Raw genomic sequence first — 144,179 nt, 5'->3', positions numbered from 1 at the left:
TTATTAAAGTATGAATTATTAAAGTGAATTATTAAAGTATGAATTATTAAAGTGAATTATTAAAGTATGAATTATTAAAGTGAATTATTAAAGTATGAATTATTAAAGTGAATTATTAAAGTATGAATTATTAAAGTGAATTATTAAAGTATAAATTATTAAAGTGAATTATTAAAGTGAATTATTAAAGTATGAATTATTAAAGTGAATTATTAAAGTATGAATTATTAATGTAAATTGTTAAAGTATTAATTATTAAAGTTCAAGTTAAGTAAAAGTAAAGTAAATGTAAAGTTAAAGTATAGTAAAAGTATAAAACTATGTACGTATAATACGCGTATAAATATATATAATATTAATTTAAATCGTTATATATATTTGATAAAATAAAATATAAATATCATTATTTTATCATACTAGTTAAGTAATGAGTGGTCAAAAAGAATAGATTTCTTAAATCACAATGGACCTCATAACATAGGCCCGTAATCATATCATAATGTATCTGCTAATTCAATCATTTGATATTATCTCTTAATTCTGTCAATAAATATATCGAAACAAATACGTTCATGTAAAGTATCATATATCTAATACTTTGTTAATATTTTCAGTTAATATTATATATTATATATACATATCTATATACACATAATTGTTCGTGAATCGTCGAACACGGTCAAAGGATAATTGATTACATGAATGTAGTTTCAAACTTTTTGAGATTCAACATTACAAATTCTGCTTATCGTGTCGGAAACATATAAAGGTTAAGTTTAAATTTGTTCAGAAATTTTCGGGTCGTCACATACCTAATAATAATGAAGAGTCAAATGTAAATTGGAATGATTCGTGGACTGATTCACAAGTTCCCGAAGAGGAACCGGAAGAAGAGTCGGAACCGGAAGAAGAATCGGAACCGGAAGAAGAATCGGAACCGGATGAAGAAATAGAACCGGTGGGGGAAATAATAAAACGGTTAAGTAAAAGAAAATCCTCAACCAACCGACCAAGGTTAATTATGGTCAATGGTGTTTCCGCCAAGGAAGAAAAATATTGGGAGGATTACCAAATCTCCGATGAATCGGATTCCGACGAGAATTCCGATGATGTTATAGAAATTACCCCAGCTGAATTTAAAAAGGCAAAAGAAAATAATAAGGGAAAGTTCATAAAAATAGAGAAATCTAATTCCAACCCCGATGAACTTTATATGTATCGTCAACCCCCGAAGTCCTTAAGTTGTAACAATGACCCGGGAACCTCTAAACCACCAGGTTTTTCTAAACCAATGTGGAAAACGACGGCTCGTATTAGGGGAACATCATATATCCCTAGAAACTTGGCAAAACGAACCAAAACCGAAGAAGAAGAAACAAGCGAGTCGGAATAAGATAGTTGTATTCGCGTGATGTAATATATGTAATATAGTGTGGTTATCATTTATGATATATGTAAAAATTGCTTGTATTAATAAGTATTTTTTTTATGAATCTAACTCTTGTCTATTTTACAGTATAAAAACACAAAATGGATAGACAACCCAATATTTTAAGAGACCTACCCGGAGACATGATTGATGAAATCTTGTCTAGAGTCGGTCAGCATTCTTCGGCACAACTATTTAAGGCGAGATCAGTTTGTAAGACATTCGAAGAACGTTCTAAGAATGCCTTGGTTTATAAAAGGCTTTCGTTCGAAAGATGGAGGATATCACATTGGGAAATCCATAAGTTACGATGTGTTTACTTTGACGCATATATTGCGGGGAACCCAAATGCTATTTTACGCAATGGGTTAAGAAATTATTTTAACTCAATATATCCGAATATTGGACTTCGTGATTTAGAAAAAGCGGCTAACATGCAACATAAAGAAGCATGTTATGCTTACGGATTAGTAATGTTCGCTTCTCACCAAAGTGAGAACAAGAACATCGGGCTACAACTATTAAACAAAACGTTCCCACAAGTGACGGAGTCGGTAATTGGGGTAAGAAATGAGGTTTTTAGATTGTTACGGGACTGTTGGACATTACGTAACCCTCGTCCCTTTGACGACGTTACAACACGATGTCTTATCAACGGCCATAACGGTTATGTTCCACAAGACCAAGGATGGGAAGTAATCCTAGTAAAACCAGAATGCATGAATTGTTTCTGGACGTATGAATTACGTGTCTTTATTGCCTTTGCTGAACGACTTGTGTACTAGCTAGAATTATCTTCACAACCATCTTGTATCAAATTTATTGTGTGCTATATTTCATGCTTTATGTAAAATAAGCGGTATTGTAAGTTTGTAAAATATTGTATAAAAGTTTGAACGCAAAATATTATTATAATCAGTTTTTCATATAGAATTGTAGTAGTTAAATTGTATATTAGCTACTAAGTATGAACTTAACGGGTAGGTACTACCCGAATTTAAACTTATAAAACACTAATATGAAGAAAAAGCTTTTATAAATGAGTTCATATTATGCTACGAAATACTATTAACTACTCTTAATATTTTGTATGATTAACTTGTTCCATTTGACTATTTTGAAGGAAATGGCACCGACTACTCGACACACCGTGAATATGAATGAAGAGTAATTCCGTACTTTTCTAGCTTCAAACATAGCCGCAGTACAGGCTGCGCTACATACCAACAATAACCTTGGATCTAGCAGTACAGGAAATCGTGTAGGATGCACCTACAAAGAATTCATTGCCTGCAAACCTTTAGAATTTGATGGAACCGAAGGACCGATCGGATTGAAACGGTGGACCGAGAAGGTCGAATCGGTGTTTGCCATAAGTAAGTGTACTGAAGAGGACAAAGTGAAGTACGCTACGCATACCTTCACATGTTCTGCGTTAACATGGTGGAATACCTGTCTAGAGCAAGTGGGACAAGACGATGCGTACGCACTACCGTAGTCAGCATTCAAGCATTTGATGAACGAGAAGTACCGTCCCAGAACCGAGGTCAATAAGCTCAAGACAAAACTTAGAGGGTTACGAACCCAAGGATTTGATATTACCACGTACGAAAGACGATTCACAGAATTATGCCTATTGTGTCCAGGAGCGTTCGAAGATGAGGAAGATAAGATCGACGCATTTATGAAAGGATTACCGGAAAGAATCCAAGAAGATATAAGTTCACACGAGCCCGCCTCCATACAACAGGCATGTAGAATGGCTCACAAACTAGTGAACCAGATTGAAGAAAGAATTAAAGAACAGACTGCTGAAGAGGCCAATGTGAAGCAAGTCAAAATAAAGTGGGAGGAAAACGGTGATAGGAATCACCAATACAACAACAACAGCAATTACAACAATAATCGCAACAATTATCCCAACAATCGCAACATCAATCGCAACTACAACAAACGGCCCAACAACAACAACAACAACAACAACAGCAACTACAACAATCATCCCAACAACAATAATAACCTCAACAACAACAACAATCAGAAGCAGCTATGCCAAAGGTGTGAAATGTATCACTCGGGATTCTGCACCAAATTTTGCAACAAGTGTAAAAGAAATGGTCATAGCGCGGCGAAGTGTGAGGTCTACGGACCAGGGGTTAATAGAACGAAAGGAACAAATGGTGTCAGAACGAGTAATGGCGGAGCAAGTAGTGTCGGAGCAAGTTATGCCAATGTAGTTTGTTATAAATGTGGAAAAGCGGGCCACATTATTAGAAATTGCCCAAACCAGGAGAACACGAATGGACAAGGCCGCGGAAGAGTTTTCAATATTAATGCGGCAGAGGCACAGGAAGACCCGGAGCTTGTTACGGGTACGTTTCTTATTGACAATAAATCTGCTTACGTTTTATTTGATTCGGGTGCGGATAGAAGCTATATGAGTAGAGATTTTTGTGCTAAATTAAGTTGTCCATTGACGCCTTTGGATAGTAAATTTTTACTCGAATTAGCAAATGGTAAATTAATTTCAGCAGATAATATATGTCGGAATCGAGAAATTAAACTGGTTAGCGAAACATTTAAGATTGATTTGATACCAGTAGAGTTAGGGAGTTTTGATATGATAATCGGTATGGACTGGTTGAAAGAAGTGAAAGCAGAGATCGTTTGTTACAAAAATGCAATTCGCATTATACGAGAAAAAGGAAAACCGTTAATGGTGTACGAAGAAAAGGGCAACACAAAGCTACATCTTATTAGTAATTTGAAGGCACAAAAACTAATAAGAAAAGGTTGCTATACTGTTCTAGCACACGTCGAGAAAGTACAAACTGAAGAAAAGAGCATCAATGATGTTCCCATTGCAAAAGAATTTCCCGATGTATTTCCGAAAGAATTACCGGGATTACCCCCACATCGATCCGTTGAATTTCAAATAGATCTTGTACCAGGAGCTGCACCAATAGCTCGTGCTCCTTACAGACTCGCACCCAGCGAGATGAAAGAACTGCAAAGCCAATTACAAGAACTTTTAGAGCGTGGTTTCATTCGACCAAGCACATCACCGTAGGGAGCTCCTGTCTTGTTTGTCAAGAAGAAAGATGGTACATTCAGGTTGTGTATCGACTACCGAGAGTTGAACAAACTTACCATCAAGAACCGCTACCCACTACCGAGAATCGACGACTTATTTGATCAACTACAAGGCTCGTCTGTTTATTCAAAGATTGACTTACGTTCCGGGTATCATCAAATGCGGGTGAAAGAAGATGATATTCCAAAGACTGCTTTCAGAACACGTTACAGTCATTACGAGTTTATGGTCATGCCGTTTGGTTTAACTAATGCACCAGCTGTGTTCATGGACCTTATGAACCGAGTGTGTGGACCATACCTTGACAAGTTTGTCATTGTTTTCATTGATGACATACTTATTTACTCAAAGAATGACCAAGAACACGGTGAACATTTGAGAAAGGTGTTAGAAGTATTGAGGAAGGAAGAATTGTACGCTAAGTTTTCAAAGTGTGCATTTTGGTTGGAAGAAGTTCAATTCCTCGGTCACATAGTGAACAAAGAAGGTATTAAGGTGGATCCGGCAAAGATAGAAACTGTTGAAAAGTGGGAAACCCCGAAAACTCCGAAACACATACGCCAGTTTTTAGGACTAGCTGGTTACTACAGAAGGTTCATCTAAGACTTTTCCAGTATAGCAAAACCCTTGACTGCAATAACGCATAAAGGGAAGAAATTTGAATGGAATGATGAACAAGAGAAAGCGTTTCAGTTATTAAAGAAAAAGCTAACTACGGCACCTATATTGTCATTTCCTGAAGGGAATGATGATTTTGTGATTTATTGTGACGCATCAAAGCAAGGTCTCGGTTGTGTATTAATGCAACGAACGAAGGTGATTGCTTATGCGTCTAGACAATTGAAGATTCACAAACAAAATTATACGATGCATGATTTGGAATTAGGAGCGGTTGTTTTTGCATTAAAGACTTGGAGGCACTACTTATATGGGGTCAAAAGTATTATATATACCGACCACAAAAGTCTTCAACACATATTTAATCAGAAACAACTGAATATGAGGCAGCGTAGGTGGATTGAATTATTGAATGATTACAACTTTGAGATTCGTTACCACCCGGGGAAGGTAAATGTGGTAGCCGATGCCTTGAGCAGGAAGGACAGAGAACCCATTCGAGTAAAATCTATGAATATAATGATTCATAATAACCTTACTACTCAAATAAAGGAGGCGCAACAAGGAGTTTTAAAAGAGGGAAATTTAAAGGATGAAATACCCAAAGGATCGGAGAAGCATCTTAATATTCGGGAAGACGGAACCCGGTATAGGGCTGAAAGGATTTGGGTACCAAAATTTGGAGATATGAGAGAAATGGTACTTAGAGAAGCTCATAAAACCAGATACTCAATACATCCTGGAACGGGGAAGATGTACAAGGATCTCAAGAAACATTTTTGGTGGCCGGGTATGAAAGCCGATGTTGCTAAATACGTAGGAGAATGTTTGACATGTTCTAAGGTCAAAGCTGAGCATCAGAAACCATCATGTCTACTTCAACAACCCGAAATCCCGAAATGGAAATGGGAAAACATTACCATGGATTTCATCACTAAATTGCCAAGGACTGCAAGTAGTTTTGATACTATTTGGGTAATAGTTGATCGTCTCACCAAATCAGCACCCTTCCTGCCAATAAGAGAAGATGACAAGATGGAGAAGTTAGCACGACTGTATTTGAAGGAAGTCGTCTCCAGACATGGAATACCAATCTCTATTATCTCTGATAGGGATGGCAGATTTATTTCAAGATTCTGGCAGACATTACAGCAAGCATTAGGAACTCGTCTAGACATGAGTACTACCTATCATCCACAAACTGATGGGCAGAGCGAAAGGACGATACAAACGCTTGAAGACATGCTACGAGCATGTGTTATTGATTTCGGAAACAGTTGGGATCGACATCTACCGTTAGCAGAATTTTCCTACAACAACAGCTACCATTCAAGCATTGAGATGGCGCCGTTTGAAGCACTTTATGGTAGAAAGTGCAGGTCTCCGATTTGTTGGAGTGAAGTGGGGGATAGACAGATTACGGGTCCGGAGATTATACAAGAAACTACCGAGAAGATCATCCAAATTCAACAACGGTTGAAAACCGCCCAAAGTCGACAAAAGAGCTACGCTGACATTAAAAGAAAAGATATAGAATTTTAAATTAGAGAGATGGTCATGCTTAAAGTTGCACCTTGGAAAGGCATTGTTCTATTTGGTAAACGAGGGAAATTAAATCCAAGGTTTATTGGACCATTCAAGATTATTGATCGTGTCAGACCAGTAGCTTACCGACTTGAGTTACCTCAGCAACTCACGGCTGTACATAACACTTTCCACGTCTCGAATTTGAAGAAATGTTTTGCTAAAGAAGATCTCACTATTCCGTTAGATGAAATCCAAATCAACGAAAAACTCCAATTCATCGAAGAACCCGTCGAAATAATGGATCGTGAGATTAAAAGACTTAAGCAAAACAAGATACCAATTGTTAAGGTTCGATGGAATGCTCGTAGAGGACCCGAGTTCACCTGGGAGTGTGAAGATCAGATGAAGAAGAAATGCCCGCATCTATTTCCAGAAGATTTGGCAACACCTTCAACAGCTTAAAATTTCGGGACGAAATTTATTTAACGGGTAGGTACTGTAGTGACCCAAACTTTTCCATGTTTATATATATTAATTAAGATTGATATTTACATGATTAAATGTTTCCAACATGTTAAGCAATCAAACTTGTTAAGACTTGATTAATTGAAATATGTTTCATATAGACAATTGACCACCCAAGTTGACCGGTGATTCACGAACGTTAAAACTTGTAAAAACTATATGATGACATATATATGGATATATATATATATATATAGTTAACATGATACTATGATAAGTAAACATATCATTAAGTATATTAACAATGAACTACATATGTAAAAACAAGACTACTAACTTAATGATTTTTAAACGAGACATATATGTAACGATTATCGTTGTAAAGACATTTAATGTATATATATCATATTAAGAGATATTCATACATGATAATATCATGATAATATAATAATTTAAAATCTCATTTGATATTATAAACATTGGGTTAACAACATTTAACAAGATCGTTAACCTAAAGGTTTCAAAACAACACTTACATGTAACGACTAACGATGACTTAACGACTCAGTTAAAATGTATATACATGTAGTGTTTTAATATGTATTTATAAACTTTTGAAAGACTTCAATACACTTATCAAAATGCTTCTACTTAACAAAAATGCTTACAATTACATCCTCGTTCAGTTTCATCAACAATTCTACTCGTATGCACCCGTATTCGTACTCGTACAATACATAGCTTTTAGATGTATGTACTATTGGTATATACACTCCAATGATAAGCTCTTAGCAGCCCATGTGAGTCACCTAACACATGTGGGAACCATCATTTGGCAACTAGCATGAAATATCTCATAAAATTACAAAAATATGAGTAAACATTCATGACTTATTTACATGAAAACAAAATTACATATCCTTTATATCTAATCCATACACCAATGACCAAAAACACCTACAAACACTTTCATTCTTCAATTATCTTCATCTAATTGATCTCTCTCAAGTTCTATCTTCAAGTTCTAAGTGTTCTTCATAAATTCTACAAGTTCTAGTTACATAAAATCAAGAATACTTTCAAGTTTGCTAGCTCACTTCCAATCTTGTAAGGTGATCATCCAACCTCAAGAAATCTTTGTTTCTTACAGTAGGTTATCATTCTAATACAATGTAATAATCATATTCAAACTTTGGTTCAATTTCTATAACTATAACAATCTTATTTCAAGTGATGATCTTACTTGAACTTGTTTTCGTGTCATGATTCTGCTTCAAGAACTTCGAGCCATCCAAGAATCCGTTGAAGCTAGATCCATTTTTCTATTTTCCAGTAGGTTTATCCAAGGAACTTAAGGTATTAATGATGTTCATAACATCATTCGATTCATACATATAAAGCTATCTTATTCGAAGGTTTAAACTTGTAATCACTAGAACATAGTTTAGTTAATTCTAAACTTGTTCGCAAATAAAAGTTAATCCTTCTAACTTGACTTTTAAAATCAACTAAACACATGTTCTATATCTATATGATATGCTAACTTAATGATTTAAAACCTGGAAACACGAAAAACACTGTAAAACCGAATTTACGCCGTCGTAGTAACACCGCGGGCTGTTTTGGGTTAGTTAATTAAAAACTATGATAAACTTTGATTTAAAAGTTTTTCTTCTGGGAAAATGATTTTTCTTATGAACATGAAACTATATCCAAAAATCATTGTTAAACTCAAAGTGTAAGTATGTTTTCTAAAATGGTCATGTAGACGTCGTTCTTTCGACTGAAATGACTACCTTTACAAAAACGACTTGTAACTTATTTTTCCGACTATAAACCTATACTTTTTTCTGTTTAGATTCATAAAATAGAGTTCAATATGAAACCATAGCAATTTTATTCACTCAAAACGGATTTAAAATGAAGAAGTTATGGGTAAAACAAGATTGGATAATTTTTCTCATTTTAGCTACGTGAAAATTGGTAACAAATCTATTCCAGCCATAACTTAATCAACTTGTATTGTATATTATGTAATCTTGAGATACCATAGACACGTATACAATGTTTCGACCTATCATGTCGACACATCTATATATATTTCGGAACAACCATAGACACTCTATATGTGAATGTTGGAGTTAGCTATACAGGGTTGAGGTTGATTCCTAAATATATATAGTTTGAGTTGTGATCAATACTGAGATACGTATACACTGGGTCGTGGATTGATTCAAGATAATATTTATCAATTTATTTCTGTACATCTAACTGTGGACAACTAGTTGTAGGTTACTAACGAGGACAGCTGACTTAATAAACTTAAAACATCAAAATATATTAAAAGTGATGTAAATATATTTTGAACATACTTTGATATATATGTATATATTGTTATAGGTTCGTGAATCAACCAGTGGCCAAGTCTTACTTCCCGACGAAGTAAAAATCTGTGAAAGTGAGTTATAGTCCCACTTTTAAAATCTAATATTTTTGGGATGAGAATACATGCAGGTTTTATAAATGATTTACAAAATAGACACAAGTACGTGAAACTACATTCTATGGTTGAATTATCGAAATCAAATATGCCCCTTTTTATTAAGTCTGGTAATCTAAGAATTAGGGAACAGACACCCTAATTGACGCGAATCCCAAAGATAGATCTATTGGGCCTAACAAACCCCATCCAAAGTACCGGATGCTTTAGTACTTCGAAATTTATATCATATCCGAAGGGTGTCCCGGAATGATGGGGATATTCTTATATATGCATCTTGTTAATGTCGGTTACTAGGTGTTCACCATATGAATGATTTTTATCTCTATGTATGGGATGTGTATTGAAATACGAAATCTTGTGGTCTATTATTATGATTTGATATATATAGGTTAAACCTATAACTCACCAACATTTTTGTTAACGTTTTAAGCATGTTTATTCTCAGGTGATTATTAAGAGCTTCCGTTGTCGCATACTTAAATAAGGACGAGATTTGGAGTCCATGCTTGTATGATATTGTGTAAAAACTGCATTCAAGAAACTTATTTTGTTGTAACATATTTGTATTGTAAACCATTATGTAATGGTCGTGTGTAAACAGGATATTTTAGATTATCATTATTTGATAATCTACGTAAAGCTTTTTAAACCTTTATTGATGAAATAAAGGTTATGGTTTGTTTTAAAATGAATGCAGTCTTTGAAAAACGTCTCATATAGAGGTCAAAACCTCGCAACGAAATCAATTAATATGGAACGTTTTTAATCAATAAAAACGGGACATTTCAAAGCTCCTCCTACATGTTATACTTGCGGAGAAAAGGGACACATTAGTCCAAATTGCCCTAAGAAGAAGGATAATCCCGTTCCTGGAACTAATACTACTGCTGCGAAGGGTCGTGCATTTGTTCTTACTGATGCGGAAGCTCGAGATGAGGATGAGGTCATCACGGGTACGTAACTTGTCAATAATTTTTATACCACTATTTTATTCGATACTGGTGCCAACAGAAGTTACGTGTCTAGTGAATTTTGTACCCTATTTACTGAAAAGCCTCAACCCTTAGAAACTAAACGATTAGTAGAAGTAGCCAATGGAAAAATCATGCAAGTCGATAAAATCTATAAAAACTGCAACCTAATCTTAGCCAATAAATAATTTAAGATAGAACTTTTGCCGGTCAAGTTCGGAAGTTTTGACGTCGTAGTTGGAATGGATTGGTTATGTCCATTACATGCTGCTATCATGTGTTACGATAAAACTGTTCATGTTCCGTTGGAAAATGGAGAGACTCTCATCATCCAAGGTGAAAAGAGTGGTTCCAATCTCAACATCATCTCCTGTATTAAAACCCGCAAATACCTTATGAAAGGTAATCCAGCTATTCAAGCCCACGTTAAGATGATTGAATCAAAAGAGAACAGTATTGAAGATGTACCAGTGGTTAAAGACTTTCCCGATGTATTTCCCGAAGATCTTCCTGGTCTTCCACCTCCTCGACAAGTTGAATTTCAAATTGATTTAACTCCCGGTGATGCACCTATTGCTAATGCTCCATATCGATTAGCAACCTCCGAGATGAAGGAATTATCTAACCAACTCCAAGAACTATTGGATAAAGGTTTCATTCGTCCAAGCTCGTCCCCATGGGGAGCTCCTATTCTATTTGTTAAGAAGAAAGATGGTACGTTAAGGATGTGCATTGATTATCGCGAACTTAAAAAGCTTACTATCAAGAACCATTATCCGTTGCCGCGTATTGATGATTTATTCGACCAACTCCAAGGGTCAAGCATCTATTCAAAGATTGATTTGAGGTCCGGTTATCACCAACTCCAAGTCAAGGAATCCGATATTCCTAAGACTGCTTTTCGCACTCGCTATGGACACTATGAGTTTTGTGTCATGCCTTTTGGTTTGACCAATGCTCCTGCCGTATTCATGGATCTTATGAACAGTGTTTGCAAACTTTATCTCAATAAATTCGTCATTGTTTTCATTGATGACATCTTGATCTACTCCAAGAGTGAGGAAGAACATGAGCAACATTTGCACATGATTCTTGAACTCTTACGAAAGGAACAACTTTATGCTAAAATTTCTAAGTGCGAGTTTTGACTCAAAACCGTACAATTCCTCGGACATGTTGTTGATAGTGGCGGCATACATGTCGATCCAGCTATGATTACTGCCATTCAGAACTGGGAGATACCAAAGACTGCGAAGCATATTCGTCAATTTTTGGGACTCGCTGGTTACTATCGAAGATTCATCAAAGATTTTTCTCTTCTTGCTAAACCTCTTACAAAGCTAACTCAAAAAGGGAAGAAGTTTGAGTGGTCCGAAGAACAGGAATCTGCTTTTAAGATTCTGAAGGAAAAATTGACCACGGCACCGATTCTATCTTTACCCGAAGGTACTGACGACTTTGTTGTTTACTGCGATGCCTCAAAGCAAGGCTTTGGTTGCGTTTTAATGCAACGAGAAAAGGTTATTACCTACGCATCTAGGAAGTTGAAGAAACATGAAGAGAACTATACCACACATGACCTTGAGTTAGGTGCCGTGGTATTTGCATTAAAGATATGGAGACATTATCTGTATGGTACCCATTTTACGGTGTACACTGACCATAAAAGTCTTCGACACATCTTTGATTAAAAATAGCTGAATATGAGGCAAAGCCGATGGCTCGAGACATTGAACGATTATCACTGTGAGCTGAAATATCATCCTGGCAAGGCGAATGTAGTTGCCGATGCCCTTAGTCGAAAAGACGATGTTAAACATGTTCATGCTCTAAACCTAAAGATCAAATCAAATCTTATCTTGCGAATCTGTGAAGCTCAATTGGAAGCTATTAAATCGACACTTATCAAAGGTGAAGGACCTATTGGTTTCGAGAACCAACTTCAAGTGAAAGCTAATGGTACACGGTACTTTGGCAATAGAATTTGGGTTCCTCGCTTCGGTAATCTCCGTGAACTAGTCTTGGATAAATCACATAAGACTAGGTATTCTATTCACCCGGTTCCAGTAAGATGTATCACGATGTGAAGGAATTCTACTGGTGGCCTAACATGAAAGCCGACATTGCTACTTATGTTAGCAAATGTCTCACTTGTTTGAAAGTGAAGGCCGAACATCAAAAGCCTTCTGGTCTGTTGACATAACCCGATATTTCGCAGTGGAAGTGAGAATGTATCGCTATGGACTTCGTTACTAAGTTACCTAAGACTTCAAATGGTAACGATACTATTTGGGTCATAGTTGATCGTCTTACTAAATCTGCACATTTCATACCGATGAAGGAAACCGACAAGATGGAGAAATTATCACAACTTTATATTAAAGAAATTGTCTCACGTCATGGTGTTCCTATCTCGATTATTTCTGATCGTGACAGTCGATTCATTTCTAGATTCTGGAAAACTTTACAATCTGCTCTTGGAACTCAACTCGACATGAGTACAGCCTATCATCCGCAAACTGATGGTCAAAGTGAACGAACTATCCAAACCATGGAAGATATGCTATGTGCTTGTGCAATCGATTTCGACAAAGGTTAGGATAGACACCTACCTTTGGTTGAATTTTCCTACAACAATAGTTATCACTCCAGTATTAAAGCTGCACCTTTTGAAGCTTTATATAGCCGGAAGTGTAGATCCCCTTTGTGTTGGGACAAACTCGAGGACAGACATTTAACGGGTCCTGAAATCATTCACGAAACTAACGAAAAGATCGTTCAGATCAAGCAACGATTAGAAACTGCCCGTAGCCGACAAAAGAGCTATGCTGACAAGAAACGAAAAGACATCGAATACCAAGTTGGAGATAAAGTCATGTTGAAAGTATCCCCTTGGAAAGGTGTTGTCCGCTTTGGTAAAAGAAGTAAACTCAGTCCACGATACGTTGGACCTTTCACAGTCACTCAAAGAGTGTGTCCCGTGGCATACCGATTAGAACTACCAACTGAACTTAGCTAAGTACATGATGTGTTTCATGTCTCAAATCTTAAACGCTGTCTTGCTGATGACACACTCGTTATTCCTTTGGATGATGTCCGCATTGATGAGCAAATGCACTTCGTTGAAGAACCTATAGAAATCATGGAAGGAGAGGTCAAACAAACGCGTAAAAGCAACATACCTATCATTAAAGTCCGTTGGAATTCGCGTAGAGGCCCCAAATATACCTGGGAACGCAAAGACCATATGAAACGGAAATATCCCCGTCTCTTCTCAACTGCTGATGCAAACAAGGAATCTACCTAAAAACTTCGGGACGAAGTTTTCAATAACGGGAAGGTACTATAACGACCCTCATTTTTCCATTCTATATTTCTCATTTTTCCATTCTATATTTTTCCATATTAAATGCCCAACAATATAATTAAACTTAATACTTAAACTTTAATCGATAATGATTAAGCGTTAAGAATTATAAAATATACTAATTAACTTTGTACATTAATTGACAAGTTAATAAAAATAATAAGTTAATTAACTTTTGTGAACAAATAAATAACTTTAAAACTTGTGTACTTAAAATATTTAAACTTAGATAATTAAGGAACCATTTAAGCTAAATTAAAGTGCAAGGTCTAAAGTGAAAAAGTTAAACCCGAGGGTAAAATTACCCTTCTACCCCTAAAATTTTCGGCCAAGACACCCCTTAATCACCTCCTCATTTGTTTAACTTGTTCCCTAAGTAATTCCTTATTAAACCCTAACTCTAGAATAATCATATCCTCCCTATAAATGGAGACCTAGGCTAACCCATTCTATGTACCAAATCACAATTACAACTCTCTCCCAAATCTCTCCCTCTCTCTCTCTTATTTTCGGCCCCAAAACCGAAAATACCACCACCCCCATCGAAAATCATCATCAATCTTCAAGGTGATCTTCAAGTGTTCTTCGCGTTCTTCGTGTTCTTCAAGTTTTTCAAGGCTTTGATCTTCAATCTTCATTGTGTTCATCTTTTCTTTGTTAGTCATCTTCGAATCTTCAAAGGTATAACATAAACCCTAATCTATTTACATAAACTTTGATCTTTAATTCATGTTATAAACTTGTTTAATCATAAACACATACATAAACACACCTAGATCTAAATATACATGAAAAAAAAGAATGTAATATATATGTATATGTATGTCGACCAAAAGAAAGAAAAAGGGAAAAGGAAAGTTTGATCTTTAAAACCTAGAAGATTAGATAAAGATTTGTTTGTGTTTAATTAAGGAAACAAAATAACTACATATATATACATATACATATCGACATATACATATATATACATGCAAAAAATATTATTTTTTTATATATACATACATATATACGAATTACATATACATATATATATATAAAACCCTAATTACTTAAACCCTAATTCATTAAACCTAACCCTAATTATTTAATACCACTTTAATTATTAAAACCCTAATTTACTAAACCCTAGGACATTAATTAAACCCTAGTCATCTATTACAAACCCTAATCATTAAAATACCACTTTAATTAACTAACCCTAATTAATGAAACCCTAATACTACTTATACTATTAATTAACAAGTATACACTATTACTATTACTAACACCTATAACCTACTACTTATATTATAACACATAAAAACATTTTGGGATATGTATTAGAGATGTATAGATCTTCGAACTTTCTTGACAAATGGTTTCTACGAAACTCTAGGCGGAAGGGTTTGGATTTTCTGATTTAAAGGATCCTATAGCTCAAGCCCCTAGACTTGAAATGGCCATTCGAAGGGAAAGGGGTTATTGGAAGCTTATCTAATACGGCAAGTATCCTAAAATGGAAAACACTCTTAAGGTAGAAACTTTCTAGTTATAGAAACTTACTAAAATAAGGAACCTACTAAAAGTGGAAACTTTCTAAAAATAGAAACTTACTAGTAAAGGAAACTTAGTAAAACGAACTATACTTAAAACACTATCATACCTAAACACTTACTTAAACTTGGGCAAAAACACTTACTACTCTTAAATGTCAATAGGTTGACTTTCTGTTCATTCCAACTTTCTATTCCGAGGAATAATCGTCATCTCTCTCTGCTTACTAAGGTGAATTCATAGCCCCACTTTACTTTGTGCACAACTTATTTACCTTATGGGGTGAGACACATGCTGCTTTTAATGTTTACAATTTAGACACAAGTACCAACTGCTAAACTATGCTATACCCGGATATGTCCGACTAAGTCCCTACAGTGATATTTTTAATTGCTCGTTGATTGCATGCTTAATTATTGGGGGTAGGCCTATCGGGAGTAACGTCCCCGATACATTTGACTAAGTCATTGTATTACTTAATAATGAAATTAAACCGACAAGTATAAACTACAACTTGTCTTTGGGGCAAACTTGAATGTTTAGTCTAAATATCATGCACTGGCATAACTTTTTGATCTACGAGATCAACTTTATAAACTAAATCTTGTGGTCTAAAACAACGGTCAAACTTATTTGTTAAACCTATGATTTTTCTCAACCTTTTTGGTTGACACTTTAGCATGTTTTGTCTCAGGTGCTGTTTGATTCAAGTTTTCTTTCTTACTGCTTATGTGATGCTACTTGGACATAGGATCAAGAGATATCGCATTATTTACTTTTGCATTTGAACATTTACATTATTGTTATTTCCGACATTGTAACGACATTTCATTTTCCGCTGCGTACTCTCAATAAAGTTTGATTTTATCATGTAGTATTGTTCTCGTATATTATAATATGTTGTTTAGTTTGATATTAAGTCACATTTCACCCAGGCCCTAACTGGGGGTGTGATAGAAGTGACTAGGACGTGCCATGTAATCAACTCCTCCTTCCCTTTTGATCGCAAAACAATTGATCTCTTTGAAATAACCCCAGCTTAAAATTTTACCCTTGGAATACTTCTTGGTTCTCTTTCCCCATTCGTAGAAACTAACAAACTTCGGCTCGAGTTCTGGCTTATTCAACTGATCATGGTTAACGTCGTTCTGTTTCCACCAACTCTGACGGATCTGGTCTTCTTCAACGTTTCTGTTAACTTTAACCCTATCACGTTTGAACCATTCATTAATATCAGTTCATGCCTCAGCTTTAGCTTGCTCGAGTCGGAGTTTCTTCTTCTTCAGCTCAATCTCTTTTCTTTCTTCCTCAACGAGCAGTTTCTCATGTCGGATTTTCTTGTTCTTTTTAATTAAAACATCCACTTCTTTCACTTGTTCTTTGTATACCTTTCTCGCCTATTCTAAATCATCTAACTTCTTTCTTTTCACTTCACTACTCAAATTGAAAAAGTCACTTAAGGTGTTGAGTGACGGATTTTAGTATGGCTCAAGCGAAGGTATATCAACCTCAACTTCTTCTTCTTCTTCTTCTTCTTCAGATTCTGTTACCAATTCGTCTTCGAATTCAAAAATCACATCCTCTTTTACACTATCCTTACCAACAGAATCTTCACTCTTCTCATCAGCAAACAAATTATCGAAATCACTCAAGTTGATATTTTGGATTGATTCGGGAGGGATACTGGAAAATGACTCTTCTTGTGGAGCCTGGTTCTCAGCTTCAACTGTCTATGCATCGTCTGTATCATTTTCACTATCGTATGCCAGAGCAGCAAGCTGTTCCACTGGAAAATCACTTGGTGGAACCTCCCCCTTTTCTGCATCATTAAAAACATTGGAATAATTCATATAATATTCAGCAGTAAAGATCTCACCATATTCATTAAAGCTTCGAATAGGTATCACTAACGGAATTTCAAAAGTGGGTCCTCCAGTTCCAGCATCTTCTTCATCATATTTCTCGTCATTACCACCCAAATCGGAGGAATATTCTTCTTCTCTCTCCTTAATCAACTTTGTTTTATCAGAGGTAAGTGATTCGATCTTATTGTTCAACTCCTTTAGCTTCTCCTTATTCTCACTCTTAAACGCCAACACCTTCTTCTTCAACTTCTCCGTTCTACCCTTCTGGTGGTCCAGTCAATTCGATAACCTCTTGTTTTCTTCTACCAACGACTCAATCTTAGCTTCACTAATCTTCTTCTCCTCAATGGCTTGATTCTCTAGATTGGTTATTTTCGTGATCAAAGATAACAGTAGATTTTGTTATGTCTTGAATTCAGCTGATGTGACCTGAGGTGCTGTGGTGGTAGGTCTCGGTGAGGTAACAGCTGCTCTTGCATCCTTCATGAAACTGGATGGTTATTTCTGAGCTTGTTGTTTTGAACCTCCCTATGATGATTTTAAGATGAATCAAAATGATGTTTTGTTCTTTTCTCCTTCTTCTTGGGCTGTTCTGAAGTCATCGCTTCCTTCCCTTTCCTCTTCCTCTTAATCAAACTCACATCTTCCTCTGTCGCTTCATCATCTCCTTCAATAACCTCATCATCAACATTACCTCCTCCTTGAACTTCACCAGTAGCTCTCTGATTATCACCCTCACCTTCCTCATTAGTAACTTCATAGTTAGAGTCTGAATCCTCATTCCTCCAAGCATTACCAGCTGCACATCGATAGTTTTCCTTGATCAGATGATAAATAAGCTTTCTCTTAAAGTCAGGTTTCAAACCCTCATTTCTTGTCTCCTAAATTCTTCGGAAAGTTATCGGATTCATTATCTTAAGGTGAATAATATCCTCTTCAAGCTTCGGTAGATCAGGTGCAGCATCATTAATAATCATTTGAAGAAAACGGGCATAAATGAGATATCTCTGAGTAGAACTGAAAAGATTCGCTTTGAAGTAATAGAAGACGAATCTCGAGAAATCATATGGAGCTTTTAGAACAAGTTCCACTAACATACTTTGCACTTTCTCGTTCAGCTTATCGAAACCAGCTTTATGTCCACTTAAACAATGCATAATCACTTGAGCAAGATATCGAAACTGTGGAGGCAGAAGCGTCTTCATCAGTTCAGATTTGCCAGCAATATAACCAGAATAAGCACATCTTTTAAAGCATCCGTGAATTCTCTCACGATCGATTATCATATAAGCACAGTTCTCATCATTAAAGCCCAAAATCCTCCTTATCACAGTCTTTGAGACGACAATCTCATGTCCTTGAACGGTACTGACTATCTTAGTCTCATCTTCCGATACATCAAGTATAGCATTTCTCCAGAATTCTCTCTGATTGTTGTAGTATGCCGTGCATGGAGTAGAAATAGCTGTATGTGTCCTTGAACACTAAAGGAAAGCTATAATCTCTGTAAAATGATCACCTCTCTCGAGAGTAGTATCATATAGAGCAACTTGATTGTTCAGATCACCCTTCTCTAGGATAATTTCTGGTTGAGCAGGTTGGTTAACAGGATTCACTTGAGGATTTACTTGTTGCTCCCCCTGTCCTTCTACGTTAACTACTGGAACATTGACTTGTTGTTCAGCCATTGATGATATCTTAACAAACTTAAATATCAACAGAAATGTTAGAGATACAAACCACATATCATAAAATATCAAAGCATTCGCATCAAAGTGTCATAAACTTGTTAACATGGTAAACCGTGCGAGTGATAATGTCAAACGTGCGGCTGAGTGATCAACCATGCGAGTGATATAGTCACTCGTGCCACTGTTGACACGTTTGAGTAGTAATATGGTTTCAGAAAAGGTACATGGTTGAGGTACAGTTTATAAGCGAGTGAGTCAACCGTATGATGACTCGTGCGGCTAATCACACGTGTCAGCTCTATTAAGCGAGTGAGCAACCAAATAAAATTTAACGAGTGAGCTCAAAGGTTCACATTATTGATCATCAACCGTGTACTGACTCGTGCGAGTCATGTCTCACGCGTGCGAGTTATGTCACTCGTGCATGTCTGATGAAACACATATTAAATGCACTTTTAAATCATCGAGATTACATATTTGATCACGTTAGGGGTCGATTTACATCACAACAGCAACATTAGGTTCCGATTAACACAAAACAATAACAGATATCAATCAAAACACACTTCAATTTCACAAAATTCAATTTAAAAACCCTTAGGGTTTTGATACATTAAAACAACAAATTAACCTATGAAAACTTGATGAAATCATACCTAGTTAGTGGCGCTGTGGTCGGATTAACAAGCTTAACGAACACTGCGGTGGAAAATTCGATTGGTGAAGGTTGAATTTTGAGAGAGAAAATGAAATAGGTGCACAAGTGTGAGCTCCTGTGCTCGTCACCCCCTATTTATACTCTCGTGATCAACCGTACGGTTGATCACACGGTTCACCATTCAACCGCTCGTCTCACAGTCACTCGTGCGTGTGACCCAAATGTCTTAGGAAAATTCTAGAACAGGGTCATCCGTATGGTTAACCTCACATGTGTGGTTACTCGTACAATTCACACATCAGCCGTGCGAGTGAGCCACTTAGGCAATTTCAAAAAATTCAAATTTTCACAAACTTAGGATTTTGCCTCGTTTGGCAATCTTAGAGCTAACTAGCACTATTAATTTGAGTCATAAATCACTAATCTATCAAGAAATGATCATTAACACTTAGGTTGATCAAAAATCCTAACCAGAACGAGGTTATTATTCTAAACATTCCGTTTCTCATGAGTAAGTCCTACAATGTAATGTCATCTTAAGTTCACTAACAACCTTAAATCATTAAAGTCCTTCAAACAATCACAAGCTCTACAAACTTCTATCTTATGGATTTGGTGGCCAACAATATCTTGATCTCGACAAGGTTCTTTCAGATGTCATTGTACATTTAGAGGATAATCAGAAAACAAAAGAACGAAAGAAATCTTTATAAATTTTCTGAGATATAATGTCATTCAAATAAAAATGTGCAACTAAAAGACATTCCCTATGAAGTGCAATAACATGCAAAATCGAAATCTTTTTGTTGTTTTACCGTTTTCAATGCAAACTATTTAATAAACAGATAAAAAATCACATAAATCCACATTCTTTTTGTGAGCAAAATGATTATCAATTAAAAAATGGATCAGAACTGACATATTGAATCAACTTATGTTGTTCATTCCTGATTATCCAGTCTATGTCTATTATCATGCAATTACTGATATCAATCCTCATTAAACATTAACATATTCATTCCGGACACTTCAACAATCATGTTGGCATTAATTACTTGAACACTATAATGCAGTGATTTTTAAGATCACGCTAAGTTCAGTAATCCTTAATTCTTTCATCACTTTTGATTGTGCATTTTTATTAGTTTGTCAATTCATTACGCGTAACTTTCCGTTATCTCTTTCCATGTACTTCATTTAAATTGAATAGGATGGTTCTCACGGCATTTTGACTAACCCAGTCAGCCTTTGGCTTCTACCAATGTGTTGAAAATCTTCAATCTAGTTGGAATGGCAGATCTTAGAGTATACTGGATTATGCGAATAGGTGCATTATTTATCGCGGGGATTGGTCTACAGTTAAAGCAGACTTGCCTGATGACCAGTTGTCACATGAAATAAATCTCAAGGCCCTTAACTTCTTTATGTTCAAGTTGACATGGAAAACGGAATCGAAAGATAAACTTTCATATATATATTATTTTAGAGTATATCTAGGTAAGTATCTTTCCAACTTACAGTCTTAATAGGCATAGCTCTATATTGCAGACGACAAGAATCTTGATAGTTTAGTGTGAATGTCGTGATTAAGCAATTCAAGCTACGCGGGGGCGTCACGCTAAGAATGATCTGAGTTCTTTATGATCACATCATGAATCAGCATTCTTCATACTTTAACGACTTTGCCATCTTGATATGCCAATTATTTTTGACTTTGATTTTCTTTTGATATTTCTTTTTCAGCATTTCACAGTCTTTTGATATATTGATTTTGAACGCCATCATGAATGAATTTTCCATTGTTATGCATTAACTCATGTTTCTTTGTTGTGTGCTCAGATCACTCGAAGGTGTTCTCCCTTAAATGCTTGAACGGTCCGCAATAAGGAATTATACTTTTCAACCTTAAGCGAGAAGGGACACTTACTTTCGACATAAACTAATTTTCTCTGATATTTTCGGGGTTTAGTTTCGATTATAAAGTCTTAGGCCTGTGACAACGTGGTATGCACCAGCCAAACAGATAATCCTCAACCTTAAAATCCACCCCCAACCTTTTCTAGTGATTATCAATTATGATAGGGGATACCCTCAACCGACTGTTGAGTTCCTCAACAATTATCATTAGATACAGTTCTGGAGAAAATTAGGTGACTACCTTCAAACGCTACAGATCGTTCTTGACTTCTGAATCTTAGATGATCGTTATTCTTATATATCAATTCTCAGTACAGTAATTTCTTCATCTCCAACATTTTAATCAAAACAAGCTCATTTTCAGAATTTTTCAACTTTTTAGGGTTTTCTGGTGAGGCATTTTATACTTTTTAGGTATTTTCTGTTGAAACATATACTCCCCCTAAAATACTAAAACATAAAATCTTTTTGTCTTTTAGAATTTTAACAAAAGAAACAGAAAATAACTACAGACTAGCATGCAAACATGAGATAAATCATGCAGAGAAATGCAGACAGGAAGCAAAAATATGCAATACAGATAATAAGAAACTAAAATCTATATGTCATGCATCCTACATGCAAAGTCTAAAAGTTTGATTAACCCTCACAAACAACATCCGAAATTACTTTGTCTCGATCTACAATGCCATTCATCTCTAAAAGTAGCAAGAACCTAGGTTTATCAAAAGCCTTAGTGAAAAGATCAGCCCTCTGGTCCTTAGTACCTATTTTCTTAACCTCAATTATCTTTTTCTTATGGCAATCCCTAAGAAAATGATATTTAACACCTATGTATTTAGTCTTAGAATGTTGCACAGGATTCTTAGTAATTGCAATAGCAGTAGTATTATTAATATAAAGAGGAGAGAAATAGATTCTTAGTTCGTAATCGCGAAGTTGTTGTTGGATCCAAACAACTTGCAAACATCAACTAGCAGCAGCGATATATTCAGCTTCACACGTGGAAAGCGCAACTGCAGTTTATTTCTTGCACTGCCAGGTCACTAGCCTTTCACCTAAAAATTGACATCCTCCTGATGTAGATTTGTTGTTGATTTTGCAACTTGCATAGTCTGAATCACTATATGCTACAAGATCAAACTTGTCTTCGTTCGAATACCAGATGCTAAGATTTGGAGAATGTAGCAGATAGCGAAGAATTCTTTTGGCAGCTGTAAGATAAGCTGTATTCGGATTAACTTAATAACGAGCACACAGACATGTTGCGAACATAATATTCGGCCTAGATGCAGTGAGAAACATGAGCGATCTGATGATTGCTCGATAGTATGTAGGATCAACAGGCTCCCCTTCACAGTCTAACAAAATACCATGATTCACAGCTAGCGGAGTTGACACAGGACGTTCTTGAGTCATACCGAAATGTTCGAGTATATCATTTACATACTTTGCTTGATGAAGAAAAATTCCATTATCAGTATGTTCGACTTGCAAACCAAGAAAGTAGTGTAAGAGACCCAATTTGCTCATTTCGAATTCATCCTTCATAACCTGCTCGAACTCATCGACGAGTTCCTGCTTAGTAGAACCAAAAATAATGTCGTCTACATATATCTGGACCAAAATAATATCATCATCTTTAACCTTCGTGAACAGAGTACAATCTACCATGCCCATTTGATACCCTTTTTCGATCAGATAACTTGACAAACGTCCATACCAAGCTCTTGGGGCTTGATGTAAACCATATAGGGCTCTTCGTAAACGGTAAACTTTGTCAGGATAAAGATGATCTTCAAAACCCGGTGGTTGATTGACATATACTCTTTCATTTAGCTTGCCATAAAGAAATGCACTCTTGACATCCATTTGAAACACTTTGAACTTCATAAATGAAGCAAAAGTCAAGAAAATGCGAATTGCTTCTAATCTGGCAACAGGAGCAAAAACTTCATCATAATCGAATTCAGGATCTTGCTGATAACCTTTAGCAACTAATCTTGCTTTGTTACAGATAACATTGCCATCTTCATCAAATTTGCACTTCCAAACCCATTTAAGATCAATTACTTTAGCACTATGCAGCTTAGTAACTAGCTTCCAAATATCTAAACAATGGAATTGCTGAATTTCTTCTTGCATAGCCATAACCCAATCAACATGTTTCAAGGCTTCCTTTGTTGTCTTTGGCTCTATTCTAGAAATATGACATGAGTACTCGTATTATGCAGCAGCAACTGTCATATGAGTATAAACTTGACCATCAAACTGAACATGACTTCTTCTTCTAACACATGCAGTTGGATCTCCAATAATAGTCTCTCTAGGATGAGCAACTGTAGTTCTACGAACTGGTTGTGCAGGAACATGTATCTAATGATGTAGATTCGTAGTATCACCAATATCTTCATGATTATCAGAACTCACACTTGAAATATCAGATCCACAGGTATCGTACACTGGATCAACATCTTGATCTGAATCTTGAAATGGTTCATTGACAGTGGGTAATGGAGTTGGAGTTGGTGTAGATGCAGATACTTCAAGGTTCATTTTGTAAATCAAACAGCATTTGTAACTCAACATCATTCCCCGTCTGATCTGGAGCAAGTTTGAATGAGTCAATCAGCTCATCATAGTTATAAATCCAAGGATGACTCTTAGAAGCACTCTTCGTATAATTCCTCTGGACATCAACTTCAGACCATTCTTCAACACATCTTGTCTCATTGTTGAAAACTCGCTTATTAGGAGAACTACACCTAAGAAATACTCCAGTAACCACTTTTGAATCAACTTACTTCCTTGTTTTCTTTTCAAGATGATATACGGTGCACCAAATGATTCTAGATGCTTCAAAGATGGTTTTCTCCCATGCAATAGCTCATAGCAAGTTTTACCCAGTCGTTTAACAGTCAGAACTCGATTCATAGTGTAACACGTGTTCGCAACAGCTTCACTCCAAAAATGAAAAGGTATCGATGAATCTGCTAGCATTGTTCTAGCTGTCTCTATCAATACCCTATTCTTTCTTTCAGTAAAACCATTCATCTTAGGAGCGTATGCAGAACTGAACTGCATATTGATACCCTTTTCAACACAGAAACCTGCAAGATACTGATTCTTGAATTCTGTACCAATGTCACAATGAATCTTGCTTACCTTTAAATTGAAACCTATCTCTAATCGATTGATTAGCACTTTCAAGTTCTCAAACGTATCGGACTTCTCTTTTAAAAACATTACCCAAGAAAATTTTGAATAATCATCAGTTACAACCAGACAATACTTACTTTCATCAATGCTTTCAAAATTAATTGGACTGAAAAGATCCATATGTAACAATTCAAGTGGAGCAGAGATTGGATTATACTTTAACAGCTTATGAGCTTTCTTGCTCTGCTTACCCTTCTTACACGGAACACATGTTCCTGAAATCTGAAAAGATCGAAGATCAACACCTTCTACAAGATTGTTGTGGACAAGGTGATTCATTTTTCGAAAAATTAAATGACCCATGCGTTTGTGCCAAGTAATAGAATCTTGTTCAGTCGCTTTAGAAACAAAAGCTTGATGATGTTCAGCAGTTGAAGTAGCAACATTCATATCTAGCATATATAAATTAGCTTGTCTAGGAACCTTCATCAAAATCATTTCATGAGGAATCACAAACTCTGGCTTCAAAATGTAGCCGAATTCGTCATCAAATGCTACCTTGAAAGATTTTTCACAGATTTGTAAAACCGACAACAAATTGTTTGCAAACTCTTGATAATAGTTCACTTTGTCGAAACTAACTTTTTCATTCTTCAATAAACCTTGAGCAGAAATGCGACCTCCTTTATCTCCAGTAAATGCTACATAACCTCCCTTAATTGGGTGTACATCCGAAAGAAGAGATAGTTGTCCAATCATATGTCTCGAAGCACTAGTATCCACTATTCAGGTGTTGTTTACAGGTACCCTGGTTCCCTGCACATCACATTAAGAAAATTAATTGATAATGGGAACCCACGCCCGAACGGCAGTAGGTTGTCCATTAACACCCATAGCTTGAACTTCCATCCATTTCCCATTTGAGTCCAGTGGAATCTCATCATTAGAAACTGTAAACTTAGACAGTTTAGAAGTAGCAGTATTGCTCTTCTGGTTTTTCACATTTTGCTCATTTTTTCAGAGCGATTCACTCGTGGTCTGGAACGAAAAAAATATTTTCGACGACTAGCTTTTTGCGAAGGCGATCGTGCCTTTGGTTCAAAAGCTCTACTATGATCACTTGATTTGGCAACTCTTGCCTCAGTATCCTGTTTAGGAACCTTAATCTTCACAGGAGAAATTGACCTATTGAAGTTCTTTCTCTTATACTCTCCATAGACAACGTTTGTCGTATGATTTTTAACACGAACTTCATCATTAACAAGTGAACCTGTTTTATGAGGATAAGATGATCTGCGATCATCATATGTGAGGTCAATCTTCTGTCTGGGTGATCGATATCTTCTAGGACAATTAGCAGCAATATCTCCAAAAATAGCACCATTAAAACATTGACGAAACTCCCAATGTCCTCTAAATTCATACAAGTTATTAGAGTTTGAAGATGACGAATCTTGTGTTCTTACAAACACATGAGAATCATTTGTTTTATTTCTTGGAACAGGCGTAGGTGTAACAGGAGGAACCAGTCTGTTAGCAAATCTAGGATTTCTTAAAATTTTAACAGGAACTTTCGGTGTTCTAACTCTACTTGTCTTAGAGTTATCTCCTAATCCAGTTTTCCTATCTTCCTCATGATCTAGAGCACCTTCAGCAGTATCATCAGAAGTTGTATTCTTAGTTGAACTACATTTTTTATTCTTTTCAACATAATCTTCATAACTAGGAGGGATACAATCTTTTGGTCGACCGTCAACTACGTTCGCATTAACAAATGTGTTCTGAAAAGGAGGAGATGCAGAACTATATCCAATACCCTTTCCCTTGGTGTCATTAAGTTCCACCATTAATGCATTCCATTGTGACGCACTTGCCCAACACTTCATTTTAATTGAAATTGCTTCTAAATCAGCTTTAACACATTCATTTTCTTTCTTTAGTTCATTAATTGTGTCAACACGTTTAATTAAAGCTTAATTTATGTCAAAGTTATAACATTTAAGATCGTGAAGTTGTTTTTTATAAACTTTGATTTCCTCTTTCAATTCATTTTCAACCTTAGTGGTCACATGGTCTGCGTGCCATTTTTATTTCATTTCCGCATATGCCTTTGTTAAATTATCTATTGTTATCTTAGATTCAGCGCATTTAACACATTCAATAACAGTAGATGGATTAGAAGATACCTGTTGAGCGTTATTTGATGAAGAAGTCTCAGCCATAAATGCAAAGTAATCTGTCTTCTTCCCATCGTCGAGCTCATCTTCTGATTATGACGAGTCTGTAAGGAACTCTGATGTGTCAGCATCTTTACCCAAATGAATCTGCTCAAGTCTGTCCCAAATATCTTTTGCTTTAGTTAACCCAAAAACCTTCTCAAGATCACTTTTTGATAAGCAACTCTTTAGTAATTCTACTGCTTGCTTGTTCAAAGCTTCAAAATCAGTTTGGTTAACTCCAGTAATATCAGTTTCATTTTCAACTTCTGAGTCTGACTTCTTGTCTGAATCATCAACTTCTGTACTTACACTCTCAAGATCTGAACCTTCACCCATAAGAACTAACATTTCCAGCTCTTCGGAAATTATTTTACCCCATTCGTCTAGTTCTTTATCAGCATCAACCAATGTTTCTTTACTATGATCAGCTTCTAGACTTTCTTCAAACACTGAGGTATCACCATATTTATCCTTCCAACTGTTGAAGTAGTAGTCCTCTGACGATGTTGGTGAAACACTTCCAGATTCAGGTGTACGAGGAACTGAATCACGTGCCTTCTTGAATTTTTGTTTAACCTGTTTCTGAATCTTCTCTTTCTGAATTGTTCGAGACAATCTTTCAACTCTCTCAGCACGAGCAATCAGCTTCTCAACTAAATTCTAATCAATAACACAATCTGCTTTCAGATTCAGTGATCTTTGCCATGTTAGCTTTAGGTTGTTGATCATCTACATTCAATTTAATAGACCAATCATCATCATCTCCATGAATGATAACCAAAGCTTTGTTCGGACTTTCAGCTGTTTCAACTTCATTTACTTTATCAGTAATGTAAATCTCACGCTTTGTAGTTTGACTCTGAGAACTGTAGTTCTGATTCTTGAACGGATTGTGATTACCCTGCTTCTTCTGTTTTGTGCACTGTCTTGAAAAATGACCTAATTCTCCACAGTTGTAACAAGTAATAGTATTCATATCAAAACCCAGTTTTGTATCTTTTGTCAGACTGATCGGTTTTCCAGTTTGCTCTTCGTAATCTCTTGCTCTTCTCACAAGATTTGCCATACCCCACATAATATCCATCTTTTCTGCTTCATCTCTATCTAGTTGATGATAATCTTCTGTTTTTAGATGAATGTTACCCACACGACCATCAAGATAACTATCATAAGAATTAACAAGGCTTGACAGGAAAGCTTTATTTTAACACCCTATTTTTTTTTTAAATCACAGCAAAAGACTTAATTTACATAAATACCCTTAGTTAATTACTCCATTACAAACCATCGGTGTTACATCAAACGACTAGTTACATATTTATAAAAGTTAAGACATCAGAGTTTGTCTTGTCAAACATATCTTCAAACAACCACTTCTATCCTGAAACCCGCTAACATCCAAAACCTGCAAGGGAGGAGGTGAGGGGGGTTATCACAAGGCTAAGTGAATGGAATCATCTAACAGATCTAGCATACAGTACCAACTTGTACAACTATAGCAGCTACAACAATCAATAACAGGCAACCGGCACCTAACAACTAATCATCTGGCAACTAACAACTAGCAACTATCAACTGGCAACTAGCATCTAGCAACTTGCAACTATGCTCCAACTAGAGGATCAGTGGCTTGTACGGGCACACGACCACTAGCTGATCAGTCTAGCATCTACCGAGAGTCTTTACTACTGAATCCCCAGTATAGTCATCCACACGCAGGTGATGCGTCGTTCAGCACTATACTCAACAAACAATAGCCAACTAGACCCAACCACAACTAGGTTGACCTCTCTGAGCTGGATCTAACAACTATAGGTTCCAACTGGCAACTATAACTTGTGCACACAATTGTTAAGCAACTACCACTAAACCGTTAAGCAACTGTCACTACGACTAGCATGGCAACTCTACAGTGATCATCATTACAACATATCTATTAAGCATAACAACTATAACAGTATAACATAGTAGCACAACTTGCTACTTTATACTACACCCGGAGATAATCCCACTCACCGATTACCAGCAACAGAAGGAACTCAGAATTCTAATCTTACTGAGCCTTCACTTCGTCTTTATCACCTGAGAATAGACATAACATGTAGTGACCCGAACTTTTCCATGTTTATATATATTAATTGAGATTCATATTTACATAACTAAATGTTTCCAACGTGTTAAGCAATCAAACTTGTTAAGACTTGATTAAATGAAATAAGTTTCATATAGACAATTGATCACCCATGTTGACCGGCGATTCACGAACTTTACAAAATTGTAAAAATTACATGTTGTGGTATATATATAGACATATATATATGGTTGACATAAGATTATGATGAGTAAGTATCACACTAAGTATATTAACAGTGTGTGATATACATAAGAAATGAGATTACTAAGTTAAGAAACTCGAAATGATATACATAACGATTATCGTTATGATAACGTCTACTAAATACATATGTATCATATTAAGATATTGATACACTATATTTAACATGATAAAATTATATTTAAATGTATCATTAAGTGTGTTAAAAATGAACTACATATGTAAAAACAAGACTACTAACCCAAGAATTACGAAACGAGACTTATATGTAACGATTATCGTTGTAACGATATTTTAATGTATATATCATATTAAGAGATATTCATACATCATAATATCATGATAATATAATAATTTAACATCTCATTTGATATAATAAACATTGGGTTAACAACATTAATTGAGATCGTTAACTTAAAGGTTTCAAAACAACACTTACATGTAACGACTAACGAAGACTTAACGACTCCATTAGAATGTATATACATGTTGTGTTTTGATATGTATTCTTAAACTTTTGAAAGACTTCAAGACACATATCAAAATACTTCTACTTAACAAAAATGTTTACAATTACATCCTCGTTCAGTTTCATCAACAATTCTACTTGTATGCACCCGTATTCGTACTCGTACAATACACATCTTTTAGATGTATGTACTATTGGTATATACACTCCAATGATCAGCTCTTAGCAGCCCATGTGATTCACCTAACACATGTGGGAACCATCATTTGGCAACTAGCATGAAATATCTCACAAAATTATAAAAGTATGAGTAATCATTCATGACTTATTTACATGAAAACAAAATTACACATCCTTTATATCTAATCCATATACCAACGACCAAAAACACATACAAACACTTTCATTCTTTAATTTTCTTCATCTAATTGATCTCTCTCAAGTTCCATCTTCAAGTTCTAAGTGTTCTTCATAAATTCCATAAGTATAGTTTCATAAAAATCAAGAATACTTCCAAGTTTGCAAGTGTACTTCCAAGCTTTCTAATGCATTCCAAGTAATCATCTAAGATCAAGGAACCTTTGTTATTTATAGTAGGTTATCTTTCTAATTCAAAGTAATATTCATATTCAAACTTTGATTCAATTTCTACAACTATAACAATCTTATTTGGAGTGAAAATCTTACTTGAACTGTTTTCGTGTCATGATTCTGCTTCAAGAACTTTCAAGCCATCCAAGGATCCTTTGAAGCTAGATCCATTTTTCTCATTTCCAGTGGTTTTATCCAGAAAACTTGAGGTAGTAATGATGTTCATAACATCATTCGATTCATACATATAAAGCTATCTTATTTGAAGGTTTAAACTTGTAATCACTAGAACATAGTTTAGTTAATTCTAAACTTGTTCGCAAACAAAAGTTAATCCTTCTAACTTGACTTTTAAAATCAACTAAATACATGTTCTATATCTATATGATATGCTAACTTAATGATTTAAAACCTGGAAACACGATGAACACCATAAAATCGGATATACGCCGTCGTAGTGAAACCGGGGGCTGTTTTGGTTTGGATAATTAAAAACTACGATAAACTTTGATTTAAAAGTTGTTCTTCTGGGAAAATGATTTTTCATATAAACATGAAACTATATCCAAAAAAATTGGTTAAACTCAAAGTGAAAGTAAGTTTTTCAAAATGTTCATCAAGATGTCGTTCTTTCGACGGAAATGACTACCTCTTTAGTAATTGACATGTAACTTAAATTTCCGTCTATAAACCTATACTTTTTATGTTTGGATTCTTAAATTAGAGTTCAATATGAAACCATAGCAATTTGATTCACTCAAAACGGATTTAAAATGAAGAAGTTATGGGTAAAACAAGATTGGATATTTTTGATCTTTTTAGCTACGGGAAATGTTTAACAAATCTATACAAATCATATCCTAGCTAACTTATATTGTATTATACATGTATTCTAATATATTATGTAATCTTGGGATACCATAGACACGTATGCAAATGTTTTGACATATCATATCGACCCATGTATATATATTATTTGGAACAACCATAGACACTCTATATGCAGTAATGTTGGAGTTAGCTATACAGGGTAGAGGTTGATTCCAAAAATATATATACTTTGAGTTGTGATCTAGCCTGAGACGTGTATACACTGGGTCGTGGATTGATTCAAGATAATATATATCGATTTACTTCTATACATCTAACTGTGGACAACTAGTTGTAGGTTATTAACGAGGACAGCTGACTTAATACACTCAAATCTTTAAAACATAATAAAAATGGTTGTAATTATATTTTGATCATACTTTGATATATAGTACATATTTTTATAGGTTCGTGAATCGATCCGTGGCCAAGTCTTATTTCCGAGAAAGGAAATATCTGTGAAAGTGAGTTATAGTCCCACTTTTAAAATCTAATATTTTTGGGATGAGAATACATGCAGGTTTTATAAATGATTTACAAAATAGACACAAGTACGTGAAACTACATTCTATGGTTGAATTATCGAAATCGAATATGCCCCTTTTTATTAAGTCTGGTAATCTAAGAATTAGGGAATAGACACCCTAATTGACGTGAATCCTAAAGATAGATCTATTAGGCCTAACAAACCCCATCCAAAGTACCAGATGCTTTAGTTCTTCGAAATTTATATCATATCCAAAGGGTGTCCCGGAATGATGGGGATATTCTTATATATGCATCTTGTTAATGTCGGTTACCAGGTGTTCACCATATGAATGATTTTTATCTCTATGTATGGGATGTGTATTGAAATATGAAATCTTGTGGTCTATTGTTACGATTTGATATATATAGGTTAAACCTATAACTTACCAACATTTTTGTTGACGTTTAAAGCATGTTTATTCTCAGGTGAATACTAAGAGCTTCCGCTGTTGCATACTAAAATAAGGACAAGATTTGGAGTCCATGTTTGTATGATATTGTGTAAAAACTGCATTCAAGAAACATATGTCGATGTAATATATTTCTGTTGTAAACCATTATGTAATGGTCGTGTGTAAACAGTATATTTTAGATTATCATTATTTGATAATCTACGTAATGTTTTTAAAACCTTTATTGATAAAATAAAGGTTATGTTTGTTTTAAAAATAAATGTAGTCTTTGAAAAACGTCTCATATAGAGGTCAAAACCTCGCAACGAAATCAATTAATATGGAACGTTTATAATCAATATGAACGGGACATTTCAGTTGGTATCCGAGCGTTGGTCTTAGAGAACCAGAAAATTTGCATTAGTATGTCTTATCGAGTTTGTTAGGATGCATTAGTGAGTCTGGACTTCGACCGTGTTTTTCTTTAAAAATGATTGCTTAACATTTTTGTTGGAAACTATATATTATTAACATGTAAATATTATGTGATATATTAATCTCTTAACATGTTTGATATTGTGTGATAGATGTCTACCTCTAGCTCAAATCCCATTGACTCACTTAATAATAACGAAGAGTCGAATATATATTGGCAAGATTCACAAGTTCCCGAAGAACCGGAAGAAGAGGAAACGGAACCGGAAGAAGATGAACCAGAAGAAGAGGAACCGGAAGAAGAAGAGGTTCCGGAGGGGGGAATAGTAGGAACCACAGAAAACCGGTCAAATAAAAGAAAATCCTCAACCAATGGACCAAAGTTAATAATGGTCAATGGTGTTTCCGCTAAGGAAGCAAAATATTGGGAAAATTACCAATTTTCCAATGAATCGGATCCTGATGAGGATTCCGATGATGTTATAGAAATCACCCCGGCCCAATTTAATGAGGCAAAAGAAAATAATAAGGGAAAAGGCATCAAAATAGAGAAATCTGATTCCGACCCCGATAAACTTTATATGTACCGTCAACACCCGTATTTTCAATATCGTGACAATAACCCGGGAACCTCTAAACCACCAGGTTTTTCTAAACCAATGTGGAAAACGACGATTCGTATTAGAGGAACATCATATATCCCTAGAAGATTAGGAAAAAGAACCAAGTCCGAAGAAGAAGAAACCAGTGATTCAGATTAGAGGGGTGTGAGCATGTTGTGTAATAAATGTATTGTAGTGTGCTTGTACTTTTATGTTCTATGTAAAAATTGCTTGTATTGTTTGTTATTACGAATCTAATCCTTGTCTATTTTATAGTATAAAAACAAAATGGACGTTAAGGGTAGACAACCGAATATTTTAGAAGACCTACCAGAGGATATGATTGAGGAAATCTTGTCTAGAGTCGGTCAGAATTCATCAGCATATTTAGTTATGGTGAAATTAACTTGTCAAACATTTAAAAAACTTTCCAGAAATGCCTTAGTTTATAAAAGGCTTTCCTTTGATAGGTGGGGTATATCACATTGGGGAGACTTTAAGTTACGCCGTGTTTTCTTTAAAGCGTTAAATGCGGGAAACCCAAATGCAATTTTACGCTACGGGTTAAGAACCTATTTTGACTCAACATATCCCAACATAGGATTTCGTGAATTAGAAAGAGCTTCTAACATGCAACATAAAGAAGCATGTTATGCTTACGGGTTAGTGATGTTCGCTTCTTACCAAAGTGAGAAAAAGAACATCAGATTGCAGGTTTTAAATAAAACTTTCCCACAAGTGACGGATTCAGTAGTTGGGGTGAGAAACAAGGTTTTTAGATTATTAAATGCTGTTGGACATTACGAAACCCTCATCCTTTTGACGACATTACAACAAGCTGCCTAGCCAATGGTCATAACGGTTATTTTCCACAAGATCAAGGATGGGAAGTCGTCTTAGTAAAACCAGAATGCATGACTTATTTCTGGACTTATGAATTACGTGTCTTTATTTCCTTTGCTGAACAACTTGCGTATTAACTAGATTTATCTTCAAAACTGTCATGTATCATAGTGTACTATATTTCATGTTATATGTAATATAGCGAAGTTATAAGTTTGAAGAATATTTGTATGTGATATATTATTATAATCAGTTTTTTATATGGAATTGTAGTAGTTGAATTGTATATTAGCTACTAAGTATGAACTTAACGGGTAGGTAGTACCCGGATTTAAAATTATAAAACGCTAATATGAAGAAAAAGCTTTTATAAATGAGTTCATATTATGCTACGAGATACTATTGACTACTCTTAATATTCTGTATGATTAAATAGTTTCATTTGACTATTTTGAAGGAAATGGCACCGACTACTCGACACACCTTGAATATGAGCGAAGAGGAATTTCGTGCCTTTCTTGCTTCAAACATAGCCGCAGTACAGGTAGTGCTACATACCAACAATAACTCTGAATCTAGCAATGCAGCTAACGGCGCAAGAAATCGTGTAGGATGCTCCTATAAAGAATTCACTGCCTACAAACCTTTGGAATTTGATGGAACCGAAGGACCAATTGGATTGAAACGGTGGACCGAGAAAGTCGAATCGGTGTTTGCCATAAGTAAGTGTACTGAAGGAGACAAAGTGAAGTACGCTACGCATACCTTCACAGGTATTGCGTTAACATGGTGGAATACCTATCTAGAGCAAGTGGGACAAGATGCTGCTTACGCGCTACCGTGGTCAGCATTCAAGCACTTGATGAACGAGAAGTACCGTCCCAGAACCGAGGTCAATAAGCTCAAGTCAGAACTTAGAGGGTTACGAACACAGGGATTCGATATTACTTCGTACGAAAGACGATTCACAGAATTGTGCCTATTGTGTTCGAGAGCGTTCGAAGATGAGGAAGAGAAGATCGACGCGTTTGTGAAAGGGTTACCGGAGAGAATCCAAGAAGATATAAGTTCACACGAGCCTGCCTCCATACAAAAGGCATGTAGAATGGCTCACAAACTAGTGAACCAGATTGAGGGAAGAATTAAAGAACAGGAGGCCGAAGAGGCTAACATGAAGCTAGTCAAAAGAAAGTGGGAGGAAAACGGTGATAAGAGTCACCAAAACAACAACAACTATTCCAACAATCGCAACATCAATCGCAACTACAACAAACGGCACAACAACAACAACAACAACAACAACAACAACAACAACTACAACTACAACAATCATCCTAACAAAAATAACAACCACAACAACAACAACAATCAGAAGCAGCTATGCCAAAGGTGTGAAAAGTATCACTCAGGGTTCTGCACCAAATTTTGCAACAAGTGTAAAAGAAATGGTCATAGCGCGGTGAAGTGTGAGGTCTACGGACCAGGGGTTAACAGAACGAAAGGAACAAATGGTGTCGGAACGAGTAATGGTGGAGCAAGTAGTGTCGGAGCAAGTTATGCCAATGTAGTTTGTTATAAATGTGGAAAACCGGGCTACATTATTAGAAATTGCCCGAACCAGGAGAACACGAATGGACAAGGCCGCGAAAGAGTTTTCAATATTAATGCGGCAGAGGCACAGGAAGACCCGGAGCTTGTTACGGGTACGTTTCTTATTGACAATAAATCTGCTTACGTTTTATTTGATTCATGTGTGGATAGAAGCTATATGAGTAGAGATTTTTGTGCTAAATTAAGTTGTCCATTGACGCCGTTGGATAGTAAATTTTTACTGGAATTAGCAAACGGTAAATTAATTTCAGCAGATTATGTATGTTGGAATCGAGAAATTAAACTGGGTAGCGAAATATTTAAGATTGATTTGATACCAGTAGAGTTAGGGAGTTTTCATGTAATAGTTGGCATGGACTGGCTGAAGGAGATGAAAGCAGAGATCGTATGTTACAAAAATGCAATTCGGATTATACGAGAAGAAGGAGAACCCTTAATGGTGTACAGGGAAAAGGGCAACACGAAGCTACATCATATTAGTAATTTGAAGGCACAAAAACTAATAAGAAAAGGTTGCTATGCTGTTCTAGCACACGTCGAGAAAGTACAAACTGAAGAAAAGAGCATCAATGATGTTACCGTCACAAAAGAATTTCCCGATGTATTTCCGAAAGAATTACCGGGACTACCTCCACATCGATCTGTTGAATTTCAAATAGATCTTGTACCAGGAGCTGCACCAATAGCTCGTGCTCCTTACAGACTCACACCCAGCGAGATGAAAGAACTGCAAAGCCAACTTCAAGAACAATTAGAACGTGGTTTCATTCGACCAAGCACATCACCATGGGGAGCTCCTATTTTGTTTGTCAAGAAGAAGGATGGTACATTTAGGTTGTGTATTGACTACAGAGAGTTGAATAAACTTACCATCAAAAACCGTTATCCACTGCCGAGAATTGACGACTTATTTGATCAACTACAAGGCTCGTCGGTTTATTCGAAAATCGATTTACGTTCTGGATATCATCAAATGCGAGTAAAGGAGGATGATATTCCAAAAACCGTTTTTAGGACGCGTTATGGTCATTACGAGTTTATGGTTATGCCTTTTGGATTGACTAACGCACCAACTGTGTTCATGGACCTTATGAACCGAGTGTGTGGGCCATATCTTGACAAGTTTGTCATTGTTTTCATCGATGACATACTTATTTACTCAAAGAATGATCAAGAGCACGAAGAACATTTGAGAAAAGTGCTAGAAGTATTGAGGAAAGAAAAACTGTACGCTAAGTTTTCAAAGTGTGCATTTTGGTTGGAAGAAGTTCAATTCCTCGGTCACATAGTGAACAAATAAGGTATCCAGGTGGACCCAGCAAAGATCAAAACCGTTGAAAAGTGGGAAACCCCAAAAACTCTGAAGCATATACGTCAATTTTTAGGATTGGCTGGTTACTACATAAGATTCATCCAAGATTTCTCCAAAATAGCAAAACCCTTGACTCCATTAACGCATAAAGGGAAGAAATTTGAATGGAAGGATGAACAAGAGAAGACGTTTCAGTTATTGAAGAAAAAGCTAACTACGGCACCTATATTGTCATTGCCTGAAGGGAATGATGATTTTGTGATTTATTGTGACGCATCAAAGCAAGGTCTCGGTTGTGTATTAATGAAACGAACGAAGGTGACTACTTATGCATCTAGACAATTGAAGATTCACGAGCAAAATTATACAACTCACGATTTGGAATTGGGTGCTGTTGTTTTTGCATTAAAGACTTGGAGGCATTATTTATATGGAGTCAAAAGTATTATATATACCGACCACAAAAGTCTCCAACATATATTTAATCAGAAGCAACTGAATATGAGACAACGCAGGTGAATTAAACTATTCAATGATTATGATTTTGAGATTCGATACCACCCGGGGAAGGCGAATGTGGTAGCCGACGCTTTGAGTAGAAAGGACAGAGAACCTATACGGGTAAAAGCTATGAATATAATTATTTGTACTAACCTTACTACTCAAATAAAGGAGGCGCAATAGGGGGTTGTAAAAGAAGGAAAGTTGAAGAATGAGATACCCAAAGGATCAGAGAAACATCTTAATATTCGGGAAGATGGAACCCGATATAGGCCTGATAGAATTTGGGTACCAAGGTTTGGAGATGTGAGAGAAATGGTACTTAAAGAAGCACATAAAACCAGATATTCAATACATCCCGGAGCGGGGAAGATGTATAAAGATCTCAAGAAACACTTTTGGTGGCCGGGTATGAAAGCCGATATTGCTAAATATGTAGGAGAATGTTTGACGTGTTCTAAGGTCAAAGCTGAACATCAGAAACCATCAGGTCTACTACAACAACCCGAAATCCCGGAATGGAAATGGGAAAACATTACCATGGATTTCATCACTAAATTGCCAAGGACTGCAAGTGGTTTTAACACTATTTGGGTAATAGTTGATCGTCTCACCAAATCAGCACACTTCCTGCCAATAAGATAAGATGACAAGATGGAGAAGTTAGCACGACTGTATTTGAAGGAAGTCGTCTCCAAACATGGAATACCAATCTCTATTATCTCTGATAGGGATGGCAGATTTATTTCAAGATTCTGACAGACATTACAGCAAGCATTAGGAACTTGTCTAGACATGAGTACTTCCTATCATCCACAAACTGATGGGTAGAGCGAAAGGACGATACAAACGCTTGAAGACATGCTACAAGCATGTGTTATTGATTTCGGAAATAGTTGGGATCGACACCTACCGTTAGCAGAATTTTCCTACAACAATAGTTATCATTCTAGTATTGAGATGGTGCCGTTTGAGGCACTTTATGGTAGAAAGTGCAGGTCTCCGATTTGTTGGAATGAAGTGGGGGATAGACAGATTACGGGTCCGGAGATAATACAAGAAACTACAGAGAAAATCATCTAAATTCAACAACGATTGAAAACCTCCCAGAGTCGACAAAAGAGCTACGCGGACAGTAAAAGAAAAGATATAGAGTTTGAAATTGGAGAAATGGTCATGCTTAAGGTTTCACCTTGGAAAGGCGTTGTTCGATTTGGTAAACGGGGGAAACTAAATCCAAGGTACATTGGACCATTCAAGATTATAGATCGTGTCGGACCAGTAGCTTACCAACTGGAGCTACCTCAACAACTCGCGGCTGTACATAACACTTTCCACATCTCGAATTTGAAGAAATGTTTTGCTAAAGAAGATCTCACTATTCTGTTGGACGAAATCTAAATCAATGAAAAACTTCAATTCATTGAAGAACCCGTCGAAATAGTGGATCGTGAGGTTAAGAGACTTAAGCAAAACAAGATACCGATTGTTAAGATTCAATGGAATGCTCGTAGAGGACCCGAGTTCACCTGGGAGCGTGGAGATCAGATGAAGAAGAAATACCCGCATCTATTTCCAAAAGATTCGTCAACACCTTCAACAGCTTAAAATTTTGGGACGAAATTTATTTAACGGGTAGGTACTGTAGTGACCCGAACTTTTCCATGTTTATATATATTAATTGAGATTAATATTTACATGACTAAATGTTTCTAACATGTTAAGCAATCAAACTTGTTAAGACTTGATTAAATGAAATAAGTTTCATATAGACAATTGATCACCCATGTTGACTGGCGATTCACGAACGTTACAAAATTGTAAAAACTACATGTTGTGGTATATATATAGACATATATATATGGTTGAAATAAGAATATTATGAGTAAGTATCGCACTAAGTATATTAACAATGTGTGATATACATAAGAAATGAGATTACTAAGTTAAGAAACTCGAAATGATAAATATAACGATTATCGTTATGATAACGTCTACTAAATACATATGTATCATATTAAGATATTGATACACTATATTTAATATTATAAAATGATATTTAAATATATCATTAAGTGTGTTAACAATGAACTACATATGTAAAAACAAGACTACTAACCCAAGAATTACGAAACGAGACTTATATGTAACGATTATCGTTGTAACGATATTTTAATGTATATATCATATTAAGAGATATTCATACATAATAATATCATGATAATATAATAATTTAACATCTCATTTGATATAATAAACATTGGGTTAACAACATTAATTGAGATCGTTAACTTAAAGGTTTCAAAACAACACTTACATGTAACGACTAACGAAGACTTAACGACTCCATTAGAATGTATATACATGTTGTGTTTTGATATGTATTCTTACACTTTTGAAAGACTTCAAGACACATATCAAAATACTTCTACTTAACAAAAATGCTTACAATTACATCCTCGTTCAGTTTCATCAACAATTCTACTTGTATGCACCCGTATTCATACTCGTACAATACACAGCTTTTAGATGTATGTACTATTGGTATATACACTTCAATGATTAGCTCTTAGCAGCCCATGTGAGTCACCTAACACATGTGGGAACCATCATTTGGCAACTAGCATGAAATATCTCACAAAATTACAAAAGTATGAGTAATCATTCATGACTTATTTACATGAAAACAAAATTACACATCCTTTATATCTAATCCATATACCAACGACCAAAAACAACTACAAACACTTTCATTCTTCAATTTTCTTCATCTAATTGATCTCTCTCAAGTTCCATCTTCAAGTTCTAAGTGTTCTTCATAAATTCCATAAGTATAGTTTCATAAAAATTAAGAATACTTCCAAGTTTGCAAGTCTACTTCCAAGCTTTCTAATCCAATCAATGTAATCATCTAAGATCAAGGAACCTTTGTTATTTACATTAGGTTATCTTTCTAATTCAAGGTAATATTCATATTCAAACTTTGATTCAATTTCTACAACTATAACAATCTTATTTCGATTGAAAATCTTACTTGAACTGTTTTCGTGTCATGATTCTGCTTCAAGAACTTTCAAGCCATCCAAGGATCCTTTGAAGCTAGATCCATTTTTGTCATTTCCACTGGTTTTATCCAGAAAACTTGAGGTAGTAATGATGTTCATAACATCATTCGATTCATACATATAAAGCTATCATATTCGAAGGTTTAAACTTGTAATCACTAGAACATAGTATAGTTAATTCTAAACTTGTTCGCAAACAAAAGTTAATCCTTCTAACTTGACTTTTAAAATCAACTAAACACATGTTCTATATCTATATGATATGCTAACTTAATGATTTAAAACCTGGAAACACGATGAACACCATAAAATCGGATATACGCCGTCGTAGTGAAACCGGGGGCTGTTTTGGTTTAGATAATTAAAAACTATGATAAACTTTGATTTAAAAGTTGTTCTTCTGGAAAAATGATTTTTCATATGAATATGAAACTATATCCAAAAATATTGGTTAAACTCAAAGTGAAAGTATGTTTTTCAAAATGGTCATCAAGATATCGTTCTTTCGACGGAAATGACTACCTCTTTAGTAATTGACATGTAACTTAAATTTCCGACTATAAACATATACTTTTTCTATTTGGATTCTTAAATTAGAGTTCAATATGAAACCATAGCAATTTTATTCACTCAAAACGGATTTAAAATGAAGAAGTTATGGGTAAAACAAGATTGGATATTTTTGATCTTTTTAGCTACGGGAAATGTTTAACAAATCTATACAAATCATATCCTAGCTAACTTATATTGTATTATACATGTATTCTAATATATTATGTAATCTTGGGATACCATAGACACGTATGCAAATGTTTTGACATATCATATCGATCCATGTATATATATTATTTGGAACAACCATAGACACTCTATATGGAGTAATGTTGGAGTTAGCTATACAGGGTTGAGGTTGATTCCAAAAATATATATACTTTAAGTTGTGATCTAGCCTGAGACGTGTATACACTGGGTCGTGGATTGATTTAAGATAATATATATCAATTTACTTCTGTACATCTAACTGTGGACAACTAGTTGTACGTTATTAACGAGGACAGCTGACTTAATACACTCAAATCTTTAAAACATAATAAAAATGGTTGTAATTATATTTTGATCATACTTTGATATATATGTACATATTTGTATAGGTTCGTGAATCGATCCGTGGCCAAGTCTTGTTTCCGAGGAAGGAAATATCTGTGAAAGTGAGTTATAGTCTCACTTTTAAAATCTAATATTTTGGGATGAGAATACATGCAGATTTTATAAATGATTTACAAAATAGACACAAGTACCTGAAACTACATTCTATGGTTGAATTATCGAAATCGAATATGCCCCTTTTTATTAAGTCTGGTAATCTAAGAATTAGGGAACAGACACCCTAATTGACGCGAATCCTAAAGATAGATCTATTGGGCCTAACAAACCCCATCCAAAGTACCGGATGCTTTAGTACTTCGAAATTTATATCATATCCGAAGGGTGTCCCGGAATGATGGGGATATTCTTATATATGCATCTTGTTAATGTCGGTTACCAGGTGTTCACCATATGAATGATTTTTATCTCTATGTATGGGATGTGTATTGAAATATGAAATCTTGTTGTCTATTGTTACGATTTGATATATATAGGTTATACCTATAACTCACCAACATTTTTGTTGACGTTTAAAACATGTTTATTCTCAGGTGAATACTAAGAGCTTTCGCTGTTGCATACTAAAATAAGGACAAGATTTGGAGTCCATGTTTGTATGATATTGTGCAAAAACTGCATTCAAGAAACATATGTCGATGTAATATATTTCTATTGTAAACCATTATGTAATGGTCGTGTGTAAACAGTATATTTTAGATTATCATTATTTGATAATCTACGTAATGTTTTTAAAACCTTTATTGATAAAATAAAGGTTATGGTTGTTTTAAAAATGAATGCAGTCTTTGAAAAACGTCTCATATAGAGGTTAAAACCTAGCAACGAAATCAATTAATATGGAACGTTTATAATCAATATGAATGGGACATTTCATAACATAGTCAGTAATCATGTCTTGATAACAACCCGACAAAAAAACAACAACACCAATACCAACACTTAATCAATCTGACCTGTCAACCGTACGAGTGACACTCATCCGCACGTCTGAGAAACCTCAACCGTGCGGTTGACACCTCAATCGTACGTTTGGTCCTTGGCCAAATCTATAATTACACAACAGTATATCCATACGGTTAACCACACGAGTGACATATGACTTGTACGAGTCACATCTCAACCGTAAAATCCAACTAGCAAATATAACGGTTGAAGTAACCACTCACTCGTGCGGTTCACCATGCGGTTGACCGCCTCAACCGTAAAATTGAAAGCTCACTCGTGTGAGTGAAGGCTCACTTGTGTGAGTGATAAGGAACATCAATAGAAACATGTAGAGATATTTTCCAACCTATATTCATTCATTCATAAGCCTATTTCAAGAATTCAACCCATAATAACAGATTAACGCATGCACACTAGACACACACGCTAATACCTCTTTTTCTGACCCAAATACATTTTGATATAGCTTCTAAAGAGCTTACCATTGGAAATTATTTTTCATTACAATTCCAACGATACTTGATTCATCAAAAACGGAGTTACGGTTTGAAAGTTATGACCAAAACTAGTTTCCACAAATCTGGCCATGTGCTCACACGTGTGACTGAGGTTCACTCGTACGAGTGAGTCCTCACACGTGTGTTTGACCCTCAAAAGTGTGGTCACTCGTACGAGTGACCTGTCAAAAGTGTGGGTGCTGATGAACACCTACAGCTCGCTATTTTCGCGTTTTTTGACCCCAAAACATGATTTTTGCTCAATCTGATCATGAAACCACTTCAAAAACATCATATAACAACTATAGAACATAGATCTAATAACAATTAACACTAACAGACACAATTCATCAAGATTCAAGCATCAAAACTCACCTTTGCTCAAGAACACAAAAACCCATTTAATCAAGAATTCAAGCAACAATTCAAGCAAGCTAACCTGAATTATTGATTACTAGGATGCAAGAATTTAATCTCTAAAGCTTATTGATTCAATTCCACACTTGAATTAGATTAGGGTTAGAGGTAGGAGATGAAGTTAGGTACGGTGTGTTTTTGAGAAATCTCTAGAGAGATGGAGAAAATGGCAGCACAATACACTTATTTGGGGTTAAAATCCCATACCCCATCACACCAGGGTATTTACCAGTTATCTGATAACTTTCGTACCTTGTTAGGCAGCCCTTACGGAGTCCAAATTAAATAAACGAACCTGTTTTGTGACCCTTGTCACAAACTGGTCTCAACTATTCAACAACATAATTATAAACACATAATTATTAAAACCACTATTTACGCCACACCCAAAGGTAGAATGGTCATTTCAACTAGGCCCAAAATGCGGGTGTTACAAATCTACACTCCTTAAAAGAGATTCCATCCTCGGAATCGGATCAACTATGGTCAACAAAATCCAAATTTGTTACTCAAACTGCCAAAACACACGGTTAACTTTATCGATCTTATCCCTGATACTGACATTATCCACCACAATTACATAGGGAAACGAGATTCTTAACGTCAATACACTTCCAATACAAAATATTTGTCACAATCTTCCTCGATCAACGTCCGTTAATCCACTTAAGCCCACAAATTACACGATCAAGTCAAATAATCAGAGTCAAATTCATATTTCTACGCCATTCTGTATCATAAATTTCAAGATCTGTCATCCAATTCAATTCTTTATACAGTCCACTTTTCACAATTTTCCCAAGCTTAGGCAATAGAATTAGTCATCATGCTAAAATCTATACCTATGTCCACGAAATTGTCTCTTAAGTCAACAGAACTTCACAGGTTATTTGTCTCATATCCAGTCACATCACAATCCAATATAGCACAGGCCACCTAATTTTCCTTCAGCTTCCCAGAAATTCCGTATGATTTATCATAATATACTTCTGTTGGCCGGACACAAGCATATTATCCTAAATCATACCTTCATTCTGAGTTGCTCGAAACGAAAAAATTCTACTTGTCTCATTCACTAACTTATGTCCAATCAATCTCCTCAATAAGCATTGGTAATTAATTTAACTACTTTATGACTAATCAATCACAACATCTGTCCAATCACAGTTACTTAAACCTTGTCTATCAATCACCCAAATATAATCTATCAACCAGATCATACATCCAACAAGCTTTGGAAATATATGGTCAATATAGTTCACTACCGTCATAACAATCATACTCATGCCACTATCCAACAACTTCCTGTCATCCAAAAGTCCACTATACAAACATATTCAATGCATCTCTTTCCAAGTCGCGATTCTCAATCTCAAAAATTCAACCTAAGGATCACCCTTTATCCCACATAACACACAAGGGTCGCAACCAAAACATAAGCAACATAATGCAACAAATAAATCTCGTACTACTATCAAGATCTACAAATCTGACACACACATATATATATATATATATATATATATACACACACAATCATATACAAATATATATAAATAAACAGTATGAGAAGTTTTAAACATACCTGTATTCACATCATATTCAACATCTGCATCTGCAACCATCTGATAAGCTCTTGCTGTTGCCGTAGGTGGATTCTTTCTTTTCTGCCCAACTGGAGAACCAGAAGATCCACCTACTGATCCCGACTGCGCTCCTAGCCCTGCCCCAGAACTTGATCCTCTTACATACGGACACTGAGCTGACCTATGCCCCACTTGATGACATTTCCAACATACATCCTCTTGGAAAGAACACATCCGAATCTCGTACCCCACAATACCACATCTCAAACATCTTTTGGTTAAATCTGAATAAGGACCACTATGAGATGATCTACAACTATAACACCAAGAATTCTGACTTGATGATGTCTCCCTCTATTCTGACCCACTTTTCTGTTTCAACTTAACAGACTTCTTTGACCTATAGTCCGAGTGACTCATCACCTGATCTTGTTGTGGTACCACATAACCTACCATTCTATTTCTTGCTGCTTTAACATCATCTTCTACCATCTTGGCCATAACAAACGCTTGCGATAGCGTCGTCGCCATCATAACCATTATTCTGTACTCTGGTAAAATTATATTAAAAAAATGTTGAATTCTGGACTGTTCGTCTGGAACCCGTTGTTGCACAAACCTTAATTTATCCATATACTGCTCAATCACCTCATCTATCGTCATCTGAGGTGTCATTTTCATTGCCAGAAATTTTGTCTATATTCGATTGAGATCATAGGACGAACAATAATGCTCACAAACTTTACTATAAAATTGTTTCCAAGTAATCATGCTCACTTGCTCTTTCGGTATTCTAGAAATAACCGTGTCCCACCAAACCATTGCCCTATTTTTCAGCATACGACTAGCATAAATAACCTGTAATTCCGTTTCACACTGACATGCCTCAAAAACCTTTTCTATTTCTCTTAACCAGTTAAGGGTTACTGTTGGGTTAGAACTTCCTGAGTACTCTGGTGGCTTACAATTCAGAAACTGTTTGAAGGTACATTTCTTCGGTTGTCGAAACATCGGCATCTGATAAGGACCCCACATCTGATTTAGGAAGTGTTAATTAAACTAAAGTGGCATCTGATACTGTTGAGGAAACTGATACTGAGGTGGTAACCATTGCTGTTGTTGGAAAGCACTTCCAGTTTGCTGATACATATTTGGCTGCACCGAATACCCACTAAACATCTGATTCGGTACACTACCACTTGGATTCACTATTACCTGACTTTGTTCTAATTCTCTTATTCGATCATTTGCTTCCTTTAACCGACTTTTCAAATCTAGAATTTGTTCCGGCAGATTATCGTCTGACACATACTCGTCTTCATCTGGGGCTCTGAATGTTCCGGGGGCTGACGGACCAATTGCGTTTCCTGAATTATCTGCCATATCTGCACTGCCACATTATCTCACACAAACGCTTAGTGGAAAACAGGTTAGTACCTATCAACTAATGCATGTAATCCCTACATTCACTTAACCCGTCCCCTCATACATGTTTGACACAACACAAGGTTTGGGAACATGACATTCAACACAATGTACATGCGGCCAAACCTATGCTCTAATACCAAGTTTTAACACCCTGATTTTTTTTTAAATCACAGCGGAAGACTTAATTTACATAAATACCCTTAGTTAATTACTCCATTATAAACCACCGGTGTTACATCAAACGACTAGTTACATATTTATAGAAGTTAAGACATCAGAGTTCGTCTTGTCAAACATATCTTCAAACAACCACTTCTATCCCGAAACCCGCTAACATCCAAAACATGCAAGGGAGGAGGTGAGGGGGGTTAGCACAAGGCTAAGTGAATGGAATCATCTTACAAATCTAGCATACAGTACCAACTTGTACAACTATAGCAGCTACAACAATCAATAACAGGCAACCGGCAACTAACAACTAATCATCTGGCAACTAACAACTAGCAACTATCAACTGATAACTGGCATCTAGCAACTAGCAACCATGCTCCAACTAGAGGATCGGAGGCTTGTACGGGCACACGACCACTAGCTGATCAGTCTAGCGTCTACCGATAGTCTTTACTACTGAATCCCCAGTGTAGTCATCCACACACAGGTGATGCGTCGTTTAGCACTATACTCAATAAACAGTAGCCAACTAGACCCAACCACAACTAGGTTGACCTCTCTGAGCTGAACCTAACAACTATACGTTCCAACTGGCAACTACAACTTGTACACACAACTGTTAAGCAACTACCACTAAACCGTTAAGCAACTGTCACTACGACTAGCATGGCAACTCTACAGTGATCATCATTACAACATATCTATTAAGCATAACAACTATAACAGTATAACATAGTAGCACAACTTGCTACTTTATACTACACCCGGAGATAATCCCACTCACTAATTACCGGCAACAGAAGGAACTCAGAATTCTAATCTTACTTAGCCTTCTCTTCGTCTTTATCACCTGAGAATAGACATAACATAGTCAGTAATCATGTCTTGATAACAACCCGACAATAAAATAACAACACCAATACCAACACTTAATCAATCTGACATGTCAACCGTACGAGTGACACTCATCCGCACGTCTGAGAAACCTCAACCTTGCGGTTGACACCTCACTCGTACGCTTGGTCCTTGGCCAAATCTCTAATTACACAACAGTATATCCATACGGTTAACCACACGAGTGACATATGACTCGTACGAGTCACATCTCAACTGTACGATCTAACTAGCAAATATAACAGTTCAAGTAACCACTCACTCGTGCGGTTCACAATGCGGTTGACCGCCTCAACTGTAATGACCCGGAATTTTCCGACCAAATTATACTTATGAGATTAATATTTACATAAATTAAACCATACCAACATGATAAGCAATCCAAATTGTTGAGACTTGTGTTTTTGAAAAGAGTTTTACACAACGTTTGACCGTCCAATATTTAACATGATCTAAGGATGGTTTAACATCTCATTGTGTACTAATGACAATGAGTTATAAGTATATTTTGAAATTACTAACTTAAGTTTTCAAAACGATAACTATACGTAACATTCTTTGATATATATACTTATAATCTATAATGCTTATACATGTATCGTATATATAATGTATTTAATCACTTTTTAAGGACATAAATACATAAAACAATATAAGTATATTCACAAAAGATAGCTATATTTGAATTCTCGTTCCGTTTCCTCAAGATTTCTATACGTATATCTAGGGTATATGTACCCGTATCATACCCAACTTCTATACGTATTTACTATTGGTATATACACATCAAATCAACATCCTAATCAACATTATTACTGCCCTAGATATGAGGTAACTATAATTTGTCAAGTAGTATGAATTATTAGTAAGAAAACAAAATTAGGAATCCTTTTCTTTCTTTATAAACTAAAAACGTTTTTATAAATGAACACCATTTCTTCACTCCATTTTCTCATACCTACACCCTCATTTCTCTCTTAAAATACTCCTAACTTCATACTTGATCATCTCCAAGCATTTTCCCCATCATTTAGCTTCAATTACAAGCCTTAAATACCATAATAAAACTCTTTCAAGAACACATCAAAATAACCACCCATTTGAAGAAGTTTACTTCCAACCTTTTGATCTAACTCCACCACTCTTTGATTCCAAAATTATTTCTTATCTTTTGCAGTAACTTTGTCCAAGTAACTTGAGGTAGTAACCTTGTTCATAATCTTATTCAATTCATATTCATATAGCTATCTTATTTTGTGGTATAAAATTTTAACAACAAGAACATAGTTTGAATGATTTCAACCTTGTTCGCAAACTAAATAGATCCTTCTAACTTGACTTTTAAAACACTTTAAGACCTGTAATATATCATAATGATATGCTAACCTAACAAGATATAACTTGGTTTTACAAAGAACATCTTAAAAACTGAATCCACGTCGTCGGAGTGCAACCGGGGGCTGTTTTGGGTTGGATAATTAAAAACCATCTTGAACTTTGAATTGGAAGTTCATGTTCTGGAAAAATGATATTTCTTATGAATATGTTAACACATAAAAATTTCATGGTTTAACTCAAAGTGTAAGTATTTTTAGAAAAATGATCATTAAATGTTGTTTTTATGATGGAAAATGATCACTTTCATAAGTTTCACCAAAGTTTGACCTATAACCTATGATTTCAAATACAAACTAAGGTATTTTCAGTTCATATTCTTAAAATTTGACTCGATCCAAGGAAGTGGCAAGTTGAACCAACAAAAACGGAGTTGTAATGAAGAAACTACGACTAAAACAAGATTGGGTATCCGAAGCTAGTTTAGCTACGAAAATATTTGGAGAAAAAGTAAATTAATCATATCTTTCCTAATTAATATGATGTTTTATATATAATTACTTATGATTTGATTTTATATACTTCAGGACCACCCGTAAACAACACGAGAAGATTAATCATAAGACCTCATGATTGTACGCAACACGTCATTTGACAACACCGTACTTTATGTACGCAACACGTCATTTGACAACATGGTACCATGGGTTGAGATTAATTCTGATCAATACGAATACGATGGGGTCTTTATTTATTTTATTTAAACAACTAATTGTGGACCACTAACATCGGACTGCTAACTACGGACTAAGAAAATATTAAAAGTATTAAAAGTATATATATATATATATGTAACGATTACTTAAAAAGAAAATATGTTGATATATTATATATATGGTTAGGTTCGTGATATCTATCGGAGACCAAGTCGAATTAAATACCTTCAAGGCAAAATGTGAGTTTCATTTTCTCCCTTTTATATATATTTTTGGGACTGAGAATACATGCGCTGTTTTTATAAATGTTTTACGAAATAGACACAAGTACTAAAATTAATTCTACGTGGGTTTAAACCATAAATATACCCTTAGCTTGGTAACATTAAACTACTTGTCTATGTACGGTAGGCGCGAATCCTAAAGATAGATCTATTGGGCCTGACAAACCCCATCCTGACTATGGGATGCTTTAGTACTTCGAGGTTATTTTAAACACACCTGATCTGGTGTACTTCAGAGGGTAAAACATGAACGTTAAGGCTTGTTACTGGGTGCCTACAACTTATAGAATACTTTTATACACTTGCGAGTGTACATATATTTATAAACGGAAATCTTGTGGTCTATTAATATATTGAAATGATTGTTATGATAAACCTATGAACTCACCAACCTTTTGGTTGACACTTTAAAGCATGTTTATTCTCAGGTATTAAAGAAATCTTTCACTGTGCATTAGCTCATTTTAAGGATATTACTTGGAGTCATTCATGGCATATTTTGAAAGACGTTGCATTCGAGTCATTGAGTTCATCAAGATTATTATTAAGCCAATTATAGTTGGATGTATTATGAAATGGTGTGCATGTCGTCAACTTTCGTTGTAAAGAAAGTTTGTCTTTTAAAAACGAATGCAATGTTTGTAAAATGTATCATATAGAGGTCAAATACCTCGCGATGTAATCAACTATTGTGAATCGTTTATAATGTATATGAACGGGTCCTTTCAGTTGGTATCAGAGCGGTGGTCGTAGCAAACTAGGTCTTGCATTAGTGTGTCTAACTAGTAGTTGTTAGGATGCATTAATGAGTCTGGACTTCAACCGTGTGTACATGTTAAAAGTTTTGCTTATCATTTCTAGTTGGAAATCATCTGCTTATCATCCTTAGGAAATTACCTGCTTATCATTCATAAGTCTAGACACGTTTTACTACATTTACTGCATTGATAGTGTATAGACAAATTCTTATCTTAGCATATCTGTTATTGCGAACTTTGATTGATATCTTTTCAAAGATTCTCCGTAATTTACGGGATTTTGGTACTATATATACATATGTAAATTATGTATTGAAGAGTACCAAATCTAACTCCTATAATCTATTCCATACCAAAAATTCATTTTTCCCATTATACAAGATCGATTCCGCATCTAGTTCGAATTCTTCAGATTCCGACAGTTATGCCGATATGGATTTCCATTCGAGCTCCGAAAGCAGCGTCACCGGAATGGATCAACCAATTTCCCATCATCTATTCTGGATGAATTGGGGATGGGTTCGTAATATACTAAATCACTGGAGACAAGAAGAAGGTGATCCATTCCATCCACCAAATTGCCCTCTTGGCGATGAACCTGAAGCACTTACCGGCGAACCTATTCGAAACACCATTTTGTCTCTCATTTCTAGAGTATCTCGTCACGATTATATACTATCCCATATTACAAATCTTGTTCATTCGCTCGCTCCAACCGCCAATCATCCCGGTGTACTAGCAGAAGTTAACGAACTTCGCGCTCGCGTGACGGCTTTGGAGAACATGGTGCGAAGGTTGCAAACACCAGCAGCAGCACCAGCAGCATAATCAGCACCACCATCAATAACATCAACAATACCATTATCACCACTAACAAACAACATCCGCATCACACGTCTCGACATCATAATCTGTCCCACAAACATCAACATCATACGCACCATAGATACCAAGGAGTACCAACAATAATGAACGATGAAGTATTGATCCATAACTTCATTGATATTCTGCGAAGAATATGTGGTTTCAAAAAGTTTTAGAGATTTCTTATTCTAGCTCAAACCGAAAACCAAATGAGATTAATATCATATTAACTCATTAAATTCATGATTTCATCTGAAGAAAATATATATGTATATATGTTTTCATAAAGATTGTAATTAAAAGTTCTTTTGTACAAAATATTAATGGTGAAATTTTTTTTTAACGGGTAGGTAATACCCGAGGAATAATTAGATTTCATCTTAATAAGTTACATTGTACATTCGTCGAAGCTGATTCAATAGTCATTTACTATCCTACTTACAACCACCGATATATGTATCCGTTCACCGCAGAATAACCATTTTCATTCAATTTCATATTTGGATTTTGACTTCCCAGAATCCAATAAGTGGCATATGAAGAAAACATATGATAAAATAAAATCTGTTAGAAACAAACAAATTAACTATGAAAAATTTTGTTAAGAATCCACGCTAACTGTTCCAGCTAACTGTTCTTAGCTAACTGATTACATTTTATTTATCGCAGTTTATTTATCGCAATTTAATTATCGCACTTTTATTTATCGTCATTTAATTTCTGTAATTATTTTACGCACTTTAAATATCGAGACACGTATACAATGTTTTGACATATTATATCGACGCATCTATATATATTATTTGGAATGACCATAGACACTCTATATGCAGTAATGATCGAGTTCTCTATACAGGGTTAAGGTTGATTCTACAATAATATATATAGTTTGAGTTGTGATCGAGTCTGAGACGTATACGGGTCACGACACGTATTAATTAATTCGTATATTATATATTAAACTATATATGAACTATTAGACTATTACTGTGGACTATCGACTGTGGACTAATGATATTGGACAATTAAAATGAATTAAAATATTGATTATAACATATGAAACTAAACATTTCTTCAAGATTGCCACTTGATTTCATCTTAAACCTCATTGTATCTCGACGATTACAATCAGCGTTCAAATCTATCATGATTCTTAAAAATACCTCAATCGAGAGGATAAACCAACCGCACTTCATCTACGGAAGAAAAGATTGATGCATAAGGTTATGCACCTGAAAAATCCTCGAAAACTGAGTAAACGTCTGACACGTATCTGTTCTAGTTCCTTTGACATTGTTATTACCGAAGATCATTTTGCAATCCCTTTCCAAAGTAGCTAATTTTGTCACAGCTCCAGCAAGTTAACTCCGACTTTTCATCCGAAACAACTTTATTATAACCGCGATATATATGCGTACTCTTTATTGTTACTGGGGAACCTTTTATATTCCACAATATTACCGTCAGTGATTAATCATTCTAAAAACACAATTCTCCTGAAACTACCTTGGTTTGATAACCGATGACCCAGATCAGTTAACTTTGAAAATGCTGACGAAGCAGCATGTTGTAGATGATCTTAATGGCCAAAAGTTTGATGATAAAGAAAGGAGTGTTAGGAACGCTCGATAGAAAATTTAGTACCGAAAAGTGGATTATGTGAAACTATGAAGAAATCCATGGACAAATCACAAAGAATAAGTTTGCCTTCAAAGAATCCAAATGATTCTGTGCCTGCTGAAATCGTTAGCAAACATCTTATTTCTCATTCTAAACCTTCACAGACAAATCTTCTTCATCATCCATTGATATTAGAAATTCTAAGATATTCTCGTATGTTCTATTATAAATATCCTCCATATTTCTGGCGATATTTTCACAACTATTCTTATCTGAGATCATTTATCTCTCCGTAATATCTGCAACATAAAAGAAACTGTGTTAGTTTCTAAATTCTAAAACCTTCGAGTTTAAAATATGAATGTTTTGAAGTAGTGTTGGGAACTGAAGCATAGATTAGTATAATATAATGACACTTGATCAACGTCATTATATTACAGTAAGTCATGCTGAGTTTCTAATGAAGCATGATGATTCACAGTACTATCATCATGTGCCATTTACACGACTCTTACATTCTATCTAATCTCTAAACATATCAAGAGAATATTTTTCTGGATAACTCGGTCTTCTCCAGGGTATTCTGGTAATTTAACAAATCAAAATCGTTCTATTACCATTTTCTTCTTAGAGCATTAGCTCTGTTCATTCTGAATTTCATATCTACGAATTCCGGACCATTACTCGCTTGACTCGAAGTCGGGAAGAAAAAACGAAAGCATGAAGCTCCGAAAAATAATGAAGAATATAAACTTCGATAATAACCTCGAAATTACAAACCGTGTATATCGATGCAGATAGCAATATAGAGACACGGGAGAATTAGAAACACTATAAATACAAGAGTATAGTAGAAGTAAATAGATTCTTCTGGTGGTAGATGAAAAAAAAAGAATGACAGATATAAAAGTTAGGAGTATATCAAGAATCAGGACTGGATGGAGCATATTGATGAATGCTTTAAAGTAAGAATCAATGGAGAAAGAATAGAAGGTGTGAGTCGTGGAAAATAAGGAAACGAAGGGGTGAATTTATAGTGAAATATCCGATAGAGCAATCGAAACAGATTATTGCATATAATCAAAGAAGATCCTGATTTCCTTAATCACCAAAGAACCAAATCTTATTACTTAAGATTCTCTTTAAATCCCTTAAATCCCAAAAATCAATCATAACTACGTCATCGGTTAAGACGAATATATTTTACTCATCTCACTCTTTTACGATAGTCTCATTTATATTCTTCGCATAATCGAATCATTTTATCTACATTACTCAATGATGATAAAACTCCATTATCACCTTATATTTGTCATGAAAACCTTCTTATTGTTATCCATAATAACCTCTATCAAATTTCGGAGACGAAATTTTTTTAACGGGTAGGTACTGTAATGACCCGGAATTTTCCGACCAAATTATACTTATGAGATTAATATTTACATAAATTAAACCATACCAACATGATAAGCAATCCAAATTGTTGAGACTTGTGTTTTTGAAAAGAGTTTTACACAACGTTTGAAAGTCCAATATGACCGATGATATCACGAACTATATAACATACGATAATTATACGTTTGTGAATATATATGTATTTATATATATTTAACATGATCTAAGGATGGTTTAACATCTCATTGTGTACGAATGACAATGAGTTATAAGTATATTTTGAAATTACTAACTTAAGTTTTCAAAACGATAACTATACGTAACATTCTTTGATATATATACTTATAATCTATAATGCTTATACATGTATTGTATATATAATGTATTTAATCATTTTTTAAGGACTTAAATACATAAAACAATATAAGTATATTCACAAAAGATAGCTATATTTGAATTCTCGTTCAGTTTCCTAAAGATTTCTATACGTATATTTAGGGTATATGTACCCGTATCATACCCAGCTTCTATACGTATTTACTATTGGTATATACACATCAAATCAACATCCTAATCAACATTATTACTGCCCTAGATATGAGGTAACTATAATTTGTCAAGTAGTATGAATTATTAGTAAGAAAACAAAATTAGGAATCCTTTTCTTTCTTTATAAACTAAAAACGTTTTTATAAATGAACACCATTTCTTCACTCCATTTTCTCATACCTACACCCTCATTTCTCTCTCAAAATACTCCTAACTTCATACTTGATCATCTCCAAGAATTTTCCCCATCATTTAGCTTCAATTACAAGCCTTAAATACCATAATAAAACTCTTTCAAGAACACATCAAAATAACCACCCATTTGAAGAAGTTTACTTCCAACCTTTTGATCTAACTCCACCACTCTTTGATTCCAAAATTATTTCTTATCTTTTGCAGTAACTTTGTCCAAGTAACTTGAGGTAGTAACCTTGTTCATAATCTTATTCAATTCATATTCATATAGCTATCTTATTTTGTGGTATAAAATTTTAACAACAAGAACATAGTTTGAATGATTTCAAACTTGTTCGCAAACTAAATAGATCCTTCTAACTTGACTTTTAAAACACTTCAAGACCTGTAATATATCATAATTATATGCTAACCTAACAAGATATAACTTGGTTTTACAAAGAACATCTTAAAAACTGAATCTACGTCGTCGGAGTGCAACCGGAGGCTGTTTTGGGTTGGATAATTAAAAACCATCTTGAACTTTGAATTGGAAGTTCATGTTCTGGAAAAATGATATTTCTTATGAATATGTTAACACATAAAAATTTCATGGTTTAACTCAAAGTGTAAGTATTTTTAGAAAAATGATCATTAAATGTTGTTTTTATGATGGAAAATGATCACTTTCATAAGTTTCACCAAAGTTTGACCTATAACCTGTGATTTTGATTACAACCTAAGGTATTTTCAGATCATATTCTTAAAATTTGACTCAATCCAAGGAAGTGGCAAGTTGAACCAACAAAAACGGAGTTGTAATGAAGAAACTACGACTAAAACAAGATCGGGTATGCGAAGCTAGTTTAGCTACGAAAATATTTGGAGAAAAATTAAATTAATCATATATTTCTAATTAATATGATATTTCATATATATTTACTTATTATTTGATTTTATATATTTCAGGACCACCCGTAAACAACGCGAGAAGATTAATCATAAGACCTCATGATTGTACGCAACACGTCATTTGACAACACTGTACTTTATGTACGCAACACGTCATTTGACAACATGGTACCATGGGTCAAGATTAATTCTGATCAATACGAATACGATGGGGTCTTTATTTATTTTATTGAGCAACTAATTGTGGACCACTAACATCGGACTGCTAACTACGGACTAAGAAAATATTAAAAGTATTAAAAGTATATATATATATATATATATATATATATATATATATATATATATATATATATATATATATATATATATATATATATATATATATATATATATATATATATATATGTAACGATTACTTAAAAAGAAAATATGTTGATATATTATATATATGGTTAGGTTCGTGATATCTATCGGAGACCAAGTCGTGATAAATACCTTCAAGGCAAAAGTGAGTATATAGTCCCACTTTTAAACTCTAAATATTTCGGGATGAGAATACATGCATTTTATGATTTACGTTATGGACACAAGTACTTAAAATATATTCTACGTTGAGTTGTACCACCCGGCATATCTTCCCTAATAGCTTGGTAACTACTATTTACATGTGGTATTGTAAACGCGAATCCTGTTGATAGATCTATCGGGCCTGACAACCCCAACCGGACTGGACGACCAGTATTCAATGGTTGCACAGTACTTCGTTTCGGTAACTACACTTGGTACGGTGTAGTAAGATTTCATAATAAAGGGAATATGCGACGTTGATTAAATGTTAAGTATGGTTATCAAGTGCTCAACAACTTAGAATATTTTTATTAAAACGTTTATATATGAAATCTTGTTGTCTATATTTATAACGCTGCCGGCATTAAACCTATATCTCACCAACTTTATGTTGACGTTTTAAGCATATTTATTCTCAGGTGATAACTAAAAGCTTCCGCTGCAACATGTTGAATTTAAGCAAGATCTTGAGTATGCATATTTGTGTCAAAAATAAAACTGCATATCGGAGGATTTGTAATGTAAAATATGTTGGAAGTCGTATTGTTATTATCACATGTAAAGTTTGTAAGTCTAAGATTATTGCTAAACGATAATCATTATTAAGTTGTTTAAACCTTGTATTTGTAATAAAAGCTATGGTTTGTATTGTAAAAATGAATGCAGTTTTTGAAAAATGTCGCATATAGAGGTCAATACCTCGCGATTAAATCATATGTTATTGTATTCGTCCTTATGGTTAAGGTCGGGTTATGACATGTGGTATCAGAGCGTTGGTCTTAAAGAACCAGAAAATTTGCATTAGTGTGTCTTATCAAGTTTGTTAGGATGCATTAGTGAGTCTGGACTTTGACCGTGTTTGATTTTGAAAACTATTGCTTATCCTTGTTGGTTAAAAATTAATATGTAAATATTATGTGGTACTAACGTGCTAGTTGTTATGTGATATATGTCTGGCTTAGAACTTGTTATCACATTCAGCGACTCCGAACAATAATCTTCAGATGGTGTTCCAGTCATTAAACTATCCGATGATGAAAACGACACCTTTGGGGAAGACTCACAAGTTTCGGATGAATCAATTGAAGAGGAACCGGAAGGTGGTCCTGAGGAGGAAGAAATACAGGAAATCACAAAAGACAAGTTCGAACGAGGAAAGAAACGAAAGGCTACTGAATTGGAAAATCCAAATCCCGAGTTTAGAGAGGATGTTGTGGCACCAACTCCACCAGATACTTCCACACCTATTCCCGCTATTCCTATTAGTTCTATCCCGGCATCTAGTTCTTCAGCCCCTCAGCCAAAACGCAGGGAGACAGTCAAGATAACCTTTAACCGATTTCTTTGAACACAAACGTTTTGGGTTAAATGATGCGCTGTTGTTTTAAACCATGGGATCATATAACGTTTTGTATAATATTACTAGTGTGGTTTGCTTAATGTTTGATGTAAGATAAGCATATGTAAAATAGTGAAGTGTGAAATGCAATAATTTTCCATGGTTGAGTATTATTTAGGTGATAGTAATTAATTTCTGTACTAAGCTATTAAGTATGAACTTTAACGGGTAGGTACTACCCTAGATATAATTATAAAACGCTAATAAGAAGAAAAGGCTTTTATAATAATAACTGGTTTATATTATTAATAAGCTACGATGTACTGTAAATACATACTACATCTATAATATTCCATGTGAATAATTATTTTTTTTCATTCTTATTGAAGATTATGGCGCGATTGAACCGAATGACGGAACAAGAAATCGAGGAACTCATCAATCAGCCAGTGGATGACAGAATGTTATGGGTCGAGGCTGTGAAAGGTGCTGCAGTTAACCCAAATCCTCGTGTGGGATGTACTTACAAAACTTTTCAAGGTTGCAAGCCCTCATCATTCAGTGGAACAGAAGGACCGGTCGGTTTAACCCGGTGGATCGAAAAGATTGAGTCTGTGTTTAAAATCAGTGGTTGTATTGAGAAGGACATGACCAAGTATGCATCGTGCACCTTACAAGATAGTGCACTCACGTGGTGGAAAAACTATGTGAAGGCCGTAGGAGGAGATGTAGCTTATGATACTCCCTGGGAAGAATTCAAAACAATGCTAATCAACGAGTATTGTCCAAGGAACGAGGTTAGGAAGTTGAAAACTGAATTACGAAGCCTGAAAGTTGTTGGTACTGAACTCACCAACTACAATCAGCGATTCATGGAATTAGCTTTGCTATGTCCTAAATTAGTACCAACTGAAGAACGAAAGATAGAACTGTACAAAGATGGTTTGCCTAAAAATGTCAAAGCAAATGTTACAACATCGAAACCCAAGACTATTCACGAAGCCATCACCATGGCAAACGAGTTGATGGATCAGATTATTCTGGATAAGAACACCGATGTCAAGACATCGGGAAACAAAAGAAAGTGGGAAGGTAATCATCAACAATCCAACAAGAAACCACGCAAGGTGCGGGTAGCGGTTCGAACTCAGGTTACAAAGGACGAAATCCTTTATGTAACAGATGCCACAAACATCACTCTGGTTATTGTAATATGGTGTGCAAAAATTGTAATCGAAGGGGTCATCTTGCTGAAGATTGTCGGATTCCTGTTACAAATATAAATGGCACCAAGACTCCTGCCACTAATGCAAATAGAACTGCCTTGGCCACTGTTACCTATTATGGGTGTGGGAAACAGGGTCATTATAAGAGCCAGTGTCTGAATCCAGAGAAGAATAATGGATCTGCACGTGGAAGAGCATTTGTTATTAATGCTAGAGAGGCGTGTGAAGACCCGGAGCTTGTTACGGGTACGTTTACCATTAATAACTTATCCGCATCTATTATATTTGATACTGGTGCCGATAGAAGTTACGTGAGTAGAGACTTTTACGCTAAATTGAATTGTTCATCATTACCTCTAGATGCTAAGTACATGATTGAGTTAGCTAATGGTAAACTAATTAAAGCCGATAAAATTTTCCGTGATTGTAAAATAAATTTAGCCGGAGAAATATTTAAGATTGATTTGATACCCGTAGAATTAGGAAGTTTTGATGTAATAGTCGGCATGGACTGGATGTCCAAAATAGGAGCTGAAGTTGTGTGTGCCAAGAAGGCAATTCGCATTCCTCGTAAGGATAAAACGCCAGTAATGATTTATGGAGAGAAGAGTAACTCAAAGCTAAAACTCATTAGTTGTTTGAAAGCTCAAAAGTGCTTGAAGAAAGGGTGTTATGCTATCTTAGCACATGTTAATAAAGTCAAAATGAAGGAAAAAGTGAAGAGCATCAATGGCGTGCCTGTGGCAAGAGATTTTCCTGAAGTCTTTCCGAAAGAGTTGCCGGGATTACCTCCATTTAGATCTGTAGAATTTCAAATAGATCTAGTACCAGGAGCTGCACCAGTGGCTCGTGCTCCATATAGACTTGCACCATCTGAGTTAAAAGAACTTCAGAGTCAGTTAAAAGAATTACTGGACCGTGGATTCATACGACCAAGTACTTCACCGTGGGGAGCTCCGATTTTATTTGTCAAGAAGAAAGATGGATCATTTAGGATGTGTATAGATTATCGTGAATTAAATAAGTTAACTATCAAGAATCGGTATCCACTACCGAGAATTGACGACTTATTTGATCAACTGCAAGGATCATGTGTGTACTCGAAAATCGACTTAAGATCGGGCTATCATCAATTACGTGTCAAAGAAGAAGATATTCCGAAAACTGCTTTTCGGACACGTTATGGTCATTACGAATTTTTGGTTATGCCGTTTGGGTTGACTAATGCGCCAGCTGTATTCATGGACCTCATGCATCGAGTTTGTAGTCCGTATTTAGATAAGTTTGTTATCGTTTTCATTGACGATATTCTTATCTATTCCAAAAATGGGCAAGAGCATGAGCAGCATTTAAGGTTGGTATTAGAATTGTTAAGAAAAGAACAGTTATACGCCAAATTTTCTAAATGTGCATTTTGGTTGAAAGAAGTGTAATTTCTTGGCCACGTTTTTAGTAGCAAAGGAATTCAGGTTGATCCAGCTAAAATTGAGGCCATTGAAAAATGGGAGACTCCTAAGACACCAACGCAGATACGCCAATTTTTGGGTTTAGCTGGTTACTATAGAAGGTTTATTCAAGATTTTTCCCAAATAGCTAAACCATTAACAGCGTTAAAACAAAAAGGGAAGAAGTACGAATGGACCTCTGAGCAGGAGAGTGCATTTCAATTACTGAAGAAGAAGTTGACTACGGCACCTATTTTATCGTTACCTGAAGGGAACGATAATTTTGAGATATATTGTGACGCTTCGCGACAAGGTTTTGGTTGCGTCCTTATGCAACGGAAGAAAGTTATAGCATACGCATCCCGACAATTGAAGATTCATGAGCGGAATTATACGACGCATGATTTAGAATTGGGAGCAGTAGTGTTTGCATTGAAGATATGGAGACACTACTTATATGGGGTTAAATGCACTGTGTTTACCGATCATAAAAGCCTTCAACATATCTTCGATCAGAAACAGCTGAACATGAGGCAACGTAGGTGGGTTGAGCTGATAAACGACTATGATTGTGAGATTCGCTATCATCCCGGGAAAGCGAATGTAGTGGCCGACGCTCTAAGCAGAAAGGAACGGGAACCAATTCGAGTACGAGCAATGAACATAAAAATTCGCATGAATCTCAACTCACAAATTAAAGAGGCTCAACGAGAAGCTCTTACTAAAGAAAACATAGGAAATGAAATAATGAAGAAGTATGAGAAGCAACTCCTTATGCGGGAAGATCGAATTTGATATTTTACAAACTGTATTTGGGTATCGAAGTTAGGTGGATTAAGGAAGTTGATATTGAATGAGGCACATAAGACAAGATACTCGATACATCCTGGAGTTGGAAAGATGTATCAAGATCTTAAGACGCATTATTGGTGGCCTAATTTGAAGACAGACGTTGCAACATATGTTGGGGAATGTTTAACTTGTTACAAAGTCAAAGCAGAACACCAGAAGCCGTCAGGGTTACTTCAACAACCAGAAATCCCAGAATGGAAATGGGATGGTATTACCATGGATTTCATCACAAAGTTACCTAAGACTACCTGGGATTATGACACCATTTGGGTAATAGTTGATCGTCTCACCAAATCTGCACATTTCTTGCCTATAAAGGAAACGGATAGAATGGAGAAACTAATACGATTATACATAAAGGAAATTGTTTCAAGGCATGAAATACCGATTTCCATTATATCAGATCGTGATAGTAGATTTACATCAAAGTTTTGGCAATCACTACAGGAGGCCCTGGGAACTCGTTTGGATATGAGCACCGCATATCATCCACAAACTGACGGGCAGAGTGAAAGAACAATTCAGACTCTTGAAGACATGCTCAGGGCATGTGTGATCGATTTTGGAAACGGATGGGATAAGTATCTACCATTAGCAGAATTCTCGTATAATAATAGTTATCATGCGAGCATTAAAGCTGTACCATTTGAAGCACTATATGGAAGGAAGTGTAGATCCTCTATCTGTTGGATTGAAGTAGGAGATCGACAATTAACTGGTCCCGAGATCATACATGAAACTACTGAGAAGATAGTACAAATCAAGGAGAGATTGAAAACAGCCCGTAGTCGCCAAAAGAGCTACGCGGATGTCCGAAGGAAACCATTAGAGTTTCAGATCGGTGGCATGGTTATGCTAAAGTTATCACCTTGGAAAGGTGTAATACGTTTTGGAAAAAGGGGTAAACTGAACCCAAGGTATGTAGGCCCGTTCAAGATCATCGAACGCATTGGACCGGTAGCCTATCGACTCGAGTTACCACAAAAACTCGCCGGAGTACATAATTCATTTCACGTCTCAAACCTCAAGAAATGTCTTGCAAAGGAAGATCTCACCATTCCTCTTGAAGAAATACAAGTCGATGAGAAACTACAATTCATAGAAGAACCAGTCGAAATCATGGACCGTGAAGTTAAACGGCTCAAGCAGAGCAACATACCAATCGTTAAGGTTCGTTGGAATGCTCGAAGAGGTCCCGAATTTACTTGGGAACGAGAGGATCAGATGAAACAAAAGTACCCACATTTGTTTCCCGAGAACGCAAAATAGGTACAACTTTAAAATTTCGGGACGAAATTTATTTAACGGGTAGGTACTGTAACGACCTGGATTTTTCCGATCGTTTTACACTTATAAGATTAATATTTACATAAATTAAACCTTACCAACATGATAAGCAATCTAAATTGTTGAGACTTATGTTTTTGAAAAGAGTTTTACACAACGTTTGACCGTCCAATTTGATCGATGATATCACGAACTATATAACATATGATAATTATACGTTTGTGTATATATATGTATTTTTATATATTTAACATGATCTAAGAATGTTTTAACATCTCATTGTGTACTAATAACAATGAGTTATAAGTATATTTTGAGACTACTAACTTAAGTTTTCAAAACGATAACTATATGTGACGTTCTTCGACTTAAATACTTAAAACTTATAATGCTTATACATGTATCGTATAGATATGTATTTTATCACTTTTAAAGGATTTATATACATAAAACAATATAAGTATATTTACAAAATATAGCTATATTTGAATCCTCGTTCCGTTTTCTCAAGATTTTTATACGTATATCTAGGGTATATGTACCCGTATCATACCCAGCTTCTATACGTATTTACTATTGGTATATACACATCACAATCACTTTATTAGCAGCCATGAGTTAGCCAATTTTGGATCTTAGCATGCATGATTAATCAATTTGGCATATTACAAGACTTTTGCACAATATTACAAATTTATACATCTTTTCACCACCATTTATACTCCATTCCATTTTCATTTTTACTACACATTTTCTCTAACCAAAAACACACTCTTAGGAACCTTAAGTGTTCTTCACAATCTCAGCAAATAACCATGAAGATCTAGCTTCAAAAACAACCCTTAATCATCATAAGAAAATCCATTCAAGAACACTTCAAAAATCCTTCCAAGTAAACAAGTTTACTTCCAACCTTTCAATCCAACTCCACCACTCTTTTGATTCTAGGATTTTTCTCATCTCTTACAGTAACTTTGTCCAAGTAACTTGAGGTAGTAACCTTATTCATAATCTTATTCAATTCATATTCATATAGCTATCTTATTTTGTGGTATAAAATTTTAACAACAAGAACATAGTTTGAATGATTTCAAACTTGTTCGCAAACTAAATAGATCCTTCTAACTTGACTTTTAAAACACTTCAAGACCTGTAATATATCATAATGATATGCTAACTTAATAGGATATAACTTTGTTTTATAAAGAACACCTTAAAAACTGAATCTACGTCGTCAGAGTGCAACCGGGGGCTGTTTTGGGTTGGATAATTAAAAACCATCTTAAGCTTTGAATTGGAAGTTCATATTCTGGAAAAATGATATTTCTTATGAATATGTTAACACATAAAAATTTCATGGTTTAACTCAAAGTGTAAGTATTTTTAGAAAAATGATCATTAAATGTTGTTTTTATGATGGAAAATGATCACTTTCATAAGTTTCACCAAAGTTTGACCTATAACCTGTGATTTTGAATACAACCTAAGGTATTTTCAGATCATATTCTTAAAATTTGACTCGATCCAAGGAAGTGGCAAGTTGAACCAACAAAAACGGAGTTGTAATGAAGAAACTACGACTAAAACAAGATCGGGTATGCGAAGCTAGTTTAGCTACGAAAATATTTGAAGAAAAATTAAATTAATCATATATTTCTAATTAATATGATATTTCATATATATTTACTTATGATTTGATTTTATATATTTCAGGACCACCCGTAAACAACACGAGAAGATTAATCATAAGACCTCATGATTGTACGCAACACGTCATTTGACAACACGGTACTTTATGTACGCAACACGTCATTTGACAACATGGTACCATGGGTCAAGATTAATTCTGATCAATACGAATACGATGGGGTCTTTATTTATTTTATTGAGCAACTAATTGTGGACCACTAACATCGGACTGCTAACTACGGACTAAGAAAATATTAAAAGTATTAAAAGTATATATATATATATATATATATATATATATATATATATATATATATATATATATATATATATATAACGATTACTTAAAAAGAAAATATGTTGATATATTATATATATGGTTAGGTTCGTGATATCTATCGGAGACCAAGTCGTGATAAATACCTTCAAGGCAAAAGTGAGTATATAGTCCCACTTTTAAACTCTAAATATTTCGGGATGAGAATACATGCATTTTATGATTTACGTTATGGACACAAGTACTTAAAATATATTCTACGTTGAGTTGTACTGAAATGTCCCGTTCTTATTGATTAAAAACGTTCCATATTAATTGATTTCGGTGCGAGGTTTTGACCTCTATATGAGACGTTTTTCAAAGACTGCATTCATTTTTAAAACAAACCATAACCTTTATTTCATAGATAAAGGTTTTAAAAAGCTTTACGTAGATTATCAAATAATGATAATCTAAAATATCCTGTTTACACACGACCATTACATAATGGTTTACAATACAAATATGTTACAACAAAATACGTTTCTTGAATGCAGTTTTTACACAATATCATACAAGCATGGACTCCAAATCTCGTCCTTATTTAAGTATGTGACAGTGGAAGCTCTTAATAATCACCTGAGAATAAACATGCTTAAAACGTCAACAAAAATGTTGGTGAGTTATAGGTTTAACCTATATATATCAAATCATAATAATAGACCACAAGATTTCATATTTCAATACACATCCCATACATAGAGATAAAAATCATTCATATGGTGAACACCTGGTAACCGACATTAACAAGATGCATATATAAGAATATCCCCATCATTCCGGGACACCCTCCGGATATGATATAAATTTCGAAGTACTAAAGCATCTGGTATTTTGGATGGGGTTTGTTAGGCCCAATAGATCTATCTTTAGGATTCGCGTCAATTAGGGTGTCTGTTCCCTAATTCTTAGATTACCAGACTTAATAAAAAGGGGCATATTCGATTTCGATAATTCAACCATAGAATGTAGTTTCACGTACTTGTGTCTATTTTGTAAATCATTTATAAAACCTGCATGTATTCTCATCCCAAAAATATTAGATTTTAAAAGTGGGACTATAACTCACTTTCACATATTTTTACTTCGTCGGGAAGTAAGACTTGGCCACTGGTTGATTCACGAACCTATAACAATATATACATATATATCAAAGTATGTTCAAAATATATTTACAACACTTTTTATATATTTTGATGTTTTAAGTTTATTAAGTCAGCTGTCCTCGTTAGTAACCTACAACTAGTTGTCCATAGTTAGATGTACAGAAATAAATCGATAAATATTATCTTGAATCAATCCATGACCCAGTGTATACGTATCTCAGTATTGATCACAACTCAAACTATATATATTTTGGAATCAATCTCAACCCTGTATAGCTAACTCCAACATTCACATATATAGTGTCTATGGTTGTTCCGAAATATATATAGATGTGTCGACATGATAGGTCAAAACATTGTATACGTGTCTATGGTATCTAAAGATTACATAATATACAATACAAGTTGATTAAGTTATGGTTGGAATAGATTTGTTACCAATTTTCACGTAGCTAAAATGAGAAAAATTATCCAATCTTGTTTTACCCATAACTTCTTCATTTTAAATCCGTTTTGAGTGAATCAAATTGCTATGGTTTCATATTGAACTCTATTTTATGAATCTAAACAGAAAAATTATAGGATTATATTCGGAAAAATAAGTTACAAGTCGTTTTTGTAAAGGTAGTCATTTCAGTCGAAAGAACGAGTCTAGATGACCATTTTAGAAAACATACTTTCACTTTGAGTTTAACCATAATTTTTGGATATAGTTTCATGTTCATAATAAAAATCATTTTCCCAAAATAACAACTTTTAAATCAAAGTTTATCATCGTTTTTAATTAACTAACCCAAAACAGCCCGCGGTGTTACTACGACGGCGTAAATCCGATTTTACGGTGTTTTTCGTGTTTCCAGGTTTTAAATCATTAAGTTAGCATATCATATAGATATAGAACATGTGTTTAGTTGATTTTAAAAGTCAAGTTAGAAGGATTAACTTTTATTTGCGAACAAGTTTAGAATTAACTAAACTATGTTCTAGTGATTACAAGTTTAAACCTTCGAATAAGATAGCTTTATATGTATGAATCGAATGATGTTATGAACATAATTACTACCTTAAGTTCCTTGGATAAACCTACTGGAAAAGAGAAAAATGGATCTAGCTTCAACGGATCCTTGGATGGCTCGAAGTTCTTGAAGCAGAATCATGACACGAAAACAAGTTCAAGTAAGATCATCACTTGAAATAAGATTGTTATAGTTATAGAAATTGAACCAAAGTTTGAATATGATTATTAACTTGTATTAGAATGATAACCTACTGTAAGAAACAAAGATTTCTTGAGGTTGGATGATCACCTTACAAGATTGGAAGTGAGCTAGCAAACTTGAAAGTATTCTTGATTTTATGTAACTAGAACTTGTAGAATTTATGAAGAACACTTAGAACTTGAAGATAGAACTTGAGAGAGATCAATTAGATGAAGAAAATTGAAGAATGAAAGTGTTTGTAGTTGTTTTTGGTCGTTGGTGTATGGATTAGATATAAAGGATATGTAATTTTGTTTTCATTTAAATAAGTCATGAATGATTACTCATATTTTTGTAATTTTATGAGATATTTCATGCTAGTTGCCAAATGATGGTTCCCACATGTGTTAGGTGACTCACATAGGCTGCTAATAGCTAATCATTGGAGTGTATATACCAATAGTACATACATCTAAAAGCTGTGTATTTTACGAGTACGAATACGGGTGCATACGAGTAGAATTGTTGATGAAACTGAACGAGGATGTAATTGTAAGCATTTTTGTTAAGTAGAAGTATTTTGATAAGTGTATTGAAGTCTTTAAAAAGTGTATAAATACATATTAAAACACTACATGTATATACACTTTAACTGAGTCGTTAAGTCATCGTTAGTCGTTACATGTAAGTGTTGTTTTGAAACCTTTAGGTTAACGATCTTGTTAAATGTTGTTAACCCAATGTTTATAATATCAAATGAGATTTAAATTATTATATTATCATGATATTATCATGTATGAATATCTCTTAATATGATATATATACATTAAATGTCTTTACAACGATAATCGTTACATATATGTCTCGTTTAAAAATCATTAATTTAGTAGTCTTGTTTTTACATATGTAGTTCATTGTTAATATACTTAATGATATGTTTACTTATCATAGTATCATGTTAACTATATATATATCCATATATATGTCATCATATAGTTTTTACAAGTTTTAACGTTCGTGAATCACCGGTCAACTTGGGTGGTCAATTGTCTATATGAAACATATTTCAATTAATCAAGTCTTTACAAGTTTGATTGCTTAACATGTTGGAAACATTTAATCATGTAAATATCAATCTCAATTAATATATATAAACATGGAAAAGTTCAGGTCACTACAGTACCTACCCGTTAAATAAATTTTGTCCCGAAATTTTAAGCTGTTGAAGGTGTTGACGAATCTTCTGGAAATAGATGCGGGTATTTCTTCTTCATCTGATCTTCACACTCCCAGGTGAACTCGGGTCCTCTACGAGCATTCCATCGAACCTTAACAATTGGTATCTTGTTTTGCTTAAGTCTTTTAACCTCACGATCCATTATTTCGACGGGTTCTTCGATGAATTGAAGTTTTTCGTTGATTTGGATTTCATCTAATGGAATAGTGAGATCTTCTTTAGCAAAACATTTCTTCAAATTCGAGACGTGGAAAGTGTTATGTACAGCCGCGAGTTGTTGAGGTAACGCAAGTCGGTAAGCTACTGGTCCGACACGATCAATAATCTTGAATGGTCCAATATACCTTGGATTTAATTTCCCTCGTTTACCAAATCGAACAACGCATTTCCAAGGTGCAACTTTAAGCATGACCATCTCTCCAATTTCAAATTCTATATCTTTTCTTTTAATGTCAGCGTAGCTCTTTTGTCGACTTTGGGCGGTTTTCAACCGTTGTTGAATTTAGATGATCTTCTCGGTAGTTTCTTGTATAATCTCCGGACCCGTAATCTGTCTATCCCCCACTTCACTCCAACAAATCGAAGACCTACACTTTCTACCATAAAGTGCTTCAAACGGCGCCATCTCAATGCTTGAATGGTAGCTGTTGTTGTAGGAAAATTCTGCTAACGGTAGATGTCGATCCCAACTGTTTCCGAAATCAATAACACATGCTCGTAGCATGTCTTCAAGCGTTTGTATCGTCCTTTCGCTCTGCCCATCAGTTTGTGGATGATAGGCAGTACTCATGTCTAGACGAGTTCCTAATGCTTGCTGTAATGTCTGCCAGAATCTTGAAATAAATCTGCCATCCCTATCAGAGATAATAGAGATTGGTATTCCATGTCTGGAGACGACTTCCTTCAAATACAGTCGTGCTAAATTCTCCATCTTGTCATCTTCTCTTATTGGCAGGAAGTGTGCTGATTTGGTGAGACGATCAACTATTACCCAAATAGTATCAAAACCACTTGCAGTCCTTGGCAATTTAGTGATGAAATCCATGGTAATGTTTTCCCATTTCCATTCCGGGATTTCGGGTTGTTGAAGTAGACCTGATGGTTTCTGATGCTCAGCTTTGACCTTAGAACACGTCAAACATTCTCCTACGTGTTTAGCAACATCGGCTTTCATACCCGGCCACCAAAAATGTTTCTTGAGATCCTTGTACTTCTTCCCCGTTCCAGGATGTATTGAGTATCTGGTTTTATGAGCTTCTCTAAGTACCATTTCTCTCATATCTCCAAATTTTGGTACCCAAATCCTTTCAGCCCTATACCGGGTTTTGTCTTCCCGAATATTAAGATGATTCTCCGATCCTTTGGGTATTTCATCCTTTAAATTTCCCTCTTTTAAAACTCCTTGTTGCGCCTCCTTTATTTGAGTAGTAAGGTTATTATGAATCATTATATTCATAGATTTTACTCGAATGGGTTCTCTGTCCTTCCTACTCAAGGCATCGGCTACCACATTTGCCTTCCCCGGGTGGTAACGAATCTCAAAGTCGTAATCATTCAATAATTCAATCCACCTACGCTGCCTCATATTCAGTTGTTTCTGATTAAATATGTGTTGAAGACTTTTGTGGTCGGTATATATAATACTTTTGACCCCATATAAGTAGTGCCTCCAAGTCTTTAATGAAAAAACAACCGCGCCTAATTCCAAATCATGCGTCGTATAATTTTGTTCGTGAATCTTCAATTGTCTAGACGCATAAGCAATCACCTTCGTTCGTTGCATTAATACACAACCGAGACCTTGCTTTGATGCGTCACAATAAATCACAAAATCATCATTCCCTTCAGGCAATGACAATATAGGTGCCGTAGTTAGCTTTTTCTTCAATAACTGAAACGCTTTCTCTTGTTCATCATTCCATTCAAATTTCTTCCCTTTATACGTTAATGCAGTCAAGGGTTTTGCTATTCTGGAAAAGTCTTGGATGAACCTTCTGTAGTAACCAGCTAGTCCTAAAAACTGGCGTATGTGTTTCGGAGTTTTCAGGGTTTCCCACTTTTCAACAGTTTCTATCTTTGCCGGATCCACCTTAATACCTTCTTTATTCACTATGTGACCGAGGAATTGAACTTCTTCCAACCAAAATGCACACTTTGAAAATTTAGCGTACAATTCTTCCTTCCTCAATACTTCTAACACCTTTCTCAAATGTTCACCGTGTTCTTGGTCATTCTTTGAGTAAATAAGTATGTCATCAATGAAAACAATGACAAACTTGTCAAGGTATGGTCCACACACTCGGTTCATAAGGTCCATGAACACAGCTGGTGCATTAGTTAAACCAAACGGCATGACCATAAACTCGTAATGACCGTAACGTGTTCTGAAAGCAGTCTTTGGAATATCATCTTCTTTCACCCGCATTTGATGATACCCGGAACATAAGTCAATCTTTGAATAAACAGACGAGCCTTGTAGTTGATCAAATAAGTCATCGATTCTCGGTAGTGGGTAGCGGTTCTTGATGGTAAGTTTGTTCAACTCTCGGTAGTCGATACACAACCTGAATGTACCATCTTTCTTCTTGACAAACAAAACAGGAGCTCCCCACGGTGATGTGCTTGGTCGAATGAAACCACGCTCTAAAAGTTCTTGTAATTGGCTTTGCAGTTCTTTCATCTCGCTGGGTGCGAGTCTGTAAGGAGCACGAGCTGTTGGTGCAGCTCCTGGTACAAGATCTATTTGAAATTCAACGGATCGATGTGGGGGTAATCCCGGTAATTCTTTCGGAAATACATCGGGAAATTCTTTTGCAATTGATAGTGCTCCAAATGAACATATATTTAGTAGCAATATCGTTCCAATATGTAAAGTTTTTAAATGTAATTTCCTTATTTTTAGTTGTAATAGTTAAATAAATAAGTGCGAAGACGAAAGACGCAAATCGCTCGAAAATGAAGATTTAAAGACAAAAACGAAGATTTGAAAGACCAAAACGTCCAAAAAGCTCAAATGTACAAGATACAATCAAAAAGGTTCAAATTATTGATGAGGAACGTCTAAAAATGACAAGAGTACAAGTTACAAAACGCAAAGTACAAAATATAAAATTGTACGCAAGGACGTTCGAAAATCCGGAACCGGGACCAGAGTCAACTCTCAACGCTCGACGCAATGGTGTAAAAATTACGAGTCAACTATGCACAAGAATAAAATATAATATTTAAATAATTCATAATAAGAATAATATTAAATAATAAAAAGTTGTTAATTGAGCATAGTTCAGGGGTCATAAGTGAAAATTCAATTTCTAAATTTGCCTATAAAAGGCTTTGTAATCGTAATGTAAAAACACACCTTTTTCTATCTTTTTCTTATTTATCAATATCAATTATCAATATCTATATTCTATATCTCTATCATAATGTTAACTTAATAAGATATAACAATAATCTTAATTTTAATTTTAAATTATGATAATAATAAGATTTATGATAGAGATCGTTTGATTGTGTAAGTCGAAATTCTGTCCGTGTAACGCTACGCTATTTTTAATCATTGTAAGTTATGTTCAACCTTTTTACATTAATGTATCGTAACTAAGTTATTATTATGCTTATTTGAGCCGAAGTAATCGTGATGTTGGGCTAAAATATTAAGAAGGGGTTATTGAACTTTGGACCATAATTAAGGTTTGGGCAAAAGACCGACACTTGTGGAAATTGAACTATTGACTATTAATAGATGGGGGGTATTGTCTAATTGAGTGACAACTCATTGGAGTCTGTCGAACCTATCTTCAAATTAATTAACCTAATAATTAATAATGATTATGGTTGTCCTATTTAGTAATGTTCATATGGAATCTGTTATAATCATTTAATTAATCAATTGGGTTGGGTAATTGATTATTCATTCTGATCAAGTGGATGAATTAATATTCATAAACTAATTAAAACAGGGGTGGATTACATACAGTGATAACTGGTGTAATTGTTGACAGAAGTGATAACTGCGTCACAGTTTAAATCCTTAATCAGTTGGAATATTTGACTTCGGGTATAAGGGTAATTTGACGAGGATACTCGCACTTTATTTTTATGACCGATGGACTATTATGGACAAAAACCAGATAGACGTATCAAATAAACCAGGACAAAGGACAATTAACCCATAGTAATAAATTAAAATCAACACGTCAAACATCATGATTACGGAAGTTTAAATAAGCATAATTCTTTTATTATATTTCTCATCGTATCTTTATTTACTGTCATTTTATTACTCGCAATTTTATTTACTGTCATTTTATTTATTGTCATTATTTTACGCACTTTAATTATCGCCATTTATCTTTACGCTTAAAATATAGAATCGACGAACCGGTCATTAAACGGTAAAACCCCCCTTTTATAATAATATTACTACTTATATAATTATATATATTTTATATAAATATAGTTAAAAATATAGTAAGTATCACCAGCTCCCTGTGGAACGAACCGGACTTACTAAAAACTACACTACTCTACGATTAGGTACACTGCCTATAGTGTTGTAGCAAGGTTTAGGTATATCCCATCCGTAAATTAATAAAACTTGTGTCATATTTTGTAGTATTTTGTATTAAAAATAATACTATTTCGTACCCTCACGCTACATCATCAAGTTTTTGGCGCCGCTGCCGGGGAGCGCTAAAACGCTATATTTTTAATTATAATAATATTGAAATAAAATATAATAATATAATAATATTGAAATAGAATATAATAATATAATAATATTGAAATAGAATATAATAATATAATAATATTTTAGAATATATTTTGAATCGTAAAAGTTTTAAAAAGTCGTATTTATTAAATACTTCAGGGGTATATTATGTAAATTGTAATTAATAATTTCTATCATGTCGCTTTCATGTGAATAGTAAATTAATTAATTTCTTTTCATTTACTATTCATGAATAGTAAATGAATTAAAAAAAAGTTTTGAAAAAAAAATAATAATTATAAAAAAAAAGTATTAATTTGTAAAAAAAATCATTTTTAAAAAAAAAAAAAAAAAAATTGTAAAAAAAAAAACGTTTTTTTTTAGAAAAAAAAATTCGTTTTTAAAAAAAAAAAACGTAAAAAAAAAAAAACGTAAAAAAAAAAAAAAAAAATTATTAAAAAAATTATATATATTTTTTAAGATTTTGTCTATAAAAAAAAAATTGTTTTTTTTAGTTTTATTACCTTTAGATTTTTAGACTATAGTCGCAACTTTTAGTATTAAGTTTAGTTTTGCCATAGTTATTTTTACTTCTAGAATTTTTAGGCTTTGCCGTAAAATCCCTTAAGTGCTTATTCCTTAGATTAAGTTTTAGGTGCTTTAGAATTTTACGACGCCGTATTTCGCACTACTTTCTTATTTTTATTTTTCGACGCCTATTTTTCGACCTTTTTCGACGCGCAATCTTTTTCTTTCTTATTTCTCGCCATTCTAGTTTTTAGGACTTAAATTTTTTTTCTACTTCTTCTCTAAATTTCTTAAAATTACAAAAATTTATTTTAAGTGGTTAAATTGATAGACATCAAAATTTTCTGGTTCGTAGTAATAGTTGGATTTGTACGTGGACCGGGTTATTGGAGCCAAACAGTACTCAATTATATTGAGACCAAACGAATCCTGCCCCTCTGCTGCATCTTTTGGCTATTCGAAACGTGGGCAAAATCAGAAAAGTCTATTGATTGGACAACTTATATAAGTTTTTCTTATTTTTATAACTAATAGGATATTCTGTGAATGCACCGAGTAAAACGTTCACCACCTTTCATACGTTCACCACCTATAACTCGATCAAGACATCTAGCCAATATTGTCGCCGTTGATTTTTCTTTAGAATCGTCATCTAGTCGAACAAGAACTCCAACTCAAATTTCCGATAATCCATCTTTTGAACCCGACCTCACAATTGAGAATCCGGAGAATATTCAGGGACAATTCCAAAATCCAGAACCACTAATCATTCCTCCTGAACCACAAACCATTAAATCAGAATCTTCTAGTGATTCGTATTCAACAAATTCAATTATGGAAAATCTGGAACCTCTAAGTATGGAAGACCGAATGAGAGCCACACGCACGGGCCAAGGTCACGCCATTATTAAGCCAGAAGTTAATGCGCCAGATTATGAAATCAAAGGACAAATTCTACACATGGTAACTAACCAATGCCAATTCAGTGGTGCACCGAATGAAGATCCTAACGAACACCTTCGTACGTTTAAAAGAATTTGTACACTATTCAAAATCCGAGAAGTGGAAGATGAGCAGATCTATCTCATGTTGTTTCCCTGGACTTTAAAGGGAGAAGCCAAAGATTGGTTAGAATCGTTACCTGAAGGGGCGATTGACACATGGGATGTTTTAGTTGAAAATTTTCTTAAACAATTCTTTCCGGCATCCAAAGCCGTGAGACTTCAAGGAGAAATTGTTACGTTCGCGCAAAAGCCAAATGAAACATTATATGAGGCGTGGACAAGATTCGGAAGGATGTTGAGAGGATGTCCTCAACACGGATTAGATACTTTTCAAATAGTACAAATATTCTACCAAGGTGTCAACGTTGCTACACGAAAAGACATCGACATAACAGCTGGTGGTTCCATTATGAAGAAAACCGCAACTGAAGCTTACAAAATTATTGATAACACAGCCTCCCACTCTCATGAGTGGCACCAAGAGAAAGATATATATCGTTCATCTAAAGCGGCTAGAGCCGATTCTAGCCATAACTTTGATTCCGTTTTCGCAAAAATAGATGCTTTCGAGAGACGAATGGAAAAGATGAATAAAGATATTCACGCAATACGAATCAGTTGTGAGCTATGCGGTGGACCACACTTAATGAAAGATTGTAATGTTGAACCAACCATGGAACAACGAGAGAATGTTTCCTATATGAACCAAAGGCCTGGAAATAATTATCAAAATAATTATCAACCGCCAAAGTTAAACTTCAATCGAAATCAAAACATTCTTTACAATCCAAACGGACCCAACAACAACTCGTACAACCAACAAGGTCCGAATAACCAACCAACTCAAAACAACACTTTCAATCAACAAAGACCTAGCTTGTATAAAACACCACAACAACCCGAAGAGAAAAAGCCAAATCTAGAAGAAATGATGGCAAAGCTGATTGAATCTCAAACACAATTCATTACATCTCAAACCCAAACGAACGAGAGGTTTGATCAGTCATTAAGAACTCAACAAGCTTCCATTTTGAATCTTGAAAAACACGTAGGTACTCTTGCTAGCATGATGAGTGAGAGGGAACAAGGAAATCTACCGAGTAATACTGAAGTAAATCCTCGGAATGAGAATGTTAACATGGTGTCAACAAATTATGAAAAACCAGCTCCAGAAGTTGGGAAGGTTTTAGATGTGAGTAACAATGAAGAAGTTACACCACCACCACCAGAGTATGTAAAGCCAGTGGTGGCACCATATAAACCACCCATCCCGTTTCCAAGAAAAGGAGTTGAGTATGAGCAAGTAATAGGTAATAAAGTTGGTGATACCATTGGAAAGAAGAAGAAGAAGAAGTATAAGAAAGTGCAAGAAACAAAAACCGTAGAAGTAAACCCGGTGAAGAGAGTTCCACCAAAACCTCCACCAAGAGTAGGTGATCCGGGTGAATTTATTGTTCCTTGTCTACTTAGTGATTGTGTCATGTATGATGCACTAGCAGATTTAGGTGCAAGTGTAAGTGTTATGCCTCTTTCCTTATATAAGAGATTAGGTGTAGGTAAGTTAAGTCCAACGGATATGAGTGTTCGACTCTTTGATCAAACCATTAAGCACCCAGTTGGAATTGCTGACAACCTACCTGTTCAAGTAGGCAATTTAACCTTTCTAGTCGAATTTATTGTCATTGACATAGAAGAGGACCCAAACATTCCTCTAATTTTAGGTCGGCCATTCTTTGCGTTCACCGGGGCGTTATTTGATGTAGGAAATGGAAGAATGACACTTAAAAGTGGTGACAAATCGATCACCTTTATGATTCGAAAATCTAAACCTCCACCAACCAAAACCGTTGAACCAATAAAAACGATTGGTAATAACCATGTTGTTTTACCAACTCCAACGGCAGTGCTTAGCAATAATGAAATGCCTAAGTGTGGGAAAAATGAAGTAACACCTAATGATAACCCAATAACAAAGGACCCCGTTGTTGATACGAAATTAGATGACCCCGTTATTAACAGTTCAATGAAGAAACTTTTTAAACGGGCTATTGATGCTAGAAGTAAGGGGAACTTTAAGTTATGTAACCGGTTAGTATCCAATCTGTCGCCTAAAGAAAGGGCGAAGCTAGTTGAATTATGGGATATTACGGAAGAAGCCGGGCACTGGCTTAAAGAAAAAGTCACAGATAGGCAAGTTGATTATGGACCAAGAGAAATTGACAATGAAGTTAATCACAATTTCAACACCACAGCTACCTAAGTGTGGGGAGATTCGAATGTTCTAAAAAGATAATGCTGTCTAGAGTTAGTTGTTCTGTTCTCGTGTAGTTCCGAGAATGGAATTCGATTGGTCTTTTCCGCTAGCAGACACTAAAGAACTAGTTTTCTCTCCCCATTCTGATTTTTTTTTATTTTGTAGGTTTTATATGAAATTAATATGCTTTTTAAATTTAAGTTTTGTGTGAATTTAAAAACAAAATTTACTTTATTTCATTAAGTAAAAAAATGATTTCTAAAATTCGTCGTGAGTTGAAGATTAGGTAGTTGAACCGAAATTACTTTAACCGAGGGCGGGACGAGAAATTTTGTTATCATTATTTTTAATTTAATTGATTTAAAGTATGCCAAAAAAAAAATATTAGATTTTATAAATTTTTGAACGTGGGGTAATATACCCAACTTCAAAATTATGTATGTTTGTATTTTATGTTATATACAAAACAGGGTAAAATAACGCACTTTCAAAGACTGTCATTAAGTTCAGAAAAAGGTACTAATTTTGACGACAAGAAACAAAATATCAAATGTGAAATAACAACAATATGTTTGCAAACTCGGTATTTTTAATCATTTTTCTACACTAATCACCCTCATGAATTTAAATTTTTACTGATTTCTTGCAAATGAGGGCATTGCAAGATCTCAAGTGTGGGGAAGGGTTATAAATTCTTTCGGGTTTACACTTGTTTTAATTGCCAAATTTTGTGAAAATTTGAAAAAAATTTCAACTAAATGAATTCAAAATCATGTTTATACATATTTATGAACGATAAAACTAGGTGTTAATGACGAAATTATTGTTACCTCGGAAAGGACATAAATTGAGAAACAACCTAAAATGCTTGAATTCATTTAAAATGGAATAAAGGAGAATAAAAAGGCAAAGAAAGAAACTAAGTGTGGGGAGAATGTACCAAGTTATTCAATTAAAAACTATATATCACATTTTTGTATAAGAATTATTGCAGGTACTTTTGCTTTGGACGATACTAATCAGTTTTACCCGGTTTACTGTAATATATTTTAAAGAAAGATGGATCTACACGATGAATCAATTCCATCATTAAAAGGAAGTAAAGTCTTCCGAAAAAGACACGCGCTTCTTGATTTAGGTCATGAAGTTGTCGTCCAGACCAGCTGTAGGTTGACGAAAAATCTAGAAAAGTCATCTCTAAAATCAGCAGGAAATCCACGGACCTCAGCATCAAACAGGGTCGCCATGTGGTCAGATTTATCCTAACCATGAGAAGGATTTATCTCGCATAATGGGGGGGGCACCGTGCAAATTAGCTTGATAAGACTAATGAATCAGATCCCCAGAAAGGATAATCTCCTTAAAGATTAAAAATCAGCTTTTAAGACTGATATTACTCAATCCTTGAGATTGACCTTAAAGATTGAGAATTCAAACTCATGGAATTCAATGATATCTAAACTCGAGCTTGAACGAGAAAATATTTTGATCAAAAATACAAACCGATTTGTTTTCTGAAAACCTATTCTCAATGCGTTCATTACCATTGAACGTAAAATCCTGAGAATTCATTGGAATTCATTAGGTCACCTGAACCAAATCGGGTGTCAACCGTAAGAACGGTGGTTGCATAGCATGGTCGGAGACAGGACCTTGTGTCAAACCAACAAATTATAAGGGTGAGCTTTACTATTGCTCCTACAAAGGATAGTAAAAGCATCCGACACGTTTTTGGACCATAATTAAAAGCATGTCACGGGACATTGCCTTAACAGTTTCTTGTTCATCGCTTTCCTTTACAACCGGACGGTAGTTTGCCGAAAGGTAATATACGGGACAAGTAAACTGGACGTGTTGCTTTCCTAATACAAGGTTAGCAAGTGGGTAACACAAAACCACAAGTGTTGAGCTAAAATTTTCAAATCTGAAACCCACACAACCCACAAAAATATTTTGCAAACACCGGTGAAGGGTTATTCCGGAAAACTTATCTAGGGTAAAAGCTAGGTTAAATTTTCAAAAAGATCAAATGTTTTCATAAAGATCCAATTTCCTTAAGGATCTACATTTTCATAGTCATGTGGGACTGTAAACCACCTTTCAAATGTGCACTTTGCTTTGGAAACCGAAAGTAAATCGGCTATTTGATTGCAAGTGTCATTGACCTAAACCCGAGGCAACTGTGGATGACACACCCACCTTTAACCATCATTACTGTCATTGTTTATACCGCTATATCAAAATCACTGATGTACAAAATGTGATGAATAAAAAAGTGATTCATGTATGTTTTTATTTCAAGTTCTGTATTGCTTGAGGACAAGCAACGCTCAAGTGTGGAGATATTTGATAGTGCTCCAAATGAACATATATTTAGTAGCAATATCGTTCCAATATGTAAAGTTTTTAAATGTAATTTCCTTATTTTTAGTTGTAATAGTTAAATAAATAAGTGCGAAGACGAAAGACGCAAATCGCTCGAAAATGAAGATTTAAAGACAAAAACGAAGATTTGAAAGACCAAAACGTCCAAAAAGCTCAAATGTACAAGATACAATCAAAAAGGTTCAAATTATTGATGAGGAACGTCTAAAAATGACAAGAGTACAAGTTACAAAACGCAAAGTACAAAATATAAAATTGTACGCAAGGACGTTCGAAAATCCGGAACCGGGACCAGAGTCAACTCTCAACGCTCGACGCAATGGTGTAAAAATTACGAGTCAACTATGCACAAGAATAAAATATAATATTTAAATAATTCATAATAAGAATAATATTAAATAATAAAAAGTTGTTAATTGAGCATAGTTCAGGGGTCATAAGTGAAAATTCAATTTCTAAATTCGCCTATAAAAGGCTTTGTAATCGTAATGTAAAAACACACCTTTTTCTATCTTTTTCTTATTTATCAATATCAATTATCAATATCTATATTCTATATCTCTATCATAATGTTAACTTAATAAGATATAACAATAATCTTAATTTTAATTTTAAATTATGATAATAATAAGATTTATGATAGAGATCGTTTGAGTGTGTAAGTCGAAATTCTGTCCGTGTAACGCTACGCTATTTTTAATCATTGTATGTTATGTTCAACCTTTTTACATTAATGTATCGTAACTAAGTTATTATTATGCTTATTTGAGCCGAAGTAATCGTGATGTTGGGCTAAAATATTAAGAAGGGGTTATTGAACTTTGGACCATAATTAAGGTTTGGGCAAAAGACCGACACTTGTGGAAATTGAACTATTGACTATTAATAGATGGGGGGTATTGTCTAATTGAGTGACAACTCATTGGAGTCTGTCGAACCTATCTTCAAATTAATTAACCTAATAATTAATAATGATTATGGTTGTCCTATTTAGTGATGTTCATATGGAATCTGTTATAATCATTTAATTAATCAATTGGGTTGGGTAATTGATTATTCATTCTGATCAAGTGGATGAATTAATATTCATAAACTAATTAAAACAGGGGTGGATTACATACAGTGATAACTGGTGTAATTGTTAACAGAAGTGATAACTGCGTCACAGTTTAAATCCTTAATCAGTTGGAATATTTGACTTCGGGTATAAGGGTAATTTGACGAGGATACTCGCACTTTATTTTTATGACCGATGGACTATTATGGACAAAAACCAGATAGACGTATCAAATAAACCAGGACAAAGGACAATTAACCCATAGTAATAAATTAAAATCAACACGTCAAACATCATGATTACGGAAGTTTAAATAAGCATAATTCTTTTATTATATTTCTCATCGTATCTTTATTTACTGTCATTTTATTACTCGCAATTTTATTTACTGTCATTTTATTTATTGTCATTATTTTACGCACTTTAATTATCGTCATTTATCTTTACGCTTAAAATATAGAATCGACAAACCGGTCATTAAACGGTAAAACCCCCCTTTTATAATAATATTACTACTTATATAATTATATATATTTTATATAAATATAGTTAAAAATATAGTAAGTATCACCAGCTCCCTGTGGAACGAACCGGACTTACTAAAAACTACACTACTCTACGATTAGGTACACTGCCTATAGTGTTGTAGCAAGGTTTAGGTATATCCCATCCGTAAATTAATAAAACTTGTGTCATATTTTGTAGTATTTTGTATTAAAAATAATACTATTTCGTACCCTCACGCTACATCATCAGCAATGGGAACATCATTGATGCTCTTTTCTTCAGTTTGTACTTTCTCGACGTGTGCTAGAACAGCATAGCAACCTTTTCTTATAAGTTTTTGTGCCTTCAAATTACTAATAAGATGTAGCTTCGTGTTGCCCTTTTCTCCGTACACCATTAAGGGTTTTCCTTTTTCTCGTATAATGCGAATTGCATTTTTGTAACAAACGATCTCTGCTTTCACTTCTTTCAACCAGTCCATACCGATTATCACATCAAAACTCCCTAACTCTACTGGTATCAAATCAATCTTAAATGTTTCGCTAACCAGTTTAATTTCTCGATTCCGACATATATTATCTGCTGAAATTAATTTACCATTTGCTAATTCGAGTAAAAATTTACTATCCAAAGGCGTCAATGGACAACTTAATTTAGCACAAAAATCTCTACTCATATAGCTTCTATCCGCACCCGAATCAAATAAAACGTAAGCAGATTTATTGTCAATAAGAAACGTACCCGTAACAAGCTCCGGGTCTTCCTGTGCCTCTGCCGCATTAATATTGAAACTCTTCCGCGGCCTTTTCCATTCGTGTTCTCCTGGTTCGGGCAATTTCTAATAATGTGGCCCGGTTTTCCACATTTATAACAAACTACATTGGCATAACTTGCTCCGACACTACTTACTCCGCCATTACTTGTTCCGACACCATTTGTTCCTTTCGTTCTATTAACCCCTGGTCCATAGACCTCACACTTCGCCGCGCTATGACCATTTCTTTTACACTTGTTGCAAAATTTGGTGCAGAACCCCGAGTGATACTTTTCACACCTTTGGCATAGCTGCTTCTGATTGTTGTTGTTATTGCGGTTATTATTGTTGTTGGGATGATTGTTGTTGTTGCTGTTGTTGTTGTTGTTGTTGGGCCGGTTGTTGTAGTTGCGATTGATGTTGCGATTGTTGGGATAATTATTGCGATTATTGTTGTAATTGCTGTTGTTGTTGTATTGGTGATTCTTATCACCGTTTTTCTCCCACTTTCTTTTGACTTGCTTCACATTGGCCTCTTCACCAGTCTGTTCTTTAATTCTTTCTTCAATCTGGTTCACTAGTTTGTGATCCATTCTACATGCCTGTTGTATGGAGGCGGGCTCGTGTGAACTTATATCTTCTTGGATTCTTTCCGGTAATCCTTTCACAAACGCGTCGATCTTCTCTTCCTCATCTTCGAATGCTCCCGGACACAATAGGCACAATTCTGTGAATCGTCTTTCGTACGTGGTAATATCAAATCCTTGGGTTCGTAACCCTCTAAGTTCTGTCTTGAGCTTATTGACCTCGGTTCTGGGACGGTACTTCTCGTTCATCAAGTGCTTGAATGCTGACCACGGTAGTGCGTACGCATCGTCTTGTCCCACTTGCTCTAGATAGGTATTCCACCATGTTAACGCAGAACCTGTGAAGGTATGCGTAGCGTACTTCACTTTGTCCTCTTCAGTACACTTACTTATGGCAAACACTGATTCGACCTTCTCGGTCCACCGTTTCAATCCGATCGGTCTTTCGGTTCCATCAAATTCCAAAGGTTTGCAGGCAGTGAATTCTTTGTAGGTGCATCCTACACGATTTCCTGTACTGCTAGATCCAAGGTTATTGTTGGTATGTAGCGCAGCCTCTACTGCGGCTATGTTTGAAGCTAGAAAAGTACGGAATTCCTCTTCATTCATATTCACGGTGTGTCGAGTAGTCGGTGCCATTTCCTTTAAAATAGTCAAATGGAACAAGTTAATCATACAGAATATTAAGAGTAGTTAATAGTATTTTGTAGCATAATATGAACTCATTTATAAAAGCTTTTTCTTCATATTAGCGTTTTATAAGTTTAAATTCGGGTAGTACCTACCCGTTAAGTTCATACTTAGTAGCTAATATACAATTCAACTACTACAATTCTATATGAAAAACTGATTATAATAATATTTCGCGTTCAAACTTTTTACACAATATTTTACAAACTTACAATACCGTTTATTTTACATATAGCATAAAATATAGTACACAACAAATTTGATACAAGATGGTTCTGAAGATAATTCTAAATAGTACACAAGTCATTCAGCAAAGGCAATAAAGACACGTAATTCATACGTCCAGAAACAAGTCATGCATTCTGGTTTTACTAGGATTACTTCCCATCCTTGGTCTTGTGGAACATAACCGTTATGGCCGTTGATAAGACAGCGTGTTGTAACGTCGTCAAAGGGACGAGGGTTACGTAATGTCCAACAGTCCCGTAACAATCTAAAAACCTCATTTCTTACCCCAATTACCGACTCCGTCACTTGTGGAAACGTTTTGTTTAATAGTTGTAGCCCGATGTTCTTGTTCTCACTTTGGTGAGAAGCGAACATTACTAATCCGTAAGCATAACATGCTTCTTTATGTTGCATGTTAGCCGCTTTTTCTAAATCACGAAGTCCAATATTCGGATATATTGAGTCAAAATAATTTCTTAACCCATTGCGTAAAATAGTATTTGGGTTCCCCGCAATATATGCGTCAAAGTAAACACATCGTAACTTATGGATTTCCCAATGTGATATCCCCCATCTTTCGAACGAAAGCCTTTTATAAACCAAGGCATTCTTGGAACGTTCTTCGAATGTCTTACAAACTGATCTCGCCTTAAATAGTTGTGCCAAAGAATTCTGACCGACTCTAGACAAGATTTCATCAATCATGTCTCCGGGTAGGTCTCTTAAAATATTGGGTTGTCTATCCATTTTGTGTTTTTATACTGTAAAATAGACAAGAGTTAGATTCATAAAAAAAATACTTATTAATACAAGCAATTTTTACATATATCATAAAGCATAAGCACACTATATTACATATATTACACCACACGAATACAACTATCTTATTCCGACTCGCTTGTTTCTTCTTCTTCAGTTTTGGTTCGTTTTTCCAAGTTTCTAGGGATATATGATGTTCCCCTAATACGAGCCGTCGTTTTCCACATTGGTTTAGAAAAACCTGGTGGTTTAGTGGTTCCCGGGTCATTGTTACAACTTAAGGACTTCAGGGGTTGACGATACATATAAAGTTCATCGGGGTTGGAATTAGATTTCTCTATTTTATGCCCTTTCCCTTATTATTTTCTTTTGCTTTTTTAAATTCAGTTGGGGTAATTTCTATAACATCATCGGAATTCTCGTCGGAATCCGATTCATCGGAGAATTGGTAATCCTCCCAATATTTTGCTTCCTTGGCAGAAACACCATTGACCATAATTAACCTTGATCGGTTGGTTAAGGATTTTCTTTTACTTAACCGTTTTATTATTTCCCCCACCGGTTCTATTTCTTCATCCGGTTCCAATTCTTCTTCCGGTTCCGATTCTTCTTCCGGTTCCGACTCTTCTTCCGGTTCCTCTTCGGGAACTTGTGAATCAGTCCACGAATCATTCCAATTTACAATTGACTCATTATTATTATTAGGTGAGTTAATGGGACTTGTTTTAGAGGTAGACATCTATCACATAATATCAAACGCGTTAAGAGATTAATATATCACATAATATTCACATGTTAAAAATATATAGTTTCCAACAAAAATTTGTTAAGCAATCATTTTTCAAGTAAACACGGTCGAAGTCCAGACTCACTAATGCATCCTAACAAACTCGATAAGACACACTAATGCAAAATTCTGGTTCTCTAAGACCAACGCTCTGATACCAACTAAAATGTCCCGTTCTTATTGATTAAAAACGTTCCATATTAATTGATTTCGTTGCGAGGTTTTGACCTCTATATGAGACATTTTTCAAAGACTGCATTCATTTTTAAAACAAACCATAACCGTTATTTCATAGATAAAGGTTTTAAAAAGCTTTACGTAGATTATCAAATAATGATAATCTAAAATATCCTGTTTACACACGACCATTATATAATGGTTTACAATACAAATATGTTACAACAAAATACGTTTCTTGAATGCAGTTTTTACACAATATCATACAAGCATGGATTCCAAATCTCGTCCTTATTTAAGTATGCGACAGCGGAAGCTCTTAATAATCACCTGAGAATAAACATGCTTAAAACGTCAACAAAAATGTTGGTGAGTTATAGGTTTAACCTATATATATCAAATCATAATAATAGACCACAAGATTTCATATTTCAATACACATCCCATACATAGAGATAAAAATCATTCATATGGTGAACACCTGGTAACCGACATTAACAAGATGCATATATAAGAGTATCCCCATCATTCTGGGACACCCTTAGGATATGATATAAATTTCGAAGTACTAAAGCATCTGGTACTTTGGATGGGGTTTGTTAGGCCCAATAGATCTATCTTTAGGATTCGCGTCAATTAGGGTGTCTGTTCCCTAATTCTTAGATTACCAGACTTAATAAAAAGGGACATATTCGATTTCGATAATTCAACCATAGAATGTAGTTTCACGTACTTGTGTCTATTTTGTAAATCATTTATAAAACCTACATGTATTCTCATCCCAAAAATATTAGATTTTAAAAGTGGGACTATAACTCACTTTCACAGATTTTTACTTCGTCGGGAAGTAAGACTTGGCCACTGGTTGATTCACGAACCTATAACAATATATACATATATATCAAAGTATGTTCAAAATATATTTACAACACTTTTTATATATTTTGATGTTTTAAGTTTATTAAGTCAGCTGTCCTCGTTAGTAACCTACAACTAGTTGTCCACAGTTAGATGTACAAAAATAAATCGATAAATGTTATCTTGAATCAATCCATGACCCAGTGTATACGTATCTCAGTATTGATCACAACTCAAACTATATATATTTTGGAATCAACCTCAACCCTGTATAGCTAACTCCAACATTCACATATAGAGTGTCTATGGTTGTTCTGAAATATATATAGATGTGTCGACATGATAGGTCGAAACATTGTATATGTGTCTATGGTATCTCAAGATTACATAATATACAATACAAGTTGATTAAGTTATTGTTGGAATAGATTTGTTACCAATTTTCACGTAGCTAAAATGAGAAAAATTATCCAATCTTGTTTTACCCATAACTTCTTCATTTTAAATCCGTTTTGAGTGAATCAAATTGCTATGGTTTCATATTGAACTCTATTTTATGAATCTAAACAGAAAAATTATAGGTTTATAGTCGGAAAAATAAGTTACAATTCGTTTTTGTAAAGGTAGTCATTTCAGTCGAAAGAACGACGTCTAGATGACCATTTTAGAAAACATACTTCCACTTTGAGTTTAACCATAATTTTTGGATATAGTTTCATGTTCATAATAAAAATCATTTTCCCAGAATAACAACTTTTAAATCAAATTTTATCATAGTTTTTAATTAACTAACCCAAAACAGCCCGCGGTGTTACTACGACGGCGTAAATCTGATTTTACGGTGTTTTTCGTGTTTCCAGGTTTTAAATCATTAAGTTAGCATATCATATAGATATATAACATGTGTTTAGTTGATTTTAAAAGTCAAGTTAGAAGGATTAACTTTTATTTGCGAACAAGTTTAGAATTAACTAAACTATGTTCTAGTGATTACAAGTTTAAACCTTCGAATAAGATAGCCTTATATGTATGAATCGAATGATGTTATGAACATCATTACTACCTTAAGTTCCTTGGATAAACCTACTGGAAAAGAGAAAAATGGATCTAGCTTCAACGGATCCTTGGATGGCTCGAAGTTCTTGAAGCAGAATCATGACACGAAAACAAGTTCAAGTAAGATCCTCACTTGAAATAAGATTGTTATAGTTATAGAAATTGAACCAAAGTTTGAATATGATTATTACTTTGTATTAGAATGATAACCTACTGTAAGAAACAAAGATTTCTTGAGGTTGGATGATCACCTTACAAGATTGGAAGTGAGCTAGCAAACTTGAAAGTATTCTTGATTTTATGTAACTAGAACTTGTAGAATTTATGAAGAACACTTAGAACTTGAAGATAGAACTTGAGAGAGATCAATTAGATGAAGAAAATTGAAGAATGAAAGTGTTTTTAGGTGTTTTTGGTCGTTGGTGTATGGATTAGATATAAAGGATATGTAATTTTGTTTTCATGTAAATAAGTCATGAATGATTACTCATATTTTTGTAATTTTATGAGATATTTCATGCTAGTTGCCAAATGATGGTTCCCACACGTGTTAGGTGACTCACATGGGCTGCTAAGAGCTGATCATTGGAGTGTATATACCAATAGTACATACATCTAAAAGCTGTGTATTGTACGAGTACGAATACGGGTGCATACGAGTAGAATTGTTGATGAAACTGAACGAGGATGTAATTGTAAGCATTTTTGTTAAGTAGAAGTATTTTGATAAGTGTATTGAAGTCTTTCAAAAGTGTATAAATACATATTAAAACACTACATGTATATACATTTTAACTGAGTCGTTAAGTCATCGTTAGTCGTTACATGTAAGTGTTGTTTTGAAACCTTTAGGTTAACGATCTTGTTAAATGTTGTTAACCCAATGTTTATAATATCAAATGAGATTTTAAATTATTATATTATCATGATATTATCATGTATGAATATCTCTTAATATGATATATATACATTAAATGTCTTTACAACGATAATCGTTACATATATGTCTCGTTTAAAAATCATTAAGTTAGTAGTCTTGTTTTTACATATGTAGTTCATTGTTAATATACTTAATGATATGTTTACTTATCATAGTATCATGTTAACTATATATATATCCATATATATGTCATCATATAGTTTTTACAAGTTTTAACGTTCGTGAATCACCGGTCAACTTGGGTGGTCAATTGTCTATATGAAACATATTTCAATTAATCAAGTCTTAACAAGTTTGATTGCTTAACATGTTGGAAACATTTAATCATGTAAATATCAATCTCAATTAATATATATAAACATGGAAAAGTTCGGGTCACTACATGTACCACCCGACATATCTTCCCTAATAGCTTGGTAACTACTATTTACATGTGGTATTGTAAACGCGAATCCTGTTGATAGATCTATCGAGCCTGACAACCCCAACCGGACTGGACGACCAGTATTCAACGGTTGCACAATACTTCGTTTCGGTAACTACACTTGGTACGGTGTAGTAAAATTTCATAATAAAGGGAATATGCGACGTTGATTAAATGTTAAGTATGGTTATCAAGTGCTCAACAACTTAGAATATTTTTATTAAAACGTTTATATATGAAATCTTGTGGTCTATATTTATAACGCTACCGGCATTAAACCTATATCTCACCAACTTTATGTTGACGTTTTAAGCATATTTATTCTCAGGTGATAACTAAAAGCTTCCGCTGCAACATGTTGAATTTAAGCAAGATCTTGAGTATGCATATTTGTGTCAAAAATAAAACTGCATATCGAAGGATTTGTAATGTAAAATATGTTGGAAGTCGTATTGTTATTATCACATGTAAAGTTTGTAAGTCTAAGATTATCGCTAAACGATAATCATTATTAAGTTGTTTAAACCTTGTATTTGTAATAAAAGCTATGGTTTGTATTGTAAAAACGAATGCAGTTTTTGAAAAATGTCACATATAGAGGTCAATACCTCGCGATGAAATCATATGTTATTGTATTCGTCCTTATGGTTAAGGTCGGGTTATGACATGTGGTATCAGAGCGTTGGTCTTAAAGAACCAGAAAATTTGCATTAGTATGTCTTATCAAGTTTGTTAGGATGCATTAGTGAGCCTGGACTTTGACCGTGTTTGATTTTGAAAACTATTGCTTATCCTTGTTGGTTAAAAATTAATATGTAAATATTATGTGGTACTAACATGCTAGTTGTTATGTGATAGATGTCTAGCTTAGAACTTGTTATCACATTCAGCGACTCCGAACCATAATCTTCAGATGGTGTTCCAGTCATTAACCTATCCGATGATGAAAACGACACCTTTGGGGAAGACTCACAAGTTTCGGATGAATCAATTGAAGAGGAACCAGAAGGTGGTCCTGAGGAGGAAGAAGTACAGGAAATCACGAAAGACAAGTTCGAACGAGGAAAGAAACGAAAGGCTACTGAATTGGAAAATCCAAATCCCGAGTTTAGAGAGGATGTTGTGGCACCAACTCCACCAGATACTTCCACACCTATTCCCGCTATTCCTATTAGTTCTATCCCGGCATCCAGTTCTTCAGCCCCTCAGCCAAAACGCAGGGAGACAGTCAAGATAACCTTTAACCGATTTCTTTGAACACAAACGTTTTGGGTTAAATGATGCGCTGTTGTTTTAAACCATGGGATCATATAACATTTTGTATAATATTACTAGTGTGGTTTGCTTAATGTTTGATGTAAGATAAGCATATGTAAAATAGTGAAGTGTGAAATGCAATAATTTTCCATGGTTGAGTATTATTTGGGTGATAGTAATTGAATTCTGTACTAAGCTATTAAGTATGAACTTTAACGGGTAGGTACTACCCTAGATATAATTATAAAACGCTAATAAGAAGAAAAGGCTTTTATAATAATAACTGGTTTATATTATTAATAAGCTATGATGTACTGTAAATACATACTACATCTATAATATTCCATGTGAATAATTATTTTTTTCATTCTTATTGAAGATTATGGCGCGATTGAACCGAATGACGGAACAAGAAATCGAGGAACTCATCAATCAGCCAGTGGATGACAGAATGTTATGGGTCGAGGCTGCGAGAGGTGCTGCAGTTAACCCAAATCCTCGTGTGGGATGTACTTACAAAACTTTTCAAGGTTGCAAGCCCTCATCATTCAGTGGAACAGAAGGACCGGTCGGTTTAACCCGGTGGATCAAAAAGATTGAGTCTGTGTTTAAAATCAGTGGTTGTATTGAGAAGGACATGACTAAGTATGCATCGTGCACCTTACAAGATAGTGCACTCACGTGGTGGAAAAACTATGTGAAGGCCGTAGGAGGAGATGTAGCTTATGATACTCCCTGAGAAGAATTTAAAACAATGCTAATCAACGAGTATTGTCCAAGGAACGAGGTTAGGAAGTTGGAAACTGAATTACGAAGCCTGAAAGTTGTTGGTACTGAACTCACCAACTACAATCAGCGATTCATGGAATTAGCTTTGCTATGTCCTGAATTAGTACCAACTGAAGAACGGAAGATAGAACTGTACAAAGATGGTTTGCCTAAAAATGTCAAAGCAAATGTTACAGCATCGAAACCCAAGACTATTCACGAAGCCATCACAGTGGCAAATGAGTTGATGGATCAGATTATTCTGGATAAGAACACCGATGTCAAGACATCGGGAAACAAAAGAAAGTGGGAAGGTAATCATCAACAATCCAACAAGAAACCACGCAAGGTGCGGGTAGCGGTTCGAACTCAGGTTACAAAGGACGAAATCCTTTATGTAACAGATGCCACAAACATCACTCTGGTTATTGTAATGTGGTGTCCGAAAATTGTAATCGAAGGGGTCATCTTGCTGAAGATTGTCGGATTCCTGTTACAAATATAAATGGCACCAAGACTCCTGCCACTAATGCAAATAGAACTGCCTTGGCCACTGTTACCTGTTATGGGTGTGGGAAACAGGGTCATTATAAGAGCCAGTGTCCGAATCCAGAGAAGAATAATGGATCTGCATGGGGAAGAGCATTTGTTATTAATGCTAGAGAGGCGTGTGAAGACCCAAAGCTTGTTACGGGTACGTTTACCATTAATAACTTATCCGCATCTATTATATTTGATACTGGTGCCGATAGAAGTTACGTGAGTAGAGACTTTTACGCTAAATTGAATTGTTCATCATTACCTCTAGATGCTAAGTACATGATTGAGTTAGCTAATGGTAAACTAATTAAAGCCGATAAAATTTTCCGTGATTGTAAAATAAATTTAGCCGGAGAAATATTTAAGATTAATTTGATACCCGTAGAATTAGGAAGTTTTGATGTAATAGTCGGCATGGACTGGATGTCCAAAATAGGAGCTAAAGTTATGTGTGCCAAGAAGGCAATTCGCATTCCTCGTAAGGATAAAACGCAAGTAATGATTTATGGAGAGAAGGGTAACTCAAAGCTAAAACTCATTAGTTGTTTGAAAGCTCAAAAGTGCTTGAAGAAAGGGTGTTATGCTATCTTAGCACATGTTAATAAAGTCGAAACGAAGGAAAAAGTGAAGAGCATCAATGGCGTGCCTGTGGCAAGAGATTTTCCTGAAGTCTTTCCGAAAGAGTTGCCGGGATTACCTCCATTTAGATCTGTAGAATTTCAAATAGATCTAGTACCAGGAGCTGCACCAGTGGCTCGTGCTCCAAATAGACTTGCACCATCTGAGTTAAAAGAACTTCAGAGTCAGTTAAAAGAATTATTGGACCGTGGATTCATACGACCAAGTACTTCACCGTGGGGAGCTCCGATTTTATTTGTCAAGAAGAAAGATGGATCTTTTAGGATGTGTATAGATTATTGTGAATTAAATAAGTTAACTATCAAGAATCGGTATCCACTACCTAGAATTGACAACTTATTTGATCAACTGCAAGGATCATGTGTGTACTCGAAAATCAACTTAAGATCGGGCTATCATCAATTACGTGTCAAAGAAGAAGATATTCCGAAAACTGCTTTTCGGACACGTTATGGTCATTACGAATTTTTGGTTATGCCGTTTGGGTTGACTAATGCGCCAGCTGTATTCATGGACCGCATGAATCGAGTTTGTAGTCCGTATTTAGATAAGTTTGTTATCGTTTTCATTGACGATATTCTTATCTATTCCAAAAATGGGCAAGAGCATGAGCAGCATTTAAGGTTGGTATTAGAATTGTTAAGAAAAGAACAGTTATACGCCAAATTTTCTAAATGTGCATTTTGGTTGAAAGAAGTGCAATTTCTTGGCCACGTTGTTAGTAGCAAAGGAATTCAGGTTGATCCAGCTAAAATTGAGGCCATTGAATAATGGGAGACTCCTAAGACACCAACGCAGATACGCCAATTTTTGGGTTTAGCTGGTTATTATAGAAGGTTTATTCAAGATTTTTCCCGAATAGCTAAACCATTAACAGCGTTAAAACAAAAAGGGAAGAAGTACGAATGGACCTCTGAGCAGGAGAGTGCATTTCAATTACTGAAGAAGAAGTTGACTACGGCACCTATTTTATCGTTACCTGAAGGGAACGATGATTTTGAGATATATTGTGATGCTTCGCGACAAGGTTTTGGTTGCGTCCTTATGCAACGGAAGAAAGTTATAGCATACGCATCCCGACAACTGAAGATTCATGAGCAGAATTATACGACGCATGATTTAGAATTGGGAGCAGTAGTGTTTGCATTGAAGATATGGAGACACTACTTATATGGGGTTAAATGCACTGTGTTTACCGATCATAAAAGCCTTCAACATATCTTCGATCATAAACAGCTGAACATGAGGCAACGTAGGTGGGTTGAGCTGATAAACGACTATGATTGTGAGATTCGCTATCATCCCGGGAAAGCGAATGTAGTGGCCGACGCTCTAAGCAGAAAAGAACGGGAACCAATTCGAGTACGAGCAATGAACATAAAAATTCGCATGAATCTCAACTCACAAATTAAAGAGGCTCAACGAGAAGCTCTTACTAAAGAAAACATAGGAAATGAAATAATGAAGAAGTATGAGAAGCAACTCGTTATGCGGGAAGACGGAATTCGATATTTTGCAAACCGTATTTGGGTACCGAAGTTGGGTGGATTAAGGAAGTTGATATTGAATGAGGCACATAAGACAAGATACTTGATACATCCTGGGGTTGGAAAGATGTATCAAGATCTTAAGACGCATTATTGGTGGCCTAATTTGAAGACAGATGTTGCAACATATGTTGGAGAATGTTTAACTTGTTCCAAAGTCAAAGCAGAACACCAGAAGCCGTCAGGGTTACTTCAACAACCAGAAATCCCATAATGGAAATGGGATGGTATTACCATGGATTTCATCACAAAGTTACCTAAGACTGCCTGGGGTTATGACACCATTTGGGTGATAGTTGATCGTCTCACCAAATCTGCACATTTCTTGCCTATAAAGGAAACGGATAGAATGGAGAAACTAATACGATTATACATAAAGGAAATTGTTTCAAGGCATGGAATACCGATTTCCATTATATCATATCGTGATAGTAGATTTACATCAAAGTTTTGGCAATCACTACAGGAGGCCCTGGGAACTCGTTTGGATATGAGCACCACATATCATCCACAAACTGACGGGCAGAGTGAAAGAACAATTCAGACTCTTGAAGACATGCTCAGGGCATGTGTGATCGATTTTGGAAACGGATGGGATAAGTATCTACCATTAGCAGAATTCTCGTATAATAATAGTTATCATGCGAGCATTAAAGCTGCACCATTCGAAGCACTATATGGAAGGAAGTGTAGATCCCCTATCTGTTGGATTGAAGTAGGAGATCGACAATTAACTGGTCCCGAGATCATACATGAAACTACTGAGAAGATAGTACAAATCAAGGAGAGATTGAAAACAGCCCGTAGTCGCCAAAAGAGCTACGCGGATGTCCGAAGGAAACCATTAGAGTTTCAGATCGGTGACCTGGTTATGCTAAAGTTGTCACCTTGGAAAGGTGTAATACGTTTTGGAAAAAAGGGTAAACTGAACCCAAGGTATGTAGGCCCGTTCAAGATCATCGAACGCATCGGACCGGTAGCCTGTCGACTCGAGTTACCACAACAACTCGCCTGAGTACATAATTCATTTCACATCTCAAACCTCAAGAAATGTCTTGCAAAGGAAGATCTCACCATTCCTCTTGAAGAAATCCAAGTCGATGAGAAACTACAATTCATAGAAGAACAAGTCGAAATCATGGACCGTGAAGTTAAACGGCTCAAGCAGAGCAACATACCAATCGTTAAGGTTCGTTGGAATGCTCGAAGAGGTCCCGAGTTTACTTGGGAACTAGAGGATCAGATGAAACAAAAGTACCCACATTTGTTTCCCGAGAACGCAAAATAGGTACAACTTTAAAATTTCGGGACGAAATTTATTTAACGGGTAGGTACTGTAACGACCTGGATTTTTACGATCGTTTTACACTTATAAGATTAATATTTACATAAATTAAACCTTACCAACATGCTAAGCAATCTAAATTGTTGAGACTTATGTTTTTGAAAAGAGTTTTACACAACGTTTGACCGTCCAATTTGACCGATGATATCACGAACTATATAACATATGATAATTATATGTTTGTGTATATATATGTATTTTTATATATTTAACATGATCTAAGAATGTTTTAACATCTCATTGTGTACTAATAACAATGAGTTATAAGTATATTTTGAGACTACTCACTTAAGTTTTCAAAACGATAACTATATGTGACGTTCTTCGACTTAAATACTTAAAACTTTTAATGCTTATACATGTATCGTATAGATATGTATTTTATCACTTTTAAAGGATTTATATACATAAAACAATATAAGTATATTTACAAAAGATAGCTATATTTGAATCCTCGTTCCGTTTTCTCAAGATTTTTATACGTATATCTAGGGTATATGTAGTAGTATCATACCCAGCTTCTATACATATTTACTATTGGTATATACACATCACAATCACTTTATTAGCAGCCATGAGTCAGCCAATTTTGGATCTTAGCATGCATGATTAATCAATTTGGCATATTACAAGACTTTTGCACAATATTACAAATTTATACATCTTTTCACCACCATTTATACTCCATTCCATTTTCATTTTTACTACACATTTTCTCTAACCAAAAACACACTCTTAGGAACCTTAAGTGTTCTTCACAATCTCAGCAAATAACCGTGAAGATCTAGCTTCAAAAACAACCCTTAATCATCATAAGAAAATCCATTCAAGAACACTTCAAAAATCCTTCCAAGTAAACAAGTTTACTTCCATCCTTTCAATCCAACTCCACCACTCTTTTGATTCTAAGATTTTTCTCATCTCTTACAGTAACTTTGTCCAAGTAACTTGAGGTAGTAACCTTATTCATAATCTTATTCAATTCATATTCATATAGCTATCTTATTTTGTGGTATAAAATTTTAACAACAAGAACATAGTTTGAATGATTTCAAACTTGTTCGCAAACTAAATAGATCCTTCTAACTTGACTTTTAAAACACTTCAAGACCTGTAATATATCATAATGATATGCTAACTTAACAGGATATAACTTGGTTTTACAAAGAACACCTTAAAAACTGAATCTACTTCGTCGGAGTGCAACCGGGGGCTGTTTTGGGTTGGATAATTAAAAACCATCTTAAGCTTTGAATTGGAAGTTCATATTCTGGAAAAATAATATTTCTTATGAATATGTTAACACATAAAAATTTCATGGTTTAACTCAAAGTGTAAGTATTTTTAGAAAAATGATCATTAAATGTTGTTTTTATGATGGAAAATGATCACTTTCATAAGTTTCACCAAAGTTTGACCTATAACCTGTGATTTTGAATACAACCTAAGGTATTTTCAGATCATATTCTTAAAATTTGACTCGATCCAAGGAAGTGGCAAGTTGAACCAACAAAAACGGAGTTGTAATGAAGAAACTACGACTAAAACAAGATCGGGTATGCGAAGCTAGTTTAGCTACGAAAATATTTGGAGAAAAATTAAATTAATCATATATTTCTAATTAATATGATATTTCATATATATTTACTTATGATTTGATTTTATATATTTCATGACCACCCGTAAACAACACGAGAAGATTAATCATAAGACCTCATGATTGTACGCAACACGTCATTTGACAACACGGTACTTTATGTACGCAACACGTCATTTGACAACATGGTACCATGGGTCAAGATTAATTCTGATCAATACGAATACGATGGGGTCTTTATTTATTTTATTGAGCAACTAATTATGGACCACTAACATCGGACTGCTAACTACGGACTAAGAAAATATTAAAAGTATTAAAAGTATATATATATATATATATATATATATATATATATATATATATATATATATATATATATATATGTAACGATTACTTAAAAAGAAAATATGTTGATATATTATATATATGGTTAGGTTCGTGATATCTATCGGAGACCAAGTCGTGATAAATACCTTCAAGGCAAAAGTGAGTATATAGTCCCACTTTTAAACTCTAAATATTTCGGGATGAGAATACATGCATTTTATGATTTACGTTATGGACACAAGTACTTAAAATATATTCTACGTTGAGTTGTACCACCCGGCATATCTTCCCTAATAGCTTGGTAACTACTATTTACATGTGGTATTGTAAACGCGAATCCTGTTGATAGATCTATCGGGCATGACAACCCCAACCGGACTGGACGACCAGTATTCAACGGTTGCACAGTACTTCATTTCGGTAACTACACTTGGTACGGTGTAGTAAGATTTCATAATAAAGGGAATATGCGACGTTGATTAAATGTTAAGTATGGTTATCAAGTGCTCAACAACTTAGAATATTTTTATTAAAACGTTTATATATGAAATCTTGTGGTCTATATTTATAACGCTGCCGGCATTAAACCTATATCTCACCAACTTTATGTTGACATTTTAAGCATGTTTATTCTCAGGTGATAACTAAAAGCTTCCGCTGCAACATGTTGAATTTAAGCAAGATCTTGAGTATGCATATTTGTGTCAAAAATAAAACTGCATATCGGAGGATTTGTAATGTAAAATATGTTGGAAGTCGTATTGTTATTATCACATGTAAAGTTTGTAAGTCTAAGATTATCGCTAAACGATAATCATTATTAAGTTGTTTAAACCTTGTATTTGTAATAAAAGCTATGGTTTGTATTGTAAAAACGAATGCAGTTTTTGAAAAATGTCGCATATAGAGGTCAATACCTCGCGATGAAATCATATGTTATTGTATTCGTCCTTATGGTTTAGGTCGGGTTATGACAATAAGGAACATCAATAGCAACATGTAGAGATGTTTTCCAACCTATATTCATCATATATTCATTCATTCATAAGCCTATATCAAGAATTCAACCCATAATAACAGATTAACGCATGCACACTAGACACACACGCTAATACCTCTATTTATGACCCAAATACATTTTTATATAGCTTCTAAAGAGTTTACCATTGGAAAGGATTTTTCATTACGATTCCAACGATACTTGATTCATCAAAAACGGAGTTACGGTTTGAAAGTTATGACCAAAACAAGTTTCCACAAATCTGGCCCTGTGCTCACACGTGTGACTGAGGTCTCACTCGTACGAGTGAGTCCTCACATGTGTGTTTGACCCTCAAAAGTGTGGTCACTCGTACGAGTGACCTGTCAAAAGTGTGGGTGCTGATGAACACCTACAGCTCGCTGTTTTCGCGTTTTTTGACCCCAAAACATGATTTTTGCTCAATCTGATCATGAAACCACTTCAAAAACATCATATAACAATTATAGAACATATATCTAACAACAATTAATACTAACAAACACAATTCATCAAGATTCAAGCATCAAAACTCACTTTTTCTCAAGAACACAAAAACCCATTTAATCAAGAATTCAAGCAACAATTCAAGCAAGCTAACCTGGATTATTGATTACTAGGATGCAAGAATTTAATCTCTAAAGCTTTTTAATTCAATTCCACACTTGAATTAGATTAGGGTTAGAGGTAGGAGATGAAGTTAGGTACGGTGTGTTTTTGAGAAATCTCTAGTGAGATGGAGAAAATGGCAACACAATACACTTATTTGGGGTTAAAATCCCATACCCCATCACACCCGGGTATTTACCAGTTATCTGATAACATTCGTACCTCGTTAGGCGGCCTTAACGGAGTCCAAATTAAATAAATGAACCTGTTTTGTGACCCTTGTCACAAACTGGTCTCAACTATTCAACAACATAATTATAAACACATAATTATTAAAACCACTATTTACGCCACACCCAAAGGTAGAATGGTCATTTCAACTAGGCCCAAAATGCGGGTGTTACATATATCTTCACTAATCTTTTCTTTCCCAGCTTTTCTTATGTTTTCAATCTTAAGTGCAGAAAGAACCTCTGATGCAGTTGGTGTAGATGACTCTGTAGTGTTGGAAGTAGGCTGTGATTGAGTATTGAGAGAACATGGTGAAGCTTGTGGTGGATATGAAGGTTGTTGAATAGGTGCACTGCTAATATTCAAACCATACATATTCTGATTGTTCGTAGTAAAAGCTGTTTGAAATGGTGCATGAGATGACTTAGGCGGTGTGTAACCATTTGGACAATACATTTTCGTGTCTTGAACTTGTTTAGACCTCTTGACTTTGTTTAACAATTCTAGTTCTTCTTCCTGAAGTCTTGCAATAAACGAGTTCACTGTAGCAGTAGCTAGTTCTCCACTGGTTTTCATAGTTAATACGAAACCATTCCATTCTAAAGGTAATGCTCCAGCTAGACATGTTACTTTGTCTTTTTCAGCAATGGTGACATCATGCTTGTGTAGTTCAGCTAGCAAATGATGATATCTTTCAACTAATTCTGTAATAGATTCTCCAACTTGCCAGTGAAAATGATCAAACTCAGCTTTCAATTCTAAACCTTTTCTAGTTCTGTAAGATGTATTTCCTTCATTGAAAGTACGAAGTGCTTCCCATATCTTGAATGAGTTATCATGACACAAAAATTGATGGAAAATCAGACCATCAAGAGCACTCGTCAAGTTACACTACATCTTTTACAGTACATCTTTTTCTCCAAGTTATACTATTCACGTTCTTCTGAAGGCATATTATGCAAAGTATATAATTCATTTGTAACAGGTGAATGTGGCCATTGAAATTCTGTTTCAATGTACTTCCAAAGCTTCGTGTCCTAACCATCAGACCAAATCTTAAATCTCGACTTCCAAGTGGAATAGTTATCCATATTCATTAACCTCGAACATCTCGTACCACTTCCGGATTCACTCTCAGCAAGGAGTAATCGTTGAGTCATATTCGTAATACTCTGAAATAACGGTGCAACTAACGCATAATCGTTTGAATTAAACATTTTGAAAATTTTACCAATGGGTAAACCGTGCGGTTCAGGATATCAACCGTACGTGTGACAGTATCAACCGTACATGTCACGAATCAAGCGTGCGAGTCACTACTTAAGCGTACGTTTGACTAAACTAACCAAAAGAACCAATCACTTATCCTCAGACGTACGAGTGATGATCACCCGTGTGATTACTCGAACCTGTCAGAGTCAACCGTTTGATCACTCGTGTGATCAGACTGTAGTCACTTAACCTCAAAAGGTTATGCTAAACCGTGCGTGTGAGTTCACGAGTGATGTCAACCGTCTGGTCAACCGCACGTGTGAGCAAGAAATTTTGACCCACTCGTGTGAACAGCTGTTAACCCTAAATCACTCTAAAACCCTAGAAATTGATGCTAAACCTCAATTTCTTTGTCCACAAGCTGGATTAGCATTAAACTAACATAAACACACTCTCTAATCACAATTACACACGTAAAAATGATTCCTTTTTATCAAAATCACTCTAAAACTCAAAAACCCAAATTAACAAACTCTTTAATCACAACCAACGCTCTGATGCCAATGATGAAACATGACTAGGAACTTCGAAATCAACAGGTTTAATTCACACAAAGGCAGAATTAGTGAATCAAACCATAACTAGTGAATATGTGAAGCTTTTTTGGGATTAATTTAGTCAAACCACAAAATGATTGTGATTAGATTAACACCTAGAGCTGTTATTCACCTCTTGAGTGATTTGGGTTGAGAGAGAATTGGATAAGGCAAACCAGATCTGAGTGATGTGTGTGTAAAAAATGAGAGGCTTGACCTAAAATGAAGAACATAACACTTATATACCCCTGCTTTTGACTCACCCGTGCGAGTCATCCATCACTCGTACGAGTTAGCTTCCTCAGCCGTACGGGTGATCACTCACTAGAGTCATATCATTTAGGTTATATTTGTGAATTAGCTCAGCATCAACCGTGCGTATGAGCCTGTTAGCCGTATGAGTGAGGCTTCACTCGTACGTCTGACTAAGTTTAACATAGTTAAACATCCTTATCGCGTTCCTGCAGTACCTGTAACCACATACAAACACGGATAGGATAATAACGAGGGATTATGGTAGCCTGTAAACTGTAGTACCTGCAATGGACGTGGGTTAGATGTCTAGGGACTTACATAAAATGCATCAACATGGTTCGATAATTTGTGACACTTTTTGATATCTCTCAATTCATAACTCTATAATGGTTTCTATTTTAAAATTTCATTTTGAATAAAAATATATTTGACTATTGTATCGTTTCGATAATAATTCATGGCCTCAAAACACATTTTTGAGCACATTACATTGGCCACATAATTGGGTCAAATCATGTGCCAAACATGCTAAAAAAACATCGGTTGAAAGTTGGATCCACTTTCGCACGAGGAATAGATAACGATGTTATGAGAAAGATTTTCTTAAGGGTTGCTTCCATTTGAAATAGTTATGATGCCGAAAAGTCATTTTGCTATTTCTAAATGTGAAATTTGAACTTTCAGATTTTACGATAATTATAACCTTTGCATTTGAACTCTTATGGATATTTAAATATTATTTTGATACTTATTTTTTATGTAACACTTTATTTAGGTACATTGAGAATATTTTTGGGGTTAATATATCCCCACTACCACAAATCCTTACACGTTTAGTGACATCTTGGTTTAATGGTTCGATTATTTTGTGACAGTTTTTGATATCTCTCAATTTATAACTCTATAATTGTTTCTATTTTAAAATTTCATATTGAATAAAAATATAGTTGATTATAGTATCATTTAGATAATAATTCATGGCCGCAAAACACATTTTGAGCACATTATGTTGGCCACATAATTGGGCCAAATTATGTGGCAAACATGTTAAAAAAACATCGGTTGAAATTTGGACCCACTTTCACACGATGAATAGATACCGACGTTATGAGAAAGACTTCTTGAAGGCTTGCTTCCATTCGAAATAGTTTTGACGCTGAAAAAGTCGTTTTGCTATTTCTAAAGGTGAATTTTGAACTTTTAGATTTTACGATAATTATTACCTTTGCATTTGAACTCTTATCCATATTTAATTATTATTTTCATACTTTTTTTATGTAACACTTTATTTAGGTACATTGAGAATATTTTTGAGGTTAATATATCCCCACTAGACACAAATCCTTACACGTTTAGTGGCATCTTAGTTTAATGATTCGATTATTTGTTGACACTTTTTGATATCTCTCAATTCATAACTCTATAATTGTTTCAATTAATTTCATATTGAATAAAAATATATTTGACTATAGTATCATTTTGATAATAATTCATGGCCGCAAAACACATTTTTGAGCACATTACGTTGGCCACATAATTGATCCAAATTATGTGGCAAACATGCTAAAGAAAATCGGTTGAAAATTGGACCTACTTTTGCACGATGAATAGATAAAGACGTTATGAGAAAGACTTCCTGAAGGCTTGCTTCCATTCGAAATAGTTTTGACGCCAAAAAAATCGCTTTGCTATTTCTAAAGGTTAATTTTAAACTTTCAGAATTTACGATAACAATTACATTTTCATTTGACTCATATGCATTTTTAATTATTATTTTCATACTTTTTTTATGTAACACTTTATTTAGGTACATTGAGAATATTTTTGTGGTTAATATATCCCCACTAGGCACAAATTCTAACGCGTTTAGTTTAATGGTTCGATTATTTTATGATACTTTTTGATATCTCTCAATTCAAAACTCTATAATTGTTTATATTTTAAAATTTCATATTGAATGAAAATATTATTTACTATAGTTTCGTTTCGATAATAATTTATGGTAGCAAAACACATTTTGAGCACATTACGTTGGCCACATAATTGGGCCAAATTATGTGGCAAGCATGCTAAAACAAATTTCAGTTGAAAATTGAGCTCACTTTCGCACGATGAGTAGATAACGACATTATGTGAAAGACTTCATGAAGACTTGCTTCCATTCGAAATAGTTTTGACGCCGAAAAAGTCGTTTTGCTATTTCTAATGGTAAATTTTGAACTTTCAGATTTTACGATAATTATTACATTTGCATTTGAACTCTTATGCATATTTAATATTATTTTGATACTTGTTTTTTATGTAACACTTTATTTAGGTACAATGAGAATATTTTTGGGATTAATATATCCCCACTAGCCACAAATCCTTACACGTTTAGTGGCATATTGGTTTGATAGTTCGATTATTTTGTGATACTTTTTGATATCTCTCAATTCATAGCTTATAATTGTTTCAATTTTAAAATTTCATATTGAATGAAAATATATTTGACTATAGTATCATTTTGATAATAATTCATGGTCGCAAAACACATTTTTGACCAATTACGTTGGCCACATAATTGGGCAAAATTACGTGGCAAACATGCTAAAAAAATCGGTTGAAAATTGGACCCACTACAGCACGATGAATAGATAATGACGTTATGAGAAAGACTTCCTGAAGGCTTGCTTCCATTCGAAATAGTTTTGACGCGGAAAAAGTCATTTGGCTAATTCTAAAGGTGAATTTTGAACTTTCAGACTTTACGATAATTATTACCTTTGCATTTGAACTCATATGCATATTTAATTATTATTTTCATTCTTGTTTTTTATGTAACATTTTATTTAGGTACATTGAGAATATTTTTGGGTTTAATATATGTAACACCCCGTCAAAAATCCCTTTAACGGAATGTTAACTCTGGTCCCAGTGCTTGGCTTGACTTCTACGTAACGGCAATAATTTACAGCGGAAACAATTTAATACCTGAGAATAAAACATGCAAAACGGATCAACAATAATGTTGAGTGAATCTACAGGTTTTAGGTAAACAATACAGCATATTTAAGAAACAATATTCTGAAAATGTTTATTAGTAGAAGACCACCAAGGTTTAATGTTAAAAGTTTGTAGACAACACCGTGTCCCATTTCAAAAGCTTGTTGACGCTACCATGTCAAGTTTTAAATAGCTGTAGACAATACCATGTCAAGTTTCAAATAGTTGTAGACAATACCATGTCTAGTTTTAAATAGCTGTAGACAATACCATGTCTAGTTTTATCTCATTTGTTCGTAAACCACAGTTTTAAATAACATTATATATTATCTGGAAAAACATTTATCAGAAAAATAGTTTAAGTTCCCTTGACCACAAGATTTTACAAGTACAACTCCAAGTTGTGAGTCGTTTGCATAATCTATGAGCACCTGAATACTAGCAATGACCCGAATATAGAAACCACTCCGCCTTTACCTCATAAAATGTTATACACTTGTTCGAGTGTATCTAATGTTCAAAGTAAATGCACCACGGTTAATATTGTAGGGTGAGGTTGTCAACCTAACGGATCCGTCCATCTAAATTGTGCTTACACCGATGGTATTAAAAGTATTCAAGCTAGAGGCTTTGTGAACAAACTCAATATGCATATATAGTACTCGTGTCAATACAAAAGCATTTGATAATGTAAGTATAACAGCGTGTATTCTCATCCCTGAAAACATGTAAAAAGCGGGACTGTAGACTCACCTTTGAATAAGCTTGGATTGAAAAGTGAACAAACGACTTGTACGGTTTATAGCCGAGTATTACAACCTAAGTATACGTGTTTAGGTTGGTCAATAAATATGTCTTAAACAAGTATGGTTTCATAGTATAAGTTGTCTTATTGCTCGACTCGACGCGTTTCAAAGTAAAAGTCAACATACAATCAACTAGTTTATGCAAGTCAAACAAAGTCAATCGAAGTCAAACCGAAAGTCAAACTTGGTCAAAGTAGTCAACTAAAGTCAACATAAGTAGGTACATGTCAAATTTTGGTCAACATGTCAAACCTAAGTCAAACAACACGTTTTGGATCATAAATGGTCAATTTCACAATTTCAGTTTATCGTTGTGCACAAAGTTCATGTACATGTAACAAACTTAGCATGTTATCTCATATTACAAAATTCAAGTAAACATGGAAAACTCTAGATCATAAGTATACTCAAAATCAATTCCAAAAAGTCCGGCCAGGGTCTCATACGATAATTAAAAGTCAGGAATCAGAAGGGGTACATTTGTAGTTTGCCAAGCTACCACGCACTGATTTCGTTTTGGCTATAACCGGAGCTAGGGACATGTAATTGACACAAGACTAGTGGCCATGGTTCAAGGACAAGTCAAACTAACACATATCAAAAGTTGAGCAACTTTTGTTTAGCCAATTTGTACAGTTTATTCGTGCAAGTTGAATGTTCAGTTTTCAGCTCAATTCAGAAGTTACACAAAGTATGACACTAGTGTGCCCAATGCATAAGGTTTCGGAGGTTGCAATAAACTGAAAATATACCAAATAACATATAAATATTCATATTCCAGAAGCATACATGCTATTTCAATAAACACAAACCACAGAGTATAACACAGAGAGCAAGTTGCAGATTCAATTCTAGTTTAGCTACTCACATTCGCACGCAATTATCCGAAGATCTAGATATAATTAGCCTATGATATCTACATGAAAGGTGAAGTAATTTTTGTGCAAATTTCAAATATGCAAAGCTTTAATCACAAAAGTCAACACATTTTATCATACAAGGTTGTTTTCATGCAAGTGCTGTATAATTCCACTTTTACACTAAATCAAGCATATCTCGAGTTATACATAAGAAAATGACATGATATCCTAGTGTAACTTGAGTTTTTTTAAATTATCTTTCCAGTTTTATAAGTTTCACAAGCCAATTCGTGGTCTTTCAAACCCATATTTCTGATTACACAACAAAAATACAACGTTAATTCAAATGGACATAACTTGATCATCCGGAAACGAAATCAAGCGAATCCAAAGCCTAAAATCAATAGTTTTCTGCAAGGAATCTAATTAACACATAATATCATGCATTTGAAAAATAAAAAATCACTGATCATGCAATAAACAATTCGGTTTTAAACCCTAACGCATCAAACGATCAAATTAACGATAACGATTAACATGTACGCGTATAGACTTGAGCAATTGACAACATAAACTATGAAACATCAATAAAATCAGATTTTAAAAGTTAGGGTTCATGTGATTATACCTTAGATCAACAAATTAAATAAACCAACGCGTAGAGGATGATGGGAATTACAACGTTTGTGCTTGAGGTTTAATCAAAAAGTGAAAATTTGATGGTATGGTGATGATGATGATGTCGACGGTATGGGGAGGGAGGAAGAAGTCAACTGGTGCCCTTTTTTCTTGTGAGGGTTTGATAAATTTGGCTTACACTCTAATTTATATTAGGGTTTAACTAATACTAATTACAAATAAGTCCCTTAAGTTGCAAAAATTAAAATATAAAGGGGGAGGGAGTGGGGTCTAACGACCCGTCCTAATCCATCTGGATGAATACATTACATTTGGTTACATCGCGAGGTACTTGACCTCTATATGATACATTTTACAAACATCGCATTCGTTTTTAAAAGACAAACTTTCATTACATCGAAAAGTTGATGGCATGCCTACCATTTCATAATACATCTAATTATAATTGACTTAATAATAATCTTGATGAACTCAACGACTCGAATGCAACGTCTTTTGAAATATGTCATGAATGACTCCAAGTAATATTTCTAAAATGAGCAAATGCACAGCGGAAGATTTCCTTCATACCTGAGAATAAACATGCTTTAAAGTGTCAACCAAAAGGTTGGTGAGTTCATTAGTTTAACATAATGTTTATTTTCATCATTTTTAATAGATCACAAGATTTTCATTCCCAGTTCTCATAGATAAACGTCCCATGCATAGAGACAAAAATATCATTCATATGGATTGAACACCTGGTAACCGACATTAACAAGATGCATATAAGAATATCCCCTATTATTCCGGGAAATCCTTCGGACATGATAAAAACGAATTCGAAGTACTAAAGCATCCGGTACTTTAGATGGGGTTCGTTAGGCCCAATAGATCTATCTTTAGGATTCGCGTCAATTAGTAGATCGGTTTACTAATTCTTAGGCTGTAGTGACCCGAACTTTTCCATGTTTATATATATTAATTGAGATTGATATTTACATGATTAAATGTTTCCAACATGTTAAGCAGTCAAACTTGTTAAGACTTGATTAATTGAAATATGTTTCATATAGACAATTGACCACCCAAGTTGACCGGTGATTCACGAACGTTAAAACTTGTAAAAACTATATGATGACATATATATGGATATATATATATAGTTAACATGATACTATGATAAGTAAACATATCATTAAGTATATTAACAATGAACTACATATGTAAAAACAAGACTACTAACTTAATGATTTTTAAACGAGACATATATGTAACGATTATCGTTGTAAAAGATATTTAATGTATATATATCATATTAAGAGATATTCATACATGATAATATCATGATAATATAATAATTTAAAATCTCATTTGATATTATAAACATTGGGTTAACAACATTTAACAAGATCGTTAACCTAAAGGTTTCAAAACAACACTTACATGTAACGACTAACGATGACTTAACGACTCAGTTAAAATGTATATACATGTAGTGTTTTAATATGTATTTATACACTTTTAAAAGACTTCAATACACTTATCAAAATACTTCTACTTAATAAAAATGCTTACAATTACATCCTCGTTCAGTTTCATCAACAATTCTACTCGTATGCACCCGTATTCGTACTCGTACAATACACAACTTTTAGATGTATGTACTATTGGTATATACACTCCAATGATCAGCTCTTAGCAGCCCATGTGAGTCACCTAACACATGTGGGAACCATCATTTGGCAACTAGCATGAAATATCTCATAAAATTACAAAAATATGAGTAATCATTCATGACTTATTTACATGAAAACAAAATTACATATCCTTTATATCTAATCCATACACCAACGACCAAAAACACCTACAAACACTTTCATTCTTCAATTTTCTACATCTAATTGATCTCTCTCAAGTTCTATCTTCAAGTTCTAAGTGTTCTTCATAAATTCCAAAAGTTCTAGTTTCATAAAATCAAGAATACTTTCAAGTTTGCTAGCTCACTTCCAATCTTGTAAGGTGATCATCCAACCTCAAGAAATCTTTGTTTCTTACAGTAGGTTATCATTCTAATACAAGGTAATAATCATATTCAAACTTTGGTTCAATTTCTATAACTATAACAATCTTATTTCAAGTGATGATCTTACTTGAACTTGTTTTCGTGTCATGATTCTGCTTCAAGAACTTCGAGCCATCCAAGGATCCATTGAAGCTAGATCCATTTTTCTCTTTTCCAGTAGGTTTATCCAAGGAACTTAAGGTAGTAATGATGTTCATAACATCATTCGATTCATACATATAAAGCTATCTTATTCGAAGGTTTAAACTTGTAATCACTAGAACATAGTTTAGTTAATTCTAAACTTGTTCGCAAACAAAAGTTAATCCTTCTAACTTGACTTTTAAAATCAACTAAACACATGTTATATATCTATATGATATGCTAACTTAATGATTTAAAACCTGGAAACACAAAAAACACCGTAAAACCGGATTTACGCCGTCGTAGTAACACCGCGGGCTGTTTTGGGTTAGTTAATTAAAAACTATGATAAACTTTGATTTAAAAGTTGTTATTATGAGAAAATGATTTTTATTATGAACATGAAACTATATCCAAAAATTATGGTTAAACTCAAAGTGGAAGTATGTTTTCTAAAATGGTCATCTAGACGTCGTTCTTTCGACTGAAATGACTACCTTTACAAAAACGACTTGTAACTTATTTTTCCGACTATAAACCTATACTTTTTCTGTTTAGATTCATAAAATAGAGTTCAATATGAAACCATAGCAATTTGATTCACTCAAAACGGATTTAAAATGAAGAAGTTATGGGTAAAACAAGATTGGATAATTTTTCTCATTTTAGCTACGTGAAAATTGGTAACAAATCTATTCCAACCATAACTTAATCAACTTGTATTGTATATTATGTAATCTTGAGATACCATAGACACGTATACAATGTTTCGACCTATCATGTCGACACATTTATATATATTTCGGAACAACCATAGACACTCTATATGTGAATGTTGGAGTTAGCTATACAGGGTTGAGGTTGATTCCAAAATATATATAGTTTGAGTTGTGATCAATACTGAGATACGTATACACTGGGTCGTGGATTGATTCAAGATAATATTTATCGATTTATTTCTGTACATCTAACTGTGGACAACTAGTTGTAGGTTACTAACGAGGACAGCTGACTTAATAAACTTAAAACATCAAAATATATTAAAAGTGTTGTAAATATATTTTGAACATACTTTGATATATATGTATATATTGTTATAGGTTCGTGAATCAACCAGTGGCCAAGTCTTACTTCCCGACGAAGTAAAAATCTGTGAAAGTGAGTTATAGTCCCACTTTTAAAATCTAATATTTTTGGGATGAGAATACATGCAGGTTTTATAAATGATTTACAAAATAGACACAAGTACGTGAAACTACATTCTATGGTTGAATTATCGAAATCGAATATGCCCCTTTTTATTAAGTCTGGTAATCTAAGAATTAGGGAACAGACACCCTAATTGACGCGAATCCTAAAGATAGATCTATTGGGCCTAACAAACCCCATCCAAAGTACCGGATGCTTTAGTACTTCGAAATTTATATCATATCCGAAGGGTGTCCCGGAATGATGGGGATATTCTTATATATGCATCTTGTTATTGTCGGTTACCAGGTGTTCACCATATGAATGATTTTTATCTCTATGTATGGGATGTGTATTGAAATATGAAATCTTGTGGTCTATTGTTACGATTTGATATATATAGGTTAAACCTATAACTCACCAACATTTTTGTTGACGTTTAAAGCATGTTTATTCTCAGGTGAATACTAAGAGCTTCCGCTGTTGCATACTAAAATAAGGACAAGATTTGGAGTCCATGTTTGTATGATATTGTGTAAAAACTCCATTCAAGAAACTGATTTCGATGTAACATATTTGTATTGTAAACCATTATGTAATGGTCGTGTGTAAACAGGATATTTTAGATTATCATTATTTGATAATCTACGTAAAGCTTTTTAAACCTTTATTTATGAAATAAAGGTTATGGTTTGTTTTAAAAATGAATGCAGTCTTTGAAAAACGTCTCATATAGAGGTCAAAACCTCGCAACGAAATAAATTAATATGGAACGTTTTTAATCAATAAGAACGGGACATTTCAGTTGGTATCCGAGCGTTGGTCTTAGAGAACCAGAATTTTGCATTAGTGTGTCTTATCGAGTTTGTTAGGATGCATTAGTGAGTCTGGACTTCGACCGTGTTTACTTGAAAAATGATTGCTTAACAAATTTTGTTGGAAACTATATATTTTTAACATGTGAATATTATGTGATATATTAATCTCTTAACGCGTTTGATATTATGTGATAGATGTCTACCTCTAGAACAAGTCCCATTGACTCACCTAATAATAATGAAGAGTCAAATGTAAATTGGAATGATTCGTGGACTGATTCACAAGTTCCCGAAGAGGAACCGGAAGAAGAGTCGGAACCGGAAGAAGAATCAGAACCGGAAGAAGAATCGGAACCGGAAGAAGAAATAGAACCGGTGGGGGAAATAATAAAACGGTTAATTAAAAGAGAATCCTCAACCAACCGACCAAGGTTAATTATGGTCAATGGTGTTTCCACCAAGGAAGCAAAATATTGGGAGGATTACCAATTCTCCGATGAATCGGATTCCGACGAGAATTCCGATGATGTTATAGAAATTAACCCAACTGAATTTAAAAAGGCAAAAGAAAATAATAAGGGAAAGGGCATAAAAATAGAGAAATCTAATTCCAACCCCGATGAACTTTATATGTATCGTCAACCCCCGAAGTCCTTAAGTTGTAACAATGACCCGGGAACCTCTAAACCACCAGGTTTTTCTAAACCAATGTGGACAACGACGGCTCGTATTAGGGGAACATCATATATCCCTAGAAACTTGGCAAAACGAACCAAAACCGAAGAAGAAGAAACGAGCAAGTCGGAATAAGATAGTTGTATTCGTGTGGTGTAATATATGTAATATAGTGTTCTTATGCTTTATGATATATGTAAAAATTGCTTGTATTAATAAGTATTTTTTTATGAATCTAACTCTTGTCTATTTTACAGTTTAAAAACACAAAATGGATAGACAACCCAATATTTTAAGAGACCTACCCGGAGACATGATTGATGAAATCTTGTCTAGAGTCGGCCAGAATTCCTCGGCACAACTATTTAAGGCGAGATCAGTTTGTAAGACATTCGAAGAACGTTCCAAGAATGTCTTGGTTTATAAGAGACTTTCGTTTGAAAGATGGGAGATATCACATTGGGAAACCCATAAGTTACGATGTGTTTACTTTGACGCATATATTGCGGGGAACCCAAATGCTATTTTACGCAACGGGTTAAGAAATTATTTTGACTCAATATATCCGAATATTGGACTTCGAGATTTAGAAAAAGCGGCTAACATGCAACATAAAGAAGCATGTTATTCTTACGGATTAGTAATGTTCGCTTCTCACCAAAGTGAGAACAATAACATCGGGCTACAACTATTAAACAAAACATTTCCACAAGTAACGGAGTCGGTAATTGGGGTAAGAAATGAGGTTTTTAGATTATTACGGGACTGTTGGACATTACATAACCCTCGTCCCTTTGACGACATTACAACACGCTGTCTTATCAACGGCCATAACGGTTATGTTGCACAAGACCAAGGATGGGAAGTAGTCCTAGTAAAACCAGAATGCATGACTTGTTTCTGGACGTATGAATTACGTGTCTTTATTGCCTTTGCTGAACGACTTGTGTACTAGCTAGAATTATCTTCACAACTATCTTGTATCAAAGTTATTGTGTGCTATATTTCATGCTTTATGTAAAATAAGCGGTATTGTAAGTTTGTAAAATATTGTATAAAAGTTTGAACGCGAAATATTATTATAATCAGTTTTTCATATAGAATTGTAGTAGTTGAATTGTATATTAGCTACTAAGTATGAACTTAACGGGTAGGTACTACCCGAATTTAAACTTATAAAATGCTAATATGAAGAAAAAGCTTTTATAAATGAGTTCATATTATGCTACAAAATACTATTAACTACTCTTAATATTCTGTATGATTAACTTGTTCCATTTAACTATTTTGAAGGAAATGGCACCGACTACTCGACACACCGTGAATATGAATGAAGAGGAATTCCGTACTTTTCTAGCTTCAAACATAGCCGCAGTACAGGCTGCGCTACATACCAACAATAACCATGGATCTAGCAGTACAGGAAATCGTGTAGGATGCACCTACAAAGAATTCACTGCCTGCAAACCTTTGGAATTTGATGGAACCGAAGGACCGATCGGATTGAAATGGTGGACCGAGAAGGTCGAATCGGTGTTTTCCATAAGTAAGTGTACTGAAGAGGACAAAGTAAAGTACGCTACGCATACCTTCACAGGTTCTGCGTTAACATGGTGGAATACCTATCTAGAGCAAGTGGGACAAGACGATGCGTACGCACTACCGTGGTCAGCATTCAAGCACTTGATGAACGAGAAGTACCGTCCCAGAACCGAGGTCAATAAGCTCAAGACAGAACTTAGAGGGTTACGAACCCAAGGATTTGATATTACCACGTACGAAAGACGATTCACAGAATTGTGCCTATTGTGTCCGGGAGCATTCGAAGATGAGGAAGAGAAGATCGACGCGTTTGTGAAAGGATTACCGGAAAGAATCCAAGAAGATATAAGTTCACACGAGCCCGCCTCCATACAACAGGCATGTAGAATGGCTCACAAACTCGTGAACCAAATTGAAGAAAGAATTAAAGAACAGACTGCTGAAGAGGCCAATGTGAAGCAAGTCAAAAGAAAGTGGGAGGAAAACGGTGATAAGAATCACCAATACAACAACAACAGCAATTACAACAATAATCGCAACAATTATCCCAACAATCGCAACATCAATCGCAACTACAACAAACGGCCCAACAACAACAACAACAACAACAACAGCAACTACAACAATCATCCCAACAACAATAATAACCGCAACAACAACAACAATCAGAAGCAGCTATGCCAAAGGTGTGAAAAGAATCACTCGGGGTTCTGCACCAAATTTTGCAACAAGTGTAAAAGAAATGGTCATAGCGCGGTGAAGTGTGAGGTCTACGGACCAGGGGTTAATAGAACGAAAGGAACAAATGGTGTCGGAATGAGTAATGGCGGAGCAAGTAGTGTCGGAGCAAGTTATGCCAATGTAGTTTGTTATAAATGTGGAAAACTGGGCCACATTATTAGAAATTGCCCGAACCAGGAGAACACGAATGGACAAGGCCGTGGAAGAGTTTTCAATATTAATGCGGCAGAGGCACAGGAAGACCCGGAGCTTGTTACGGGTACGTTTCTTATTGACAATAAATCTGCTTATGTTTTATTTGATTCGGGTGCGGATAGAAGCTATATGAGTAGAGATTTTTGTGCTAAATTAAGTTGTCCATTGATGCCTTTGGATAGTAAATTTTTACTCGAATTAGCAAATGGTAAATTAATTTCAGCAGATAATATATGTCGGAATCGAGAAATTAAACTGGTTAGCGAAACATTTAAGATTGATTTGATACCAGTAGAGTTAGGGAGTTTTGATGTGATAATCGGTATGGACTGGTTGAAAGAAGTGAAAGCGGAGATCGTTTGTTACAAAAATGCAATTCGCATTATACGAGAAAAAGGAAAACCCTTAATGGTGTACGGAGAAAAGGGCAACACGAAGCTACATCTTATTAGTAATTTGAAGGCACAAAAACTAATAAGAAAAGGTTGCTATGCTGTTCTAGCACACGTCGAGAAAGTACAAACTGAAGAAAAGAGCATCAATGATGTTCCCGTCGCAAAAGAATTTCCCGATGTATTTCCGAAAGAATTACCGGGATTACCCCCACATCGATCCGTTGAATTTCAAATAGATCTTGTACCAGGAGCTGCACCAATAGCTCGTGCTCCTTACAGACTCGCACCCAGCGAGATGAAAGAACTACAAAGCCAATTACAAGAACTTTTAGAGCGTGGTTTCATTCGACCAAGCACATCACCGTGGGGAGCTCCTGTTTTGTTTGTCAAGAAGAAAGATGGTACATTCAGGTTGTGTATCGACTACCGAGAGTTGAACAAACTTACCATCAAGAACCGCTACCCACTACCGAGAATCGATGACTTATTTGATCAACTACAAGGCTCGTCTGTTTATTCAAATATTGACTTACGTTCCGGGTATCATCAAATGCGGGTGAAAGAAGATGATATTCCAAAGACTGCTTTCAGAACATGTTACGGTCATTACGAGTTTATGGTCATGCCGTTTGGTTTAACTAATGCACCAGCTGTGTTCATGGACCTTATGAACCGAGTGTGTGGACCATACCTTGACAAGTTTGTCATTGTTTTCATTGATGACATACTTATTTACTCAAAGAATGACCAAGAACACGGTGAACATTTGAGAAAGGTGTTAGAAGTATTGAGGAAGGAAGAATTGTACGCTAAGTTTTCAAAGTGTGCATTTTGGTTGGAAGAAGTTCAATTCCTCGGTCACATAGTGAACAAAGAAGGTATTAAGGTGGATCCGGCAAAGATAGAAACTGTTGAAAAGTGGGAAACCCCGAAAACTCCGAAACACATACGCCAGTTTTTAGGACTAGCTGGTTACTACAGAAGGTTCATCCAAGACTTTTCCAGAATAGCAAAACCCTTGACTGCATTAACGCATAAAGGGAAGAAATTTGAATGGAATGATGAACAAGAGAAAGCGTTTCAGTTATTGAAGAAAAAGCTAACTACGGCACCTATATTGTCATTGCCTGAAGGGAATGATGATTTTCTGATTTATTGTGATGCATCAAAGCAAGGTCTCGGTTGTGTATTAATGCAACGAACGAAGGTGATTGCTTATGCGTCTAGACAATTGAAGATTCACGAACAAAATTATACGACGCATGATTTGGAATTAGGCGCGGTTGTTTTTGCATTAAAGACTTGGAGGCACTACTTATATGGGGTCAAAAGTATTATATATACCGATCACAAAAGTCTTCAACACATATTTAATCAGAAACAACTGAATATGAGGCAGCGTAGGTGGATTGAATTATTGAATGATTACGACTTTGAGATTCGTTACCACCCGGGGAAGGCAAATGTGGTAGCCGATGCCTTGAGCAGGAAGGACAGAGAACCCATTCGAGTAAAATCTATGAATATAATGATTCATAATAACATTACTACTCAAATAAAGGAGGCGCAACAAGGAGTTTTAAAAGAAGGAAATTTAAAGGATGAAATACCCAAAGGATCGGAGAAGCATCTTAATATTCGGGAAGACGGAACCCGGTATAGGGCTGAAAGGATTTGGGTACCAAAATTTGGAGATATGAGAGAAATGGTACTTAGAGAAGCTCATAAAACCAGATACTCAATACATCCTGGAACGGGGAAGATGTACAAGGATCTCAAGAAACATTTTTGGTGGCCGGGTATGAAAGCCGATGTTGCTAAATACGTAGGAGAATGTTTGACGTGTTCTAAGGTCAAAGCTGAGCATCAGAAACCATCAGGTTTACTTCAACAACCCGAAATCCCGAAATGGAAATGGGAAAACATTACCATGGATTTCATCACTAAATTGCCAAGGACTGCAAGTGGTTTTGATACTATTTGGGTAATAGTTGATCGTCTCACCAAATCAGCACACTTCCTGCCAATAAAAGAAGATGACAAGATGGAGAAGTTAGCACGACTGTATTTGAAGGAAGTCATCTCCAGACATGGAATACCAATCTCTATTATCTCTGATAGGGATGGCAGATTTATTTCAAGATTCTGGCAGACATTACAGCAAGCATTAGGAACTCGTCTAGAAATGAGTACTGCCTATCATCCACAAACTGATGGGCAGAGCGAAAGGATGATACAAACGCTTGAAGACATGCTACGAGCATGTGTTATTGATTTCGGAAACAGTTGGGATCGACATCTACCATTAGCAGAATTTTCCTACAACAACAGCTACCATTTAAGCATTGAGATAGCGCCGTTTGAAGCACTTTATGGTAGAAAGTGCAGGTCTCCGATTTGTTGGAGTGAAGTGGGGGATAGACAGATTACGGGTCCAGAGATTATACAAGAAACTACCGAGAAGATCATCCAAATTCAACAACGGTTGAAAACCGCCCAAAGTCGACAAAAGAGCTACGCTGACATTAAAAGAAAAGATATAGAATTTGAAATTGGAGAGATGGTCATGCTTAAAGTTGCACCTTGGAAAGGCGTTGTTCGATTTGGTAAACGAGGGAAATTAAATCCAAGGTATATTGGACCATTCAAGATTATTGATCGTGTCGGACCAGTAGCTTACCGACTAGAGTTACCTCAACAACTCGTGGCTGTACATAACACTTTCCACGTCTCGAATTTAAAGAAATGTTTTGCTAAAGAAGATCTCACTATTTCGTTAGATGAAATCCAAATCAACGAAAAACTTCAATTCATCGAAGAACCCGTCGAAATAATGGATCGTGAGGTTAAAAGACTTAAGCAAAACAAGATACCAATTGTTAAGGTTCGATGGAATGCTCGTAGAGGACCCGAGTTCACCTGGGAGCATGAAGATCAGATGAAGAAGAAATACCAGCATCTATTTCCAGAAGATTCGTCAACACCTTCAACAGCTTAAAATTTCGGGACGAAATTTATTTAACGGGTAGGTACTGTAGTGACCCAAACTTTTCCATGTTTATATATATTAATTGAGATTGATATTTACATGATTAAATGTTTCCAACATGTTAAGCAATCAAACTTGTTAAGACTTGATTAATTGAAATATGTTTCATATAGACAATTGACCACCCAAGTTGACCGGTGATTCACGAACGTTAAAACTTGTAAAAACTATATGATGACATATATATGGATATATATATAGTTAACATGATACTATGATAAGTAAACATATCATTAAGTATATTAACAATGAACTACATATGTAAAAACAAGACTACTAACTTAATGATTTTTAAACGAGACATATATGTAACGATTATCGTTGTAAAAGATATTTAATGTATATATATCATATTAAGAGATATTCATACATGATAATATCATGATAATATAATAATTTAAAATCTCATTTGATATTATAAACATTGGGTTAACAACATTTAACAAGATCGTTAACCTAAAGGTTTCAAAACAACACTTACATGTAATGACTAACGATGACTTAACGACTCAGTTAAAATGTATATACATGTAGTGTTTTAATATGTATTTATACACTTTTGAAAGACTTCAATACACTTATCAAAATACTTCTACTTAATAAAAATTCTTACAATTACATCCTCGTTCAGTTTCATCAACAATTCTACTCGTATGCACCCGTATTCGTACTCGTACAATACACAACTTTTAGATGTATGTACTATTGGTATATACACTCCAATGATCAGCTCTTAGCAGCCCATGTGAGTCACCTAACACATGTGGGAACCATCATTTGGCAACTAGCATGAAATATCTCATAAAATTACAAAAATATGAGTAATCATTCATGACTTATTTACATGAAAACAAAATTACATATCCTTTATATCTAATCCATACACCAACGACCAAAAACACCTACAAACACTTTCATTCTTCAATTTTCTTCATCTAATTGATCTCTCTCAAGTTATATCTTCAAGTTCTAAGTGTTCTTCATAAATTCCAAAAGTTCTAGTTTCATAAAATCAAGAATACTTTCAAGTTTGCTAGCTCACTTCCAATCTTGTAAGGTGATCATCCAACCTCAAGAAATCTTTGTTTCTTACAGTAGGTTATCATTCTAATACAAGGTAATAATCATATTCAAACTTTGGTTCAATTTCTATAACTATAACAATCTTATTTCAAGTGATGATCTTACTTGAACTTGTTTTCGTGTCATGATTCTGCTTCAAGAACTTCGAGCCATCCAAGGATCCATTGAAGCTAGATCCATTTTTCTCTTTTCCAGTAGGTTTACCCAAGGAACTTAAGGTAGTAATGATGTTCATAACATCATTCGATTCATACATATAAAGCTATCTTATTCGAAGGTTTAAACTTGTAATCACTAGAACATAGTTTAGTTAATTCTAAACTTGTTCGCAAACAAAAGTTAATCCTTCTAACTTGACTTTTAAAATCAACTAAACACATGTTCTATATCTATATGATATGCTAACTTAATGATTTAAAACCTGGAAACACGAAAAACACCGTAAAACCGGATTTACGCCGTCGTAGTAACACCGCGGGCTGTTTTGGGTTAGTTAATTAAAAACTATGATAAACTTTGATTTAAAAGTTGTTATTATGAGAAAATGATTTTTATTATGAACATGAAACTATATCCAAAAATTATGGTTAAACTCAAAGTGGAAGTATGTTTTCTAAAATGGTCATCTAGACGTCGTTCTTTCGACTGAAATGACTACCTTTACAAAAACGACTTGTAACTTATTTTTCTGACTATAAACCTATACTTTTTCTGTTTAGATTCATAAAATAGAGTTCAATATGAAACCATAGCAATTTGATTCACTCAAAACGGATTTAAAATGAAGAAGTTATGGGTAAAACAAGATTGGATAATTTTTCTCATTTTAGCTACGTGAAAATTGGTAACAAATCTATTCCAACCATAACTTAATCAACTTGTATTGTATATTATGTAATCTTGAGATACCATAGACACGTATACAATGTTTCGACCTATCATGTCGACACATCTATATATATTTCGGAACAACCATAGACACTCTATATGTGAATGTTGGAGTTAGCTATACAGGGTTGAGGTTGATTCCAAAATATATATAGTTTGAGTTGTGATCAATACTGAGATACGTATACACTGGGTCGTGGATTTATTCAAGATAATATTTATCGATTTATTTCTGTACATCTAACTGTGGACAACTAGTTGTAGGTTACTAACGAGGACAGCTGACTTAATAAACTTAAAACATCAAAATATATTAAAAGTGTTGTAAATATATTTTGAACATACTTTGATATATATGTATATATTGTTATAGGTTCGTGAATCAACCAGTGGCCAAGTCTTACTTCCCGACGAAGTAAAAATCTGTGAAAGTGAGTTATAGTCCCACTTTTAAAATCTAATATTTTTGGGATGAGAATACATGCAGGTTTTATAAATGATTTACAAAATAGACACAAGTACGTGAAACTACATTCTATGGTTGAATTATCGAAATCGAATATGCCCCTTTTTATTAAGTCTGGTAATCTAAGAATTAGGGAACAGACACCCTAATTGACGCGAATCCTAAAGATAGATCTATTGGGCCTAACAAACCCCATCCAAAGTACCGGATGCTTTAGTACTTCGAAATTTATATCATATCCGAAGGGTGTCCAGGAATGATGGGGATATTCTTATATATGCATCTTGTTATTGTCGGTTACCAGGTGTTCACCATATGAATGATTTTTATCTCTATGTATGGGATGTGTATTGAAATATGAAATCTTGTGGTCTATTGTTACGATTTGATATATATAGGTTAAACCTATAACTCACCAACATTTTTGTTGACGTTTAAAGCATGTTTATTCTCAGGTGAATACTAAGAGCTTCCGCTGTTGCATACTAAAATAAGGACAAGATTTGGAGTCCATGTTTGTATGATATTGTGTAAAAACTGCATTCAAGAAACTGATTTCGATGTAACATATTTGTATTGTAAACCATTATGTAATGGTCGTGTGTAAACAGGATATTTTAGATTATCATTATTTGATAATCTACGTAAAGCTTTTTAAACCTTTATTTATGAAATAAAGGTTATGGTTTGTTTTAAAAATGAATGCAGTCTTTGAAAAACGTCTCATATAGAGGTCAAAACCTCGCAACGAAATAAATTAATATGGAACGTTTTTAATCAATAAGAACGGGACATTTCAGTTGGTATCCAAGCAAAAGGGGCATATTCGGCTTCGATCATTCAACCATATAATGTAGTTTCGATTACTTGTGTCTATTTCGTAAAACATTTATAAAAGCGCATGTATTCTCAGTCCCAAAAATATATATTGTAAAAGCATTTAAAAAGGGAGTAAATGAAACTCACGCATATAAATATTGTAAAACAGTTATTAAAACATTGCATGTATTCTCAGCTCAAAAATGTAATGAGTAAAAGGGAGCAAATGAAACTCACCATACTGTATTTTGTAGTAAAAATACATATAACGTCATTGAACAAGTGTATGGTTGGTCTCAGATTCACAAACCTATTATTCAATCATGTATATTAATACATGTAATGGTAATCGAATAATATATATATTATTAGTGAATTTATTTGTTATTTTGTATCATGTGTTTTATTAATAACTTAATTAGATATATTTATCTTTATATAGATAATTAACAATTATTACAAAAGTGTTAATATGGTTAGGTTTTATGTCATAAATATATTTTTATATAGAAAATCTTCATTTGATATATTAATAGTTCTAATAATAATAATGATAAAAATAATTACTAATTATGATAAAAATTATGGTAATTCTAATAATAATAAAAATGATAATTTTAATATTAATGATAAAGATAGTACTAATAATAATAATGTTTGTAATAATAATATAATGACGTTTAATGTTAATACTAATAATTATGTTAATATTGATAATAACAATGATAGTAATAATAATATATTTAAAATTTTTAATAATGATAGTAATAATAATAATATTAAAAGGTTGTATTATTTTTACAATAAAAACACTAATTTCTATAAAAATTCTTAAAACTAATAATACTTAATAATAATTCTTGTTAATAGTGTATTAATGTTAATAATAGTAATAATAATAATAATAATAATAAAATTGAGTAATAATTAAACTACCTCAAAGGAGTAATCCTAAAAAAATGCCCAAGTCCGGGTTCGAACCCGCGACGTTCCGCTAACCCGATAACATCCTTAACCCGAATCATCAACACTTGTAAACCTTTATTATCCTATTAAACTATCATCATTATAATCCTAATTATCATCCTAATCATTTTAATTCCACCATCTTAATTATAATCACAATAAAAATCATAATTACAATCATAATCATAATATAATCATATTCATATCATAACCATAATCATATCATAATCATAATCATAATCATATCATAATAATCTAAACATCTCCATCATAATTTATATTTTCTTATCATCATATATCATCATCATCATTTTACTTGACATCATCACTATCATTATCATCCTCTTCCTGGAATCATATTCATCAAATCCTAATTATAATCTAAATCGTTAATCATAACTATGATCATCCCTAATGCTTATCACAACCCGTTATTATTTTTCGACAGCGTTTTTCATCACCAACGTCTTGGTCTCATCATTTTCATTTCAACTTACAAGATCGTTGTCCTGATACACGTTCATCATCAAAGTTTGATAGGGAATGAAACAAGAATAGCTGTTGCAGTAGTCGAATGGAGCTAGTGCAATAGTAATGGGTTCCTTGTTGCATAATTATAATCCAACAACAATAATAGACTTCGGCCCATAATCATACAGTGGAAACTCTCAGCCCAACAAAATGTAAACATGCTCACGGCCCAACAAAATAATGCAGCTGGTTTCACAGAATTTTCGTTCGACATGTCAATAGAGAGATAGGATTTGGCACATAATTTTTAAAGAACTCGATCCACCATGAAAAAACTTCAATGACTAAACAGCCAACATGTTGGCCACGAATTCGCTGTTGGTTCCACTAAAACGTGATAAAGTGCCATCTTTACATTTAATATACAAATGGCCGATTAATTAACTATTACCTCTTAATTTGGTCTGCCAACAAGTCCCACTTGCTCCACATGCATATTTGAAATGCTGTAATATAGATTTTATATAATCAAGTTGGTAAACCCCATTTAGATATGTGTACCACTTCTTTCTTCTATTGTTTCTTAATTAGAGTGACAAAGGTGGTGGTTGTGGGTAAACTTGATTTCGACCAGATTATAAAGGTAAGCTGCAACAATATCGGTTTCATAATAAAAATGGTGGACAGTGGTCATGGTTGAGGGTGAAGGTGTGTAGTTGTTTATGGTTGTGATGGTGATTGTATGGTAAGTTTGAATATGTTCTCGGTTAGGAAACATAAAAAAAAAACGGTTGTTGTCCTAAAAATTATGGTTCGAGTTTGGTGGTTTAAGTAGTGAAATGGAACAAGAAAAAGAGGAAGATATAAAGTGGTCAATACATGGTGGTTTTCTTTTTGTTGGTGATCGCTAGTAAAATATATATATATATATATATATATATATATATATATATATATATATATATATATATATATATATATATATATATACATATATATACATATATATATATATATACTGCAGCAGCCTGCTTTCGAGTGGCGAATTTGCAGAAGAGAGAGAGAGAATAGAGAGAGGAAATTTGATTGAGTTGTTAAAAATGAAAGTAATCGTTTTGATTTGTATCAATGAAAAGGTCAACTAATTTTGTTCATCCAGTACAGAGTTAAAATAAAAAAAATAAAAAGTTGAAAAGGATTGCAAACTGCTTTTGGATGCTTCTGTATTTAACTTCGAATCTCATTACATAATTGAAGACAAGAATCAATTTAGAAAAAGTGTGATTAGGTATTGATTTGTACTGGATTGAGGTCATAAAGCAAAATTTCATTTAGCATGATTGGGATGCAAAACAGAATATGCCATCATTTAGATAAATATGTATTATCTTGTATTATATGAATATACAGTATTAATTTCGTATTATATATATATATATATATATATATATATATATATATATATATATATATATATATATATATATATATATATATATATATATATATATATATATATATATAACCATATTTAGTATATGGATATGTGTATGTATTCGATTATGATATGTATTATTAATTATATACATGTAGTAATACTAGTAAAATTTATGATAATAATATTTATTTATTTTTAATATACTTTATATATATAGCTATGTTTTAAATAATAATTGTTATAATATCATATTTTTATTTTATGTTACATAATTAATTTTAATAACAACAACAACATATAATATTTTAAATTTATATTTCCAATTACCATTTATATATATACACACATATCTATTTATAATTGATTGTTCGTGAATCGTCGAAACTGACCGACGTCAAATGAATGTACTAAAATATTTCAAAATTTTTGAGACTCAACATTACAGACTTTGCTTATCGTGTCGAAATCATAATAAGATTAACTTTAAATTTGCTCGAAAATTTCCGGGTCGTCACAGTACCTACCCGTTAAAGAAATTTCATCCCGAAATTTGAGTGAGGTCATCATGGCTAATAATAAGAATGTTTTCATGACAAATATGAGCTGATAAATTGATTTTTATCACTATCGAGTAAATAAAACAATTCGATGGTGTAAAGAGTGCGAGTGAAGCTATCACAAAATAGTGAAATGAGTAAATGCAAGTTTGTCTTAATCGGTGACGTAGCCACAGTTGATTTTAGAAGATAAGGTGCATCTTAACTTTTGACGTTGTCTTTGTTGAATTTCGGAATTCAAGGGATTAAAGAAAATCTTCGAAATCTAAAAGATTTGATTCTTCGGCGAGTAAGGAAATTAAGATCTCTGTAATTAAATGCGATGATCTATTCCGATTACTACGTCTGATATTTCCATTATAAATTTTTCCTTTTCTGTTCCATTAGTTTTCACCTCTTCTATACTCAATTCCCAAATTCAAAAGATTTTGAAAATGCTTAATCCAGTTCTATTCCTTCTCCTTATCCTGACTGTTGCCGTAATCATTCTCCTTTTCCAACTTCCACCGGAGGAATCTGTTTTCTTCTATTTCGCCCTTAGGGTTATAGTGTTTTTAATTTTCCCGTTTCTTTATGTTGCGATAAACATTGATATACACGGTTTGTAATTTCCGTGTTGTTATTGGACTTAATATTTTCTCTTATATTTCGGAGCTCTTTGCCTTTTTATTCTCCTCTCGACCTCTAGTAAAGAGAGTAATAGTCCAGAATTCGTAAGTATGGAGTTTCAAATGAACTTAATGTTCTAAACAAGAAGGAACGTAATGGCACGATTTGATTTGTCAAATTACCAGAATCACTGAGATTAGAACTATCAAGTATATATTTTCTTGATATGTTCAGAAGTTAATTAAAATGAAAGAGTTATGTAACATGACACATGATGATGTTATAATCTGTGAATCATCATGTTCCATTTAGAAACTCAGCATGACTTACTGTAATATAATCACGTTGATCAAGTGTCATTATATTATACTAATTCATGCATCAGTTCCCAACATTACTTCAATAACATTCATATTTTAAGCTCGAAAGTCTACAGAATATAGAAACTAACAGTTTCTATATGATGTAACACTGATAGCACGACGAGATTAATGATTTCAGATAAGAATAGTTATGAAAATATCTTCAGAAATATGGAGGATATTTATAATGAAAGATACTATGATGTCTTGGAATTTTTAATATCGAAGGATGGTGAAGAAAATTTGTCCGCAAGAGTTTGGAGTCAGAAGCAAGGTATTCGCTAGAGATTTCATCAGAAACAGAATCATCAGGATTCTTAATGTACAAGTTTAGTCCTTGTGATTTGTTCAGAGACTCCTTCGTAGTTTGCTCAATCAGTTTTTCAGTTTCAAACTTTTTTCTGAGCTTTGCCAACATACAATTATTTATCATCAACTTTTGGCTGTTGAGGTCGTTTACAGTTTTTGTTGCTTCATTCAACTTTTCAAAATTCAGAGTATTAATTCACAGACTGGGTGTTTTTCAGGATTTCAGAATGGAAGATCTTAGTTCTAAGAGATAAATGTTATATGGATACATATAACTGTTGCTATAGACATGCTGCGAGATTCAAAATACTGATTTGTCAATTCTCGGTAATTGGTATGGCAATTCTCGTTACCAGATGCGGATGAGTATATGATAGGGTTTTAACGAACCACTATAATGGTTCTTCGGAGAGACTTAAGCCAATGAGTAATGAAGTTGCTGGTAAGTTTACTGCTAATGTGGTAGGATATAAACAGTTCTCCGGTAACGATGACGACAGGCAAATTTATATATTGAGATTATAATAAGGCTACTTCGAATGGAAGTCGAAGTTGATTTGCTGAAGCTGTGACAAAATTGGCTAATTCGAAAAAGAGTTGCAATGTTATTTTCGATAATAACAATGTCAAATGAGCTAGCACAGATACGTGTTAAACGTTTACTCAGGTTCTAAGTGTTTTCAGGTGCATAACTATATGCATTAATCTTTTCTTTCGTAGATGAAGTGCGGTTGCTTCATCCTCTAGATTGAGGTGTTTTCAGGAATCATGAAAGGTTTGAACGTGGATTGTAATCGTCAAGATACAAATGAGGTTTCAGATGAAATCAAGTGGCAACTTGAAGAATTGTTTAGTTTCATATGTTATAATCAATATTTTAATTCATTTTAATTGTCCAATGTTATTAGTCCAAAGTCGATAGTCCACAATTAACATTCCAATAATTCATATATAGTTTAATATATAATATTCGAATTAATTAATACATATCGTGACCCGTGTACATGTCTCAAACTCGATCACAACTCAAGGTATATATATTATTTGAGAATCAACCTCAACCCTGTATAGCGAACTCGATCATTACAACATATAGAGTGTCTATGGTGATTCCAAATAACATATATAGATGCGTCAATATGATATGTTAAAACCTTGTATACGTGTCCCGATATTTAAAGTGCGTAAAATATATAACAGAAATTAAATGACGATAAATAAAATTGCGAGAATTAAAATTGCGATAAATAAAATGTAATACAGAATTAATAGTTAGCTGGGAACAGTTAGCTAGGATTTTGTTAGCGTGGATTCTTAACAAAATTTCTCATAGTTAATTTGTTTATTTCTAACAATTTTTATTTTGTCCAATGTTTTCTTCATTATGCCACTTGTTGGATTCTGATAGGTCAAAATCCAAATATGAAATTGAATGAAAATGGTTATTCTGCGGTGAACGGATTCATATCTTTGTAGATGTAAGTAGGATAGTAAATGAATGTTGAATCAGATTTGAAGAATGTACAGTGTAACTTATTAATGTGAAATCTAAATATTCCTCGGGTATTACCTACCCGTTAAAATATTTTCACCATTAACAGTTTGTACAAAAGAATTTTAAATTACAATCTTTATGAAAAAATATATATATCTATATATTTTCTTCAGATGTAATCATGGATTTAATGAGTCAATATGATATTAAACTCATTTGATTTACCGTTAGAACAAGAATATATAATCTCTAAATCATTAGAGATTACATAATCGCTATGTCGAACGAAGATAAATGATGTAGAACGTCAGGTAGAACGATGATTATACTCGAGGTACAGAATGAGATGTCGAAGTTGGTGACGCGGATGTTGTTGTTGGTGGTATTAGTGTTGTTGGTGCTGAGGCTAGTGATGTTACTGGTGTTGGTGATATTGCTGGTGCTTGCAAATTATGTACCGTGCTCTCTAAAGTTAACACTCGAGCTCGGAGTTCTTTAACTTTTTCTACTAACCCTGGTTGATTATCAGTGTGAGGTAGAGGTCGGATATCTTCTCTAGTTCCATTAATGGTAGCCTCAAGACGAAAAATTCTTGCAAAAAGGGTATAAACGGTGTTACGAACAGGTTCTCCGGTGAGCGGGTTAAGTACTCCAAGGTTAGGTGGTAGATTCGGTTCTTGATATGGAGTACCTTCTTCCCTTCTCCATAGGGTGAGTATGTCGTGAACCCACCCGCATTTTATCCAGTAATCACGGTAATTGATTGGTTGGTGTGCTCCTGTCACGCTGTCTTCGAAGTCAGAGGAACTTGGTCGATTCGTAGAGGCCATCTTACGCGATCACAGAAAAGATTTTTGGTATGAAAAGTTTAGTGACAGTAATTGATAGTTGGATGGTATTCTCAATGCATCATATGCATAGATATATATAATACCAGATCCCTTAAATTACAGAGAAATTTACGGGAGATATCAGGCAAAGTATACCGTAATGGATACGCTAAGATATGAATTTGTCTATACACTATCGATGCACTAAATGCAATAAGACGTGTCTAGACTAAGAATGATAAGCAAGTGATTCCCTAAGAATGATAAGCAGGTAATTTTCGACACGAAATGATAAGCAAAACTTTTGACATGCAGACACGGTCGAAGTCCAGACTCACTAATGCATCTAAACAACTATCAGCTAGACACACTAATGCAAGACCTGGTTCGCTAAGACCACCGCTCTGATACCAACTCTAACGACCCGTCCTAATCCATCTGGATGAATACATTACATTTGGTTACATCGCGAGGTACTTGACCTCTATATGATACATTTTACAAACATCGCATTCGTTTTTAAAAGACAAACTTTCATTACATCGAAAAGTTGATGGCATGCCTACCATTTCATAATACATATAATTATAATTGACTTAATAATAATCTTGATGAACTCAACGACTCGAATGCAACGTCTTTTGAAATATGTCATGAATGACTCCAAGTAATATTTCTAAAATGAGCAAATGCACAGCGGAAGATTTCCTTCATACCGGAGAATAAACATGCTTTAAAGTGTCAACCAAAAGGTTGGTGAGTTCATTAGTTTAACATAAATATTTATTTGCATCATTTTTAATAGATCACAAGATTTTCATTTCCAGTTCTCATAAATAAACGTCCCATGCATAGAGACAAAAATATCATTCATATGGATTGAACACCTGGTAACCGACATTAACAAGATGCATATAAGAATATCCCCTATCATTTCGGGAAATCCTTCGAACATGATAAAAACGAATTCGAAGTACTAATGCATCCGGTAATTTGGATGGGGTTCGTTAGGCCCAATAGATCTATCTTTAGGATTCGCGTCAATTAGTAGATCGGTTTACTAATTCTTAGGCTACCAAGCAAAAGGGGCATATTCGGCATCGATCATTCAACCATATAATGTAGTTTCGATTACTTGTGTCTATTTCGTAAAACATTTATAAAAGCGCATGTATTCTCAGTCCCAAAAATATATATTGCAAAAGCATTTAAAAAGGGAGTAAATGAAACTCACGCATATAAATATTATAAAACAGTTATTAAAACATTGCATGTATTCTCAGCCCAAAAATGTAATGAGTAAAAGGGAGCAAATGAAACTCACCATACTGTATTTTGTAGTAAAAATACATATAACGTCATTGAACAAGTGTATGGTTGGTCTCGGATTCACGAACCTATTATTCAATCATGTATAATAATACATGTAATGGTAATCGAATAATATATATATTATTAGTGAATTTATTTGTTATTTTATATCATGTGTTTTATTAATAACTTAATTAGATATATTTATCTTTATATAGATAATTAATATTTATTACAAAAGTATTAATATGGTTAGGTTTTATGTCATAAATATATTTTTATATAGAAAATCTTCATTTGATATATTAATAGTTCTAATAATAATAATGATAAAAATAATTACTAATTATGATAAAAATTATGGTAATTCTAATAATAATAAAAATGATAATTTTAATATTAATGATAAAGATAGTACTAATAATAATAATGTTTGTAATAATAATACTAATAACGATTAATGTTAATACTAATAATTATGTTAATATTGATAATAACAATGATAGTAATAATAAAATATTTAAAAAATTTAATAATGATAGTAATAATAATAATATTAAAAGGTTGTATTATTTTTACAATAAAAACAATAATTTCGAAAAAAATTCTTAAAACTAATAATACTTAATAATAATTCTTGTTAATAGTGTATTAATGTTAATAATAGTAATAATAATAATAAAATTGAGTAATAATTAAACTACCTCAAAGGAGTAATCCTAAAAAAATGCCCAAGTTCGGGTTCGAACCCGCGACGTTCCGCTAACCCGATAACATCCTTAACCCGAATCATCAACACTTGTAAACCTTTATTATCCTATTAAACTATCATCATTATAATCCTAATCATCATCCTAATCATTTTAATTCCGCCATCTTAATTATAATCACAATAAAAATCATAATTATAACATAATCATAATCATAATATAATCATATTCATATCATAACCATAATCATATCATAATCATAATCATAATCATATCATAATAATCTAAACATCTCCATCATCATTTATATTTTCTTATCGTCATATATCATCATCATCATTTTACTTGACATCATCACTATCATTATCATCCTCTTCCTGGAATCATATTCATCAAATCCTAATTATAATCTAAATCGTTAATCATAGCTATGATCATCCCTAATGCTTATCACAACCTGTTATTATTTTTCGACAGCGTTTTTCATCACTAACGTCTTGGTCTCATCATTTTCATTTCAACTTACAAGATCGTTGTCCTGATACACGTTCATCATCAAAGTTTGATAGGGAATGAAACAAGAATAGCTGTTGCAGTAGTCGAATGGAGCTAGTGCAATAGTATTGGGTTTCTTGTTGCATAATTATAAGCCAACAACAATAATAAACTTCGGCCCATAATCATACAGTTGAAACTCTCAGCCCAACAAAATGTAAACATGCTCACGGCCCAACAAAATAATGCAGCTGGTTTCACAGAATTTTCGTTCTACATGTCAATAGAGAGATAGGATTTGGCACATAATTTTTAAAGAACTCGGTCCACCACGAAAAAACTTCAATGACTAAACAGCCAATATGTTGGCCACGAATTCGCTGTTGGTTCCACTAAAACGTGATAAAGTGCCATCTTTACATTTAATATACAAATGGCCGATTAATTAACTATTACCTCTTAATTTGGTCTACCAACAAGTCCCACTTGCTCCACATGCATATTTGAAATGCTGTAATATAGATTTTATATAATCAAGTTGGCAAACCCCATTTAGATATGTGTACCACTTCTTTCTTCTATTGTTTCTTAATTAGAGTGACAAAGGTGGTGGTTGTGGGTAAACTTGATTTCGACCAGATTATAAAGGTAAGCTGCAACAATATCGGTTTCATAATAAAAATGGTGGACAGTGGTCATGGTTGAGGGTGAAGGTGTGTAGTTGTTTATGGTTGTGATGGTGATTGTATGGTAAGTTTGAATATGTTCTCGGTTAGGAAACATAAACAAAAAATGGTTGTTGTCCTAAAAATTATGGTTCGAGTTTGGTGGTTTAAGTAGTGAAATGGAACAAGAAAAAGAGGAAGATATAAAGTGGTCAATACATGGTGGTTTTCTTTTTGTTGGTGATCGCTAGTAAAATATATATATATACTGCAGCCTGCTTTCGAGTGGCGAATTTGCAGAAGAGAGAGAGAGAAGAGAGAGAGGAAATTTGATTGAGTTGTTAAAAATGAAAGTAATCATTTTGATTTGTATCAATGAAAAGGTCAACTAATTTTGTTCATCCAGTACAGAGTTAAAATAAAAATAAAATAAAAAGTTGAAAAGGATTGCAAACTGCTTTTGGATGCTTCTGTATTTAACTTCGAATCTCATTACATAATTGAAGACAAGAATTAATTTAGAAAAAGTGAGATTAGGTATGGATTTGTACTGGATTGAGGTCATAAAGCAAAATTTCATTTAGCATGATTGGGATGCAAAACAGAATACGCCATCATTTAGATAAATATGTATTATCTTGTATTATATGTATATACAGTATTAATTTCGTATTTTATATATATATATGTATGTATATATATATATATATATATATATATATATATATATATATATATATATATATATATATATATAGTATATGGATATGTATTCGATTATGATATGTATTATTAATTATATACATGTAGTAATACTAATAAAATTTATGATAATAATATTTATTTATTTTTAATATACTTTATATATATAGCTATGTTTTAAATAATAATTGTTATAATATCATATTTTTATTTTATGTTACATAATTAATTTTAATAACAACAACAACATATAATATTTTAAATTTATATTTCCAATTACCATTTATATATATACACACATATCTATTTATAATTGATTGTTCATGAATCGTCGAAACTGACCGAAGTCAAATGAATGTACTAAAATAGTTTAAAATTTTTGAGACGCAACATTACAGACTTTGCTTATCGTGTCGAAATCATAATAAGATTAAGTTTAAATTTGTTCGGAAATTTTTGGGTCGTCACATGGGGTTCGGCCGAATGGCCCATGGGGTGAGTCCCCGGGCTCGTGTTTTGCAAAAGCTTGTACTCGTGGCTCGTTTCAAGTGCCGTTTAGTCGTACCGAAGGCCCGGAACGCTAAACCGATCGTTAAAACGAAACCAAATGTTAATTATTAAAATAAACCCGAGCGTTTCGTTGCTCAAAAAGCAGTTATCAAAACCGTATTATTTTTATCGTATTTCATTATCCGAAATATTTATTTGAATTAATATCAACCCATATTAATTATTGTAACCCTCCAAGTATCGAGTATGTATTTATTACACATAAACACACAAAAGTCAAGTAATCGCCGTTAAATTAATTAACAGAAGGTTAACGGAAGTGACGAAAAAAGCAGGGTTGTTACATTACCCACCTGTTATTAACGTCCGCTGAAGTAGTTTCTTCAGGAAACAGTTGCGGCTATTTCAGTCTCATCTGGTCTTCACGCTCCCACGTGAACTCTGGTCCTCTTCTCGCGTTCCACCGAACTTTAACAATGGGTTCTGATTTGCTTCAACTGTTTCTCCTCACGGCCCAAGATTTCGATAGGTTCCTCAATGAAATGAAGTTTGTCGTCGATAAGCAGTTCTTCTAAAGGAATAATCAAATTCGCATCGGCTAGGCACTTCTTTAGGTTGGATACATGAAAAACGTCGTGTATACCACTGAGTGCTTGTGGTTGCTCCAATCTATAAGCCACCGGTCCAACCCTTTCGGTTATCTTGAACGGTCCAACATATTTAGGACTCATTTTACCTCGTTTTCCAAACTGTACGACACCCTTCCAAGGTGATACCTTAAGCATAACTTTGTCACCAACTTGGAATTCTATGTCCTTCCGTCTAACATCGATATAACTCTTTTGATGACTCCGAGCCGTTCTTAATCATTCCTGTATCTGTAGGACTTTCTCTGTTGTCTCCTGAATAATCTCAGGACCTTTCAACTGACTATCCCCCAATTCACTCAAACCAACGGGAGATCTACATTTCTTTCCGCACAACGCTTCGAAAAGTGTAGCTTTAATGCTCGCATGGTAGCTGTTATTGTATGAGAACTCTGTGACGACCCGAGAATTTCCGATCAAATTTAAACTTAATTTTAATATGATTTTGACACGATAAGCAAAGTCTGTTGAACTGAATCTTAAAATTTTTGAACTGATTCATGAAATCATTTAACCTTTGACTGTGTCCGACGATTCACGAACCTTTAATTGTAAATAGAAATATTTATATATATAAATTACTATACATGTAAATAAGTATATTGTAAATTAAATAGATTAATAAACTGTAAGGTGATTAGATATTAAGAAAGAAAACTTAAACTTAATAATTAAAACATAACTAAAAAATAAAGTTATTACAGTAATATTATTATTACTTTCATTATTACTATTAATATAAATATCAATATCAGTATTATTAAAATTAAAGTTATAATTATTGTTATAATTACTACTAAGATGATTACTGAAAATTTTTAATTTTTATTTAAAATTATTATTACATTTCTCATTATTACACTTATCATGATTAAAGTTAATAATAATATTATTACATATTATATCATTAACAATATTAAAATCCCTTTTATTATTATTAGTATTTCTGTTATTAAAAAATGTATTATAATTATCACTAAAAATTATCATTTTTATTTAAAATTATTATCATTATTACTTTTATCATTAATATTATTATTATTACTAGTATTATTTTGATATTATTATTAATAATAATATTATTATTTCTGATATTATTTGTTATTATTAATAGACTTATTATTATTAAAGTATTTATATGTAATATTTTTTTTTGGTAATATAACAGTGATTAATTATTGGAATCTACTTTGTATTGCTATCCCACTGTATTTGCATTTTGTTATTGTCCAAAAATTTGTTACATATCTAATTCAATTGTACAAACCTGTGGAAAATCACAACCTGCTTTTGTTTTCTTTTATTCAACTTCTTGTCTAATTGAATATTCCTATCTAATTCTTGTCTGTAAGTTGTGGAATGGCATATACACGAACCAAATATTGATCAAAGATTATTACTGCATCATTCCCTCAACCACATTACATATATTACATACTGGAACTCGAATTAAAAAGAAAATACATAGAAAAACCCATCAGGTACCCTGTTCGTGAACCATTCTCTCAAAAACTCAATTTTTATATCAAATTTGAAAATGTGTAAATGTAGAGTTGTTAGGGATCCCTTCTTCAAACTTCCTGTAAATTATCAAAGTCCAATTCATCATATCGAGTTCCAATTTTTGAAGTCAAGGTTTAAAAAGAAAAAGTCAACGTTTGTGTTCATAGTGAAATTCGAAATTGTTTTAATGTTTTGAGTAAAATTGACGATCCATAAAGCTTCCAGTAACGTTTTACCACCTATTTCATGTTATAAGATTTTTCTAAAACGAGCTAGAATTCGAATTTTGACCTTGAGTTTTTTTATTTATTTATTTTTTTTTTCTTTCGTAACAGCTACTGTAGCTGTAGGTTGAAATTAATTTTTTTTTCTTTCTTTTCCAATTCATCAAACGAACATATTTGATTCTGTTTTCATACTCAAATACAACAATTAATCAATAATTATGATTGTCCTAACCTCTGGTCGAGTTCACGATTGTAAAGAAGAATATGAAAATTTGGAATAAAAGTAATACGGGTTATAGTCACTGAGGTGGGTAAAATTTCAGAAAGACTGAAATGGACGAGTGGTTGTGGGTGTTTTCGGGTGGGCGTGAGGTCTCGGGTTCGATCCCTGCGTGGTGCATTTTTTTTATGGATTTCTAAGGTAGACCTTATTTATTATACTTATTATTATGATTATTATTATTGTTATTGTTATTATAATTACTATTATTATTGTATTATTGTTATTATTAATATTAATATTATTATTATTATTATTAAGTATTAGTTTTATTATCAATAGCATTATTATTATGTATTATGAATATTATCATTATTATTACCATTATTACTTATTATTAATATTGTTACAATTATTAGTATTATAATTATTATTATTATTACTAATATATGTACCATGATAAAGATTATCATTTGTTCATGATTATTATGATTATAGTTACAAACTTGATTGATTATATTATTATTGTTATAAAAATAATAAAATTCATTATTAGTTTCATTAAAAATGTATACTTGTATCATTTTATAATTAATAGTAACGTTATTATTATTATTACTAGTATTATAATTAATATTAGTATTATAATTATCATTATAAGTATCATAATCATTACTATTATTATTATTATCATTATGAATATTAATATTTATATTATAATGAGTGTTATTATTATGTAAGTACAAAAATCACTATCATAACTATCATTAACCGTAAAAATTAACATTTTCACGATATTATTATTATTATCATTAATAGAATTATTAACACTATTATCTTTATTAGTAATATTAAGTATTATAATTATTATCATTTTTACCATTTGTAATATTATAGTAGTATTATTATAATTACTATATTCTAACAAACCAGCGATATATTTTATACAGATAACATAACAAAATTTATATTTTATATACAAAATGAATATATGAAACATATATATATATATATATATATATATATATATATATATATATATATATATATATATATATATATATATATATATATATATATATAATATAAAAATGATATAACTAATAAATATATATATATATATTGTTCGATTACAATTATATGTTTTAATATATAAATGAATGATATAGGTTCGTGAATCCGAGGCCAACTCTGCATTGTTCAGTATCGTCATATGAATATTTTTACTACAAAATATTGTAGAGTGAGTTTCATTTGCTCCCTTTTTAAATGCTTTTGCAATATATATTTTTGGGACTGAGAATACATGCGCTGCTTTTATAAATGTTTTACGAAATAGACACAAGTAATCGAAAACTACATTATATGGTTGGATTATTAAACTGAATATCGCCCCTTCAAGTCTGGTAACCTAAGAATTAGGGAAATGGCCCCTAATTGACGTGAATCCTATAGGTAGATCTATCGGGCCCAACGAGCCCCATCCAGGGTATGGATGCTTTAGTACTTCGAGGTATTATTTAGTATATTAGCTGCGCACTGTATACTGGGGGATATTCTATATGCATCTTGTTAAGATCGGTTACCAGGTGTTCAATCCATATGAATGATTTTTATCTCTATGCAATTTGCGAAATGCCTGATATGAGATGTGTATTTATGAGAAATGAAAATCTTGTGATCTATTAAAATGATGAAAATGATCGTTTATGATAAACTAATGAACTCACCAACCTTTTAGTTGACACTTTAAAGCATGTTTATTCTCAGGTTTGAAAGAAATCTTCCGCTGTGCATTTACTCATATTAGAGATATTACTTGGAGTCATTCATGACATATTTCAAAAGACGTTGCATTCGATTCGTTGAGTTCATCACGATTATTATTAAGTCAATTATAGTTGGATATATTATGAAATGGTATGCATGCCGTCAACTTTCGATGTAATGAAAGATTGTCTTTTCAAAAACGAATGCAATGTTTGTAAAATGTATCATATAGAGGTCAGGTACCTCGCAATGTAACCAAATGTAATGTATTCGTCCAGGTGGATTAGGACGGGTCGTTAGAAACTCAGCTAGTGGTAAGTACTTATCCCATCCGTTTCCGAAATCAATGACACATGCTCTCAACATGTCCTCAAAAGTCTAAATAGTTCATTCGCTTTGGCCATCTGTCTGGGGGTGATACGCTGTACTCATATCTAAACGGGTCCCCATTGCTTTCTGTAATGACTGCCAAAACCCGGAAATGAATCTGCTATCGCAATCGGATATAATAGATATAGGCACTCCATGCCTAGAGACGACTTCCTTAATGTAGATCTGAGCCAACTTCTCCATTTTATCAATTTCTCTTATCGTTAAGAAGTGTGCAGACTTAGTGAGACGATCCACGATAACCTAAATAGTATCGTAACCTCCCACTATTCAGTTTCGTGATGAAGTCCATGGTAATACCTTCCCACTTCCACTGGGGAATCTCTGGTTGAGTTAATAATCCTGATGGCTTCTGATGTTTAGCCTTGACTTTAGCGCAAGTCAAGCACTTACCGACATAGGTAGCAATGTCAGCTTTCAAATTTGGCCACCAATAAAATGCTTTCAAATCTTGGTACAATTTATCTGATGGATGAGTTGAGTACCTTGACTTGTGTGCTTCCTCCAACACTAGTTCTCTCAATCCACCGAACTTTGGTACCCAAATTCGATTAGCAAAGTACCGTGTTCCGTCCTCCTTGATGTCAAATTTCTTATCCATTCCTCTGAGAAATTCAACATCTACATTTTTTTGTTTCACGGCCTCTCGTTGTGCTTCACGGATTTGTGATGTGAGATTCGTAAGGACAACTATGTTAAGAGCCTTAACCCTGAGGGGTTTCTCTCGCTCTTTTCTACTAAAAGCATCCGCCACAACATTCGTTTTTCCCGGATGGTATTGAAGTTCGCAGTTATAATCGTTAAGTAGTTCCATCCAACGTCGTTGTCTCATGTTGAGCTGTATCTGATCAAATATGTGCTGTAAACTCTTATGGTCGGTGAAGATAGTAAATTTGGTTCTATACAGGTAGTGTCTCCACATTTTAAGTGCAAAGACAATAGCTCCTAATTCAAGGTCATGCGTAGTGTAGTTCTGCTCATGAATCTTTAACTGACGCGATCCATAAGCAATAAATTTATATCGTTGCATAAGCACACAACTCATTCCTTGTCGTGAGGCATCACAATAAACAACAAAATCTTCACTTCCCTCTAGTAGAGACAATATTGGTGCAGTTGTTAACTTCTCCTTCAACAACTGAAATGCAGTTTCTTGAGGTTCTGACCACTCATACCTCTTGATCTTATGAGTCAACGCGGTTAATGTGAAAGGACCCGTCCTAATCCATCTGGACGATGTCCATATCGATTATAAACGATTCACAAAAGTTGATTACATCGCGAGGTACTTGACCTCTATATGATACATTTTACAAACATTGCATTCGTTTTTGAAAAGACAATCTTTCATTACATCGAAAGTTGACAGGCATGCATACCATTTCATAATATATCCAACTATAATTGACTTGATAATAAACTTGATGAACTCGACGACTCGAATGCAACATCTTTTGAAATATGCCATGAATGACTCCAAGTAATATCTATAAAATGAGCAAATGCACAGCGGAAGATTTCTTTCGTACCTGAGAATAAACATGCTTTCAAGTGTCAACCAAAAGGTTGGTGAGTTCATTAGTTTAACATAAATAAACATTTCCATCATTTTAATAGACCACAAGATTTCATATTTCAATTTCTCATAAATATACGTCCCATGCATAGAGACAAAGATATCATTCATATGGATTGAACACCTGGTAACCGACATTCACAATATGTATATAAGAATATCCCCATCATTCCGGGATCCTCCTTCGAACATGATATAAATTTCGAAGTACTAAAGCATCCGGTACCTTGGATGGGGCTTGTTGGGCCCGATAGATCTATCTTTAGAGTTCGCGTCAATTAGAGTGTCTGTTCCCTAATTCTTAGATTACCAGACTTAATAAAAAGGGGCATATTCGATTTCGATCATTCAACCATATAATGTAGTTTCGATTACTTGTGTCTATTTCGTAAAACATTTATAAAAGTTGCGCATGCATTCTCAGCCCAAAAATATAAAAGGGTAAAAAGGTAAATGAAACTCACCATACTGTATTTTGTAGTAAAAATACATATGACGACATTAAATAAGTGTTGGGTTGACCTTGGATTCACGAACCTATATCAATTGTATATTTATTAATACATGTAATCGTAATCGAATAAATTTATATGTATTATATCTTAAATTATATGTCTCATATATTTGATTTGTATAAATATTTAAAATAATTAATATTTATATTGTTTAATATGTCTATGTGATTAGTATTATATTAAAAATCAATAATAGCTCATATGTAGTTATTTAATATATAATTATATGTATTTGTAATAGATATATTCTTATATAGAAAATATTTATTTATTATAATAATATTGTTAATATGAAAGTAATAATAATAATAATGATAATAATAATAATAATAGTAATAATAATATTGGTAATAATAATAATAATGAATTTAATAAAAAAAATGATAATATTAATAATAATACTAATTTTTATAATAAAAGACACTTTTCATAATAATCTTAATAATAATGTTAGTTTTAGTAAAAAAAATGACCTTTTTAATAAAAATGATATTTTTTAATGTTATTAATAATAATAATATTAATGATAAATAATAATAAACATAATCTTAATCATATAATAATAATATTAATAATGAGTAATAAGTAAACTACCTCAATGAAGTAGTTCTTAAAAAATGCCCAAGTCCGGGTTTGAACCCGCGACGTCCCGCTAACTCGATAACAACCTAAACATCTTCGGCTCATCAATATAAATCATAACCTCACGATCATCAATAATGATCATCAATATTTTAACCGATCGTCGTCATCATTAACTTATTATCTCGAATATCATTATTCATTATCATATATCATGTATTATATATATCACATATCATATATCATATATCGTCATGTGTAACATCGCCACGACATCATCATAATCATCTAACATCTTCATTATTAAAACCCATCATCATCCTATATCATCCATCATCATCATCGCCATAATACATGTAACATCATACGTAACCATCATCATCCCATTATCATTTCCATCATACTTATTATCATATTCATCACTATTCTAATTATTATCATAGTCATTACTTATCATCATTATCATTGATCATCTCATCACTAAACATCATCATCTGTTAATGATTATCATCATCTTATGCATCATCTATTTCATCAACTCCTCGTCTATCTACCTTAGTTTCTTTCGGCCCCATTTGCAAGTGTTCCAAGCCCAAAATACACTAGTCCAAAACAAGTTTAAATGGCCCAAACAGAAAATAAATAAGATAGCCTAACATTAATTCGATCCAATGGCATGTATGTGGATTTTATTTTTGGTACAGCCGATTAAAAAAAAATGATTGGAAATAGTATAAACCGCTACCTCAGCTATCTCGTTTTTCTTTATCCTTTTCCACTCTTTTATTTATTTATTATTCAACGTCATTTCCTCAAAGAATAATGAACGTCCCTTTTTTTCTTTAGAACCTTTCTTGGTCGGCCATGAGCTTGCTATATGTCCCACTTGTGAATTTAATAAACGCCATCCATTGATAATACTATAATCAAGTTCAAACATGAAATAGTAATATAAAAACTCTTGATGGGAAGAGTTGTTCGAATAAAATAGAAACCAAAAGTAAGAACTCCAATAGCAGCGTAATTAACTGCAAACAGAAAAGGGTGTGCAGCAGTAGTATGAACACGTATTGACTGCAATTCATGGTTGTTGTAGGTCGAATATGGAAGCAGGAAAAAGAAAAAAAAATATACCGATAATGATGATTGTTGGGGTCCTCAATCGTATGTTCAATATGTGATGGTTTAATTGTTCATGGCCTCGATCCAAAAGAAATCAAAACGGCAACAGGAAGTTAATATTGGGTTCGATTTGAAACACCTATGGATGTTTTAGCTGTTGCAGGTTCTCGGATAACAACAATGGGGTTTCTAGTTGATGGGTTTGAGGTTTCTTGTATGTTAAACGCAGATAGAACAGAAACAAAAGGTTGCTGTAACTTCATATTTATCGATGGTTAAGATGGTGGGTATATATGATTCTTGTTTGTTAACAGCAAAAATAAAATATACGCGAGTTGTAATTGGAAGGGAGAGAGAAGAGAGAGAGAGAGAGGGTGTAACAGTTGTAGGGTGTTGGGTAATTTGATGGTAGTGGCTTGTTCATGAAGAAGAGAGGGTGGCCGGTGGTTGTTGCATGATAGTAGCGGCGGCTTAGGTGATGGTGGTTGTGGTCCGAAGGCAATAGTGATCATGGGTGGAGTATGGGTGGTGTTAAAATGCCGGAGGTGATGGTTGATCATAGAGAAAGGAGTGATCGGTGATATGCATTTCATATGCATAAAGTATATATATTGATTGATGTAAATATATATAATAAAATAATAAATATAATAGTAATATAACATGAATTCTCAATTGGAACGTGCAACACAATATATCCATCACTATGGTATGCCGACACTTTTAAAATATCTATCAGCACTATTTCACGAGGTAATATATCGTAATATATCGTGTCCACTGCTAAACATTTATCATATACAAGTTTTCTGAAAAATCCCCAATTTTTAAATTAAGCTCATTTATTTATTTTGATCATTAACTGTTTGAAACTTGATCAAAAAGGTTCGCTAATTATTTATTTTGATGTTCCAAATAATAGGTACGGGGTATTAAACTCAACACAGGGTATTTAATTATATTTTTAACAAACTTAAAGTTTATAAAACATAATTATGGATCAACATTTAATTTCAACTTCTCATAATTTTGAGTTTATCGATCATAAAAAAAATTGACCTGTCATTCGTACTCAATCCCAACTAAAATATACAATTTAATTAAAATTCAAAATAAGATAGTAAATATATTTTCAACTAGTCTGAAGTTTACGTAGTCTATTAATGAGCTTTCATTTATTTTAAAAATCAGATAAATTTGAATCACTTATATAAATACCAACGAATCAACAATCGAGTATTACTATTATTTAATAATTATATTTAATATACATTACACATATATATAGATTCCTATTAACTTTTATTATATTTCATATTATCTTAAATTACAATTCAAATTATTATTATTATTATTATTATTATTATTATTATTATTATTATTATTATTATTATTATTATTATTATATATATATATATATATTTAAATATATATGCATCTATTTACAAATAGTTGTTCGTGAATCGTCGAGAACAGTCGAGGGTCATTTGAATACATGAACACAGTTCAAAAGTTTTTGAGGCTTAACATTACAGACTTTGCTTATCGTATCGAATTCATATTAAGATTAAGTTTAAATTTGGTCGAAAATTTCCGGGTCGTCACATAATGGTCGGGCAATCTTAGATAATCCTTCAATGAATCTCCTGTAGTAACCAGCTAGACCCAAAAATTTCCGGATCTGAGTTGGCATCTTTGGAGTTTCCCAATTCTTAACCGACTCAATCTTTGCTGGATCGACCTGTATTCCATTGGCCCCTACAACATGGCCAAGAAATTGTACCTATGGTAACCAAAAGTCACACTTAGAGAACTTTGCATACAACTGCTCTTTTCTAAGCATGGTCAATACCGATTGTAGATGCTGTTCGTGCTCTTCCTTGTTCTTGGAGTACACGAATATATCATCAATAAACACAATGACGAATTTATTTAGGTATGGCTTACAGACACGGTTCATGAGGTCCATGAACACTGCTGGTGCATTCGTCAAACCAAACGGTATCACTGTAAACTCATAATGTCCATAACGTGTTCTAAACGCCGTCTTCGGGACATCAGCTTCTTTGACTCTCAATTGGTGATACCTGGATCTCAAATCAATCTTCGAATAACAACTAGATCCCTAAAGCTGATCAAATAAGTCATCAATCCTGGGTATCAGATACCGATTCTTGATTGTCAACGTGTTCAATTCTCTGTACTCGATACACAATCTCATCGACCCATCCTTCTTTTTAACAAAAAAGATCGGAGCTCCAAATAGGAAATTCATGGCTATGTGACCCACCTTCTAGTACCTATCACAAATTGGGGCATTACAACCCTGATGTTCTTCACCATGGGAAGCTCTTGTAGTTCTAAAGGTGTAAGCTCGTATATTATACGCGTAACGGGTGCAGCTGCTAGCGCCAAATCAATCCGAAATTTGACTTCACAGTGGGGTGAACGTGTAACCCCAGGGCTATCTCTAATAGTCGGGACATATTCAGGTCTCTTAAATGTCAATTCATCTTTACTCACATGTGTCAGAATTGCGAGACATTCTCATCTTGTGTACTTCTAGACCTTCGAGTAATTAGTGTAGCTTGACGGTGTACTGATCTCCTCTCCGTACACCATTAACATCGGTGAAAGAAATTCGAATAGTCTTCTGGTCATAGCTGCCTCGGTTGTATCATCAGATAACCAGTTTGTTTCAACCACTAGGTTAAAACTTCCCAATTTAATAGTTCTATAGAGTACACGTTGTCTAAGGAAGGTACAGGGTTATAAACGTTGTGACCAACTTCTCTAGCATTAAAGCTTCTATCAGCACTGATGTTGACATCATATATAAACATTATGGATGATGAGTGAGAACAATTTCGTGACAAATTTCATGGAAAATGAAAATGAACAAGGTGTAATGGCAACTCAAACAAAATTTGATATTTAATCAAAAAGGGTTAGTACAATCTCCCAGGCGTGTGTGTCTCGCGGGAAACAGTTGAAGTGTAGTTCACGTCGATGTGTTCAAAATTTATTGGTAATGTTTGTGGTTATAATGAAAATGATTGCGCTTAAGAAACGTACGTTGGAACAGAATGAGAAGGGATATGGTAACGAGTAGTATTACTAGTTGTAATGAGTGGTGGCATTAGTAATAATTAGCGATGGGTTACGATAAGCAGGGATGATAGTAGTGAAGGATAAGTTGTTAGATAGCATGCTCGCATCATAAGTATATACACAAGTATACTAATGCACCTAATAAGGCATAATGGTAATCAGTCGGTAGGCTCGTGTTGGGAAACAGAACCGTGAATGGTGGGTGGCTGAATGATAGGTAAGTTGGAAGTCGAGTAGACAATATCTACTATGTATTGTGCGGGCTGTTACTAGGAACTCCTCCTCTAAGGACGTATCAAAAATGAGTTGTGATGCACAGTAGCGAGCAGTAAAACGTGGAGGTGTGAGTAGTGACGAGTAGTACTTAGTAGTGGTAAGTAGTAATGAGTAGTAGTAAGTGACAAAGGGTAGCAGTAAGTAGTATTTAGCAATGACAAGCAGTGAGAAGTAGTGATCAGTCGTGACTAGCAGTGAGAGGTGGCGTTGAGTAGTAATTAGCAGCGATAAACAGTACTGAGTAGTGGTATGAGAAGTAGTGATCAGTCGTGACTAGCAGTGAGAGGTGGCGTTGTTCAAGTAGTGTCTTTGTAGTGACATGTAGTGATCGGTGGTGGAAGTGTCGAGTAGTGACGAGTTGTGTCAAGATTACAGGTTATATTACAATTAGTTTGCACAGTGTAAGTTTCTACTCATATTTGGGATTGCACGGTTTGTTTTCTAAGCGTTGTTTATCCAAGTAACCTACTTGACTCGGCCCCAATTCCTTATCTTGTGATGTCGGAACTTCTATATGAGTCATCGTAATGTAATCCCGGTCATTACATTACGCTATCTCACATTTCCATTCGACATCACTCCATAAGTTCAAGATGGCTTAGTCAACTTAATTTAGTTAAATCTCGCATCGCGTGTGATTTGTAGTGTAACATCTAGTTCGAGTTCATATCATCTGGGTATAAGGTGTATATGTACTTGATGTAATGTGTAGCCCTACATGTAGTATTGTGAAGCAAACAGTGCAAGTATGGTGTGTAAAAGTCATCCAAGACACACAGCTATAGACTAGACTTCACTAATGTGCCCTACAGTTAGACACACTAATGTATCCTAGTTCCCTATAGCCAAATCTCTGATACCATATGTAACACCCCGTCAAAAATCCCTTTAACGGAATGTTAACTCTGGTCCCAGTGCTTGGCTTGACTTCTACGTAACGGCAATAATTTACAGCGGAAGTAATTTAATACCTGAGAATAAAACACGCAAAATGGATCAACAATAATGTTGAGTGAATCTACAGGTTTTAGGTAAACAATACAGTATTTTAATGTTTCTGAAAACATTTATTAGTGGAAGACCACCAAGGTTTAATGTTAAAATTTTGTAGACAACACCGTGTCCCATTTCAAAAGCTTGTTGACGCTACCATGTCAAGTTTCAAATAGGTGTAGACAATACCATGTCAAGTTTCAAATAGCTGTAGACAATACCATGTCTAGTTATAAATAGCTATAGACAATACCATGTCTAGTTTTATCTCATTTGTTC

Source organism: Rutidosis leptorrhynchoides, chromosome 4 (assembly GCF_046630445.1).
Source record: "Rutidosis leptorrhynchoides isolate AG116_Rl617_1_P2 chromosome 4, CSIRO_AGI_Rlap_v1, whole genome shotgun sequence".
Classification (NCBI taxonomy): domain Eukaryota; kingdom Viridiplantae; phylum Streptophyta; class Magnoliopsida; order Asterales; family Asteraceae; genus Rutidosis; species Rutidosis leptorrhynchoides.
The sequence above is the reverse complement of the archived record's forward strand: the minus strand, read 5'-3'. Positions refer to the sequence as shown.